We start from the raw sequence: 144,179 nt of genomic DNA on the forward strand, positions 1-144,179 counted from the left end.
GGAGAGCAATGGTCTTCTTCCCATCCCCCTACACTATGGTGTGGCCCCTTCTTTGGGACAGGCAAGTATAAGAAATCTGTTTCACTGTCAATTATTTCGTAATCTGTTGGCCTCACCGTACCAATAAATAAATAAATTAGATAATAATAAAACCTGTTTTATTATTTATTTTTCAAAAGATATTTATTTATTTGACAGAGAGAGAAAGCAGGAGTGCACAGGCAGAGGGAGCAGCAGAGGGAGCGGGAGAGGGAGAAGCAGGCTCCCCGCCGAGCAGCGAACCCGATGTGGGGCTCCATCCCAGGACCCTGGGATCATGACCTGAGCCGAAGGCAGTCGCTTAACCAACTGAGCCACCCAGGTGCCCCTAAAACCTATGTTTTAAAACACAAATACCGAGAATGGATACATCCATGGGTATATTGGTGTTTGCCAGGGGCAAATTGGTGTTTGCCAGGGGCTGTGAGGAGATGAAATAGGGAGTGACTGGCTTATGGGCAGAGAGTTTACGTTTGTGGTGATGAAAATGTTTTGGAACTAGATACCGGTGGTATATGGTACAACACTATGAATGTATTAAATCCCTCTGAGTTGTATGCTTTAAAATGTTAATTATTGTTATGTGAATTTTGCATAAAAAAAGGAAAAGATAGAGGTGAAAATGTAATTTGAGGCAAGTTTACATATCTGACAACCTCCAAGTACAGACGCCTTTCATTCCCCTTTCTACCTTTGGATCATATAATCATGTACTTTGAAAACATAAATAAAGTTCTCAATGCATACTCCCTTGGATACATAAAATTTTCCTTACTGATAAAATGAGGCAATTAAGGAATTGGAAACAAAATAGTAAAAAATGTGTTTATTTTTGGTCAAGATTTGGAACACACACCCATCTGGTCACTTTTAAATATAGTTGTAAAACATATTTAAAAACTATTTCTGTAAAGCCAGTCAAGAACTGCTTGAGAGAAGAAGTATAAAAGACATTCTTGCGTATCTTGCAAATGTTCCAAGAAGTTTAGAAAATTTGGACTTGAACTGCTTGACTCATAGGTGGTACCCTGCTACTTGTATTTCAAGACAGCCATGTCGGCTTTGGTTAAGCAACCTCTTTCTTAAATGTTATAAAACATATAGTAGCTCATTGGAAAGTGCTAGAGTCAAAGGATAATGACTGCCATGCCATCCCACTGAATATCCTGCTTGCTTTTTTGGCACGTGATAAATGAAGGTTTACATTCCAAGGAAGATGTTTGAATGTATCAAGTGGTCCCCAAATCTCCAATGATCATTTAAATGAACTCAACCTATGCCAAACACCAAAAACAAAACAAAAACAAAAACAAAAACCATCTCTTGCACTTTGATTTTAAGATCCTCCGACCCCTGGGTGCAATATTCTAATGTCTCCTCTCCATTGTATGTGTTTCCAGCCCAGAGATAAATCAAGTAATTCATGAGTAAACTTCAGGTTTTAATAAGATGACGGTTTTTTCCAGATCAAATAATGTGCTCAATTCTGTATGACTAGCTTTTTAATTTTTTTATTTTAATTTTTTTAATTCATTGATTGGTGTGTTTCAGTACTAGAAATTAAATATGGACTTTTAAGCTTTTGAGGGGAATTTATTCACCAGTTCCATTTTTGTGTTTTCCCCAAGAACCTATATATTTTAATGGAAAGGCAGGCCAGTATTTTCAAAAATTGTTCATACCTGTGTACTTCCACAAACATACTCAGCCTCTTATGCCCTGCTTTTATTTCAATTATTCATAAAAATTTCCACAAAGCATTTTCAAACATCAGTTTGAGGGACTCATAGCCCTGAAGGGGTTGACTGTCAACTAAATCCCTTAGAGATAGTTCATTAGAGAATTCAGCATCATTTTAAAGGTCTTGATGTTTTCCTCTAGTATCCTTCATGCCTATGTATGACAAAGCACAGACGTTAGTGGAGAAACACTGTAATAATAATGGAAATAGGAGAGCAGAAGCTACATCAATGTCTGTATATTTTTATTAGATGAGTATAGAGACTTCTCATGACCTGATGTGACAAAAATGATGGATAAAACTATAATATTGAACTATAGACGCTTGTTAAAATTTAAAATATTCTTATAAACTCTTGGTTTTCTATAAATATTTGGTACAATATGCATCTAAATAGTCAAATATTTTTACTATGTTATATATAACACTAGTAAAATTTTCTTCAAAATTTTTTATTGTTATGTTAATCACCATACATTACATCATTAGTTTTTGATACAGTATTCCACGATTCATTGTTTGTGTATAACACCCAGTGCTCCACGCAGAACGTGCCCTCTTTAATACCCATCACCAGGCTAACCCATCCCCCACCCCCCTCCCCTCTAGAACCCTCAGTTTGTTTTTCAGCGTCCATCGACTCTCATGGTTCATCTCCCCCTCCGATTTCCCCCCGTTCATTCTTCCCCTCCTGCTATCCCCTTCTTTTTTTTCCCTTAACATATATTGCATTATTTGTTTCAGAGGTACAGATCTGTGATTCAACAGTCTTGCACAATTCACAGCGCTCACCATAGCACATACCCTCCCCAATGTCTATCACTCAGCCAACCCATCCCTCCCACCCCCAGCACACCAGCAACCCCCAGTTTGTTTCCTGAGATTAAGAATTCCTCATATCAGTGAGGTCATATGATACATGTCTTTCTCTGACTGACTTATTTCACTCAGCATAACACCCTCCACTTGCATCCACGTATTTGCAAATGGCAAGATCTCATTGCTTTTGATGGCTGCATAATATTCCATTGTATATATATATATATATACACCACATTTCTTGATCCATTCATCTCTCGGTGGACATCTTGACTCTTTCCACAGTTTGGCTATTGTGGCCATTGCTGCTATAAACATTGGGGTGCACATACCCCTTTGGATCACTACATTTGTATCTTTGGGGTAAATACCCTGTAGTGCAATTACTGGATCTTATGGTACCTCTATTTCCAACTTTTTGAGGAAGCTCCATATTGTTTTCCAGATTGGTCACACCAGCTTGTATTCCCACCAACGGTGTAGGAGGGTTCCCCTTTCTCCGCATCCCTGCCAACATCTGTCGTTTCCTGACTTGTTAATTTTAGCCATTCTGACTGGTGTGAGGTGGTATCTCATTGAGGTTTTGATTTGGATTTCCCTGATGCTGAGCAATGTTGAGCACTTTTTCATGTGTCCGTTGGCCATTTGGATGTCTTCTTTGGAAAAATGTCTGCTCATGTCTTCTGCCTGTTTCCTGATTGGATCATTTGTTCTTTGGGTGTTGAGTTTGATAAGTTCTTTATAGATTTTGGATGCTAGCCCTTTATCTGATATGTCATTTGCAAATATCTTCTCCCAGTCTGTCGGTTGTCTTTTGGTTTTGTGGACTGTCTCTTTTGCTGTGCAAAAGCTTTTTATCTTGAAGTCCCAATAGTTCATTTTTGCCCTTGCTTCCCTTGCCTTTGGTGATGTTTCTAGGAAGAAATTGCTGAGGCTGAGGTCAAAGAGGTTGCTGCCTGTGTTCTCCTTTAGGATTTTGATGGACTTCTGTATCACATTTAGTTCTTTCAAAAATTTTGAGTCTGTTTTGTGTGTTGTGTAAGGAAATGATCCAGTATCATTCTTCTGCATGTGGCTGTACAATTTTCCCAACACCATTTGTTGAAGAGACTGTCTTTTTTCCATCGGACAGTCTCCCCTGCTTTGTCAAAGATGAGTTGATCATAGAGTCGAGGGTCCATTTTGGGGCTCCCTATTCTGTTCCATTGATCTATGCGTCTGTTTTTGTGCTAGTACCATATTTTCTTGATGATGACAGCTTTGTAATAGAGCTGGAAGTGTGGAATTGTGAAGCCGCCAGCTTCGCTCTTCTTTTTCACCATTCCTCTGGCTATTTGGGGTCTTTTCTGGTTCCATACAAATTTTAGGATTATTTGTTCCATTTCTGTGAAAAAAGTGGATGATGGGGATTGCATTAAATGTGTAGATTGCTCGAGGGAGCATTGACATCTTCACAAAGTTTGTTCTTCCCATCCATGATCATGGAACGCTTTTCCATTTCTTTGTGTCCTCCTCAATATCTTTCATGAGTATTTTATAGTTTTCTGAGCACAGATCCTTTGCCTCTTGGGTTAGATTTATTCCTAGGTATCTTATGATTTGTATCTTGTAAATAGGATCGACTCCTTAATTTCTCTCTCTTCTGTCTTGTTGGTGTACAGGAAAGCCACGGATTTCTGTGCATTGATTATATATCCTGCCACTTTACTGCATTCCTGTATGAGTTGTAGCAGTTTTAGGGTGGAATCTTTTGGGTTTTCAACATAAAGAAATATATCATCTGCAAAGGGTGATAACTGCATAGTTCCCTCCCTTGATTTCATTTGATTTAGGTTCTCTGTCTCACAGGCATGTGCCGTGAACTTCCCAACACACACACACAATTTTGTATGTGTAATCCCACACCCACATCATACACAACCCTTCTCCAGTACAGAAGAATACAAAATTGGCCCCAAAAACTTACACAAATACGCACACACACACACACGATGCATAGTGCCAAGAAAAACTCAAGGAACACACAGTCCTCACTACACAAGCATACACCACTGTTCCTGCACCGACAGACACGCGCACACACACGAGCCCATGCCAACACATATACCTGCAATGCACACAGAGCCACACTTGTTTTTGACACACAGGTGTACACACATGACCACCCAAATACACACACATGTGATAAAGCAACACACACACACAACGCACACACACAGTCTCCAACACAGAGGCATAAAAAGTTGGCTACAGATGTGCGCACACCCACCCCCCCACACATACAAAAACCGAAAGGCCTACAAACCCGCAGACACACAACAACCCCCTTGCGCACACAAGCACACATACACTCAAGACTCACACGGAAGTTCTCTGACACACGTCCATACATACATGGCCCCGCAGAAAGTCACACATCCTGAGGCACCTGAAAACACACATAAACGCCATACATCCATGGACTAGCACACACAGCCATGCAGATTTCTCTTTGCATGCACACACATGTTCAGGTGCACTGGGAAACACACACACTACGCAACACACACACGGTCCCCGCACACAGGCACTCACACTTCTCCACCCAAGCACAGACCACCATGCGCGGACAAAGACACACTCAGGAAACACACACCCCATACATAGGATCTCCAGTGCACAGGAATGCACACTTGACAGGAACACACACTGACGTGCACAAGAAACACACACTCACACACACTCACACAAGACTGGGAAGCACACACTATCGCCGGCACACAGGCATGCACCCATGGCCACACACATACACACATACGCACTCAGGCAAACACGCACACACATGAAATAGAAACACACACGGTGCCCGCACACAGGTATATGCACTTGGCCGCACATGCACACACAAACACATGCCCATCCGTGTGCAAACAGACATTCAGGGAACACCCGCCAGCTCTCAAGGTCTGTGGCACACAAACATGCACACTTGGCCACACTCACCAACACATACGTGGGCATGCAACCACGGAACACATAAACACCCAGGATTCCGACACAGTGGCACACACACGTGGCCTCGTAAACACACACACCCGTGCACCTGCAAACACACCCTCCCGATATACACACCAAGACACATGGTCTCCGGTCCACAGGCATGCACTCTTACCACACCCACACGTTCACAAGCAAACTCACCCACACCGCACAAACAACATGATCCCTGGCACAGAGGCATGCTCAGGTGGCCTTCCGCGCAAGCGGAACTCCCTCACACACAGCCCACTCACAAAGCCACAGTGCCTTCCAACACTCACATCTGCATTCCCTCACATGTCTTTGAAACTGTGCCCTGTGGGCGGGTGTGGCAGCGCGGGACGGCGAAGGTCCACAGGGTCCATGAGGGATGGCCTCCTCTTTCGTACTACCGGGACTCGGGGGGTTTGCGGTGCTGCAACAGGAGGCATGCATGTGAGCACATCACAGTAGTGCGGGGCCCGCTTCCAGGATAAAGAGTATTGGGCCAAGCTTCCTAAGCGGTGTCACTGCACCGACATCGGGAGCCACAAGGCCACGAGGGCCCCGCTCGCCAGAACACTTCCCCACCTGTGTGCCCTGCCCTGAAGAATAAGGCACCCATGAACAGAAGTCTGCGTTTTCCACCCGCCTCCTAGAGCCTGCCACGAGTGTCCTCATGCCATGCCCTGCACTGCGCTGTCCCCATGCTGAATATCACCACTACACAGGCAATCCCACACGTCGGGGGTTGGAGGGGCCCACCAGATAGTCTGCTTCCTCGCCATGTCCTGGCTCCGAAGTCAAACCTACACACAGACGCAAAGCCCTTCTTCAATTGTTTATGTCTCCTTTCCTGTCCCTTCAGATACTTGCTGAATACACTCCAGAGCTTCCACTGGTGATGCTTTCCCCCATTTCTGTCCTGTGTAGGGAAAGCACCACGTAGACTCGCCCACAAATCTCTCACAGCGGTGAACGCCTCCTCGAATTCTTGTGCTTGGTCAGACTCTGATGCTCTGCGTGGTCCACATCCACACAACTGCTGTGCCCCGTGAACACACACACACACACACACACACACACACACACACACACACCCCACAAACACGTTAGGGATTCGTGAAATTACATAATGCCAAGGATCGTCAAGGTGGGTTAAGGGCATCCCCTGTCCTCGTGGGATACTGTTCCTCCTCACCTAGAGACTCAGGAGCCTCCAGCCCCTGGCCCAGTGCCATTCCCAAGTATGGCCATGTGGCTGTGGGAGGCCACGCGTTGGTCGGGAACACCGAGGGAAGTGGGAGATTCTTGGCACAGGATTGGGATGGGTCAAGGGAGCCCGGGTGTCTAGGGAACCAGCACTGGCTCTTCCGGTGGCAGCTCCTGCTGCTTCTCGTCCTGCTTGGCTCATGCCCCCTACTGCTGTTCCCCCGCCACAACTCCACCACTGCCATGATATTCTCCACCACGACGACCAATTCCTCACAAAGGCCGCAATCGCCTCTGCGCACCCAGGCCTGACCTCCTGCACAGCCTGTGCCACCATTCCCCCTAACGTAGGGCCTTCGACACCCCCGCCTCGCCTCAGTCGCCTGCCTCCCCGTAGGTCCCGGCATCCTCACTTCCCCCTCCGCGTACCAAGGTGGTCCAGGATTCCGGGACAGCCTGGGTTGCCCTGGACAATGCCTCGCTCTCCATTTGGACATAGAGCCGAGCCTCGGCCCCAAGCTGCGGCATCAGCAGAGGGAATGAGCTGCAGGTGTGAGCGTGCGTCGTCCGCAAGCAGCCGGCCTGTGGAGATTTGGTGCTCAGGCCTAGAGACGGGTACCTATCAGAGGCTGCACACCTGCGGGATGCTTGCAAACACTAGTTTGGTGCCAGGTGGCTTCTGGGTCGCGGGGGCGTGAGCTCCCTGGACGTGGCCTTGGCTGGATGGAACCCTATGGCCAAGCCCAGGATGTGACCGGACCCCGGGACCACCCAGTGGCAAGGCGGTGGTCGTGGCCATAGCCAGCACCACCCGTTGCCCCAGCGAGAGCCAGACAGCCATCCAGGGAGCCTGACAGTGTGGCCCCTCCGGGATGGCCTCAGCCTCCCAGCTGCACCGAACGCCCCCGCACACCAACTCCCACACCGCAACTCCACCCCCGCCAACAGCCCGGTGTGTTCCATTCCCGCAGCCCTGTCAGGAGCGCCGTCTGCCTGGTATTTGTACTGCCAATGGGAAGCTGTCCCTTGCCCTTCCCGAATAGATTCCTGTAAGACTCAGGAACCTGTGTGTAGGAACGGGAACCCTGGTCAAGTGTGCGTGGAAATAGTCAGCCCAGGCCCTGGAGGAAGAATAGTGTGATTCCAGGAGACAGAGGCCACGAAGCCGTCTGCCTGCTGTGGGGAAATGTGCGGCTACACTTTGTCCCAGTGCATGCCCTTTGCTGGTCAGGAGCAGAGCGACGAAGAGTGTTCTGGCCATCGGTCCGCCTGTCCTTTCCTCACACTCTCCTCTCCGTCCTCCTCTCTGATTTCTCCTCCCGCTCTCTTTTTCTAACCCCTCTGGCCACACGGCCTCTGAAACCTAAAGGCTTCCAGAAAGGAAGAAGCAGATGCGTCTCTGAGCAGGTCCTTTCCCAGGATGTGAAAGGCTTCTCCCACTTTGTGACCGGCAGCCAGGCCAGTGAGCCTCGAAACGGTGCCACACTGGATGCCCACACAAAACCATGCTCACACACTCACACAGACACGCAGTGTGTTCAGCATGGAGGACAGAGAGACGCCTGCCTTTCCCGGAGCCAAGAGCGTACAGCAAAGGGGACCCAGATGCCCCTCCCTGAAGAGGAATTCTGGGTGAACCCTGTGGAGAGGGCAGCAGGTGGAGGCTGTCCGCTGGCTAGGTGACCTCTACCACGACCTACCACTCGTGGTAGACCAGGCGGCAAGGAGCTGAGGACGGCACCCAGGCGACAGGCAGCACGAATGCCTGCACCCGCAGAGACGGAGCATCTTGTGTTGCATGCTGCTAAAGGCACGAAAGCCCCGGAAAGGGGTTCCCGGCTCGTCTGACCTGCAGAGGAGAACGCATCCACTCTCGACTCCCTCGCTCCAGGCCAGCCGGGTGAGACCATGAGCGGAACATCAAGCCGGCCATCACATCCCCAGAGCTGGCCCACATATGTGGTGAGAGAATGCCAAAGTTGCTTTCAAGTCAGCAAAGTAGGCTTGGGGCCATTGGTCTGGCGCCAATGCCAGCCAGTCTCTCCAGGCATCACCGACAAGCAGGTGAAGTCTGCATGGGTTTGTGACTGCGTGCGTGCGGTCATCTTCCCTTATGTGTGTGGAGCCCGGGGGTCTGGGTGTGTGTCGTGTGTGTGTGTATGCATGAGCTCATTTGTGTGTTGCGTGTCTCTGTGTGTTTCCAGTCACTGAGTGTTTCCGTCTCAGTCAGGGGAAGCGTGCACCTATATGCAGGCATAGTCCCCAACCGGATTTCCACGCGTTTCCCCCAGAATGGATTTCATATGCGCCCCCACAGTCTTGGACCGTGGTTTCCATTTGTTCGCCCTTCATGTGGATGCTGTCCACATCCACTCCCACTCCCGGGTGACATTCGTGCAATGACAGACCTCTGGCATTGTCCTTGCTGGGTAAGGAAGGTGAGAGGGTCCACACAACAAGAGGTGTGAGGCCCGGGAAGGAGACTGAAAACCCTAGCTATTTCCCACACCTGGGACCATCTGTGCAAGCAGCACAGAAGGGTCGTGCGCCTCACACCCGCCTGCCAACTGCCACCCGTCCCTCCTTGCCTTGGCACCTGTGCGTCTGTGCATCAAGAGGGGAGACAGACCTCTGAAGAACCATGTAATACACTCGAGACCTGTGTGTCTGGAGGGACGTGGCTGCACTCAGCCTCTTGCCCCTTTCTCCAACATCGGCAGAGCTGGAAATCCCGCAGTCCCTCTCCTTTGCTGCCCGGGGCCTACACACACCCTCCTACACACGTGTGCACATGCAAACGCTTGGACACAACACACACACGCATACGGTCTCCACACACAGGCATGCGCCAGTGGCCACACACTCTCACAAACACACGTGACTGGAAACACACAGAGACATGAAACACACACACGTGCTCATGCATACACACACATGACACACACCCACACAGCCGGGCTCGACACAAGGGAAAGATGGCCGCACGCACGCACACAGACACAAACCCATGTAGACCGGCACTGCTCTCTCTCTCTCACCCAGGTGTGTTGCGCACAAACACACACACACAATCTGTGGGCCACAGGCATGCATGGTGTCTGCACAGGTCCACTCCCACGCACACCTGTGCATGCCCACACACTCAGATCACATAACACACAAACACACGTGTCCTGCACACAGGCATGCACACTTTCCGTGCAAACACACACAGCTGCGCTTGCAAACACACGCACAACACTCACACAAGCTCTATGGCAGAGCCACACACACTTGCCCCGGCATTAACACACACACGGCCCTCCACCCCAGAACACACGCAGACACACGCGCAACAAATACACATGTTCTTAGACACACATGCATACAAAACTGGCCCTCACCCAGACACAGGCACAGACACCTGCCCTCAGGACACCCACAGGGAACGGAAACACACGGTCTGCATCACACAGGAATGCAATCTGAGCCTCACCATGACACACGCACACACACGTGCTCACGCAAACATGCACAAACCCACCCCATACATATTCTCTGTCTCAAAGGCATGTGCGGTGAGCTTCCCAACATACACACACACTTTTAAACATGTAATCCCACACCCCCAACATACGCAATCATTCTGAGGGAAAGTAGAATACAAAATTCGCCCCGAAAACATACACAAACACACACACACACACACACACACACACACACACACACACACACACACGACACATACTGCACGGAAACCCTCAAGGAACACACACAATCCTCACAAAACAGGCATACACACTTGGTCCCGCACCGACAGACATGCACACGTACAAGAGCTCATGCCATAAGCATACATGCAATGCACACAGAACCACACTTGTTTTCGACACACAGGTGTGCACACATGACCACCCAAATACACACACACGTGATAATGCAACACACACACACCAGGCACGCACAGTCTCCAAGACAGAGGTATAGAATTGTGGCTACAGATGTGCGCACACCCACACCCCCCCACATGCAAAAACCGAATGGCCTGCAAACACACAGACACACCACCGACACCCTTGCACATGCAAACACACAGACACACAACAGACACCCTTGCACATGCAAGCACACATACACTCAACACTCACACGAAAGTTCTCTGGCACACGTCCATACATACGTAGCTCTGCATTAATTCACACACCCAGGTGTGCCTTAAAACACACACACACGCCATACACCCATGGACTAGCTCACACAGCCAGGCAGATTTCTGTTTGCCTGCACACACATGTTTATTACAGAAGTGGAAGACTATTTGAACATACAAATATCAGTCAATGTAACATAGGACAAAAAACCCATAATCTCACTAGATGTAGAGAAGGCAAATGACAAAATCCAACAGCCTTTCATAACTAAAATACTCAAAAAACGAGGAACAGAAGGAATTTCTTAAATCCAATAAAGTGCAATAACAAAACCTGTCAACTTATATCATACTTAATGACGGAACACTTTAAATTTTCCACTCAACATTGAGAACACCCACTTTCACCATATCCTTCAACATTATGCTTTATGTTTTAGTTAGGGCTATTAATAAACAAAGGTGTCAAGAAAAAGTGACAACGAGATTGGGAAGAAGTAAAACTATCTCTAGTTGCAAATCATATGATCTTGTACATACAAAATCTAGGAACTCCTTAAGAAAAAAAAATATATATGTATATATATACACACAACAAGTAACAGGTACTATAGGGTTTTAGGACATAAATAAATTTTAAAAGCTTAACTGTATTTTCATTTATTAGGTATGTTTTTCTATATTTTAGATAAGAACAATCCCAAAACAAAAACAAAGCAAACACTTTCACTCAAAGTAACATCAAAAACAGCACACTGCTTTAGTATAAGTTTAGCAAAAATGAAATGAATATGGGGGGGAGGTAATACTGCTGAAATTAAAGGGGATCTAAACAAATGGAAAGACAGCTCCAAAAAACTGAAAAATATTCCAGATTCATGGACTGGAAGACTAATATTGATAGGACAGCAATACTATACAAATGATACAATGCCCTACAATGTCTATCAAAATTTCACCTACTTTCTTTGCAGATACTGACAACCATACTCTAAAATTCATAAGGGAAGTCAAGTGACTTCCAGCAGCCAACGTCCTTTTCTTAAAGAGGCAAAAGTGAAGGACTCACACTTCCTAACTAGAAAAATTTAGACAATGTTAATACTGGCATGCACACTTGTTAATACTGGCATAATGACATACAGATTAACAGAATAGAACACAGTGAAGGGAAATAAAACCCTTATGTGATTCTGACAATTATTAAAGAACTGATTTTAGACAAAAAAAAAAAAGCCAGGACAGCTGAATAAAAAGAATAGTCTTCTAAACAAATGTTTCTGGGACACGTGAATATAGTATCATGCAAAGAATGAACTGGAACTTCACCTCACACCACTGCAAAATTTACTTGAAAATGGAACGCAGCTCTAAATATGAGTGTATATACTTACACCTAAACTCAACTTTAGGTATACCCTTATACTTGGAAGAAAACATTTTAAAAAAATCTTTTGAGACTGTACACTAGAGGCAGTAATGTCTAAAATATGAAACCAAAGCCCAAGTTATCAATAAAATGAATACATAATTGGACTTCACAAAATTAAAAACTTTACCCAGAACAGGTAAGTCTTTTTTTTTTTTTTAAAGATTTTATTTATTTATTTGAGAGAGAGAGAATGAGAGATAGAGAGCACAAGAGGGAAGAGGGTCAGAGGGAGAAGCAGACTCCCTGCCGAGCAGGGAGCCCGATGTGGGACTCGATCCCGGGACTCCAGAATCATGACCTGAGCCGAAGGCAGTCTCTTAACCAACTGAGCCACCCAGGCGCCCCAGAACAGGTAAGTCTTTACAGACAGAAAGATCGATTTCTGGTTTCCAGGATGCAGGAAGCAAAGGGTAGACAGAGAAATGACTGCAATGACAAAGATGTTCTGCAATGTGATAGAAGCAGCAGCTGTATAACACTGGATGTACTGAATTCCAATCCACTATATATTTTTAAATGTTTAATTTTATGTGATGTCAAAGTCACCTAACCAAAAAACTTTTTAAACTCTGTTACAGAAGGAACACCATCAAGAAAGAGAAAACACAACCTATCAAGGAGAAAATATTTGCAAAACATAATTTCATAAGGGACTTATATATAGAATGTATAATTTCTATAAATAAAAAATTAAGACATAAAGAATCTGAACAGGAGTTTCTTCAAAGATGATATATAAATGGTCATTAAACACAAATATGTTCATCATCATTAGCTATTAAGAAAATGCAAATCAAAACCACAACAAAATTTTACTTCAACTCCACTAAGATGGCTAAAATCAGAAAGACAACAGTTGACAAGGATGAGAAGAAACTGCAACTCTCATACATTGATGGAAATATAAAAAGGTACAGGTACTTTGGAAAACAGCTTGGCAGTTCCTCAAAATGTTATACTTTAAATTACCATGTGACCTAGCAATTCCTCTCCATATTCCATGAGTATATACCCAAGAGAACTGATGATATATGTCCAAAGAAGAACCTGTACACTAGTGTTCTCAGCTATTATTCATAATAGCCAGAAGTGGGAAATACCCAAATGATGAATAAATGTGTTGTATCTATACAACAAAACATCATTTGGTAATATAAATGAATACATGTCCAAACAAACTTACACATGAACTTTCAGAACAGCAGTATTCATACTAAACCAAAAGTGGAAACAACCCAAAGTTCATTAACTAATTGATCAATGAACAAAACTGGTATATCCACACTACTGAATCTAACTTGCCAACAAAAAAATCTAATACATGATATAGCATAAATGAACCCCGATACCATTTTGCTTAGTGAAAGAAGGAAGTCAAAACAGGCCATGTATACAGATAAATGTCCTGAGCAGAAAATCCAGAAAACAGAGCAGTAGGGGCAGAAGCTGGACGGAGGACAGAATAAGGACTGATGTTTAATTTCAGGATACTGACAACATCCTGAAATTAGGCAGTGGTAGTGATACCGTAATTTTGTAAATATACGGAAACACACTGCCTCATACTCTTTAGTGTGTACCTCTCAGTCTGTGAATATCTTTATAAAATGGCTTTGTCAAGAAGTAAACTAAAACAGACTAAACTAAATATGCAACTACTATGCAACACAGCAACTGCAATCTCAGAGATACGGACTATGTTCACACACAGTAAAATGTCTGCACACCAATGTTCATAGCAGCTTTATTTGTAAAAGCTCTACATGAGAAAATCTTCATACATCCATTTATGGGTGAGTAGTGAAATAAGCCATAACCAGTTAAAAGTTGTATCATGAGTACCACTCAGGAACAAAAGAAACAATCTACAGATACATAAACAAACTGTATGAGCCTGCAGAGAATTATGCTGAGTGAAAAAATCCCCAATGGCTATATATTATATGATTCCATTTCTTTAACAATCTCAAAATGACAAATGGTAGAAACAGACACCAGGCCTGCAGTTGCCAAGAGTTACGAGGAGGGGCAAGACAGAACTGCTGTGGCCATAAAAGGACTAATGAAGAGTCCATGTGGTGATGGAAATAAAACTTAAAGTACGAGTGTCAATATCTTAATTAATACTGTACTACTTTCTGCAAGATGTTTTCACAGAAGAAAACTCTAAAGAACGTATGAAATTCTCTGTATTATTTATTAAAGTTCACGTGAACCTTCAATTTCTCAAAATAAAAAATTTATAAAATAAAAATAAAATAGTGTTCTTTAAGGCCAGTTAATACAACATAGGGGAAGTTTTATATATTCTTTCTGCTTGCATTCAATGGTTGCCAGAACATAAGGAACTGCTAGTTGCCTAAATATCCAAAAATTGGAGAAAAGAATAAATAGCTCTTATTGGAAATATTATACAATTTAAAATGATAAATATGGAAAAATGAAATGATAAAAATGGGACTTCTAGGAAGACAACTTGAGTGCTTGCTTCTAAAGTGTTCTAGCTCCTACAAAATTCCCTCTGAAATGATGAAAGGAACACAAAAACTGTGTTTATAATCATGTATGTGATTATAATCATGTATATTGCAAGAACAAAACAGATAATGGCAACCACCACAGAATCAAAGAGGATTAAAACCCACCAACCAGTCATACAGTTAGGATATTTCATTCCTCATTCAAAGTCCTAATAAAACCATGAGAAATTATTTTTTAGCCAAATGTGCAAGGACTGAAAAATCAGATATACGAAATACTTAGGAATGCATAAAAAAAGGAACACAGGGCACCTGGGTGGCTCAATTGGTTTAGCATCTGACTCTTCATATCACCTTAGGTCATGATCCAGGGCTGTGGGACTGAACCCCATGCTGAGTGTGGAACTTGCTTAAGATTCCCTCTCCTTCCTCCTATATCTGCCCCCCTCACATTCTCTCTCAAAAAATAAAGGAAAAAAAAAGAGGAACAACAATCAAATAGGAAAAATAAACAGGTAAAAGATATGAATTACCTCTCACTGGAAATGACACAAATAGTTCAAAAACAGGTAAAAAAAAAGTTCAATTTCATTAATCACTAAGAATATGAAAAACAGTAACACAGTAAGACAGAGTTTCAAACCATGAGGACAGTGATAATTAACAACTCTGACAAAAATTGTTGTCAAGGACTGGAAATTAGTAGCCTGGTAGACAAAGACTTACAAAGGACTCAAATATTTATAGACCACCATTTGAGCAATACCATAAGCAAATATAACTAAGGACAAATATTTAGAGAAAGTCAGGATCACTTAGTTACAACCTACAAAGACCTGTTAAGTGACCTACACTTTAGGCTTTAAAGTGCTTTTAGTGAGACTTTTCGGTAAGGCCTTTCAAATCACAATAAATTATACCATACAACATCTCAAAATATAATGCTTCTAACTAGACATAATAATAATAGACATTCAGTAAACACTTGATAACTCAAAAGGGCTATGCATCGGTGATGGGATTTTCACTATGATTATAGTTAAAGAATCTTGCCAATATTAGAAATAAAAAAGGAAAAATTGATACCACTCCATCTTTCTGTCACTGTGGCTATTATAGATACATCACCATTTCAGAAGTTACCTCTTAAACTAACTTTTACAGTATCCACAATATCTTCCCAATATTGATTTCCTTCCCTGCTTTGATATATTCAATGGATTAAAAAATATACAAAAAATTTCATCACATTACTAAGATTCACCCATTTGTTAAATTCCTCTAATATATTAATTTTCACTGTTGTATGTATTTTTCCTGTTACTACTTATAGACACTTGGTTCTTTCCAGTTCGAGTTTAATACAAATAAGTTGCTCCATTGTGTTTCTTGATAAAGATATTTTTAAGTAATCTCTATATCCAACATGGGGCTCAAATTTACTGAGATCAACAGTTGCCTGCTCTTTCCAACTGATCTAGCTAGGCACCCTGCTACAGATCTTTTGAACACGCATCCTGATACACAATGATGAATTTTTTTAGGGTACACATTCAGAAATACAACAGGTGTATCACAGAACACAAAACATGTATTTTGACAGATGCCAAACAGTTTCTCATTTCTTGTACCAAATAAAGTTACCAAGAGCTATGCAAATTACTTTCAACAAGAAATACTGTGATTCTAATGCCTATGGTTACCAGAATAATCGTTTATGAACGATGGCATATGATTTTATCTTCCTAATCTATAAATTCTCCAGCCAGCATTGCCAACTGAAGAGACTGAATATAAAAAAGTGCCCAATTAGATTAATGCAGATAAGTTGCCAGAGACTCTTAAGAGTTCTTTCTGAATCTTACTTCTATTTTTCATATACGTTATCTCAGAGAACCACTGCAGTTGAGTGTATTATTATATCTCTATAATTATAAATGTCTATTTATTATAGCAAATAACATTCTCCTCCATTTCCAAATGCAGAAGTATGCAAAAATAAAATTTGCCACAGGAAGTCAAACAAACTGAAATAACCTGAGTGAAAAATACGATTATTCTGTGATGGAAATTATAACTATAATAAAAACTAATGTTAAATTCTGGCTAGAATAAAAAAGCAACAACCAATTCTTCATGAAAGATTCTTTGTGAAATTTGTTAGTAAGTATATATTGACAAAACACAAATATATCTAATTAATTCTACTTAAGATGAGATAGTACTACTTTACTATTTGAATTACTACCTTAAAGCAATCAAAAAGATGATCAAGTTGTTCAGGAGAAAAATCCCAAGCCAACTAGGCCGGCAGATCGTGTACATTCTTCACAATGGCTTCATGTTTCCCTGCCTGTTGAAAAATAATATGAAATATATCAAAGTAAACAAAAGAATCACCGTGTACTTAAGTTTAAATAAAAAATGAACTAAGTAAGTAGACTACTGTGTCCACTTCTTAATAAATAAAATATTTCCACTTGCCTCATCTGCGGTTAATGTTTTAAATGCTTTAGAGCTGCCACGTATACCATTTTATACTCAATTTCTTGGTATAAATGGTAATATACTTTCAGGATTCAAATGAAAATTTATTACAGATATTTCTAAATAAAATGAAGAGAAAATAAGGCAAAATAGTGGATCATCTCAAAACCGAATCCTTAAGTACTCAATGATGGGAAGACTGAATATTTTGTTAGTTTTTCCTTAAAAAGGGTGGGCTGGGCAGGACTCTGTAATCCCTCCAACTTATTCATGAAAAAACTAGTATTATTCTTCTAACATTTTTTCCTTCATACAGTTTGCAAGAAAAAAACCCAAATTTATTATTGTTGTAAGTCTATATGTAATACATACAACTGTTGTACAAATTGTAATTTACACCTGCAAAGGACGTCAAGATCAGGGTAACTTGTTTTTTCACTTAAAAATATCCTTTTTTTTTTTTAAAGATTTTATTTATTTGACAGAGAGAGAGACACAGCAAGAGAGAGAAAGAAGCAGGGGGGAGTGGGAGAGGGAGAAGCAGGCTTCCCGCGAAGCAGGGAGCCCGATGTGGGGCTCGTTGCCAGGACCCTGGGATCATGACCTGAGCCAAAGGCAGACGCTTAACGACTGAGCCACCCAGGCGCCCCTCGTTTAAAAATATTCTTAACAGAATTCTGTGTATATCAAAGAGTTAAACTTAAAATCAAGTAATACAGATTCATATGCCAACACCTAATAACTACAGCAAAATAATAATTTTTGGTATCTTTCTTATAAAGTAGCTGTCATCTTAAATTCCTTACCTGTGCTGCCCAGATGTTACCAAGATCCTGTAATGTAAGAGGTTTTTCTTTAATCACAAAACGAAGAATCTTCTCTAGCTTTTCCACATACTGAGGTTGATGAAAACTACCTCACAGCACTATGGATAAGATATTGTTCTGTTGTATCCATTCCTAAATGTAATACAAAAATTTCTTTCAAGCAGAAGCTACAATCAGGGTGGGAAAAACTACAATTACAAGATAATTAAGTACTGGGAATGTAAATGCACAACATGGTAGCAATATTCAACTCTGCTCTATGACATAAAGAGAACATCTATATTTTTAGGATTTTATTTATTTATTTGATAAAGATAGAGAGCACAAGTAGGCAGAGCAGCAGGCAGAGTGAGAGGGAGAGGCAGGCTCCCCGCTGAGCAGGGAGCCTGACGCAGGGCTTAATTCCAGGACCCTGGGATCAGAACCTGAGCCAAAGGCAAACGCTTAACCTACTGAGCCACCCAGGCATCCCTCTTTTTTTTTTTTTTAAGATTTTATTTATTGAGAGCGAGAAGGAGAGAGCATGAGTGCGAGGGAGGGGCAGAGGTAGAGGAAGAAGCAGACTCCTTGCCCAGCAGGGAGCCTGATCCCAATTCTAGGAATCTGGGATCAGAACCTGAGCTGAAGGCAGGGGCTTCATTGAATGAGCCACCCAGGCGCCCCCAGACATTATATTCTAAGAGTTCACAAAAACAGGATAAAAATACTTTTTCTTTTTAAAAAAATCTATAGAAGATGATAGATGCTAACTAAATTTACTGTGGTAATTATTTGACAACACAGGTTCAAACTGTGTTGAGTCCATGTATGCACAGTTATTTCCCCTTCCTCATGATTTACTTAATAACATTTTTCTTGATTACTTTATTGTAACAATATATATTACATAATACACATATAAAATATGTGCTAATTGACTTTTGTCATAAATAAGGGTTTTAGTAGTTAAAGTTTTGGTGTCTCAAGTTGTATGAGGATTTTCAGTTATGCAGGGTGTCAATGCCCATAATCCTTGCACTGTTTAAAGATCAACTGTAGCGGTGCTCAGGGTGGCTCAGTCAGTTAAGTGTCTGCCTTCGGCTCAGGTCATGGTCTCCAGGTCCTGGGATGGAGCTTGACTCACACTCCTGGCTCAGCAGGGACTCTGCTTCTCTCTCTCCCTCTGCCTTTGCCTCTTCGCCCCTGCTCATGCTCTCTCTCTGTCTCAAATAAATGTTAAAAAAAAAGGTCAACTATACATGTTAATTAAGTCATTACACTGTGCGCTTAAATTTATATGGTTACATATATCAATTACATCTCAAAAACTGAAAAGAAATAAAAGTAAAAAATTAAAATATAGCTCAGATTTTGGAATAACATTGGATTCAATCATGTTTACATTTACAAATTATAACACACTATTGTAATATGTTTACATATTGTTTTAGTGCAAAATATTCAGTATTTCACAAAATCTAATTTTGCACACAAAATGCTCCCAGAGGTTACTAAACTGAAAAATTATATCCCATATAATGTGCTTATTATGATTTTAATAAAAAATATTAAAATAAAAAGTTGTACCGAATTTAATTTTTCACAAACAGAAATGGTCCCATAAAAATGTACCTCAGCACATTCCTCATACTATCTGTGAGAATAATCAGTGTTATATTTCCCCATCTGTCTTCATTCTTTGGGGGGAAAAATCAAGAGAAATGCCACAGCAATGACATTGCTTCCAAAAGTTTCTCAACATTCATTTTCTGTACCTTTCAAGGACTGGTAATAATTCACAGACAAGTGGACATTTTAAGTAGTTAAATGCTTGATGTTTCACAAAGTAGGTAAACTGCATACTTGAAACCTGACACCTAACACAGAGTCAGAACCTAGGGTCTAGGTTACATACCATTTCTCAATAATCAAGAGTCCTCAAATACCTTTTACATTTTGATCATTTTCACTATTTTAAAAAAACGTATTATTTTAAACCAGGCTCCATGCCCATTGTGAGGCTTGAACTCGCAACCCTGAGATTGAGAGTCACACACTCTACTGACTGAGCCAGCTAGGTGCCCCAATCATTTTCACTATTAAACTAAGAACTCATTTAAGGTAGAGATCATTCTTCACACATATATACCCACTACTAGCATACGATATACACACAAAATATATTACCAAGCAAATACCTTACAAGGCTACTGGACAGTATTCATTTCAACACTTAAACATAAATATCTATTTAAACTGTTCCCTTTCGATGCCAAAATGATAGATATAAGTGATTTAAAAATTAAGTTTCAGGGATGCCTGGGTGGCTCCTTGAGTTAAGCATCTGCCTTCAGCTCAGGTCGTGATCCCATAGTCCTGGGATCAAGTCCTGCATCAGGTTCCTTGCTCAGCAGGGAAACTGCTTCTCCCTCTGCCTGGCACTCCCCCTGCTTGTGCTCTCTCTCTGCAAAGTAAATAAAATCTTAAAACAATTAAGTTTTAAAAATCACGACAGAACATTAAATCAGAGATTTTATTCCTTTCATTATAAGCCTCACTTTTAGAACTCGAAACCGAATTGAGTTTGCATAATGCCAGTTTATTCACTAGATACCAGATCTACCCATCTACCTACTGCATTTCAGCCAACCCACCAAACTATAATTGCATCATTAATACCGGTATTCACCAATGGTAAGCTTACCAAAGACACAATAGGTTTAAGGTTAATAGAAAGCGATAGTTTACTTATTAACAAATCATTTCTTATTACCCATTATAAAAAAGTTTTAGGATTTAATCATCATGAATCAATGTCTCAATTTCAGAGTTACTTTCTGTCACTGTTTACATTTACACATTAGCACTAATTGGTGCTAATCTTATTCATAACTGGTACAGAATTTTATTCACCAAAGAAAAATCAAAGGGACTTACTGCCATTCGATCCGCTGTCAGCCACTCTTCCTCCTCAGGATTACCATGCCGATGAGTATAACATGATACACTAGATATCACTTTGTTAATTTCATTCTGTGCATTCATCTTTCCGTTAAAAGAAGAAATCTGCAACAATCTACAAGAGAAATTTTGATTAAGTATCATTTTAAACAGTCAAGCAAATAATTATTTAGAGGGGGAAGTATCTTACTGAGTATCATTTTCAACCTAAAATTTTCTAAATTTTTTAGTTTCTTCTTGTCCTGGAATCCTGGAAGCCAAATTCTGCAGAGATTTAATAATCATTGAAAAGGCATCATTTTTTGTTTCATTCTTTGCTTCTTCATCAGTTAAATTTTCTAAAAACTGAGGAACTATTTCTCTAACTGGAAGAAAGTATTTTCTCAATGTATGTTGACTGAGAAACTCATAGCATCGTCCAAATGGTCTGAAATAAGGAAAACACAGAATTTCTGCAAATATCTGTATTCTCCTAACACGTACTTTTAGTTTTAATACTTAGAAAAATGTCATATTTCCAATTTAAAATTAGAAAGTAGACTAGGGGGGCGGAGCAAGATGGCGGAGGAGTAGGAGACCTAGATTTTGTCTGGTCTCAGGAATTCAGCTGAATAGGGATCAAACCATTCTGAACACCTACGAACTCAACAGGAGATCAAAGAGGAGAGTAGCAACAACCATCTGAACAGAGAAGCAACCATTTACTGGATGGTAGGACGTGTGGAGAAGTGAATCCGAGGCGATATTCGGGAGGATAGACGGCGGGGGAGGGGCCTCTGTTGGCCGCTTCTGGCAAGTGATAGAGCCGCGGAGCACAAAATCGGAACTGTTAGAAGTCAGCTCCACTGAGGGACGTCGCTGCAGTGGCTAAGCAGGGGGTGGAATCCTCCCGGGACAGTGTGGTCTCAGGAACCTTGGGGTCACAGAAAGACTGGGGGAGCCTGAGTGCGCCAGAGCTCCCAGGTATCGGAGCGGGGAAGCCGGCTGCAGAGACGGAGCTGAGGCGCGGGCTCTCAGCTTGGGGTTGCCATAAACTGTAATCCGCGGCCCAGTCAGGCCACTGCTCCTCCAGCAGGGACCCAACAAGCGGCAGATCCGGGGAGACTCCCCTTCCTTCCTGGGGAGGAGCGGCGCGGGAACGCACTGCAGGAATCTGTTGGGTCTGGAGACTCCACACGGGGTCGGGTGCCAGAGATAGCAACGCTGGGTCACAGGCCGGGTGAACACGGAGAGCGGCCGGAGACCGGGGACAAGGGAGTGACTGCTTTTCTCTGTGGGCGCACTGAGGAGCGGGGCCCCGAGTTCTCAGCTCCTCCGGGTGGAGATTGGGAGGCCACCATTTTTGCCCTGGTCCTCCAAGGCTGTACCCAGAGCTTGCAGGGAACAAAATCTCCTGAGATCAAACCCGAGCAGCTTGCTTAACCCTGACCGACAAGGGCGGGGCAATTCAGCCTCCGGCAAAGACATTTGGAAACCACAGCAACAGGCCCCTCCCCCAGAAGATCAGCCTGAACAGCCAGCAAGCCAAGACCAAGTTTACCGATCAAGGAGAACGGGAGAACTCCAGTGCTAGTGGAATACTGCACATAGAATTCATGGCTTTTTTTTACCATGATTTATTAGTTCATCAAAGTTAATTTTTGTTAACTGTTTTTTTTTTCTTTTTCCCTTTTTCAACCAACATCTTATCAATCTCTTAAAAAAAAATTTTTTTATTTTTCATTCTTAGAGTCATATTTTATCCCTTCATAGTAGTTACCCTTATTTTTGGCATATATATATAAGTTGTACTCTCTTTAAAATTTTGAGATACAGTTTCTTCTAACAGATCAAAATATACCCTAAATCACTAGTGTATGGCTCTGTTCTAGTCTCCTGCCTGATCATATTCTCTCCCTTTTTTCTTTTTTTTAAAATCTTCTTTCTTTATTCAAACAACTTCTTATCTTATCAAATCCTTTTATAAAATCTTTTATAATTTTCATCTTTACAGTCATCTTCTATCCCTTCATTGTATCAAGCCTTATTTTGTACATATATGTCTTTCTTCCTTTAAAATTTTAGGAGGCACTTTTTTCTAACAGACCAAAATACGCCCAAAATCTAGTGTGTGGCACTGATCTATGCACTAGCCTGATCATATTTGATCACATTCTGCTTTTTTTGTATTGTTCTGTTTTTGTTTTTATCCTTTTCTTTTCTTTTCTTTTTTTTCTCTTTCTTTTTTCTTTCTTTCCCTTTCTTTTCCCCTGGTTTCAGGTCTTTTCTGATTTGTATACAGTATATTTGCTGGGGATGTTGTAAACCTGTTAGCATTTTGTTCTTTCATTCATCTATTCTCCTCTGGACAAAATGACAAGACGAAAAAAATCACCTCAGCAAAAAGATCAAGAGGTAGTACCGTCAGCCATGGACCTACTCAATACAGACATTAGTATGATGTCGGACCTAAAGTTCAGAATCATGACTTTAAAGATACTAGCTGAGCTTGAAAAAAGTGTGGAAGTTATTAGAGAAACCCTTTCTGGAGAAATAAAAGAACTAAAATCTAACCAAGTTGAAATCAAAAAGGCTATTGATGAGGTGCAATCAAATATGGGGGCACTGACTGCTAGGATAAATGAGGCAGAAGAGAGAATCAGTGATATAGAAGACCAAATGATGGAAAATAAAGAGGCTGAGAAAAAGAGGGAGAAACAACTACAGGATCACGAGGACAGAATTCGAGAGATAAGTGATACGATAAGACGAAACAACATTAGAATAATTGGGATCCCAGAAGAAGAAGAAAGAGAGAGAGGGGCAGAAGGTATATTGGAGCAAATAATAGCAGAGAACTTCCCTAATGTGGGGAAGGAAACAGGCATCAAAATCCAGGAGGCACAGAGAACCCCTCTCAAAATCAGTAATAATAGGTCAACACCCGACATCTAATAGTAAAACTTACGAGTCTCAGAGACAAAGAGAAAATCCTGAAAGCAGCTCGGGAGAAGAGATATGTAACCTACAATGGTAAAAATATTAGATTGGCAACAGACCTATCCACAGAGACCTGGCAGGCCAGAAAGGACTGGTAAGATATCTTCAGAGCACTAAACGAGAAAAATATGCAGCCAAGAATACTATATCCAGCTAGGCTATTATTGAAAATTGAAGGAGAGATAAAAAGCTTCCAGAACAAACAAAAACTAAAGGAATTTGCAAACACGAAACCAGCCCTCCAAGAAATATTGAAAGGGGTCCTCTAAGCAAGGAGAGAGCCTAAAAGCAGCAAAGATCAGAAAGGAACACAGACCACATACAGTAACAGTCACATTACAGGCAATACAATGGCACTAAATTCATACCTTTCAATAGTTACCCTGAACGTAAATGGGCTAAATGCCCCAATCAAAACACAGGCTATCAGATTGGATTAAAAAACAAGACCCATCAATATGCTGTCTGCAAGAGACTCATTTTAGACCCAACGACACCCCCACATTGAAAGTTAGGGGGTGGAAAACCATTTATCATGCGAATGGACACCAAAAGAAAGCTGGAGTGGCAATCCTTATATCAGAAAAACAAGATTTTAAAACAAAGACTGTAATAAGAGATGAGGAAGGACACTATATCCTACTTAAAGGGTCTACCCAACAAGAAGATCTAACAATTGTAAATATCTCTGCCCCGAACATGGGAGCAGCCAATTATATAAGGCAATTAATAACAAAAGCAAAGAAACACATTGACAATGATACAATAATAGTGGGGGACTTTAACACCCCCTTGACTGAAATGGACAGATCATCTAAGCAAAAGATCAACAAGGAAATAAAGACTTTAAATGACACACTGGACCAAATGGACTTCATAGACATATTCAGAACATTCCATCCCAAAGCAACGGAATACACATTCTTCTCTAGTGCCCATGGAACATTCTCCAGAATTGATCACATCCTAGGTCACAAATCAGGCCTCAACCGGTACCAAAATATTGGGATCATTCCCTGCATATTTTCAGACCACAGTGCTTTGAAACTAGAACTCAATCACAAGAGGAAAGTCGGAAAGAACTTAAATACATGGAGGTTAAAGAACATCTTACTAAAGAATGAATGGGTCAACTAGGAAATTAAAGAAGAATTTAAAATAATCATGGAAACCAATGAAAATGAAAACACAACTGTCCAAAATCTTTGGGATACAGCAAAGGCAGTCATGAGAGGAAAGTATATAGCAATACAAGCCTTTCTCAAGAAACAAGAAAGGTCTCAAATACACAACCTAAACCTACACCTAAAGGAGCTGGAAAAAGAACAGCAAATAAAGCCTAAACCCAGCAGGAGAGGAGAAATAATAAAGATCAGAGCAGAAATCAATGAACTAGAAACCAAAAGAACAGTAGAACAGATCAACGAAACTAGGAGCTGGTTCTTTGAAAAAATTAACAAGATTGATAAACCCATGGCCAGACGGATCAAAAAGAAAAGAGAAATGACCCAAATCAACAAAATCATGAATGAAAGAGGAGAGATCCCAACCAACACCAAAGAAATACAAACAATTATAAGACATATTATGAGCAACTCTATGCCAGCAAATTAGATAACCTGGAAGAAATGGGTGCATTCCTAGAGATGTATCAACTACCAAAACTGAACCAGGAAGAAATAGAAAACCTGAACAGACCTATAACCACTAAGGAAATTGAAGCAGTCATCAAAAATCTCCCAAGAAACAAAAGTCCAGGGCCAGATGGCTTCCCAGCGGAATTCTATCAGAGATTTAAAGAAAAATTAATACCTATTCTCCTGAAACTCTTCCAAAAAATAGAAATGGAAGGAAAACTTCCAAATTCATTTTATGAGGGCACCATTACCTTGATCCTAAAACCAGAAAAGACCCCATCAAAAAGGAGAATTTTAGACCAATATCCTTGATGAACATGGATGCAAAAATTCTCACCAAAATACTAGCCAATAGGATCTAACAGTACATTAAAAGAATTATTCACCACGACCAAGTGGGATTTATCCCTGGGCTGCAAGGCTGGTTCAACATCCGCAAATCAATCAACGTGATACAATACATTAACAAAAGAAAGAACAAGAATCATATGATCCTCTCAATAGATGCAGAAAAAGCATTTGACAAAGTACAGCATTCTTTCTTGATCAAAACTCTTCAGAGTATAGGGATAGAGGGTACATACCTCAATATCATAAAAGCCATCTAAGAAAAACCTACAGCGAATATCATTCTCAATGGGGAAAAGCTGAGAACTTTTCCCCTAAGGTCAGGAACGCGGCAGGGATGTCCAGTCTCACCACTGCTATTCAACATAGTATTGGAAGTCCTAGCCACAGCAATCAGACAACAAAAATAAATCAAAGGCATCCAAATCGGCAAAGAGGAAGTCAAACTCTCACTCTTTGCAGATGATATGATACTGTATGTGGACAACCCAAAAGACTCCACCCCAAAACTGCTAGAACTCATACAGGAAATCAGTCATGTAGCAGGCTATAAAATCAATGCACAGAAATCAGTGGCATTCCTAAACACCAACAACAAGACAGGAGGCAAATCAAGGAGTCGATCCCATTCACAATTGCACCCAAAACCATAAGATACCTAGGAATCAATTTAACCAAAGAGGCAAAGGATCTGTACTCAGAAAACTATAAAATACTCAGGAAAGAAATTGAAGAAGACACAAAGAAATGGAAAAACGTTCCATGCTCATGGATTGGGAGAACCAACATTGTGAAGATGTCAATGCTCCCTAGAGCAATCTACACATTCAATGCAATCCCCATCAAAATACCATCCACTTTTTTTCAAAGAAATGGAACAAATAATCCTAAAATTTGTATGGAACCAGAAGAGACCCCAAATAGCCTGAGGAATATTGAAAAAGAAAAGCAAAGCTGGCGGCATCACAATTCCGGACTTCCAGCTCTACTACAAAGCTGTCATCATCAAGACAGTACGGTCCTGGCACAAAAACAGACACATAGATCAATGGAACAGAATCGAGAGCCCAGAAATGGACCCTCAACTCTATGGTCAACTTATCTTTGACAAAGCAGGAAAGAATGTCCAATCGAAAAAGGACAGTCTCTTCAACAAATTGTGTTGGGAAAATTGGACAGCCACATGCAGAAGAATGAAACTGGACCATTTCCTTACACCACACACAAAAATAGACTCCAAGTGATTGAAAGACCTAAATGTGAGACAGGAGTCCATCAAAATCCTAAAGGAGAACACAGGCAGCAACCTCTTTGACCTCAGCTCCTCCACAAAACCAAAAGACAACCGACAGAATGGGAGAAAATATTTGCAAATGGCATATCAGATAAAGGGCTAGTATCCAAAATCTATAAAGAACTTATCAAACTCAACACCCAAAGAACAAATAATCCAATCAATAAATGGGCAGAAAACATGAACAGACATTTTCCCAAAGAAGACATCCAAATGGCCAGCAGGCACATGAAAAAGTGCTCAACATCGCTCGGCATCAGGGAAATCCAAATCAAAACCTCAATGAGATACCACCTCACACCAGTCAGAATGGCTAAAATTAACAAGTCAGGGAACGACAGATGTTGGCGGGGATGTGGAGAAAGGGGAACCCTCCTACACTGTTGGTGGGAATGCAAACTGGTGCAACCCATCTGGAAAACAGTATGGAGGTTCCTCAAACAGTTGAAATTAGAGCTACCATTTGATCCAGCAATTGCACTACTGGGTATTTACCACAAAGATACAAATGTAGGGACCCGAAGGGGTATGTGCACCCCAATGTTTATAGCAGCAATGTCCACAATAGCCAAACTGTGGAAAGAGCCAAGATGTCCATCGGCAGATAAATGGATTAAGAAGATGTGGTATATATACACAATGGAATATTATGCAGCCATCAAAAGGAATGAGATCTTGCCATTTGCAACGACGTGGATGGAACTGGAGGGTGTCATGCTTAGTGAAGTAAGTCAGTCAGAGTAAGACATGTATCATATGACCTCACTGATATACGGGATTCTTAATCTCAGGAACAAACTGAGTGTTACTGGAGTGTTTGGGGGTGGGAGGGTTGGGGTGGCTGGGTGATAGACATTGGGGAGGGTATGTGCTACAGTAAGTGCTGTGAATGGGCAAGACTGTTGAATCACAGATCTGTACTTCTGAAACAAATAACACAACATATCTTAAGAAAAAAGAAAAAGAAGAAGATAGCAGGAGAGGAAGAATGAAGGGGAGTAAGTCAGAGGGGGAGACGAACCCGGAGAGATGATGGACTCTGAAAAACAAACTGAGGGTTCTAGAGGAGGAGGGTAGGGGGATGGGTTAGTCTGGTGATGGGTATTAAAGAGGGCACATTCTGCGTGGAGCACTGGGTGTTATGAACAAACAATGAATCATGGAACACTACACCAAAACAAATGATGTAATATATGGTGATTAACATAACAATAAAAAATTAAAAAAAAAAGAAAGTAGACTAGAAAACTAACTTTTAATGATTTTCAAGGCAATACAATAAGGACAATAAATATTAAACTTTAAAAATGTGACTTAATAAGGGCTGCAATTACTTGAACACTCAAAGGTGAGCCACTAATAAAACGATCATGCAAAATCTGGAACCCATTCAATGTGCCAAATTTTTTGATGAGATCCACTAGCCAACCCTGCAACACAGTCAAGGCCAAGAGTTAATTCTTTCCTATAATAATTTTTAAGTTATATCTGGAATATATGCTTGAATGAGTCAGAAATAAGGGGTTCAATAAAATAATTACATTATCTTTAAAAAGAATAAATAGTATTTGTATTATTTAGTCATTCATATATTTATGGAAACTTAAAATTTTCCTGTCATATTTTGTTCTCTGTATCCCTTCAGTCAGAAGCAGCACAGGCTGCAATTACAGAGTAGTGCCTAGGGGCACAGCTGTTATTTATTCATGTCCTATATATCTGAACAGGAATTAAGCAAAGGTTGTATAGCCAGCTAAAAACATTTTTATATGTAAGAAGGTAAAATAAACATAAAAGTTATGTACATATAAAAATCAATTGTAATAATACAAATGCACAAGAAAGATCATAAAGGGGCGCCTGGGTGGCTCAGTCGGTTAAGCAGCTGCCTTCGGACCGGGTCATGATCCCAGGGGCCTGGGATGGAGTCCCATACCAGTCTACCTGCTCAGCGGGGAGTCTGCTTCTCCCTCTACCCCTCCCTCCTGCTCATGCTCTCTCTCTCAAAGATACAAAATCTTAAAAAAAAAAGCTCATTAAATCTTCTAAAAAGCCGAGTGTTAGCAGAAAACAAACCCAAAACAGGAAAGAGGCATTTCTACTCCCAATCAGAGGCAGAGTTCTACATTTAAAAATAGACAAAAATAGTTATTCAGGGTAGTTCAGTACCTGACTCTTGATCTCAGCTCAGGTCTTGATCTTGGGGTTGTGATTTCAAGCCCCGTGTTGGGCTCCATGATGGGAGTAGAGCCTACTTAAAACAGAACAAGAAAACAAAGAAAGAAATTCAAGACACATGGGAAATGCTGAATAATAGAAAACTGTTACAAGAATCCGGCTGTGTATGCTAATGCTAAATTTGATATGGGAATCTAAAATAAATTTTAAAACCTCCAGTAAATCAATTATTTAATTTCTGAATAAATTCAGCATAATAGGGTGCCTGGCTGGCTCAGTCAGTTAAGCAGCTGCCTTCGGCTCAGGTCATAATCCCAGGGTCCTGGGACTGAGTCCCCCACTGGGATCCTGGGATAGAGTCCCGCATCGGACTCCCTGCTCAGCGGGGAATCTGCTTCTCCCTCTCCCTCTGCCGCTTCCCTTGCTTGTGCTCTCTCTCAAATAAATAAAATCTTTAAAGAAAATAAAAATAAATTCACTATACTACATTCTTACCTTTACATTTGGTTTAAAAGTTTAAATTGAGGAGTTGTAAGATTAGATAGCTCCAAAGTCCTATTGTTATGAAATAACTTTATTTCCAGGATTTCTGGAAATCAGCCCACAGTTTATAGCAACCAAGCAAATACTGAATCAAAAACAATCGCATTCAAAAGAGTTAGGCAATTTCATTGTGTTTTTACTCACCCATGCCTACTCCCCCAAGAGAGGCACATTTTAGGGTCCTCAATTCATGTAAGAGCAAAGAGGACTAAATCTGCAACATTATTCTGAGCTCCTTGACAGAATGGTCTGTGTCACTATTTTGGAAGTCAGAAAAACAAAAGTTGTTTGGAACTCAGACTAGGGGAATTCCATGAGAAGGAACAGACACAGTTCATGAAAATGGCTAAAGGGTTTACAGGTTACAACCCTCCTAAGGCAAATTACTGATTTGAGAAATACAAAAGAACTCCTAGGGGCACCTGGGTGGCTTAGTCATTGAGCATTTGCTTTCATCTCAGGTCATGATCCCACAGCCCCAGGTTCGAGCCTCATGTTGGGCTCCCTGCTCAGTGGAGAGTCTGTTTCTCCCCCTACTTGTGCTCCAAACACCTAAAACACAGAGTGAACACATATACCCCAAAGGGAATGAAAACATGTCAGTACGAAAAAATCAACTGAATAAATGAAAGTCAGTAAGGAAGGAAATAACATACAAAAGAACTGTAAGGTATATGGAAATCAAAGAACAAAACGGTACAAAAGTACTTCCTTCCTTAGCAGTACAACAACACTGAATATAAACAGATTAAACTTTGCAATCAAACTTATATAGATCAGGGGTGCCTGGGTGGCTCAGCCATTAAGCATCTGCCTTTGGCTCAGGTCATGATCCCAGGGTCCTGGGATCGAGCCCCGCATCGGGCTCCCTGCTCCGCGGGAAGCCTGCTTCTCCCTCTCCCACTCCCCCTGCTTGTGTTCCCTCTCTCGCTGTGTCTCTCTCTGTCAATAACTAAAAAATCTTAAAACAACACAACAACAACAACAAAAAAAACCCGGTTCAGCAGAATGGAGAAGAAACCAGGATCCAGAGGCACCTGGGTGACTCAAGTCAGTTAAGCGACTGACTCTTGATATTGTCTCAGGTCATGATTTCAGCATCCCAGGGTGGAGCCCCGCATTGGGCTCCCTGCTCAGTGGGGAGTCTGCCTCAGATTCTCTATGTCCCTCTGCCCCTCCCTCCACTTGCATACTCTCTTTGAAAATAAAATCTTAAAAAAAAAGAAAGAAAAAGAAACCAGGATCCAATGCATAATGTCTAAAAGAGACACTTTATTTTTAAAGATTGTATTTATTGGAGTACCCGGGTGGCTGAGTTGGTTAAATCACTGACTTCACCTCAAGTCATGGTATCAGGTCGCCAGGATCAAGCCCAGCATCAGGCTCCCTGCTCAGCGGGGAGTCTGCCTGTTTCCTTTCCCTCTGCCTGCCAGTCTGTCCACTCATGCTCTCTGGAGCTCTCTCTCCCGCAAATAAATAAGATCTTAAAAAAAGCTTTGAGACGGAGACAGCACGCAAGAGAACATAAACAGGGGGAGTGGCATAGGGAGATGGAAAAGCACATTCCCCACGGGGCAGGGAGCCCGACTCTCGCTGGGCTCTGGGATCATGACCTGAGCCAAAGGCAGCTGCTTAAGTGACTGAGCCACGCAGCCATCCCTAAAAGAGTCACTTTAGTTCTAAGGATATGTATTGCTTAGAAGTAAAAAGATGGAAAAATATATTTCATGCAGATAGTAGCCAAAACAGAAAAGGAATGGCTATCAAAAAAAAATGGACTGTTAAGTCAGAAACTATGAGAAGAGACAAGACATTATGTGATGACTGAAGGTCAATTTACCAAGAAGAATATAACAAGTATTGATGCACTCAACTTCAGAGTTTTTAAAATATATGAAGCCACTATTGACAAATGGGAGAAACAGTTCTAGACTACTACTTGGCGACTTCAACATTGCGTTTCCAATAATAGAACAAGTAAACAGGAGAAAATAAGCAAAAAACAGTCTTACAAAACACTACAGAACAATTGAACTTTTCAGACATACAGAACACTATACCCAACAAGGGCAGAATACATATTCTTTGTAAGTGCACATGAAATATTCTGCAGAAAATGTCTTAAAAAGAATAAAATCAGGGGTGCCTGGGTGGCTAAATTGGTTAAGTGGCTGCTTTCAGCTCAGGTCATGATCTTGGGGTCCTGGGATTCGGCCCCATATCTACCTCCCTGCTTAGCAGAGAGTCTGCTTGTCCCTCTCCCTTTGCCTCTTCGCCCCTCCCTTACTCATGCGTGTGACCTCTCTTTCTCTCTCAAGTAAATAAAATTTAAAAAAGTAAAATCACAGAAAGCATCTTTTCATATTTTAATGAAATGGAATTAGAAATCAGAAATAGAAGAAAATCCTGAAAATCCACAAATATTCAGAAATAAAAAAACATATTCTTAACCAATTGATCAAAGAAGCAATCTGTGTCACAAGGAAAATTTAGTTTCAAATGTTTGAAAAAAAAAAGGTTTCAATTCAACAATGTAACTTTTCACTTTGAAAGGAACTAGAAAAAGGGTAGCAAACTAAATCCACAACTAGCACAATGAAACATTAGACCTGAGATAAACAAAATAGAGAATAGAAAATAAAGAGGAAAAACAAACAAAAAAAAATAAAACCAAGATCCTTTCCTGAAAAAATCAACAAGTTTAAGTAAGTAAGAAAAAAACCCAAAATCAGAAATGAGAGGACTTTACTATAGAGTTCACAGAAATAAAAGAGTAGAAAGCACTGTGAATAATTATATTGAAAGGACTATGAATTAGTGTAAACAAACTGGATAGCCTAGATAAAATGGACAAATTTCTAGAACACAACAACTTATACTACAACTGGTCAGGAAGAAAGATTCTGAACAGGCTTAAAATAAGTAAAGAGATTGAATCACCAATCCAAAACTTTCCAACAAAGAAAAATGAGGGACCAAATGGCTTCGCTGGAAAATTCCAGCAAGGTTAACACCAATCTCACATTTTTCCAAAAACATGAAGAAGAAGGAACATATCCAAACTCATTTTTAAGAGACCAGGTTTACTCTGATACCAAAGGCAGACAAAGACTTTACAGACTAACCCTAATGAACACTGATATAAAAACCCTCAACAATATACTAGCAACATGAACAAATGGCATGTTTCTCCCTGGGATGCAAAGATGTCTTAATATACAAAATCAATCAATGTAACACACACCACATTACTAGAATCAAAGAAAAAAAAAACAAAAACACATCATCTCAATTCATGCCAAAAAAGGGTTAGGCAAAATTCAATTACCAGAAACAATAAAAACACTGAACAGACTACAAACAAAGGAAAATTGCCTCGGGACACCTGGGGGCTCAGTCCTTAAGCATCTGCCTTCACTCAGGTCATGATCCCAGGGTCCTGGGATAGAGCCCTACATCCGGCTCCCTGCTCCATGGGAAGCCTGCTTCTCCCTCTCCCTCTGCTCCTCCTCCTGGCTCATGCTAATTCACTCTCTCTCTCTCTCTCAAAGACATAAATAAAATCTTAAAAAAAATAAAAGAAAATTGCCTCAAAATAACAAAGGCCACATATGAAAAACCGGTATCAAACTCAATGATGAAACACTGAAATCTTCCCCTCCAAGATTAGGAACAAAATAAGGAAGCCTGACTTGACAAAACCTATTCAGCTAAAGTTACTAAAGGTACTAAAGTCCTAGCCATGGAACTTAGGCATGAAACAGAAATGAGAGGGATCCAAATTAGAAATAAAATTCCAATTATCTCTGTATGCACATATCTCACATTAGTTTACAAGGATTTTGTGTTTTTGTGATTTTTTTGGGTTCTACTTATGTATGTGTGCACTGATAACAAAGCTATGTTCTGCTTTCTGTTTCTACTGCTGATAACTTTTTCAGTGTGTTCGAAAAATTAATCAAAATAAATATAATCAAACAGTCTTTCAGACATAAGAAACTCATTAAAATGACATGAGACATTAGAATGAACACATACAAAACAGGGAGCCTTCTTATATAGTCTGGTCAGCTGATTTGAGTGCTTTTGGCTAATTTCTTAGTTTTACTGATACAGCATTAGTTTTGTTTATTTTCTGCTGTGCTTCCTTGAAATTAGTTACAATTTGAGCAGACCATATCTTCTCTGCAAAATGAATATAGACTGAAAGATTATTTACTTGACCCAAAACTCAGATGCTAATCAACATTATGAGTTCTTTGTAAGGAATCAAGGCATTTCAGGGTGCTTAGGTGGCTCAGTCAGTTAAGGTCTGCCTTCGGCTCAGGTCATGACCCCAAGGTCCTGGGATCAAGTCCCATATTGGGCTCCTTGCTCAGCGGGGAGCCTGCTTCTCTCTCTACCTGTGCTCCCCCTGCTTGTCCTCACACTTGGGTCCACTCTCTGTCTCTGACAAGTAAATCTTTAAAAAGAAAAAGAAAAAGAAAAAGGAAATCAAAGCATTTTAAGAAATGCCTAACTGGGGGCACCTATGTGACTTAGTCAGTTAGGCATCTGCCTTAGGCTCAGATCATGATCTCCAGGTCCTGAGATCAAGTTCCACTGGGGCTCCTTGCTCAGCGGGGAGTCTGCTTCTCCCTCTACGCCTTTGCTTTCTAATGAATAAATAAAATTTATTTTAAAAAGCCTTAGGATGTGTCACAAAATAGTAAAAATTTAAAAATTTGTTTACAGGACGCCTGGGTAGCTCAGTCAGTTAAGTGTCTGCCTTTAGCTCAGGTCATGATCTCAGAGTCCTGGGATGGAGCCCCAAGTGGGGGCTCAGCGGAGAGTCTGCTTCTCCCTCTCCCTCTCCCCCTGCTCATGCTCTCTCTCCCAAGTAAATAAAATCTTAAAAAAATGGCCTCTCATAAACCTATGTTTTTGCAATTAAATATACATATAAGTGTAAAGTACAACTCACGCTTTTCACTTAAAATTGTTATATTCTCTAAAGTCAATTTGAACACTGAAGGAGCAAATATAATATCTTGCCACTTGGGGAAATATAGCATAAAGTTCCAATATAACCATATTCATAAACTGATCAATACATAATAAGCTTTGGTCAGGCATGAGTTTTATGCTGTTGACCTACTGTACAATATTAATGAATCACTGTATATATTAAATAATGTGTTTTTTAAACAAACCCACATAAAACAAAGTTATATACTGATCATTAGGTTAAAGAAAGTTTCATGTCACTGAAGTTTTGTAAAAACACAAAACAGTATTTAATTTTGAAAACCAACACACTTTTGGTGATCAAGGATCTGAAGAATGAGCAAATAGTTCATCTTCAGGCAATTGAGCATTTGTCGAAACTGATTCACATGGACATGTACCATTGTAGATATGGAATTTGCAATGTGGATTTAAGGCCACAGCAAGAAGATCTAGAAGTGGAAACCAGTCTTGGGACAACTTGGCCACACAAAGCTCCATTAGACGATGAGTATTGTTAATAATACACCTCTGTTATATGAAAGGGGACAAGAACAAAAAAGTTCATTTAAAAAAGGTAACATTGTAATTTCAAGCACAGAAACACTCTAATCTTGTTAATAATGCTCTCTTTCCATTTTTCTATACTGGTCATCTGAATTCTGCTTAACTTCACAAGTAAATAATTCCCCAAATGTCTACCTCTAACACTAAAAAGTATGTCAAATCAGAAAATGTTAGGATTTATACGCCATATTCATTTGTGGGGAATGTTCAAGTTATATTTTCTAGGTTGAAGTCCACAGAACAATACTGTTTGCTTTAGAACTCTTGATTAATTCTATGTTATACATAAGAACCAGGTTTTAGAGTTCAATGATTCAAGTAAGATGTATTTTTTTTTCACTTTCAAAATCTGTTTACAAAGGTATCTAAGAATCAATGGCAGCTTGCATTATTCTGCCTTTGTTTGTACTGTCCTAGAGTTAAGGTATTTTCTCACAGTACATTTCCTGCAGCCATTTACATGAAGATATTACCAATTTGATAACAGTTCAGATTTTGGCTTTTGTAATTACTAAAACCTGTAGTTTGAAGTCATACCAAAAACTTGTGGGATTACTGGTTTGTGGTTTAAATTCTAAGCCTGTAAGATTTAAATTTTCCTTGTCATTTCCACATTATGAATTTATTTATCAGGTACATCTATGCTAAAATTATACCCTTTGGTGTCCTAATTATATTGGGAGTCTTCTATTTGCCATCTGGGTATTTTTCTTTCTTAAAGTTATGAAAAATAGTGGACTCTTACAATCAATAACAGGATACATTTGATGAAATGTGGGATGTGCATATGGTGACAGGCACTTGGGATTCCAGCACACAGATTAAACCAAGTTTCAGGAATCAAAATCTCAAATTCATTCTAAAAGACAAGACTGTTCTTAAAAACCTTCAATTCTGTCAAACATATCATCAGGTTTAATGTTATTCACAATAATATTTTCCAAAGATAAATCCATATGCAATCACCAAGTAAGTATGAGTCTCTCAAATAAATTAGAAGACTCACATGAATTTCAAATATCCAGCTACTCACTGCCTCATCCATAAGAATTTTAGTGAAAGGTACTGTTACCTATCTCGAAAAAAAATGCTGACATGCTTCACTTTTAACATCAAGACCTAAGAATAGATGAAAAAAAAATACAATAAATTTAGCATAAAGGAAACATTTCCCTGACCAATTATATCATTTAAGATAATAAAACTGGAAGTGCCCCCAGATAGGTTACTAAACTTTAAAACAAAAAAATCACTGGGTAAAAGGGGAATGAAATCATTTCACAGCCTTAAACTCACTGAAAATACAGTGGACAAACATTAAAAATAGTAACCTTTTAAAAATTTCATTTGGCTGCAAATTCTGTTTAACTACAAACTTAAAACATGAACTCTGTCTTGATTTTGTAATTAATTAGTCCATTCATCATTTTTCATTATCTGTACATGCTTAATTCTTTTTAATTTCCTATGGCTAAAGAAAAACAGTACACTCAGTGCCAAAAAGGAAACTTCTAATACTTCATAAGAACTCGGAAATACTAAATTTGCACAGTGTAGTTTGGTTTAGATCATATACGTGTCGATAGATTATTTAAACCCAAGACTGGGGGAGACAAACCATGAGAGAGGCTATGGACTCCAAGAAACAAAATGAGGGTTTTAGAGGGGAGGGGATGGTGGGGTGGGTTAACCTGGTGATGGGGATTAAGGACGGCACGTATTGCATGGAGCATTAGGTGTTTTACGAAAACAATGGATTGTGGGTCACCACATCAAAAACTAATGATGTACTGTAACGTAATAACGTTATAGTAACTGTAACAATAACTGTAACAATAAGGTAATAAAAAAAAAACACCAGGGCACCTGGGTGGCTCGGTTAGTTAAGCGTCTGCCTTGGGCTCAGGTCATGATCCCAGGGTCCTGGGATAGAGCCCCATATTGGGCTCCCTGCTTGGCGGGAAGCCTGCTTCTCCCGCCCCCACTCCCCCTGCTTGTGTTCCCTGTCTCGCGGTCTGTCTCTCTGTCAAATAAATAAAATCTTAAAAAAAAAAACCCACAAGAACGAAAACAAACAAAACCCCAAGGCTGCCCTTAAAATAACTTAAACTTTGCCTCACAGTAATCAGAATCCCAGAAAGAATGAATGGGAAATAGGGCGCCTGGGTGGCTCAGATGGTTAAGCGTCTGCCTTCGGCTCAGGTCACGATCCCAGGGTCCTGGGATCGAGTCCCGCATCGGGCTCCCTGCTCCTTGGGAGCCTGCTTCTCTCTCTGCTTCTCTCCCCCTCTCTCTCTCTCTCTCCCTCTGTCTCTCATGAATAAATAAATAAAATATTTAAAAAAAAAGAATGAATGGGAAATAGCCTCAGCAAACCACACACAGCTACTGAATGGCAGTGCTATTAAACAAAGTAGCATTTCAATTTTTGTTCATTTTGTACCTTTAGGATTTAAAACACACCTAGTTAATAAGTCCTTCAATTAACTTACAAACGTGCAAACTAAAAAAGAAATTTGAGAGTTGAGAAACATTTGTTACCTGATAAAATTTTTATAATTTGTAAGATTAAAAACAAAAAATTCTTTAAATGACTGTAGGACAATTGTTAAATTATTAACATTGCCAAGAAAAATACAGCACAGACTGTGTAATAGACATTACATCAACCATAGATGTTAAAAATCTGCCTACTGAATAATCCGGAAAATAAAATGGAATTGCCCTTTTCTTTTAGCCTTCAGGGCCTTGAGCAAGTAGAGCATATTACAAAAATTAGCCATTTCCTATAAGAATTAAGGGGCATCTAATATTGGGTAGAACAAAGTCATCAAAAAGTGACTGACTCTAACACAAAAAGTTTGGTTGGGCAATACTGAAAAATACCAGATTATTTAACAGTTGCCTTAAAAAAAAAAAAAAGACCTTAATTATCAAGACATTTTTCCTCCAAAAAATTTTTTTTGTGGGGCGCCTGGGTAACTCAGTCATTAAGCGTCTGCCTTCGGCTCAGGTCATGATCCCATCAAGCCCTGCATCAGGCTCCCTGCTCGGCGGGAAGCCTGCTTCTCCCTCTCCCACTCCCCCTGCTTGTGTTCCCTCTCTCACCATGTCTCTCTCTGTCAAATAAATAAATAAAATCTTTAAAAATATACATTTTTGGTAAGTTTTTAAAAAGTCAAAATGCAATCTTCACATTTTGTTACAAAAATATTAATGTAATAGCAATTTTCATAAAAATAAGATGGGTGTATCTTTTGGTTTACTGGCTGTTCAGTAAGTCATTCAGGTGGCAAGTTTAAATAATTTTTATTGAAATTACTTGCAAATTAACATATGCTTACATGCAAAAAAAGGTCAATTGGTAAATTTGGATTCATATGGCAATCTAGCATTTTTAAATTGTTAAATATGTTTTAATGTATACTACAGAATTTTTAAAAAATTATTACCCTTTAGAAAATATTTTTAACTTTTAATAGCCCCTTCAAAAATATACAAACCAAAAGATCCTGCTCTTACATACACTAACATACATATAAAATCTGCATGAAATTTTAATGTTAAATTCAGAGGTACTTAAAGTTTACCCAAAGGTTTTTATGAACCTTTGCTCTAGATATAGATATAAAAGGCCTAACAAAGTTTAGAGAGATACTGTAGTCTAAGAATATACTGTAACTTTATAAAAGAAAAAAACAAAAGCCTTCAAGAATAATATATAAATATCCATAATAGCATGTATTATGGAAAACATAGTAACATCACTCACCTTTTTTTACTGAGATCAATAGCAGCTTCTAAAATCACAGGCCCCTAAAACTAAAAATAATCAATTATCAATTAAATATACCCACGGTTAATGTCAGTAGTAAAAAAGTACTCTTTTGAGCTTCAGATATCAGTAATATTTCTTTGAATCTTCTTCACAGAGACAAATGGCTCATTTCTCCTTCATTCAACTCTACACGACATATACCAAATTTTCTGAAAATTACATGACTTGAAGAACCTCTAAGCCCGTGTATCATCCTGAGCATACCCTACATCAAAACCAATGCAGATGCCACCATACCCAGGCTAGGATTTTCCCTGGCATAATGAAAAGCTTAGTACGTAAGAATAAATTCCACTGACTAATCCACTATTTCCCAGAAAGAACTCTATTCCAGCTGTCCCTAAATCCATTACAGAAAGACAACAAAAGATACCTTTTACAAAAAAATCTGTTAGATGTAAATTGGTACTTTTTGTTGTTTTAGTTATAGATTATGCAAAGCTGTCTTTTTTTATTTCCCTGTCACTAAAAATTTAATATAACTCAGTCCTCCAGTCCTAATTATAAGTACACTTAAATAAAAATCAAAAACTACCAAACTACAATCTTTTACAATAATATCTGTTATAGAAAATGGATGTCCTATAAATAAGAAAGGTCACCCAGCAAGTCTAGTAGTCAGTGTACCAAGGAGAAATGATCTTTATAGACACACAAAAGGAACTCTCTACCTATAGTTCTAGGAATGAAACACACCCATTAGAATCACAAAGCATCATTAATTTAAAATCTTTATTCATATCATCTTTCAATTTTTAAAAATTCATACCAGTGCCTGCATTAAGAATGAGTTACAAAGTAGCTGACAATGACTTAAGTATTACAGCAATAAAGAAAACAGTAAAATTACTAACTGACACTGCAATCCACTCTTTTTCTCATTCTTTTTTTTTAATTTTATTTATTTATTCATGAGAGACAGAGAGAGGGGGAGAGAGAGAGAGAAAGAGAGGCAGAGGGAGAAGCAGGCTCCCAAGGAGCAGGGAGCCCAATGCGGGACTCGATCCCAGGACCCTGGGATCATGACCTGAGCCGAAGGCAGACGCTTAACCATCTGAGCCACCCAGGCACCCTTCTCTTTTCCTCATTCTTTAGCAGTGGCAATGCTGATAAAAAAGAAAATCTGCTTTTCTAGCTTATTAGCTCCATTAAAGAAAAGTCAAAAGAACTCTCCTATTGATCATGTCATTCTACTTTGCCAAGTCAGTATGTGGAAATGCAGGTTCTTCGTCTTCGTGCTGTGGTGGAGCATCACCTTGACCTTGTTCATCCGGGGGCGTTGCTGGGGAATTCTCATTGGATGAGTCAGCTGATGAGGTCTTAAAAATTAAATACTCCAGACTTAAATTTCAATGACATATATGTATAACATTCAGCAATTTAGTATCAACATATGTTTAGTGAAAAATTATACTTTAAAATGTTCCATATACATCTATAAATATTTAATGAAACTGGGTTTCATTCTCTCCTCATCCTTTTTGTAAAGGATTTACATTTACTGTATTTTAAAAATTTAAGACTTAAAGATTAAGAATATTTGATAAATTAATTAAAGTACATAGAACTGTGTGGACTGAATAGGTTATAAGTAAAGAACATTAGTTTTTACAATGTTTACCTCTAATAAAACACAGTTGTAATGAACTCTTTCTTTAGGATTTTTTAATTTATTTGACAGAGAGACAGTGAGAGAGGGAACACAAGAAGGGGGAGTGGGAGAGGGAGAAGCAGGCTTCCCACTGAACAGGGAGCCAGATGGAGGGCTCGACCCCAGGATTCTGGGATCATGAGCTGAGCTGAAGGCAGACACTTAACGTCTGAGCCACTCAGGCATCCTGTAATGAACTTTCTTAATCACTTATCTTTTCGGAATTGTCAGTGTAACTTCTGAGGTCAAGCCACAAACGTTATCAAGACTTTTTTCTTCCTCTCTGTTAGAACAAGCCTTCTAGGAAAAGTTAAGTGCCATGACCTGAAGACAATTAAGGAGCCCTTTGCAGAGATCTACGTGCTGAAAAACTGAGGGTTCTCATCAAAAGCCATGTGGAGTGAACCCCTGTGAAAATGGATACCCCAACCCTAGTCAAGTCTTCAGATATCTGCAACCCTAGCTGAGAAGCTGACCACAAAGAAAAAAAAAAGTCAGAAATCACTCAGGTAAGCCATTCCCAAATTCTTAATGTTCATAAACCATAAGAGACACATCCCAAATATATCAGCATTTATATTAAAAGGACTGAAAATACAGCTGAAAGACCAAGACAGAAACACAGAACATAGCCATAAGCTAGATATAGATGCTTAAATATAAGGACAAAAAGGAGAAGAAAGCAGGGGCACTTGGGTGGCTCAGTCAGTTAAGCATCTGGCTTCCGCTCAGGTCATGATCCCAAGATCTCTCTCTCCCACTGCCTGCCCTTCCCAACTATAAATAAATAAATAAATAAATAAATAAATAAATAAATAAATAAATAAATAAATAAATAAAATCTTTTAAAAAAGAGAGAGAGAAGTAAAGGGATAGGAGACTTCTGATTTCTAGTTCAGCATATAAGAAGCTGGGGAGTTGTCACTCCCTAACCAGTAGTAAACTGAATCAACAACTAACTCTTCACAGATCTGATGGAAATTAAAGTCATGTGGCAAACTGCTGCCCATAAAATCAGATGGGAGATCAGAGGGACAGAGAGAATCAAAAATTACCAGCAGAAAACCATGGGCAAAAACCTCCGTGCAAATAAGAAGAGGGATAGAAAACCCTAAACTGTACTTGATGAATTGCTTGGAAGCAGATGTGGAATGTCTGAGAGTTAAAAACTGCAGAAGGTCTAGACTGAAGGGAACACTCATATTTTTGTGACTTTACCTCCAGAAATCCCATCAAGTCATCACAGACAGGATCACAGAAAAAGCCCCTCATTTCCAGGAGAAGAGATGCAAAGTAGTCATTCTGAAATATGATACAGCATTCTGCTCTTAATAAAGCCTACCCTCAAGAGAAGCTACTTTCCCAGGTCCTAATATAGGTTTTTATAAGAACCAAATTAGAAGAAGGGAAATATGAAACCCTAGCCTGGTACAGACTTCCGTGTGGGGGAAAGTGAAGTACTCGATTCCAGTTCTCTCTAGCCAACCTGTCCCTCCATACCTACACAATATGAAAGGTTTATTCACAATAGTTCCCTTTATTCAGTATATTATGTCTAAGTTTTAACAGAAAATCCAATGTAGAGTAAACAATAATCAACAGAGTTTGAAGAGACAGAGCAAACATGAAACTCTGATAGGACAAGGATATTGAAATTATTCAAACAAACATTTAAAATAACTACAGCTGATAATGCTAAGGACTCTAACAGAAGAAGTGGACATGAAAAGAATTTCAAATGAGTCATGTAAGCAGAGAGATGGAATTCTAAGGAAGAATGAAAAAAAATGCTAGGGATAAAAACACTATACTAACAACAAAGCTGTTTTATGGGAGGCTTTGCTGGGCTCGTTGGTAGATAAGACACAGATGAGGAAAGAATCCCTAAGATTAAACATATGTCAAGAGAAACACCCAACACTGGAAAGCAAAAAGTTAAAAAGAAAAAGTACTCAAGAATTGTAGGACAACTAGACACATGTAGCATATACATAGTGGGAATACCAGATGCCAAGAAAGAGAGGAAGGAATATAATATTTGAAACTGAGAATTTCCCTTACATTAATGTCAGACACCAAAGAATGGACAAGGAAACTCCGAAAATTCCAAGCAGAATAAATAAATATATATATTAAAAAATGACACCTAAGCATATGGTATTCAAACTGCAGAAAAAAGTGCTAAGGAAAAATCCTGGAAGAAACCATGTGTGTGTTTGTTGATTGTTTCCTTTGCTGTGCAAAAGCTTTTTATCCTGAAATCCCAATAGTTCATGTTTGCTTTTGTTTTCCTTGCCTCCAGAGACGTGTCTAGTGAGAGTCAATGTCAAAGTGTTTCTGCCTGTGCTCTTTCAGATTTTAATGGTTTCCTGTTTCACATTTAGGTCTTTCATCTATTTTGAAATTTAATTTTGTGTATGGTATAAGAAAGTAGTCCAGATTTACTCTTCTGCACATTGCTATCTGGTTTTCCCAACACCGTTTGTTGAAGAGACTTTTTTTTCCATTGGGTATTCTTTCCTGCTTTATTAAAGACGAGTGGCCATATCATTGTGGGTTCATTTCTAGGTTCTCTATTCTGTTCCTTTGATCTATGTGTCCGTTTTTGTGCCAGTACCATATTGTCTTGATGACTGCTGCTTTGTCATATAGCTTGAAACCCAGAATTATGATGCATCCAGATTTGCTTCTCTTTTTCAAGATTGCTTTGGCTATTCAGAGTATTTTGTGGTTCCATTACAAATTTTACGATTATTTGTTCTAGCTCTGTGAAAAATGCTGTTGGTATTTTGATAGGGATTACATTTAATATGTAGCTTGCTTTGGGTAGTATAGACATTTTAATATTATTTGTTCATCCATTCCTAGAGCATACATTGCACTTTTTTTTTCCTTTTTTACTTTGTTTCTGAGGAAATGTCCAATTTTGCTCTTATCCTTGGTCCTTTGTTAGGTGTACATAAGGAGTCCCACCCCACACACACATGGTTTCTTCCAGGATTTTTCCTTAGCACTTTTTTCTGCAGTTTGAATACCATGTATATAAATATATATATATATATATATATAATGGAATATTACTAAGCCATCAAAAAGAATGAAAACTGCCATTTGCATGGATGGAGCTAGAAAGTACAATGCTAAGTGAAATAAGTCAGTCAAAGACAAATACCATATATTTTCACTCATATGCAGAATTTAAGAAACAAAATAGATGAACAAAGGAAAAAAAGACACAAAACAAAAAACAGACCCTTAAACCATAAGAGAGTCTTTTTTTATTATTTTTTTATTTTTTAAAGATTTTATTTATTTATTTGAGAGAGAGAGAGAGAATGAGAGATAGCACGAGAGGGAAGGGGGTCAGAGGGAGAAGCAGACTCCCTGCTGAGCAGCGAGCCTGATGTGGGACTCTATCCTGGGACCTCAGGACAATGACCTGAGCTGAAGGCAGTTGCCTAACCAGCTGAGCCACCCAGGCACCCACCATAAGAGATTCTTAACTACAGAGAACAAACAGGGTCAATGGAGGGCAGGTGCATGGGGGATGGGCTAAATGGGTGATGGGTACCTGTGATAAGCACCTGTGTCATATGAAACTGTGGAATGACTAAATTCTACTCTGAAACCAGGATTATACCGTTAACTAGAATTTAAATAAAAACTGAAAACTTAAAAGCAAACAAAACTAAATAAAAAATAAAAAAATAACACTCATAAAAAACAAACACACACACACACACAAATCGAATGGATCATGGGATGCCTGGGTGTCTCAGTCAGTTAAGCATCTGCCTTTGGCTCAGGTCACCATCCCAGGGTCCTGTGACTAAGTCCCAACACTGGTTCTCTGCTCAGCAGGGAGCCTTCTTTTCCCTCAGTCTGCCACTCCCCCTGCTTTGGAAGACAGTTTGGTAATGTCTTACAAAACTAAATATACACTAATCATACAATCCAGCGGTTGTATCCCTTGGTATTCATTCAAATGAGTTGAAAACATTTCCACATAAAAACCTCCCTATGGATGAATATTTACTTTATTCATAATTGCCAAAACTTGGAAGCAATTGAGATGTCCTTCAGAAAGTGAACAGATGAAGTGTTATACACCCAGACAATGGAATGTTATTCAGTGATTAAAAACAAACAACAAAGAAAAAAGACAGAAATAAAAGCAACCAAAGCCTTTAAAAGACAAAAGAACTTTAAGTGCATATTATTAAGTGAAATAAGCCAGTTTGAAAAGTTTATACACCATATGATTTCAACTATTTGACATTTTGGAAAAGGCAAAACTGGACAGGCAGGTCTTTAGCTGCCAAGGGTTCAGGGGAGGGAAGAAAGAAAAGGAAGAGCAAATTTTATAGGAGGGAAACTCTTATATGATACTCTAATGGTATATCTATGTCATTAAACACTTGTCAAACCCCAAAGAATGAATAAAGGAAGACGTGAACCATAAAGTAAACTATGAAGTTTGAGTGATAACGACATGTCATTGTAGTTTTGTCAATTTAAATGTGTATGGGGTGGTAGTAGGATGGTGGTGAAAGAGAGATATAGGAACCCTGTACTTTCTGCCCAATTCTGTTGTGAACCTAAAAAGCCTCTTTAAAGAAAAAAGTAGAAGTAGACAACTTTAAATGGCAGGGTTCAGGGAATTAACACAATAAAAATAAAATGAGCGATAAAAATAATGAGTGCTTTAAAAAAAGAATGAGAAAAGACATTCCACATAACAATAAACCTCCTTCCCCCAAATAATGCTGCATTTATACAAGTATGTGACAGGTAAGGTAGACTTTAACACAAGAATTATTAGTGGAGATTAAAGAGATCTCTATATAAAGATTAATGGGCCAATCATCCAACCCCAAGTCACATTTTCAGTTTGCATGCATCTTATAGGTTCGAAATATATCTCATTAAAATTGATAGAACAAGGGCGCTTGGGTGGCACAGCTGGTTGGGCATCCAACTCCTGGTTTCAGCTCAGGGTCCTAGGATCAAGCCCTGTGTTGGGCTTTGCACTGGGCCAGGAGTCTGCTTGAAGATGCCCCTATCCCTGCTAGTGCATGTGCACATGGGCACGGGCTCTATTTCTCAAATCATCTTTAAAATTGAATTAAATTAAATTGATAGAACAAAAAATGAAATGGGCAGGTCCACAATCCCAGGCAGTTTAACATACCTCTCAACTAATAAAACAAGCAATTTTAAAACAAAACAAAATGAAACAAGGCTGTAGAGAACATATGAAAAGCATAATAAGCAAACTGGAAATAACTGATATTACATGCTACAGTAAAATATACTTTTTCAAATTCTCATATGTTCAAAATTACTATATGCTGAGCAACACATCAGACCTCAATAAATTCCCAAACAGTGGTATCACAGAATATATTCTCTATCCACAAAGGAATTAAGCTCTAAGTCAATGACAAAAAGATTAGCCAGAAAACCTCCAAATGCTTGAAAGGGAAGCACTACATTTCTTAAAATATTCTTACATTAAATATCACCACACAAATTTTAAAATATGTTAAAATGCATGTTTTGGAAAATATAAAAATAAAGAAAAGCTAAACATATCTAAATTTCTGTATCATGAAACTAGAGAATGAACATCTATGGAACACAAAGAAAGCAAAAAGAAAGAACTAAGGAAGATTAAATGAGGATTTGTTCACATAAGTGTAAACAAAAAAAAACAAAGCTAATAATTTTCCAAAAGTTACTGTGCGAAAGTTTAAAGAGACTAAACCCCCTAGAAAAACTGAGCAACAAAAAGTAAATGTAAATTACCACTTTCAGAAATAAAGAAGGATTGATGTTATATTAAGCCTTTTACAAATATTTTCCATTAATCGTATACAAATTCTTTCAGAAAAAGAAAAATTAATTATTTCCATGTAGGCCAGCACTAAGCTTTGATACTAAAATCTGGATTTAGCCCTTTACTTTGTTTTACTTACTGTCAACCTAAAGATACAGAATCTGCTAATTCACAGATCTCTAACTCAGATGCCCTGAAAAGTTATAAAAATAAATGAGGTAGGCCTTTGAATTGTGAGGCCTTTGCAGTGAAACTTTGACTTTTCCTGCTATTACTGGAGATAGGAAACAGAGACATTGCTGTGATGAGAACTATTTGCACGATTGAATTGCTAGTGGCTATTGACCTTGAGTGACAAGATGGTGTGGTGGGGGTGTGATTTCCCATCTGAAATTGGTGGGTGTCATTTAGTTGTAATTAACTGCTATAAAGTGGGAATGCAAGTCTAATATGAAAAATCTGGAGAAGCCAAAAAGACAGATTTTTATGTGAAATATTCTAATTTTTAAGTTGGCAACTAATGAAAAAACATTTTAAACCCTGTCAACCAAACAGGCCTGGGGGCCAGCTTTGGCCCTTGTGCCACCATACATCCCTCTGGGATTGTTACATAATGGAGGCCCTGGCTGGTCTGCCATTCACGAATGCTGGAAGTGGGCAGAGTGTGGGGCATGCGTCCAGCATCATGGCTCCCAAACGCAGGCAGGACAGTGTCCTCATTTCTCTGAGAGCCCCAGCCTGTGGGTGGCTTATACATGCTATAATAAATGCAGCTTACAACATTAAAAAAAAACTACCTACAAACTTAATGAAATAAATGTACAGACTACTAAGGCATAGATATTTTATTTAGCCATAGCTCTGAGGTTATTGGTATGGTACAAAGATGGGATTCAAAAATAAAGAGCTAAATCTATGCTTATAACAAATTGTTACAAAATAACTAAATTCTTTTGTCCTCAGTCATATTAAAAAAAAAAAAAAGGAACATACTTAACCAAGTACAGTAGGTTTCCTACAAGTCTGTGTGACTCTTCTTAAAAGCACCTGGGTGGCTCAGTCGTTAAGCGTCTGCCTTCGGCTCAAGTCATGATCCCAGGGTCCTGAGTTCCAGCTCCATATCGGGCTCCTTGCTCAACAGGAAGTCTGCTTCTCCCTCTCTCACTCTCCGAGCTTGTGTTCCCTCTCTCGTTGTGTCTCTGTCAAATAAATAAAATATTTTTTAAAAAGTAATTTAAAATGACAATAAGCTTCCATGATTATAAATTATTCAAGACATCTATATCATTGTTTAGTAATTCATGGCACCCAAAACACAGCCTTAACATGTCCTACCTGACTCTATTGGAAGGAGGGCTGAGACTGTCCATCAGGAGCCTGGCCTTGGATGTCATTCCCTCCTATTGGAGAGCCATGCGTTGTGGCTGTCATACTTGACACAGAATGGACCTTTGCTATTTTGTCTGCTTATGTAGTGGTTGTAACAGAAGAAATCATAGTACACATAAAGGAGATAAAGTACCAGCATATGTCAACCTTAAAAATTTCCAATTCAAGGACAGACCGTCTTGCAGAGACCATCTCATAACCTAAAAGTAGAAGGGAAAAAAGGCAGATTTGTTTTAAATATTAAAAAGACAATCATTCCAATTTTAATGTGTATCGTGGTAACATCACCGCTCTCTATAGCCATTAACTAATGGCTTTCCTCATTAACAGTTGGTTTTAACAGAAACAAGTGAAAAGGTAAATTCTTATTAATATTGCTACTCAAACTACTCAATTCCTATTTTTGTAGCAGTAGTTAAGTAATTATAACAAGAAAACATAAAAAGTACAGTCTTAACATTATACGTAGGACCCCGGAAAAAATGCAAGTTTCTTAGTTGTCATTCTTATCTTACCGAAGAATCTAAAAATGCCTGTCAATTGCTGCCTTAAAAATGCTGTTAGAATATAAATATTCAGGAAGGGCGGAGCAAGATGGCGGAGGAGTAGGAGACCTGGATTTTGTCTGCTCTCAGGAATTCAGCTGAATAGGGATCAAACCACTCTGTAACACCTATGAACTCAACAAAAGACCGAAGAAGAGAGTAGCAACAACTCTCTGAACAGAGAAGCGACCACTTCCTGGAAGATAGGATGCGGAGAGAAGTGAATCCGAGGTGATATTCGGGAGGATAGACGGCGGGGGAGGGGGCCTCCGTTGGTCACTTCTGGCAAGTGATAGAGCCGCGGAGCACAAAATCGGAACTTTTAGAAGCCGGCTCTGCGGAGGGACGTCGCTCCAGTGGCTAAGAGGGGGGTGGAATCCTCGCGGGACAGTGTGATCTCAGAACCCTCGGGGTCACAGAAAGACCAGCGGTGCCTGAGTGCAGCAGAGCTCCCAGGTATTGGAGTAGGGAAGCTGGCTGCAGAGACGGTGGAGGCACCGGCCCTTAGCACGGGGTTGCCATAAACTGTGATCCGCGGCCCAGTCCAGCTACTGCTCCTCCAGCAGGGACCCAACAAGCGGCAGATTCGGGGAGACTCCCCTCCCTCCCCCGGGAGGAGCGGCGCGGGAGCGCAATGCAGGGATCTGCTGGGTTTGGAGACTCCACAGGCGGTCGGGTGCCAGAGATAGAAACGCTCGGTCACAGGCCGGGTGAGCACGGAGTGCAGCCAGAGACCGGGTACACAGGAGTGACTGCTTTTCTCGGGGGGGGGGGCACTGAGCAGTGGGGCCCCGAGTCCTCAGCTCCTCCAAGTGGAGATTGGGAGGCCACTATTTTCACCCTGGTCCTCCAAACCTGTACCAGAGCTTGCAGGGAACAAAAGCTCCTGAGAGCAAACGGGACCAGCTTGCTTAGCCCCGACCAACAAGGTTGGGGCAATTCTGCCTCCGGCAAAGACATCTGGGGACCAAGGCAACAGGCCCCTCCCCCAGAAGATCAGCATGAACAGCCAGCAAGCCAAGACCACGTTTACCGATCAAGGAGAACGGGAGAACTCCAGCGCTAGGGGAATACTGCACATAGAATTCATGGCTTTTTTTTTACCATGATTCATTAGTTTTTCAAAGTTAATTTTTTTAACGCTTTTTTTAATTTTTTCCCTTTTTCAACCAACATTTTATCAATCCCTTTTAAAAAAAAACATTTTTTATTTTTCATTTTTAGAGTCATATTTTATCCCTTCATAGTAGTTACCCTTATTTTTGGCATATATATGTAAGTTGTTCTCTGTTTAAAATTTTGAGATACAGTTTCTTCTAACAGATCAAAATATACCATAAATCACTAGTGTATGGCTTTGTTCTAGTCTCCTGCCTGATCACATTCTCTCCCTTTTTTTCTTCTTTTTTTAAATATTATTCTTTCTTTTTTCAAACAACTTCTTATCTTATCAATTCCTTTTATAAAATCTTTTATAATTTTCATCTTTACATTCTTCTTCCATCCCTTCATTGTATCAACCCTTATTTTGTACATATATAAGTCTCTCTCCCTTTAAAATTTTAGGAGGTACTTTTTTCTGACAGACCAAAATATGCCCAAAATCTTGTGTGTGGCACTGATCTATGCACTAGCCTGATCATATTTGATCATATTCTGGTTTTTTTTGTTTTGTTCTGTTTTTGTTTTTATCTTTTTGTTTTTTTCCTCTATCTTTTTTCTTTCTTCCCTTTCTTTTTCCCTGGTTTCAGGTCTTTTCTGATTTCTATAGAGTATACTTGCTGGGGACGTTTTTAACCTGTTGGCATTTTGTTCTCTCATTCACCTATTCTCCCCTGGACAAAATGACAAGATGAAAAAATCACCTCAGCAAAAAGAACAAGAGGTAGTACCGTCAGCCAGGGACCTACTCAATACGGACATTAGTACGATGTCGGACCTAGAGTTCAGAATCATGACTTTAAAGATACCGCTGGGCTTGAAAAAAGTGTGGAATTTATTAGAGAAACCCTTTCTGGAGATATAAAAGAACTAAAATCTAACCAAGTTGAAATCAAAAAGGCTATTAATGAGGTGCAATAAAAAATGGGGGCACTAACTGCTAGGATAAATGAGGCAGAAGAGAGAATCAGCTATATAGAAGACCAAATGATGGAAAATAAAGAGGCTGAGAAAAAGAGAGAGAAACAACTACAGGAACACGAGGGCAGAATTGGAGAGATAAGCGATACGATAAGATGAAGCAACATTAGAATAATTGGGATCCCAGAAGAAGAAGAAAGAGAGAGGGGGGCAGAAGGTATATTGGAGCAAATAATAGCAGAGAACTTCCCTAATGTGAGGAAGGAAACAGGCATCAAAATCCAGGAGGCACAGAGAACCCCTCTCAAAATGAATAAAAATAAGTCAACACCCGACATCTAATAGTAAAACTTACGAGTCTCAGAGACAGAAAATCCTGAAAGCAGCTCGGGAGAAGAGATATGTAACCTACAATGGTAGAAATATTAGATTGGCAACAGACCTATCCACAGAGACCTGGCAGGCCAGAAAGGACTGGCAAGGTATCTTCAGAGCACTAAACGAGAAAAATATGCAGCCAAGAATACTATCTCCAGTTAGGCTATCATTGAAAATTGAAGGAGAGATAAAAAGCTTCCAGGACAAAAACTAAAGGAATTTGCAAACACGAAACCAGCCCTCCAAGAAATATTGGAAGGGGTCCTCTAAGCAAAGAGAGAGCCTAAGGAACAGAAAGGAACACAGAAAATATACAGTAACTGTCACCTTACAGGCAATACAATGGCACTAAATCCATACCTTTCAATAGTTACCCTGAATGTAAATGGGCTAAATGCCCCAATCAAAACACAGGCTATCAGATTGGATTAAAAAACAAGACCCATCAATATGCTGTCTGCAAGAGACTCATTTTAGACTCAAAGACACCCCCACATTGAAAGTGAGGGGGTGGAAAACCATTTACCATGCTAATGGACACCAAAAGAAAGCTGGGGTGGCAATCCTTATATCAGACAAACTAGATTTTAAAACAAAGACTGTAATAAGAGATGAGGAAGGACACTATATCCTACTTAAAGGGTCCATCCAACAAGAAGATCTAACGATTGTAAATATCTATGCCCCTAACATGGGAGCAGCCAATTATATAAGGCAATTAATAACAAAAGCGAAGAAACATTTTCACAACAATACAATAATAGTAGGGGACTTTAACACCCCCTGACTGAAATGGACAGATCATCTCAGCAAAAGATCAACAAGGAAATAAAGACTTTAAATGACACACTGGACCAAATGGACTTCAAAGACATATTCAGAACATTCCATCCCAAAGCAACGGAATACACATTCTTCTCTAGTGCCCATGGAACATTCTCCAGAATTGATCACATCCTAGGTCACAAATCAGGCCTCAAATGGTACCAAAAGACTGGGATCATTCCCTGCATATTTTCAGACCACAATGCTTTGAAACTAGAACTCAATCACAAGAGGAATGTCGGAAAGAACTCAAATATATGGAGGCTAAAGAGCATCCTAATAAAGAATGAATGGGTCAACCAGGAAATTAAAGAAGAATTTAAAAAAATCATGGAAACCAATGAAAATGAAAACACGACTGTTCAAAATCTTTGGGATACAGCAAAGGCAGTCCTGAGAGGAAAGTATATAGCAATACAAGCCTTTCTCAAGAAACAAGAAAGGTCTCAAATACACAACCTAACCCTACACCTAAAGGAGCTGGAGAAAGAACAGCAAATAAAGCCTAAACCCAGCAGGAGAAGAGAAATAATAAAGATCAGAGCAGAAATCAATGAACTCGAAACCAAAATTACAGTAGAACAGATCAACGAAACTAGGAGCTGGTTCTTTGAAAGAATTAACAAGATTGATGAACCCCTGGCCCGACTTATCAAAAAGAAAAGAGAAATAACCCAAATCAACAAAATCATGAATGAAAGAGGAGAGATCCCAACCAACACCAAAGAAATACAAACAATTATAAGACATATTATGAGCAACTCTATGCCAGCAAATTAGATAACCTGGAAGAAATGGGTGCATCCCTAGAGATGTATCAACTACCAAAATTGAACCGGGAAGAAATAGAAAACCTGAACAGACCTATAACCACCAAGGAAATTGAAACATTCATCAAAAATCTCCCAAGAAACAAAAGCCCAGGGCCAGATGGTTTCCCAGGGGAATTCTATCAGACATTTAAAGAAGAATGAATACCTATTCTCCTGAAACTCTTCCAAAAAATAGAAATGGAAGGAAAACTTCCAAACTCATTTTATGAGGCCAGCATTACATTGATCCCAAAACCAGACAAAGACCCCATCAAAAAGGAGAATGACAGACCAATATCCTTGATGAACATGGATGCAAAAATTCTCACCAAAATACTAGCCAATAGGATCCAACAGTACATTAAAAGGATTGTTCACCACGACCAAGTGGGTTTATCCCTGGGCTGCAAGGCTGGTTCAACATCCGCAAATCAATCAACGTGATACAATACATTAACAAAAGAAAGAACAAGAATCATATGATCCTCTCAATAGATGCAGAAAAAGCATTTGACAAAGTACAGCATCCTTTCTTGATCAAAACTCTTCAGAGTATAGGGATAGAGGGTACATACCTCAATATCATAAAAGCCATCTATGAAAAACCTACAGCGAATATCATTCTCAATGGGGAAAAGCTGAGAACTTTTCCCCTAAGGTCAGGAATGTCCACTCTCACCACTGCTATTCAACATAGTATTAGAAGTCCTAGCCACAGCAATCAGACAACAAAAAGAAATCAAAGGCATCCAAATCAGCAAAGAGGAAGTCAAACTCTCACCCTTTGCAGATGATATGATACTGTATGTGGAAAACCCAAAAGACTCCACCCCAAAACTGCTAGAACTCATACAGGAATTCGGTCAAGTAGCAGGATATAAAATCAATGCACAGAAATCAGTGGCATTCCTATACACCAAAAACAAGACAGAAGAGAGACAAATGAAGGAGTCGATCCCATTTACAATTGCACCCAAAACCATAAGATACCTAGGAATCAATTTAACCAAAGAGGCAAAGGATCTGTACTCAGAAAACTATAAAATACTCAGGAAAGAAATTGAAGAAGACACAAAGAAATGGAAAAACGATCCATGCTCATGGATTGGGAGAACCAACATTGTGAAGATGTCAATTCTACGTAGAGCAATCTGCACATTCAATGCAATCCCCATCAAAATACCATCCACTTTTTTCAAAGAAATGGAACAAATAATCCCAAAATTTGTATGGAACCAGAAGAGACCCCAAATAGCCAGAGAAATAATGAAAAAGAAAGGCAAAGCTGGCGGCATCACAATTCCGGACTTCCAGCTCTATTACAAAGCTGTCATCATCAAGACAGTATGGTACTGGCACAAAAACAGACGCATAGATCAATGGAACAGAATCGAGAGCCCAGAAATGGACCCTCATCTCTATGGTCAACTTATCTTCGACAAAGCAAGAAAGAATGTCCAATGGAAAAAAGACAGTCTCTTCAACAAATGGTGTTAGGAAAATTGGACAGCCACATGCAGAAGAATGAAACTGGACCATTTCCTTACACCACACACAAAAATAGACTCCAAATGGTTGAAAGACCTAAACGTGAGACAGGAGTCCATCAAAATCCTAAAGGAGAACACAGGGAGCAACCTCTTCGACCTCAGCCGCAGCAACTTCTTCCTAGAAACATCGCCAAAGGCACGGGAAGCCAGGGCAAAAATGAACTATTTGGATTTCATCAAGATAAAAAGCTTTTGCATAGCAAAAGAAACAGTCCACAAAACCAAAAGACAACCGACAGAATGGGAGAAAATATTTGCAAATGACATATCAAATAAAGGGCTACTATCCAAAATCTATAAAGAACTTATCAAACTCAACACCCGAAGAACAAATAATCCAATCAAGAAATGGGCAGAAGACATGAACAGACATTTTTCCAAAGAAGACATCCAAATGACCAGCAGACACATGAAAAAGTGCTCAACATCTCTCGGCATCAGGGAAATCCAAGTCAAAACCTCAATGAGATACCACCTCACACCCGTCAGAATGGCTATAATTAACAAGTCAGGAAACGACAGATGTTGGCGGGGATGTGGAGAAAGGGGAACCCTCCTACACTGTTGGTGGGAATGCAAGCTGGTGCAACCCTCCTCTGGAAAACAGTATGGAGGTTCCTCAAACAGTTGAAAATAGAGCTACCATACGATCCAGCAATTGCACCACTGGGTATTTACCCCAAAGATAGAAATGTAGGGATCCGAAGGGGTACGTGCATCCCGATGTTTATAGCAGCAATGTCCACAACAGCCAAACTGAGGAAAGAGCCAAGATGTCCATGGACAGATGAGAGGATAAAGAAGATGTGGTATATATACACAATGCAATATTATGCAGCCATCAAAAGGAATGGGATCTTGCCATTTGCAACGATGTGGATGGAACTGGAGGGTGTTATGCTGAGTGAAATAAGTCAATCAGAGAAAGACATGTATCATATGACCTCACTGATATGAGAAATTCTTAATCTCAGGAAACAAACTGAGGGTTGCTGGATTGGCAGGTGGTGGGGGGGATGGGGTGGCTGTGTGATAGACATTGGGTAGGGTATGTGCTATGGTGAGTGCTGTGAATTGTGTAAGACTGTTGAATCACAGATCTGTACTTCTGAAACAAATAATGAAACATATGTTATGAAAAAAGAAAAAGAAGGAGATAGCAGGAGGGGAAGAATGAAGGGGAATAAGTCGAAGGGCGAGACGGACCATGAGAGACGATGGACTCTGAAAAACAAACTGAGGGTTCTAGAGGGGAGGAGGGTGGGGGTATGGGTTAGTCTGGTGATGGGTATTAAAGAGGGCAAATTCTGCGTGGAGCAGTGGGTGTTATGCACAAACAATGAATCATGGAACACTACATCAAGAACTAATGATGTAATGTATGGTGATTAACATAACAACGAAAAAGAATATAAATATTCAAAAACAAGCTGTATACTACTATGTAAAAAAAAAGGACCCCCAAATTATAGGCACAGACATAAATGCACACATAACCCCTCCATATATGATTGCCATAACATCACATTATCTTTTAATTTTACCAAAGCATAGAAACATGCTTTATATGCAGTAGATGACTTTTAAAACTTAGAGAAACCCCCTATCATCTTCTATGTGAGTTCTGTTGCTAAAAAAAAACTATTCAAATAATTTTTTCATTCAACTCAAAAAAGTGAGCTGTCAATTTCATTTCATTCTTCACTATTTCAAGTTGACTCATTTTTCTTTTGTACTTTTACTGGGGCTCCTGATCCCAGTGCGTATGGCTTCTGTCTCCAACCTTAATTCTCTCAAGTTCTTTCTGGATCTTGATTCTGAGCCTAAAAATATGCCTAACCTCCCCCCCCATCAAAAGCCATTAATATCTGTCCTCCAAAAATTTCTTGAAAGATGTTTTTGTCATTCTTTTTTATCATTTGATTCATTGCTTTTGTAAGATGGACTTATAGGAGGTCCACGGATGGACTTGAAAATAAACCAATTCCTCTAAAACTACATGCAAATCTTTCTGCGTAAGTGCTTTTTGTGTGGGAGATGATGGATGATCCAGAATCAAGACCCTATTTATCCCTATATGACTCTGTAAGTTACAGATATTTTGTGACATTTCTTCAATGAATTAGAAACCTGAGACTGTAAGAGTTTAAGTGATTTGACCAAAGCACAGGTAAGAAAGTATGCAAGCTTAGATAAAATTAATCCCTTGTTTTTCGAGATGGCAGTGGAGGGGGAGGAGGATGTATTTTTCTACTTAAATTTTTTTTATAAGCTTTTCCATTGCTTTGAATTCCTTTTGGCATTTGAGAGTATTTGAGCTAAAATATCTTAAAATTTTATTCCCCTGTCATTTTCTGTTTGCTCATTTCCCTCTACCTGGAGATACATAGTTAACCTAGCAGAAAGACTAAGTTATTTTCAACCAAAGGCTGTTATTAGACTAAGCAGAAACAAAATGGCAGTGCAATTTCCCTTCCCTCAAACAAAATTATCTTTCTCCCATATTACAGAATAATCTTTTGCTTCTGACAAAGCATTCCGTACTTATACACTATTTTTTTCTCTTCTCACAGTTCCACTTTTCTGGGCCTTTTTTTTTTTTTTTTCCCTATAAACACGCTCCACTTCTAGCTGTTCATTAGTGCTGAGCAAACATTCATCATAGGATGTATCAAGTTTTAGGTTATAAACTTTTCTGGTTTTCATTTTATCACGCACATTCATCTTTGTGCCACCACATAAAAATTCCCTTTTTCCTAAGCATGTCAGAAGCATTATTAGCTTCTGACAACTTAAGTACTGAGAAGACTGGTCTTTTGTAAATCAAAAATGATGAACAAGAAATAGGTATGGAGTAAAGTAAATTTCCTAAGGTAAACATTAACTCAGATCCCAAAGAAATCACCTCCTATTTTGAAAAGGTAGGAAGAATAATCGCTGTTTGCATGTCTTTTTCATAGAACTACCATCGTACCTACAAAGAAATCTCAAAGTGTCTCACTGTTACAAGACAAAGGTAATTTTCAACAAATAACTTGCTTTCTCATGCTTCAGTGTACTGGGAGGCATTTGAATATTTGATGGATATTTTGAAAACAAGGTTTTCAGATATAATCTGGAAAGATGTGAGTCAAAACCAGAAAAGCTTATCACAGACATGCTATATATCAATTCGCTAGAAATGATACTGGGAACTGTATCTTAGATTCCATTTAATCAGAGAAGAAAAGATGGAAATTAGTGCTTGATTTCAAGTAGGAGCCTCAGCCTTAAATAATGTTGTGTTAAAACATCATATGTCTTGGGCGGCCTGGGTGGCTCAGTCGGTTAAGTGTCTGTCTTCAGCTCAGGTCATGATCCTAGAGTCCCGGGATGGAGCCCCACATCAGGCTCCCTGCTTGGTGGGCAGCCTTCTTTCTGCTCTACCTCTGCCTCTCCCCCTCCTTGTACTCTCTGTTTCTCTCTCAAATGAATAAATAAATTCTTTAAAAATAATTATATGGCTTTATTAAAGTATACTAATCAGAGTGTTCTGTGGAGGGAGAAACTCTGCACTACAAATACAATTTCTGAAAGATTTAGTAATTATTCAAATCATTTAAAAGGTAATTCAAAACAGCAACAGAATATTCCTTTAGATAATTTTTTAAATTTTTATTGTTATGTTAATCACGATACATCATTAGTTTTGGATGTAGTGTTCCATGTTTCCTTGTTTGTGCATAACACCCAGTGCTCCACGCAGAATGTGCCCTCTTTAATACCCATCACCAGGCTAACCCATCCCCCCAACCCCCTCCCCTCTAGAATCCACAGTTTGTTTCTCAGAGTCCATTGTCTCTCATGGTTCGTCTCCCCCTCCGATTTCCCCCCGTTCATTCTTCCCCTCCTGCTATCTTCTTCTTCTTTTTATTTTTTTCTTAACATATATTGCACTATTTGTTTCAGAGGTACAGATCTTTGATTCAAAAGTCTTACACAATTCACAGACTGGAAGGGCTGTTTTGTTGTGTCGTTGTTATTGTTTTTTTATTAAATGCCCAAATCTCAGTAAAACTAAAAAAAATCATAGGACATAGAGACAAATACGACTTTATGAAAGAAATAAAGCTCAGAAAGCAAACCCTGAAGAGTTCAATTTAAAACTTCCTGTTGAAACACTTTTTAAACTGAGACAATCTGAGGCTTACAGGACCTGAGAGGAGCAATGCTCCAAAGATACAAAGAGGAGAAAGATCCTTAGTGGGCAGGTGGGAGGACGTGTTTTGAAAATGTTGTCCTATTACGGAAATATATTTCTTACTTATAAAGAAGAATCTCCTTAAATGCTCTCTTCCTGGTACAGACAGGCAGTTGAGGGGGGAGGTGAAGAGCTTTTCTGAATGTGCTGGGTTTTGATTGCTTTTAACTCAAAATATTGTTCATGCTAAAGTGTGCTATTGGGATAGCCTGCCCTTGGTCCCTATAGGCAACTGAGGAAAATCGGAATATCAACAAAGAATTACAGTACATATAAATCTAACAGATCCACACAAAGGCACACTATAATCACACTGTCAGAGGAAAAGAAAATATCAAAAGGTGAAAGAGAAAAATAACTCATCACAAACAAGGGAACCTATGCAAGGATTATCAGAAATTTCTCAAGCAGAAACTTTATACAGCAGAACAAAGTGTGATGATATATTCAAATTGCTGAAAGAGTGTTGTCAAATACTTTCTGCATCAGTTGAGACTTATGTGGGAAACAAAGCAGAAGAAAAACTATTAAATTTCCTTACTACCTAGAGCCCACTGGCAAGTCCTTGAAACAGGCAGAGTGACATTCCTCTAGGGACTCAACTGCCTCGATGCTGACACTTTGCTAAGGGCCAGAGGCAATGTTAGCCAGACCCCCAGGATCCTGAAAGTCTACTTACTGTATAAAAATTCCTTTGGAAACTTCCTTTATCTCTAAACCCCCCAAGATAGCTGTTGGCAATCATCCCCCAAGCATATGACCCACCAACATATAACTGAAGGGTCTCATGATTAAGGTTTTATTAGATGGTAATAAATGACCTTTTCCCAACAATAGCTAGCCTCCTCAAGGTCCTGGAAACCTTGCTTCCAAAATTCCTTAGAGACATGTGCTATCCCTAACCCCCTCCTAACCTGAAAGTATATAATGGACCACTCCTCATGACCCCAGTGCAACTCTTTCTGACCACGGGTCCTGTCCCTGAGCTTCAATAAAATCACCTTTTGCACCAGACGTCTCAAGAATTCTTTCTTGGTCATTGGCTTTGAACCCTAATGTTCCTCCTACATCATATGGCGCCCAACATGGGGCTTTGAATTCACAGTCTCATCTGGACTCTGAGCCTCGGTGCAAACTTGGTGAGTACTTTCTGTTCTCTTCCTTTACTCTCATTTCAGGGGCCCTTCAAGGAGTACGGTCTTATTGGAACACTTTCATGTTGACTGCTCAGGCTGTAATCCTCTAGCTCATGGCTACTGTGCCCGAAGGAGAAAGCCTGCCTTTTGGCTGGAAGTTACTACCCTGGCCAGAATGGTAGTAAGACCCAGAAACTTGATCCCTCTCTATTCCTGTCCTTATACAAAGTTGTGGGTCTCGGGCACGAGACAGCTACCTAAGTCACCTGGATGGCTGCCAGTCTTAAGACTCCCCTGTGAGGATTCCTCCTGACTGATTTAATGTGATCCCCTTCATGTCCTTAGTCTAGCCGCTTCTGGCTGCTGGACCTCCACTGGGAGCTGGCTGAAACCAGTACCCAAGTGAATTAACATCCAACCGTGGGCCACTTCCTAGGGAAGTTGGCTGTAAAGACTACATGTGTTGCAATGTCGCTTAGATCTTGATGGATTTCTACCTTTACTTTTTCTGTCAATGTCCTCTAACTACTTAAAGTAAAAATTGGGTAATTTCCCGCTTGTAAAACTTTTCTAGTATTTTTCATGGGTTAAAAATGGCAGGGCAATAATGAAAACTTCAGGGCATATGACAGCATGGCAAGGATATTTCAGTCCATTCACCAGGAACCTATCAGCAGCCTAGGAGGCAATGGGGTAGGGGAGGGACGTTGGCATCCCTCCTATGGGGCCTTTTATGATAGGAATGCCTTAATGTGAAGGCAGGATTATGATCAATAGTGATTTCTTCTTTGAGGGATGCCTCTGGTCACTTTTGACACACTGGAACCTCTGACATATCCTGCGTGGGAAGCCACCCGGGATTTGGGGGTGATTTGATAATGGACCTTCTTCACTTTTCTGGGAGCATGGCCTCAGTAGGCTTTGGTTCCCAAGGACTCTCTCGGGTGCCTTTTAACCCACTGGAAACAATTTGTATTGCAAAACTTAGGATAGGACTGAGCTCCTGTAACACTGCATGGCCTCAGTGGGATCTGTCAATTACATCTTTTCTGCAGGAAACAGGGGCAGAAGGTGTTTGTCCAAATGAGCCTGGCTGGTAAACGCCCTTCTGACATACCGGATGATAATTATCTAAGTAGGCCTCCTCCAACCAAACCCAGGTTGCTGGAGGAAACACAGGCCATTCCTAGCAAAGGGGACTCTGACTCTCTCTTTCTCTCTGTTCCTCCTAGTAGATGTGGGGGCTTCACCCTCCCTCATTTCCTGGGTTAATTGTTATAACTGGAGCCAACTGTGGTAGTCTCCCTCAGGAGGGGGACGTTAAAGAATAATCCCAACCAGCTGCCCAAACTCCCTTTGTTTCAGGGAAATTCCCTGTCACCTCTGGCCCCACATGGATGGCCCAATCCCTGCCCTCTGGTTGGCGGGAAAACATGGCATCTGAGCCTCTCTTGGGGCTGATGAGCTCTAAAACCGGAAGCTGGTTCTCTGCCTTCTGGCAGCACTTTGCCTCTTCTGTCTCCCCCTCCCCCTTCTGTCTCCACACCACCTTGGGGGCGGCCTGAATGACTGGCTTCTGTACCATCCTCAGTACCTTCTCCCTTCACTGTCAAGGAGCACGAAGAGCAACTCCTGGACCTAACACCACCCACTCCAGATTTCCCCACCAGCATCTCAGGTAAAAATTAACAATGAGGAGGATCCAGGTGGAACATAATTCAGTATTTAAACTAAGTTAACTTTGTTGGTTTAATTAATATAGACATGTCTTTAAAGTTATCACCACTAAATGTGAAACTGGTATTCTATACAGGTTTATGGAAGGTCAAATAAGCTTGTGTTATCTCTGTTAAAATTTGTTAGCAAAAAAAAAAAAAAGACTAAAATGGTGGTTAAACTTCTGAATCTCAAAATTTTCATAGGATATTTAAGATAGCTTTCCTCAAAGTCTTTGGTGACCTGACCTCAAACTGTTGTTTCAAATATAAATGGGATTAAATTCATTAGACCACTAGGGCTTTTCCAAATACGTTAAAGTGCTAAATCATTGATAACTGAATATAGGTTTGTGCTTTTTCACTTCTTATTGCAAAGAAACAGAGGATATTTGAGTCTCTTGGTAAGCATGCTTTGTGCTTAAACGGCTAGTAAAATTGTTGTCTAAGGAGTTCTGGTGTAACAGTTCACAACTGGTTACTACTTATCTTCACTGGACACTTAGCTTTCTAACACTGCAAAATTCTGTCAAACGTAACTAAGACCGATGGAAATAAGAGAAACAACTCTGTAAGTAGAAAACTAGAAGATATGTAAGAAAGATATAAGGAATGGGAATACATTTTTGTTGAAGGTAAAAGAAGGTAATTTTGTCCCAAATAAGACTGGCTATTTGGAAAGAAATGACTGGGGATAAAATCTGAATGCAAAGGAAAGTTGTAGAAAGTCGTGAAGGAAAATCTTGGGAAAGGAATTTTAGGTGTGGGCAAGAAGGACTAAGATTAAAATAAGTGGACTTTAAAGAACATTGGTGTAAGATTGAAAGTCTGCTTTCTCTCTGTTCAAAAAGACAAGTTTCCTTGAATTGTTGGTCTGCTCTTGATAAGAAAATGTAAACAGCTGTTTTCTCTTTGCCTGCCCAGAAAAACCAGTTTCTATGTTTTGCCTTTATGAGGTCTTTAACATCCCTAATCCTACTTAGGCATATGCTTTAAAACTTTCTAACTTTTTTTTTTTAACCAACTTCCCTAAGATTTAAATCGTTAACAAATTCTCGTTGACTATTAGGCTTGTTTGTTTTGGTATGTTGTGTTACATGCTGGTATAAGATCATCATCATTCAATATTCTGGCTATTGAAGTGTTATGTAACACAGAAATAACTGAGTTTCCTCATCAATTGCATCATAATGAACTCTAAGATCATTAGCAATGTCTATTTCTGAGATTTCTGTCATTTATAGTTGTTTTATTCTCTTGCAAAATGAGTTTCAACTTCAATGATGTTCATAAAAAGGACTTTTAGGACAAATACAGGTATTCAATATCTTTAAGATCATAAAACTGAAATAGGTAAGAATTTCCAGAACTAAGTAAAAGCTGCATTCAAATTAAACAAGCATTAGTAATATGGGACTAAATGAACTAAAATGACAATTATAGTTTTGTGTCTCTTGTTTGCAACATTGATGGTTCTCTAATGTTTACTCTTCCAGATTAAGGAAAGTTTCTCTTAAGATATCTATGACTTACAGAAATGTGATAATTCATTTGTGAACAAATTGAAGCATTTAACTTTTCTACCTGAACCCTCTGAAATTCAAAAGGTCTCAGTAAGTATTTTTCCTTCCAGGGCAATCATAATTATCTGTATAAGTTCAAGAAGAATCTGTTCTCCTTGTAACAGGATGTCATTGGAAATATTGGTTATTTTATCAAGGCTTTGGCTACAATGTCATATTTGAGAGAGACATGGATTGACTCAGATATGATCAACAGTTTTGAGGAACAAAGGGTGACTTTATGAAACTGGGAGCCACAAAGCCCCTTGGAAATGTTGGCATGATACCTTGCTTACAGATTTCTTAGCAGCCTCACCAGATGAGTAAAGAATGTCACTTCCTGGCAGGTGCAGGAAACTCAGGATACTTTGGGGACCTCATGGAGAGGAATCTGCCCACATTTACAGGTGTTGCAGGCATGTCTGATGGCAAGAACCTGGCTTGGCTTCTGGCCTGGACAGGTACTAAAAGTTCAACCTAGAGATTCCTTATAAAAAGTTCCAGCAAAGCAGACTTTTAAAAGATCTATAATCAATCATTATTCTTGCTGAGGCTATATAAATAATTAGGCCAGGTTTGTTAAAATCGGACTTGTTTAGTAAAACAAATTAGTCTTGATTTGGCTATCTCTAAAAATTAGGGTTGTTGGACGCCTGGGTGGCTCAGTTGGTTGGGCGACTGCCTTGGGCTCAGGTCATGATCCTGGAGTCCCGGGATCGAGTTCCGCATCGGGCTCCCTGCTCGGCAGCGAGTCTGCTTCTCCCTCTGACCCTCCCCCCTCTTGGGCTCTCTCTCACTCTCTCTCTCAAATAAATGAATACAATCTAAAAAAAAATAAATAAAAAATAAAATAAATAAAAATTAGGGTTGTTTTAGAGAGAAAAATTATGTTTCAATATCCCACCCTCGCAGATGTTAAATCCTAGTTCTGATTGCCTTTGAATGTTGTTTACCTCAGCTAGACAACTTGAGGTAAACTTCAGAAATTATCACGGTAGCTCATGTATAAACAATCTCCTTGCTTGCTGTTCTGCAGGGAAAATAAAAGGATTGCATGGGCATTAGATTATTTGAACTGGAAAATGGGGCAGATTCCCCAAACAGTTGTACAACTCAGCTATCACCTTGAACAATTCTAGGTGGCTGGGATGATGAAATCATTCCCTAATAGCCAGAGCATACCCCCAAACTCCAAAGGGTTAACTATGGATTCATAGAGATCTTGGATGATCCCACTTTCTTTATGATTGGATTGGATGATGCACTTGGGGATGCCCTTATCTCTTAACAAGTTTTCTCCCATTTGCCAGAGATTCCTTAGAATTGGATATTGTTAATGCTGGACTTCAAACAAAAAGGGCTTCTTGATGGTTTTATCCCTCATAGTCATAATTATCCTACTGAGGTACAATTGCAAACAAAGGCCTTCGCCAAGCAAGTAAAAGCCCTCCTGGTAAAAAGAGCTTCAAAGTTCACTATGGGACAGTCCTGACTGTAATGACTTCACATCAGGTCCAGAGTGTCTTAGAAACCAAAGGCCACCAATGAATTATGGAGGCCGACATATTAAATAAATACCAGGCTACACTTAGAGATATGCCTGAAATAATACTTGAAACTTGTCAGACTTTAAACCCAGCTACCTTTACGCCTGGAACTGACCATCATACTTCTAAAGAGCGTAACTCTTCAGAGGTTTTTGATCTTGTTTATGCTAGTCAACCAGATTTAAAAGATGTCCCTATTGAAAATACATTTGACAGTTGGTTTACTGATGGTAATAGTTTCATGAAAAAAGAAAGGGGGCATAAGAACAGGACACCTGGATGGCTCAGCTGGTTGAGTGGCTGCCTTCAGCTCAGGTCATGATTCTGGGGTCTTGGGATTGAGTCCCGCATCAGGCTCCAGCTTGCTTCTCCCTCTGCTGCAGCTTCCCCTGCTTGTAGTCACTCTCTCTGACAAATTAAAAAAAAAATCTTAAAAAAAAAGGGAATAAGAAAAGCTGGGTATGCTATAGCGCTGACTTGTACTTTACAACTGCCAAAGCCTGAAAAGTTTATATTTATACTGACTCCAAATTTGCTTCCCTAGTCCTACATGCTCATGGAGCAATTTGGAAGAAAATAGGATCATTATGAAGCCATAACTCCCCAATCAAATAAGGACCTGAAATTATTACTGTTGAGGCTCTACACCTACCTGAGGTGGTGGCTGTGATTCACCTCAAAGGACATCAAAGGATATGACCTTAGAATCTAAAGGAAACAATTCACTAGACTGTGAAGCCAAGCAGGCAGCACAAAATAAAGTCTTTTACCAGCCTTAACTCCAGGGAAGTCCGTATTCAGACCAAGAAATTCACATAGCCCAGGAAAGAGGATATTGAAAAATACACAGGACTGGCTTGTTAATAACAAAGGAAAAATCTTTATACCCAAAGATAACCAAATGAAGCTAATACAGGGTTTACACCAGGCTACGGGATTTAGGTAAAAAGGCCACTGAGGTGACAAAAACTTTGCTAAGAGAAATTGTCCCTAGATTTGGACTCCCTTGCTCCCTACAAAGTAACAAGACCTTTTTATTAGACATTCAAAAGATGGCCCTCCAAAACTGAATAGCCCTTGGTATCTTGACTGCAGTTAAAGGAGGCCCAGAATTAGATGACTCTAATCTAATGGCACCCAGTGGCTATGTGGCTCTAATTTGTGTCCATGGCTTCCCGAGGGCTGGATAGGCCACGGTACTCTGGATTTTGCCTAGATGCACGGACACATTATTAAAACCATTGCCAACCCAGCCAAACTTCCAAATCTAAAATAGTGGTTGACATGTGTGTCTCACTGGTATGACCAATTAACATCCATTTTTGTTCCCTCTTTGGGACTGAAGGGTGTTGTTTGGTACATGGAAGCTCTTCGTAAGTACATGGTTAAAGACCTAAGTGATATTCAAAGTGGTATTTCCCTATTAAATACTGCACTAACACAAATGCATAAAGCAGTTTTACAAAATAGAATTATGGATTAAATGTTTTAACTACTAAGTAAAATACAATGTAATGTATGCTAGCATAAAAACAGAATGCTATGTATATGTTCCAGATTACCATATTTCTGGGTTTATGACATAAATACTCAAATTGGCACTTTAAACAATCTCTTTCCTTTAATGATTGGTTAAACTTCTGGACTGGAGAAGAATTCTGTCAACCATCAAAGGACTCAGTTGGGCTTTTATTTATTTATTTTTTTGTTACACTACTTATGTTTTGCTGTTTTCTCTCCACCTGGTGCAGAGACTCTTTCGCTGCCGTAACTTTAAGCCAACAGATGATCCTTTCCACTTGGGGAGATCCACACATGTCTCCCTTGGATTCAGCGACCTCTGCCTTTTGTAACTCCTGTATCTATGTAAGCCCCCAACTGACCAATGTTGACCCATAGGTAGGGACATCTCTATGCCCCTATTCAGTAAGAGGAAGTTACAGAAGATGAGACCTTCCAACCTCAGAAACCTTAAAGATTTAAGAGTCAAAACTGTTCAGGGGAGAAATAATGTGGGGGAAAAAGGGAAGAAAAAACATTAAATTTCCTTACTACTTACAGCCCATTGACAAGTCCTTCAAACAGGGAGAGTGACATTCTCCTAGGGACTCAGCTGCCTCCATGTTAATAAATTTGCTAAGGGCAAAAGGCCATCATAGTGTGCTCCCCGCCCCCAAGATCCTGTAAGTCTACTTTAACATGTAAAAATTCCTTTAGAAATTTCCTTTACCTCTAAACCCCACAAGATCCATGTTGGCAATCATCCCCCAAGCATGTGACCCACCAATATACATCTGAAGGGTATATGACTCAGGTTTTATTAGACGGTAATAAATGACCTGGTCCCAACAATAGCTAACCCCTCAAGGTCCTGGAAACCTTGCTTCCAAAATTCCTTAGAGACTTATGCTATCCCCAACCCCCTCCGAACTTGAAAGTACATAATGGGCCTCTCCTCATGACCCCGGTGCAGTTCTTTCTGCCCAGGGGTCCTGTTCCTGTGCTACAGTAAAATCACCTTTTGCACCAAAGATGTCTCAAGAATTCTTTGGCCAACGGCTTTGAACCCAAAGGTCTTTCCTACATCATTTGGAATTTCCTGGTTGTGTGGATTCCCATACATATGAAGTTAGTTTTTTTTTTCTGTTAATCTGCATCATATAAATGTCTTTCGTACTTCAGCTAGAAGGTCTTGAAAAGCAGGAATTTCTTCCTTCTCATCAACTTCTAGCTCCATTTAAAAATGAAAAAACTAAAACAAAAAAAAATGAAAAAAACTTTACCAGGAGGTAAGAGAATCTACTATTATACACTGCTGTCAGTTTAGCACGTATATGCAACAGAGCATGCATATTGACTCTTGAATCAATAAACACAGGAAACTAGCTGGTGTGGCCTTGTTTCAATGTAGTTTCTAAAGGCAGCTGCTTAGTATGCTTTAAGAGAAACCGGTTTTAGTGACTAGTCAATAACAGAACATAATTATTTAACTTTGGCTCAAAGTTTTTAATTAGGAATTTTATGTTTGCTGTTTTTTAAAGCCAACTAATATAAACCATATGTAAGACTGACTCAACATTACAGCTCCCTATATTATGTATGTATAGAGAAAACTTAAAAAAGAGGTCCAATTTAAATAAATTTCTACTCAGGATTTTTCATTCTCTGGATTACAAATAAATTTAACTACCCCCTGAGAATTATGTTCCTATGAAAACTTTAAGGGGATAGTCTTTCAGCTCTGGTTATGAATTTTCATTCAGTGTTTACTCAGACTTGTTCCGCAGTGGAGGAGAAATTTTATCTTTTGGGTTATTACTCTCATTCCCACATAACTTCTATTACCATAATGACAACATCTTGACAAGAAATCTTCCTGGAGTTCAAAGCCCCCACCCAGATCAGAATATCACAGATGCTATTTTCTGTGCCCCCACTGTTAAAATAGGCAAGAATGCTGGGAAATTTGTATTCTTGTTCAACCTTCATGATCCTACCTCATTGGTGCAGGAAAACACCTTCCTCACAGTAAAAACTTCACCCATACAAGGATGGCAATGGTTCCTTTGAAAAATATTTTTATCCTATTTGTGGTTAAGGTTTTCAAATTAACTCATCTTTCAAGTATTCCTATTGCTGATCTTCATCATTTACTCATGGAAAATAATCCTTCCTCCTGTTAAGATTAGTTTGTATTTTTTTAACAACTATTTGAGAGAGAGTGAGAGCTCAAGCACAAACAGGGGGAAGGGGCAGAGAGAGAGGGAGAAGCAGACTCCTGGCTGAGCAGGGAGCCTGAGCCAGGGATGGATCCCAGGACCCTGAGATCATGACCTGAGCCAAAGGCAGATGCTTAACCGACTGAGCCACCCAGGTGCCCTTAGTCTGTATTTTTAAGAATCATTAGATGTTAAACATTTGGAGCTACTTGTGAAGTGATCTGTTCAGTTTTCATTTCAGTCCAAAATTTGGGTTTGCTTTTTCCTTTTGTCCCTTTTTACCATTTCAGTATCATAAGGTAGATTTTTAATTTAGTAAACCTTTATGCTCCAGCAGTATGTAAATTTTCCCTTATGCTTTTCCTAAAAAAAAAAAGTAATTTTCCAGTAGTTTTCCAAACTCAATTTGGCAGGCTTATCAAAGCTTTTAGACGCTCAGCTTCCACAACTAAATGAGTATTTTTTTTCCTATTCATGATTTTCACCTAATTTTATTGATAACTCCATGTTTATAGGAGTATATACGAAGCCTTTGAGTTACATTTTCAAATAGTCCAAGACAGAGTTAATGAGTAATTCCAAAGATAAAAATCTGTTTATCAATATTTTTGTTTACCAATATTTTTAAATCTAGGAGCACTTATTTCATTGTATCTTAATACTCTGTAAAGTTAACTGGTTCAAGTTTTGATCTAGGTGGAAAACTGTTTTCATTACCATTATTCCCACTCTGGTCATTTGGTGCTTTAATCTGGTTAAGAAAATAGATGCTTAATTTATTTCTTAAACTTTTGTATCCTCCTATATCTAATTTTTCTTTTAACTAACACCACTCTTTTAGGAGGACTTTAGAGTAATGAGGCAAACGCAATCTTTTGTAGCCCTTTTGGAGATTTTGTAAACCTTTTATACATTTATGTTTACAAACAACAACACATTAATTGGCTTAGTATGCCCAAGTGGCACAGCTTCCTGTGCAGAAGTACCATACTGCTTTATATTGTATGCTTATATTCAGACATAAAAAGGAAATTTTAGGGAAACAGTGCAATTCACCTTCCACAGAAATTTGGTTTCCTGATTTTTCTTTTGCTTTCACTTTTTTAACCCAATAATAAAATTAGACAAGAAATCCCATTTCATGGAAATTTTTACTCCAAAAATTTTAACAATGCAGACATTACATTCAAGCAACTTATCTAGTTTTCATCAATTACATTAGCAATCATGAAATTACTTTGTATACTTTTTTATCTTACCCATCTTATCCAAAAATTCATGGAGGGCAACTTAACATATGCCTTTCCCCATTAAATAACATTTTTCATTAATTCTATAGTAACAGAAAAAAAGTAGTTAAATTTCCTCTTTGACAAAAAATTGGTACAGAACTTTTTAATATCTGCTACGGTCTCCTCTTTCAGATCGGTTTCCCCCATGACCTCCTCCGGAAGCCCCACAACTTGAGCTATCATATGACTCATGAGAAGGGTACACCCTATCCATAGAGGGTGGGAAGCCTCGTTCTTGTCTGCCACCATGCTCACGACTTATGTAGAGATCACTCCGGCTGCTTGAGTAACTTTCCCGACCTCCACAATATCCATCACGTGTGCTGCTATAATCATAGCGACTGCTTCGACCATAAGTCAGAGGGGGCCCACGTGCAGGCTGTGCACCACGGGAGCTACCTGTAAGGTCAATGATCAAGTAAAAAAACTAACTACATTACAATTTTTGTGGCATCGTTACCCCATGAACCTAATTTAAGTACTGTATTTGGAAGAAATATGTTTTTATTAATTTAAAAGGAAATGTAAATGTAACATGCATGTTTTATGTTAAATAATTTGAAGTAAATGTGCTGTCAGTTTCTGAAAATGGGCTGAAATTATGACCTTCATATTTTTCTTATATTCCATACTGTTAAACACTCTCCCTTGTTAGTTAAAAATGTTAAAATGATTTTGATAAGATGCCAATTTGATGAGACTGCCAATTTACCATTAAAAGTAACCTGTTAGTTTAAATGGCCTATTAAAAAAGTAATTCAAAGATCTTCAAACTAATAAAAGGCCATACTGTGGTTATGCCTTTAGAATTAGAAGTAACATTATATACTCAACAATCTGGCTTGTAAAATCTAATTGCATGAGTTTTAAGTAACAACTGAACTTTTTTAAATTTTTTTTATTAAAGATATTATTTATTTGAGAGAGAGAGAGAATGAGAGACAGAGAGCATGAGAGGGAAGAGGGTCAGAGGGAGCAGCAGACCCTCCGCTGAGCAGGGAGCCCGATGTGGGACTTGATCCCGGGACTCCAGGATCATGACCTGAGCCGAAGGCAGTCGCTTAACCAACTGAGCCACCCAGGTGCCCCACAACTGTACTCTTACCATAACTCTCATATGATTCTCTGTAAGAGTCTCCACTTGAAGGTTCAGAATAATCTCTATCACGACCACCACCATAGCCATCACGATCACTAAATTTAAAAAAAATAGGCATTAATGTAACAAGAAGTGTAAACAGCTATTTGATAAAAATTTAAATTTTCATAGTACCTATATCCTCTAGAGTAATGTTCATCCCGAGAACGCGAATGGCCATAGTAACGGTATGCATAGTCTCTAGATGGTGGAGCATAATTCTTGGTGTCTCGGGAACTTGGATAATCTCTGCTCGAATAACTCAAATAAAGCAGCAAATTTTAAAAGTGCAGTTTCTTATATCCAAAATATATATAAAAACCTCTGACAATAAAAAGTCTTTTTTCAACAGGCAGACTTGAATACGCTTTTCTATAAAGAAGATACACAAATGGCCAACAAGTATGTGAACAGATGCTCAATCAGTCATTAGGTAAAATTCAAATCAAAACACAAACTAGTCACTGCTTCACCCACCTATTATATTGGCTATAATTTAAAAAAAAAACAGAAAATATTAAGTGTTAGTAATGTAAAGAAATCAGAATCTGTATATTGATAATAAAAATGTATAATAAGTGCAGTTCTTGTGGGAAAGGCTGGTGGTTCCTTAAGAAATTACAGAATTACAATAGGACCCAAAAATTCCACACCTAAGTATATGCCCCAAAGAACTGAAAACAGGTATTTAAATATTTGCAGATCAATGTTCACAACATAATATGGTGGAAATATCCCAGACTGTTAATTGCATATACAAAGGAATATAAAAACCCATAAAAAAATCCATAGTAAGAATTCACGCTACAATGCATGTTTCTTGCAAACATTTGTGCTAAAGAAGCCAGACACAAAAAGTTAAAACGGTTTGATTCCATTAGTATAATCTATGCAGAATAGGTAAATCCAGAGACAGAACACAGATTGGTGTTTGTGAGGCCTTGGAAGCAGGTAGAGGTAACATTAAGGATTATCTGTGGATGATAACAGTGTTTTGGTACTACATAAAGATAGTAGTTGTTTAACACTGTAAATGTACTGTTACTGAATTATTAACCTTAAAATATTTAATTTTGTTAGTGAATTTCACTTCCACAAAAACAAAAATCCACTATAACTTAACAGTTTATATACTTTGTTTTCCTTTACCTATCTTTGGTATTGTAACCATCATCTCTTGGTGAAATATAGTCATCTCTCCGGGAAGACACTGGCGCTCTGCGTGAAGGACCTCTATAATTCTCTCTCCCATGTGATGGTGGCCCTTTAATTTAAAAATTCTTAAGTATCTCAATAACTTTTATAAAAAAGAAAAATTCAAAACACAGATTTCTTTCCACAATTCTTAAAGATTTCTCCCTTAAGATACTATTTATGATTATTTTTGTCTGCTTTTTACATATTCCTGAATGTCTCATCTTCTGGTATCTTCCCTCCCTATGTAAATTTTGCATAATCTTAAATTACCATCAGTATGTAAAAAAAAAACTTCTAAACATAAACAATTTCAGTAGCTACTTCCACCAATTCAATGATTCAATCTGCCTCTTTACTTTCACTTCTCAGCTTTTCTTCTCTATTTGTCAATGTCTTACTAAGTCCATCCCTTGTCCAGGTTACTTCCGAGTCCATTAGACATGCTTGAGCTGTTCAATATACTCTCCATTATAATGGTCCCACTGCAGCCAAACTATTCTTTTCCATATTCAATAGGCTGGCAGTGACGTCCCATGCTAGTTAAAATGTTTCAATTGCTCCCCAAAGATCACAGTACTTATTAAGCTATCACAATTTAGTGTCAAACTTTTTTCCCATTTACCTTATGTCTTTTCATAACTTTTGTAAGTTTCAAGATTCCCTGTATATTTTGTCTTTTACCCTTGTATACATGCGAACACCATCAAGAATCACTATCAAGAATACTTCCTTATTGTTACAAGTATTAACACAGCAAAGGGATTTATAAGTCACTTTAACGTAATAATTACCCCATTATTCATCACTTTCCTTTGTCTTCTATACAGCCACCTCATTCTAATTAAACATGTTTATTTTATACATCCTTGTTTTTTTTTAAAGTTTTTATTTATTCATGAGAGACACGGAGAGAGAGAGAAGCAGAGGGAGAAGCAGGCTCCCAAGGAGCAGGGAGCCCGATGAGGGACTCGATCCCAGGACCCTGGCATCATGACCTGAGCCGAAGGCAGACGCTTAACCATCCGAGCCACCCAGGCGCCGTTTTCTTTTTTCTTAAAACAATCTCTCTGCTGCATGAAACGAACTGTGCCTCTTCCTGCTTTCATTATTGTCATCATTTTCTATTTACTGCCCCCAACTGCAAAACTTCTAGTACCTTGTATACATGATGTACCTACCCTGCTTTCTCTACCACTCTGCTCATTTACAATGCTGTTTTCCTTTAATTCCTAAATGTTCCTGGTATCACCTAAATATTTCCCATGGCTTTCTATATTCCACTGTTCCTTCATGGCCAGTGTTTCTCAAAAAGCTTAAACAAGAAATTCACATAGAGTGAATCATTCAGTCATTAAAACTGCTCCAGCTGAAAGATATTATTCTTTCCTTTATTTCTTTTTATCTTCATACTGTTCATGAGTATTAACATGCAAAACCTTCAAACTGTTTACTAACGGAAATACATAGGTATCTTTTTTCTGCTAAAAAAAAGTATTGATTTCAATTCACCCCACTCACACCAACAATGTTATCTTTCCTTCGGGCATTAGATGCCAAATTCTTTACATATATTTTCTAATTTATCATACCAAGTGGCTTAGTTTTGTAATGATGGCAGTGATGATGTCTAGTGTTTTATTAGCAATACTGTTTAAGAGGTAATTTGGGAAAGTAATGTACCCCTTCCTAGATATGCAACTTTCTCCCATATGTAATGTTATCTTCACATGCTAAGTAAATTATTCCTAGTTCCTAGAATTAAGCCCTCACCCTCCAATTTTTTTTCTCCTAATTCTTTCATTGGAAACGTGTAGGCTTCTTCTGTATTTAAGACAACAGCAAATTACACTTAGCTTTGTGAAAGGTAAATTTGATAATGTCAACTTCTACCATAAGATTTAAAGAGCAATGTCGAATTAAAAGAACTGAAGTTTTCATTCTCTAAATCTGAAGATATAGTGTTTATTTCTTCACTAAGACGTTCTTTACCCTCTTGATTCCTACTCTGTTCAATCCAAGATCTTACACCTTCTCAAAGTTATCTGTTCTTATATTTGATGCTACTCACCTCTTGCGTTCTTTAAATTCTCTCAAGTATTTTCAGTTCCCTAAGGATTGTTATCTTACAGTTTAAATCATCTCTCCATCAAACTTGGTGGTGAACTTTTATCTTCCACATATGACATAACTAAATTACAATAGCTTCATAAATATATGCACTCCTATGATTTCCAATTTAGATTATTTAAAGTTTATAAGTCTATTTATTTATTAAATTTTATTAAGTCTATCAAGCCTTGTTTAAATAACCAAAACCCACAGTGATCTCTGTTCATCTAGATAACAAAATATTTTCTATTTCTTTATCATGAATACTTAATATTAGATATTTCCTTCCTAATGAGAGAATTCTTGGAAGTAAAGAATGTATCTCACATGTATTTATATATTTCTTAGTATTCTCACAAAATGAAAAGAATGCCTTGCACATAATTATGATTTTAAAACTGAACTTTCTAGTAAGTTTTAGATTAGGACATCACTAGCGCACATACTTTCAAAGAACTCATGCTGAGATTAAGTGTGTATCCATCATCATCTGCATTTAAATCAGATCTTTTTAGTAAAGCACCATCATGGTCCAAACACAGAAAGAAAAAACAATATGGCAAGTTGCATTTATTGTTTATAAACTAATTAATGACTAATAAACCCGGTGATCAAAATACACAGCTACGCTACACATCAAAATATTCTCATAGGACATTGTGATTTTCAAGAATATCTTGATCTTGAAATCATGCAAAAAACAAACAAACAAACAAAAAACCTGCTGACCAAAGCATGTTATACCAGGAACTTTAAAAAATGAAGAGGGGTTCTACAACAAATGTAGACTTAATAGGAATGCTTTTCCCCACTGTTTGTTAATCACCTACTACACCTATAATTAGAAGCTGAAGAATTAGATCCTAACCAAAAATAAGCAGTGATCCATAAATACACCCATATACTTTATTTTCCATTGCGCTTCTTGAAATCAACTTCTTAAAATAGATGATTTTCATTCAGAAGGATTCACAGCATTACCTCTTCCTCCAATTCCTCTGTTGCTACGCCCGGGAGCAGAAGGAGCAGATCTTTTAGGAGGAGGACCTCCACTTCTTGAAGATGGGCCTCTTTTAACTGGAAAGCGTCCCTTGGAAGAACTCACGTTGAGGTTAAGAGTACATTCTCCAACATCTGTGTTTAAATGAAATCTTTTTAGGAAAGTACAATCAACATTTTTTAAATGATGAAGGTTCATTGTTTAAAAATCTTTACTAAACAATGTTATGGTCTTAAGGATTCAGATTTGTATAAATAACCTTGTTTTCTTACATGATATACATAAATACAAATCAAAGGCTTATTGTGAAAGTTATTTTGGAAAACCTAGAAAAACTCAAGAAGCATTTTATATTCACATTAATGAGACACATTTGGGAAAAACTGAAGGGGTGGGGAAAAATGGTAAATAATTGCTCAAGTAATCCTCATGTGAAGAAATCTACTTTAAAATCATATAATACATAGGCACAAATCAAAATATTTTTAAAAATCTAAAGGAGAAGATACATCAAAAACTCATTACCTGAAAGTGTTAACACATACAATTCTTACAATGCACTTAATAGTCAACAAAAATTTATGTTATGTTCAATTTTACTGGTATTTTAAGAAATGCATATTAAATCATTAAAAATCATTTTACTTTTCTAAACTAGAAAAACGTTTAGATATATTCCCATTCCTTGGTATTGTCATAGGTTAAAAAAATGAGTATTCTTATACACGGCAGAAATAGGTAAAATTTTTTCAGTATCAGCTTCGTGAATAAAACAAAATTGCTTCTAAATGGGACAAATCTGAGGCGCCTAGGTGGCTCAGTCCTTAAGTGTCTGCCTTCGGCTCAGGTCATGGTCCCAGGGTCCTGGGATCGAACCCCGCACAGGGCTCCCTGCTCAGCAAGGAGCCTGCTTCTCCCTCCCCCACTACCCCTGCTTGTGTTCCCTCTCTCGCTGTGTCTCTCTGTTTCAAATAAATGAAACAAAATCTTAAAAAAATTAAAATAAATGGGACAAATCTTACAATTCTACTTTAGGAGACAATTTCCTAAATATCACACTGATTTTCAAGAACAGAATCTAAACGTTTGATTTTTAAGGACCGGTTAACAGAAGGAACAAAGTTTATTCAACACACAGGAAGTGACCCCATTTCATACTGAGTAAAAAGTCTTCTCTGAAAAGTTCATAAATAGCATTTTCAATGACTCATTCTCCCTCCAACACACACAACAAAGATAAATTCGTATTTGTGTAGCAGTGGCTTTTAACCTTTCTCTGAGTAAAGACATCTTCCAAAATCTAAAGAAAGCTCTAGATATTTCCCCAAATGCAAGTTTCACTAACAAGAGACCAAGGCAGAAAACCTTCGCATTGATGTTTGCACAAACATATATGGAAAACAAATCCTGCAGTCTGAATTTAGTTTGAAATTTATGCCATTTCACTGCAAGGTTATATTTTTGCACACTATTTCAAGCATTTTAGAACTATAATTCCTTAGCCTTTAGAAAATAACATAATAAAAAGAAAAAAGGAAAGAAAAAAGAAAAAATGTGATAAAATAACACTGTAAAGGAAATATCTATGGAAATATAAATAATCTGAAAAAATCATCTAATAAACAAATTTTCAAAGGAAGCATTACATTCAGTTAAATGAATACACTGATTTTAAATGATTAGGTATACATTTCTAAGGCAAGAATTTCTCTAAATTATCCTTTTGTAAAAATCATAAATTATTGGTCTGGATAATTATTGTAAATTTTCAACTCATCAGTTAGGTCTTGGCAAATGGCAATAAATACAATGATAACAAAACTGAGAAACCAAATTTGTGAGGCCATGTTTTGTCTGAATGGCTGAAGACAAATACAGCAATAAATGTCATGTTTTCATCATTAAAAAAGAGTAGTATTTCAATTATGATTGTTAATTCCTCATCTAATGAATCTTAGTTTATTATGCTCATAAAAGATGTAAATAAATACTGATGTATTTCCATACATTCAAACTTACTGTTTTCCAGTGTTCCATCCTTATATTTTAAAACATTACCCAAGTGTCCTCCACATGAGGAACGCCCTCTTGCTCCTCCACTTCCTCCTCTTCCACATCTCACACTTCTTGAATGGCCTCCGTTTCTTGGATGAGGTGGTGGCTTCCATCTTCCACCACTTTCAAAAGATAGTTTGTTGGCTTGCTCCACTTTAATTGTTTTTCCATCCAAAGACTAAAGACATTAAGTAGAATATCGGTAACATTACACCAATTTAACAAATTTTACAAATCTACTCATTACTGAAACTAAAATCAAGTTCAAATAAGAAAATAATGACCAGGTCCTTCACCTGCCAAATATGAGACATTTAACTAATAATTGCCTTCCATTAAGTCATCCAATACAACTGTATTATTAAAACTTCTTGAAATACCATCCAGCATCAAAAAGAAGAGCTCTCACATTTCATGAAAATATACATTTTCTAATGTATAACTCACTTTATTTTTGGATTTCTAGCATTTAAATTTTCCAGTGTCCCGAAGGTATATAAAACAATGTGTACTGTCATTTAGAAAAAAAGTTACTATTACTTATTCAAAATGATTGTTTATATTCTGTACAACTTTTTGGTATCTGTTCTGCTAAAAATTAAAAGGAAATAATCCTAATATGATTGCAGCTGTATTTACCGTAGTTATATTAACTTTCTTTGCTTTTCTCTTTTAATAGAACATTTATTTGGTCTTTAATATTTTGCCATACTCTGTTCTTACCCAGCTTTGCTTTAAACATGTTCCTAGAAAACAACTTTTTAATATAGTACTTATTCTCATTTTTCAAATTAAATTTCTTAACTTCCCGAAAATTTCAGAATTGTTTATCTTTCACAGGGGCCAACACGATTTTTAATAACATAACTTTTAATAATTATCCCACATAAAACATTCTGGTCATTTTGTGTTACATACAGAAAAGAGTCTTAAATCCTAAATTCCTACCAAGACTTCTGGTAGGTATGGGCCCTAGGCCAATAGAAATAGCCACAAATAGCAGTCCCCACACCAGGGACTCATTCGGTATTTCTGGGTCCAAAATATTTCCTGCAAAGTTATTCATGGCTGCTTCCTTTATAAAACGCAGGATTCAGCTAACACCTCTTGATCTTCATGGATAAAAACACTGTCCACTACCCGTACAAGTTCTAACTAGATTACTAACTTTATTTCTTATCAAAGTTCTTGTACTAACCATATTAATTCTTATTTAAAGAGTTCTTATCTTTCATCCTCAAATACAAGAAAACAGGTACTTTGATTTACAACCATCACTCAGTTGCTTTATCAAAGGCTAATACCTAAGCACTCAATAAAACGTCTGCTGAAAAAAATTAGAAATAAAGTCTATACAAACTCACGGCCTTGTTCTTAAAAACCAGAACACAAAAGAATCATCAATTGCTTTAAATAATTTACCTCTGTACACAACACAAAAACCTCAGCCAAATCCAACTTCTACATGCTAACAATCATAAAATATAAAAGCAAAGTAAAAAAAGGTCAGTATGTCGTGATAGCCTGCTTTGTACCAGAAACCAATCTACAAGGGAAAAAAGAAAACTAACATATGTATTCCACACTGTGAACTTAAGAAGTCCTGCTAATAATTTAAAAATGAACGTAATCAATACAATAAAAATAAAATAAATTAAAAAATAAAATAACTGAAAAGTTTATAAAATGAACTTAATTTATAGTATTATGAGTATAAAAAGATACTACCTACAGATAAGAGATAAAATTTTGGAGTAAATATGCAATTTGAGTTTTTGAAGCTGAAAATGCTAGGGCTGACCCAGGTCTTGACCAGTCCAAAAAATACTGGGAATAGCTTAAAGAATAATAAAGCCATAAAACAGATTAGGATAATCTAAGAAATGAAGAAACCAAAACTTCTAGAATGGAGTGACCTGGAGTGCGATAAAGTATTCAGTATTTTAACAGAATCACTGAAAAACTTAAAAGTATATAGAAGACACGTAACTACTGGATTTTAAGGTCCAGAAAGAAAAAGAGTATCTGCTTTATTCATTAGTACATTAAAATCTGGATCAAAATAAACCCTCAACCACTATAATAAAATAATCACGTACCAAATTTACAAAAAATACTGGTAACTGAATGAAAACTTACTAAAGAAAGAAGAGCAAGATTAGGTGCAGGTGACCAGATAATTATTTTGATCACCACATCAACAGTTTACTCATTATTATTTTTTTTCCTCAAGAATTGAATGCCTGTATGAATGTAAAGTTTCTGCTCAAGTATTAACTTTTTCAAGAATTGTTTTCCCCAAAAAACAGGAATTAATCTTTCCTATTTGTCTTCCTAAGCTTTTATGCTACAGAAACACTTCCATGAATTTCAATAGCTTTTTCTGTTGTATTATTTTGTGCAGGTGTTTTTTTTTTTTTTTCAATTTTAAATCCTGGAATACTAACATAGAAATACATTAACATACACCGCTAAAGCTAATGTTCATTTCACTCCTTCCAACCACGCTCTCCAGTATTCATGTAACAAAAAGAAGGGTGACAACTAAAGAATTTTGGCATATGCATTATGTGTCGTAAAATACTAGAAAAATAAAAACAATCTAAAAATACTATTCAATGAACAACAGAGCTGGAAAATTTTTAAGAGACTCTCTTACCTTCCAATTCATATCTTTGGCAGCATGTTTAGCATCAGCAGGGCTCTCAAATGTAATAAAATCAAAGCCTCTGGACTTATTTGTTTCCCGATCCTTCATCAGAAGAACTGTAGTGCATGTAAAAATTTAATTGGATGTTACATAAAAGTGAACCTTCTTAATATTTTGAAAATTACCAATCCATCCTTGGATGATTTTTTGAAGTCCTTTTTAACTTAACTGATATCCTGGATAGAACAGTAAAAAAAATTTGCAAGTTATTTTAAAATCTTTACATTTTACATCATTATGAGTTGCTAAAAATTAACAGTGAGGAACTCTACAGTTAGCCTATCTTATCCCTTTTCAAAAGCCTACCTCCACAATATACATATTTTATTTATTTGCTCTTCCTTTTTCCCCTTCCCAATAGTAAGAGACTTGTAGGTGTACCCTTTCATTCATTGCTATTATGCTATCCCGATATATAACACAAATACTAATATATTAAAAAAAGGTGCTCAAGAAAGTTTCAAAAACAGAAAAATAATTTTAGCTTAGCTGTTCAATTATATATATTTAATATAATTTACTTTGAACATTTACATAGATGTTGGTTTCAAAATTTACCTTCCACTATGTGACCATATTTCGCAAATACTGCTTCAAGAGTCTTTTCATTAGTCTCGATACTGAGGCCTCCTATAAACAGCTTCCCAGGTGTATCTGCTTCTAACATTTTGCTGTTAAATGCTTGAAAACATATACACATTGCAAAAAATAAATTATAAGCCAAAAAGTTGTATTTTATCAGTGTATGTGAAATTTAGGTGAAATACCGTACATAAGCTCTGTTTTGTTTCTTAAAATGAAACTTGGGTGTCTGCTAGTCTCAGTCAATAGAGCATGTTACACTTGAAAAAAAAAAAGATTTTACTTAATTATTTGACAGAGACAGAGCAAGAAAGGGAACACAGGGGGAGTGGGAGAGGGAGAGGCAGGCTTCTCGCCCAGCCAGGAGCCGGATGCGGGGGTCGATCCAGGACCCTGGCATCATGAGCTGAGATGAAGGCAGATGCTTAACGACTGCGCCACCTAGGCGCCTCTAGAGCATGTACTCTTGATGTCAGAGTCATGAGTTCCAGCCCCACACTGGGTGTAGAGATTACTCAAAAATAAATAAAAACTTAAAAATGAATGCCTGGGCAGTTCAGTCGCTTAAGCAGCCGACTCTGTATTTTCCCTCAAGTCATGATCTCAGGTTCTGGCATCGAGGCTCATCCCTCCGCTTCCTCCCGCAACTATCTCCCCTCAACATGCTTAAGATTCTCTCCTCCTTTCCCTCTGTCCCTCCCCCCTTAGAAAGAAATGGAATTTGTAACCTAAAGAGCAAAATGTGCAGTGGCTTAACAAGAAAAATGCTCCACTATCTACAGACATCTGATAAAACCTTGGGTGCAGTATGCAGGCTTCGCTTTTAAAAAATAGTGTGGATTTCTTTAAAGACTTTACTATTTATTTTATTTTATTTGAGAGAGAGAGGGCAGGGAAGAAAAGAAACACAAGCAGGGGAAGCAAGAGAGGGAGAAGCAGGCTCCCCGCTGAGTTAGGAGCTCCACGGGGGACTCCATCACAGGACCTGAGCCGAAGGGAGGCGCTTAACCAACTGAGCCACCTAGGTGCCCATAGTGTGGATTATTTTAAAACCAAAAAAAAAAAAAAATGCATTTCTGTATCTAAGTTAACATTTTAAGTTTTCTTAAGTGCACATAAATACGTTAATTTTATTTAGTTTCCCCTCGCCCCTCTTTCCATTTATCTTGGTCACATATCAAATAGTCTTTCCTTATAGTAATGTCTCTCTCAAAAGATTTTTAAAATGCTAAGTCATAAAATTAAGGTACGAATTAAAACCTTCGTTAACGGAATTTAAGCCGCGATTATATAGAGAGAAAAGACTTTAGCAAACATTGGCTAAAGCAATTGTGAGATTTTTACCGGATGCTAAAAATTTGAGAATCCTGTGAGGTGAATCAATATTTGGTATCTGATCAGTAAAGTAGAAGTTTGTACTCACAGCGGTTAAATAGTGTGCATATATTTTTCAGTTACCCCCGCATTCAGAGAGAAAACTCGTTACAAAAAAAAAAAAAATTCCACATGAATCAAAATGTCGCGCTGGCTATATATCCGACAAACAATCCGCGAGGACGCGCCATAATACAACCGAGAAAAGCCAAGTTAAAACAACAAAACATGTACATCAGGTCATTAAAAAAGCTTCTCAGCCCGACTATAGGGTTCTCTATAGTCGCACATTCCGTCTCAAACTAACATCCATGCATTTTTAACTCATCTCCCCACCATTCACGAACAAACCTCGAGAACTTCACGGACTTTCCACGGCGGCTGCAGGAACACATTGCCGAGCGAATGAAAACCGAAAACGTACTTTCCAATAAAAAGACACCTAACTCCTCTAGATATTCTATGCACATATATTTTTAACTTACATAATGTGTTCTTAAGATACACTGAAAACGCCTGAGAGAAAAATCAAAGTCTGAATTACCACAATTTATCAATTTATAAGACATGATATAGCACTGGCTATTTTTCCTGAGGTATAAATTTGTCTTTCGTCCCTAAAACCCCGAATTCCTCACCTTTTTTATCTCCAGCTCACCTAACGGCTCGCCTCAACCCTCCGCTAAGCGACCACCAGCTCATCTGACCGCTGAGAACAACTGCGCAACCAATTTAACCACGCTAAGGAACCCGGATGTGACTGGATGACGAGCCGCAGAGGAAGTAGGGAATAAGGAGGGTGGGTAACGTGGAAGAGGAGGGAGCCGAGAAACTCCTGAAGGAAAAGCCTGAGGAAAGACAGAAAGAAAAAATGTATTTTCTACTTCCCTTTTATTATTTACTTCTTCCAGTTAAAGTAATCCATGTAAAGGAGAAACTAAATTTTTCCTATCAAATAATCATCCTTATCATTGTCTCAAATATTGGCAGTACACTATCACATGGCGTCTGGTAAAATTTTTAACACTGAAAAGAAAAAAATGATAACAGTGATGAAAAATATAGTAAGAGAAAGGAATAAAAATAGTAACAGTATTTAAGATTTCAAAGCTTCAGTATCTTTGAACTTCACGGATTTGAAAAATGTCATCTTCAATTATCCTCAATAAGTATATACATGTAATGTGTGACCAAACATCTAAAATTAAGAAAAACAACAAATCCCTGAGCTCAGTTTTTCTGACCTCAATCTCTGTGTAATAAACACAATCCTTAATAAATAATTATATGTGGTGAAATGAATTCCTATTCCTGAAAAAAATACTGTTATTAGCTGAGATTATTCCTTCAATTATTCCTTTTAGGAATTCACTTGCAAAATGCAACCTGAGGGAACACACTCAAATAACTACAGAATAAAACTAAAACTTATTTTTGTGAAATACTCTAGAATTTGTCAACACGTAATTTTTTACTTTTTTTTTTTTTTTTACTTCAGTACTTTCACTAATAGTGTGCCTTAAAAAGCAATAGAAAGGAATGACAAAACACCAACACACATGACTGGAGTGGAGAGTAAATTAACAATAGAAAAAAATTAAAAAGAATTATAAAATCTTTGCCATCCTCTTGTAATAATTTATCTCATTTCAAAATGAGATGGCAGATGATTTAAAAAACATAATATTTCAAGAATTATCCAAGAAGAAATAGAAATCCTGAGATAATTATTTCATCGTGAATTCTAAGGGCTAGTCTGAAAAATTTATGCTGTTGATAAATGGAAATAAACACACACACATACATACAATTTTTATAGTATTTTGCTTTTCATATAACTCAGGTGACAAAATCTAAGTATGTCAATTCATTTTACAAACATAACCTCTAAAAATAAGACAAAAGAACAATATGATAATACAAATTATAAATTATGTCAACATAGACATAATTTGTATTTATCTCAAAATTTAGAACTTAAATGATACTATAGATACCAATTTCAGTGCTCATATCTATTTTAAGAAACTTATGTCTGCTAATTTTTATAATATTTCTCAATTATGAAGTACTGAGAATTTTGATGTGTACTATTATAATGAATATACTGTGGATTATATTTGGACCAAAACCTTAATTTCTCATTTCAGTATTTTTCCTTCAGGTAAAACCCGCCAATGAATTTATGCACAAAAGGTAAAGTTATTTTTATACCTATATATTATTTTAGAAAATTGTTTTTAATGACAGATTGGTAAACCATTATTTTTTTTTAAGATTTTATTTATTTATTTGATAGACAGAGACACAGCGAGAGAGGGAACACAAGCAGGGGGAGTGGGAGAGGGAGAAGCAGGCTTCCTGTGGAGCAGGGAGCCCGATGCAGGGCTCGATCCCGTGATCCTGGGATCATGACCTGAGCCGAAGGCAGACGCTTAACAACTGAGCCAACCAGCTGCCCCTTGGTAACCATTCTAACATTATATCCCCACATGTATTATATTCTTACCAGAAATACATTAATTTTCCCATAGCCAGATCAACATTAACAATTACTTTTTTCTCATTTTGTATAGTTAATATGTGCCCTTTCTTGGAGAAATGGATTTTATTCATGAGTTTTACTAATAATGCTATAAGTAATTAAATAATGTATCACTACCAATTGATAATTAATACAAATGAACAACTACTATATAATGCAGTGAAAGGACCTCATTGGGAAAGCACACATAGAAATAATACAATGTGTTTGGTGCCATAAAAAGCATGAGAAAATGCTCCAGTTATTTTTAAAAGGTTATGCAAATAATAGTGACTGTCTCCTTTTTTTGGCTTTTACAACAAAGTTTATTAGCTGTTCTACTCTTTCTCATAAATGGAATGGATAATGTGGATAATCCTTTACAAACCAGTACTCATTTAAAAAACTGTAAATGAGGAGGCTGTGAAAAACACATATTTAATAAACAACAACAGTGACTGTCATTTTGTAAACAATTATCAGGATCAGTTTTTTAGATAAAACATCTAAAGATACTGTCTTAGCCGGTTAATGTTTGGAACTCCTATAACATGTTCATTTTGCAAGAAAGGAAACAAAAAGAACTTCAAAACTTTTTCACAATTTCAGGGACCTATCTCTAGAAAAATTATGATTTAAATCTAATGATTAGAACCAGATACTTTGTTGTAAAAGAAAACTGCTAAATCATATATATGGTAAAAATTTACCGAGATGTGTTTTGAGCAAGACTTGAGAAAACGGATTATAACTTATTAGACATGGGGTGCCTGTGTGGCTCAGTTGGTTAAGCGTCTGCATCAGGCTGAGTTTATGATCCCAACATCCTGGGATCAAATCGTGGGGCAGGCTCCCTTGTCAGTGGAGGTACCCCACTCATATTCTTTCTCTCTCTGTCTCAAATAAATAAAATAAAATCTTAAAAAAATAACTTATTAGACATACGATATAAGGAGGATCTTAGGCAGAGATAGCATTTGGGGAGTTGCGGGATTACTAAAAATAGCGCGGAAGAAGACGAAAAAGGGAACATTGTAAAATGTGCTTTGCCTGGAAAAAAGTACAGAAGCATGCAATGTTAAAGGCAAAAGACAACCTGCAGGAAAATACTTTTGACCGGAAATATGAATGTCTACAAAATAGAATGCGTCTGTTGATTAACACAACATTATAAAGTAGTCATGCTGACCAAGAATCTAAGCTTCAAAATGTAGGAGTTGTGTGAAATTGAATAAAATACTTAACCTCTTAAATTCACTGAATCTGCAAAACAGAGATAATAATGGAATTATCAAATAGGACTGTTGGGGTAAAGTTAAATAATGTCCTGAGCATACCTTGAGCACAATACCTGAAACATAATAAAGACTCAAACAAAACAAAAGAAAACAAAGGGTGGAAATTATATGATTACCTTTCTATTAAGTGGAGGCCTAAAAGCAACACATTATTTAGGGACTGGTAAACACCATCGAAACTAAATAAGATGAGAATTGAGAGGGAAGCAAACCGTAAGAAATGCTGAACTCTAGGAAGCAAACTGAGGATTGTTGGAGCAGCGGGTGAGGAGACGGTGGGTAACGGGAATGGGCGTTAAGGAGGGCATTTGATGTAATGAGCACTGGGTGTTAAATGTAACTGATGAATTACTAAATTCAACCTCTGAAACTAATTTTAAAGAATTATATTTTAAAAAGAATTAGCTGCTTTATGGGTGCCTGGGTGGCTCAGTACTTTGAATGTCTGACTTCGGCTGGGGTCGTGATCCCAGGGTCCTGGGACTGAGCCCCGCGTAGGGCTCCCTACTCAGCGGGAAGCCTGCTTCTCCCTCTCCCACTCCCCCTGCTTGTGTTCCCTCTCTCACTGTGTCTCTCTGTCAAATAAATAAAATCTTAAAAAAAAAGAAAAGAGAAAAAGAATTGGCTGCTTTGGTTGTTTTGCATAAAATGAATCATTATTATGTACTTTCACTAATAATATGGATAAAAAAGCGATAGAAAGGAATGACAGAACACCAACACACATGATTGGAGTGGAGAGTAAATTAACAATAGAAAAAATTAAAAAGAATTATAAGAAATATTTGGCACCCTCTTGTAATAATGGATCTCATTTCAAAATGAGATGACAGATGATTTAAAAAACATAATTTGTCAAGAATTATCCAAGAAGAAATAGAAATCCTGAGATAATAAATTCATTGTGAATTCTAAGGGATAGTCTGAAAAATTTATACTGTTGATAAATGGAAATAAACACACACACATACATACAATTTTTATAGTATTTTGATTTTCGTAGAACTCAGGTGACAAAAGTTAACTATGTCAATTCATTTTAAAATCATAACCTCTAAAAATAAGACAAAAGAACAAGACAATAATACAAATTATAAATTAGGAAGAGGACCAGTTCCTAAATGGAAATAAATACTGCATACCCAATGTTAGAATAAAAGTAAAAATATAATAATTATTTTCTGCTGGATGTTAATAGGAAATGTCTTCCTTTACTTTTAACTTCGTTAACTCAGTTGATTATTGCCACTATACTATGAACTACTATCCTTTTTTTTAAAACGAATTCTTATTCTCATTATAATCATTTCTTCTGGTTTGAAGAAAAAACCTGAAAAATCCTTGGAAATACATGAAGAATGTCTTGAGTATGTGGAGATGAGTATTATAATGTGCCTTCAGTATGACCTTAAATAATGTGAAAATAATATTGAAAATGTGACTGGGTGTGCCTTGGTGTCTCAGTCAATTTAGCTTGATTTCAGCTCAAGTCATGATCTCAGGGTCTTAATATCCAGCCCCACGTTGGGCTCCCTGCTCGGTGAGAGGCAGGTTGGCCCTTTCCCTCCACCCCTCCCCTCACTTGAGCTCATGCCCACGCCTATGCGCTCTCTCTAAAATAAAGAATGGGTTGGGGCGCCTGGGTGGCTCAGTCGCTAGGCGTCTGCCTTCAGCTCAGGTCAGCACCCCAGCGTCCTGGGATTGAGCCCCACATCAGGCTCCCTGCTCAGTGGGAAGCCTGCTTCTCCCTCTCCCACTCCCCCTGCTTCTGGTCCCTCTCTTGCTGTGTCTCTCTCTGTCAAAAAATAAATAAAATCTTTAAAAATAAATGAATAAATAAAATAAAGAAGGGGTGCCTGTGTGGCTCAGTCAGTTCAGCATCTGCCGTCACCTCAGGTCATGATCCCAATGTCCTGGGATCGAGTCCCACATCAGACTCCCTGCTCATCGGGGAGCCTGCTTCTCCCTCTCCCTCTGCTTGTGCTCTGTCAAATAAATAAATGAAATCTTAAAAAAAATATAAGAAAAACAAATCGTTTAGAAAAAGGTGATTGAAAATATTAAAATTGTCACATATATACACCTAATATGAATGTACATGTATTTACTTATATACATTTCTATGTGGGGATATATATGTTATGTCTAAGTATATGTGTACATACAGTTTTTATACGTAATAGTTTTTATGCATAATAAAAATATATAGGGGTGCCTGAATGGCTCAGTCATTAAGTGTCTGCCTTCGGCTCGGGTCATGATCCCAGGGTCCTGGGATCGAGCCCCACATCGGGCTCCCTGCTTGGCAGGAAGCCTGCCTCTCCCTCTCTCACTCCCCCTGCTTGTGTTCCCTTTCTCACTATGTCTCTCTCTGTCAAATAAATAAAATCTTTAAAAATAAATAAAATAAAATAAAAAATATATAATGACTCATATATATGTATGTTGCATTTCCAGTCAGATTTTACAGTTTGTTTAAAAAAATCAACATTTCAAAAAAAATCAACAATCAAGAATAGTTTATTTTCTTATTTTTTATTTTTTTAAAAGATTTATTTATTTATTTTGAGAGAGTGAGAATGAGAGAGAGAGAGAGTACATAAGAGCGGGGAGAGTTAGAGGGAGAAGCAGGGCCCTCGCCGAGCAGGGAGCCCGATGCGGGACTCGATCCCGGGACTCCAGGATCATGACCTGAGCCGAAGGCAGTCGCTTAACCAACTGAGCCACCCAGGCGCCCCACAATCAAGAATAGTTTAGAGAACATTGTGTATTAAGGAGGATTATAGAGTTATAGTAAATGAAATGACTTGTGTGTACATTATCAAGAGTGACAATCAAAAACTGTGTACATAATAATAAAAGAACAACTGATATGTTACATTATTAGAAGATAAAGCAGAATCAATATATTTTGCTAATATTTGAAGAAATATTGTGAGTAGAGGAAGGTGTTGAATTATATTACATGAATAAATATAAGGAACAAAATTCAAACAATAAGGAACTATATAGGATAATTAACCTGGCTTAAAATCAAATAGAAAAAAATAAGAATTGAAGGGGAAAGCTTTTTTAAAAGACTCTTTCTTAATAAAATATTTTATTTATTTATTTGACAGAGAGAATGGACAAGCAGGGGGAACTGCAGGCAGCGGGAGAGGGCGAAGTAGACTCCCCACTGAGCAGGGAGCCTGATGTGGGACTTGAACCCAGGCCCCTGAGATCATGACCTGAGCCAAAGGCAGACACCCAGCTGACTGAGTCACCCATGTATGTGCCCCTTAAAAGACTCTTAAACGTATACAAGCCAATAACAATGTTCAATTCTTATTGGATTCTATTTCAAAGAAACCATTGAAATGTTTGCCATGTATAAGAAAAAAATAATTTGAGTACACATTATATTGAATGATGTTTTAGAGATTATAGTTTATATGTTTTCAGGTCCTCTTCTGGTCATGCAATAACCAAATGCCTACAGTTTCCCATTACTTACCTATGTACTTGGCTTGGTGAACTATATATAATCAATCTTTTCTCCTGCTCAGAGTCCCTTAAACTTTGGCTTGCCCGTTTTGGTCAAGCACTAACATATCAAGGTCAAGACATATTTCCTAACAGCCCATTCTGAGTATCAGCTCAGAAACATTTCCTATTAAAACACCCCTATTTTGCTTCCTGCTCATCAATCTGCTTATCCCCCAGGAAGTTCCTATGAGCTCTGTTTATCCCTACCTCTTTTTTATTTATTTATTTTTTATTATGATGTTATGTTAATCACCATACATTACATCATTAGTTTTTTTTTGTTTTTTTATACCCCACATCTCTTTTTTTTTAAATTTTTTATTGTTATGTTAATCACCATAAATTACATCATTAGTTTTTGATGTAGTGTTCCATGATTCCTTGTTTGCGTATAACAACCAGTGCTCTATGCAGAACATGCCCTCTTTAATACCCATCACCAGGCTAACTCATCCCCCCACTCCCTTCCCCCTAGAACCCTCAGTTTGATTTTCAGAGTCCATCGTCTCTCATGGTTCACCTCCCCCTCCGATTTCTCCCCCTTCATTCTTATCCCTACCTCTTATGAAAAGACTTTTTCTGTTTGATTTTGAGATACGTGTGGATTCTAACATTGGAGCATTATTATATTAAGCAGTTTTGTGCTTTCTTAAAATGAAGTCTTTACTTACATAAATCCCAATTTGTTTTTTGTTTGTTTTTGCAGTTTTCTGCTGTTTTGAGTTAGAACAAAATGCTTATGGCCTTTTAGTCTTCATCCTCCTGACAGTGCTGCCAAACTTTCAGGACCCAACTTTGGATTTATGGTTCTTAACTGAAAAGGTATAAAACTACTCTGAGTGGAAGGCCACTCCAGCTGGAAACCTTAAAACTGAGTGCCCGTGAAGTAAACAGCTTTCTCAAAAAGTTGGAAATGAGTGGATGACGTCAAGAAGGGCTCAATTTCTACCCCAGGTACCAGAACAAGCGCACACACCACAGGAGACTCTTCTCCTCCAGTACTCACTTTTTATCTTTATTTGCTGTTCTTTCATCTCTATTCACTCCAGCATCCCTTTGCTAGCCATGTAATTTTTCCCATTGCAAATGTAGCTTCCCATAATGACACTTACATTGTACCATCTCTGGCTCTTCCTGCTCACAATAGCTGCTTTCCCCTTAAAAATTCCTAAAAATTCCTCTGTCGCTCCAAAGATGCCCAAATCTATGGAATGCCTTTACACAACACAGAGCAAAATCTCACAGTCCTACTTCTGATTCCTGTTATTACTTTGTTTCAGGAACCTCCATTTCCCCCCAATCTCCTACACCCATATCAGATTTAAAGGCATCCATTTTGTTGACACTTGAAGGGGGCTTCACATTTTCTCTCTAGACTTTGAAAGTAACCTCCATAATCCTCAATACTTTTTAGAAAGAGCAGTGTATACTTCCACTGTCATATAACCAAGAGTCCTTTCAGAGATACAGGCATTTTCGATTACACTACTTTGCCAATACAAATACTTACAAATGCAATACAGATACACTCTTATTATGGGGGGCAAAAGTACATATTCCTTGCATTTTTATATTGTCTAATATACCCAGATGGCCTTAAGTATAATTTCACCTTTCCTTGAGACTATGTTCTAAAAACAAAACCTCTAGAAATTTCTCTCCCTAATTAGATGGGATAACATCCATCCAGAGGAATCAGATAAACTCTAAAATACAAATACATTGACAATTTTTCTTAGAAGCCCTAAGTAATTGCTAATAAGGTGTATCTGCCTACTAATTGGGCTGCCATCTATTATTGTACTGATCCTATTTGTTTCTATGAAATCTTTAACCAGACTGCCTTTTTTTCTTACTTTAACAACTTGTTTACTTGTGGTTTAAGTTTTCTAGGCACTAGATTATAAAAAAAATAATCTGCAAAACGTGTGACAATTACAAGTTAGGTACAGAAACCCACCTAACTTGGATATGACCTCTGTTGCTTACCTTGTTTTCAAGAAGCCGTAGGGAAAGAGAACAAACGGGGACACCTGGGTGGCTGAGCCGGTTAAGCTTCTGCCTTTGGCACAGGTCATGATCCCAGAGTCCTGGGATTGAGCCCCGCATCAGGCTCCCTGCTCCGTGGGAAACCTGCTTCTCCCTCTTTTCTCTGTCCTGCTCTCTGTCAAATAAATAAATAATATCTTTAAAAAAAAGAAAAAAGAATGAGTGAGTGCATGTAAATCTAAAAGAGTTCACTGCACCAGCATATTATCTATGGGCCACCTTTGGAAAGAAGTCCTTTCATCTTCCGTGGTCTGATTCAGGAAATAACTATGACTGTGAGCAATTTTCCAAAATCACCAATATCATCATCATAAAATTCCAAAACCTCAGTGAAGGTCCTTCATAATTGTCTGGCATTGGACATGATTCTGCCTTCATGAGTTGGAGATAACTGCTATATAAGTTTCCTGAAACCACTCTGATGTCTGCCATCAACCACACATTCACACGGCAAACTCGGAAGTTCATTATAATAACCATTACTCTCCTCGTTCTGCCATCTAACACTTTGGGCTTCATGTCCTAGGATTTTCTTCTTTGGCTCCCTTCAAACTCAGTTGTTACTTTTACATGCTTTTCCAGCCTTAAGTAATAGTCCTGTTTCATTATATTCCAAGGTAACCTTATCAACAATTGTCAGTCTAGCAATACACACCACAGAAAGTAGAGCTAGTCTTTTGAGGACAACAAGAATATGAAGACAAATGTATGTTCCCCTGAAATGAGTCTGAGATCTCAGGTTGACTCTGGGTGAACTGAACTGGGTTGGGGACTTTTAAAGTGGGTTTAGGGCTGCTTGAGGTGAGAGGGGGATCTTATTGAAGTTGGTCTCAAGTTCTGTGTTGGGCCTGGGGTCCCCTAATTCCCTATATATCTCTTTGAGTAGAGTTTGATTCCGTTGGAATGGGTTTATGCTCTTCTGGGGAGGGTTTGGCAAATTAAGAATTTGTTCTGGGTTCTCTGGACTTAAGTCTGGGTCCCCTGATGTATCTGGGGTCTCTGGCATGTTTCCTGAGATGCCCAAATGTATCTAGTTTACTGATATGAGTCTGTGGTTCCCAATAATAGGTTTGAGGGCTCTTGAAATGGTTCTGGATCTCTTGAACTGGAACTTGGGTCTTCTAAGCTGAGGCTAGTTCTTTTGCTTTTGTCTGAGCTTAGTTTGCACCCCTTTCTTAAGATTTTATTTAAATTCCAGGGTGCCTGGGTGGCTCAGTCGTTAAGCGTCTGCCTTCGGCTCAGGTCATGATCCCGGGGTCCTGGGATCGAGTCCCACATCGGGCTCCCTGCTCCTTGGGAGCCTGCTTCTCCCTCTGCTTCTCCCTCTCTCTCTCTCTCCCTCTCTCTCTCTCCTCCTCTGTCTCTCATGAATAAATAAATAAAATCTTTAAAAAAAAATAAATTCCAGTTAGCATAAAGTAAGATTAGTTTCAAGTATGCAATATAGTGATTCAACACTTCAGTACAACACCTGGTGCTCATCACATGTGTACTCCTTAATCCTTATCCCTGATTTAACCCCTCTCCCCTCTGGTACCCATCAGTTCTCTGTAGTTAAGGGTCTGTTGCTTGATTTGCCTCTCTCTCTCTCTTTTTTCCCCATACTCATTTTGTTATGTATCCACATATGAGTGAAATCATATGGTATTTGTTTTTATCTGAATGACTTATTTTGCTTAGCATAATACTCTCTAGTTATATCCACATTGTTGCAAATAGCAAGATTCCATTCTTTTTTTAATGGCTGATTAATATTTCATTGTACATGCATACCATGTTTCCTTTATCCATTTATCAGCAGATGTATGCATGAGCTGTTTCCATAATTTGGCTAATATTGATAAACATCATGGTGCTTGCATTCCCTTGAATTAGTGTTTTTGTATTCTTTGGGTCAATTCCCAGTAGTGTGATTGCTGGATCATTGGGTAGTTCTATGTTTACTTTTTGGGGGGAACCTCCACACTGTTTTCCAGAGTGCACCACTTTGCATTCCCAACAACAGTGTAAGAGGGTCCCCCTTCCTCTACATCCTTGCCAGCGTCTGTTGTTTCCTGTGTGGTACCTTTTAGCCATTCTGACTAGTGTGAGGTGGTATCTCATTGTAGTTTTGATTTGTATTTCCCTGATGTTGAGTGACGTTGAGCATCTTCATATACCTAGCGGCCATTTGGATGTCTTCTTTGGGAAATGTCTATTAATGTCTTCTACCCATTTCTTAACTGGGTTATTTGGTTTTTGGGTGTTGAGTTTGATAATTTTTTTTATAGATTTTGAATAGCAACCGTTATCAGTTATGTTACTTCCAAGTATCCTCCCCTATTCCATCGGCTGAATTTTAAATTTGAGTTTGATCATTTCTTTATAGACTTTGGATACTACCCTTTATCAGATATGTCATTTGTAAATATCCTCTCCCATTTCATTAGTTAACTTTTTGGCTTGTTGATTGTTTCCTTCATTGTGCAGAAACTTTTTATCTTGATGAAGACCCAAAGTTCATTTTGGTTTTCTTTCCCTTGCCCCCAGAAATGTGTATAGTAAGAAGATGATATGGCCATGGTTCAAGAGGTCGTCGCTTGTGTTCTTCTCTAGAGTATTAAGGAGGGCAGGTGTGATGAGCACTTGGTGTTATATGCAACTAAGGAATCATTGAACACTACATCAGAAACTAATGATGTACTATATGATGGCTAACCGAACATAATAAAAAAGTAAACTTAAAAAAAGAAATTGATCCCATTTACAATTACACCAAAAACTATAAGATACCTACGAACGAACCTAATCAAGAGGAAAGAGATCTGTACTCTGCAAAAGTTGAACACTTCTGAAAAAAAATTGAAAGGGAAACAAAGAAATGGAAATGTTCCATGCTCAGGGATAGGAATAAAAACCATTGTTAAAAGGCCCATATTTCCCAAAGCAACATACACATTTAATGCAGTCCCTATCAAAATACCACCAGCACTCTTCACAGAGCTAGAATAAACTAAACTAAAATTTGTATGGAACCGGAAAAGACTCCCAAGTAGCCAAAGCGAGCTTGAAAAAGAAAAGCAAAGCTGGCGGCATCACAATACCGGACTTCAAACTCTATTACAAAGCTGTCACCAAGACAGTATGCTACTGGCACAAAAACAGACACATAGATCAATGGAACAGAATAGAGAGCCCAGAAATGGACCCTCAACTCTGTTGTCAACTAATCTTCGACAAAACAGGAAAGAATATTCAATGGAAAAAAAGACAGTCTCTTCACTAAAGGGTGTTGGGGAATTGGGCAGCCACATGCCGAAGAATGAAACTGGACCATTTCCTTATACCATACACAAAAACAGACTCAAAATGGAATAAAGACTTAAATGGAAGACATTAGATTTTGCCTTTGCCCTCTTTTCTCTGTTTTTAATTGGTGTTTTGAACAAGGACATGGTAGAGATAAAGCATTTTTTAGGCATTGTCAGAATGGAATTCAAATAATAAAATTGCTGACCAGAATGATAGAAAGAACTCAGATAAATTCATGAAGCTGAATTCACAGGTATCTCACGACTCCTATCATATGAAATATATATTTATTCTTATATAATTGATTTATATTTTCTGTCTAGTCCAGCAGAAACTAACCTTAGCTAATATATTCCTCTACTGAATTAAAAAACTTAGGAAGGCCAAGGCTTCTTGTCCTCAGATTTGTGTGTTCAACTTATGGCACACTCCATATGAGAGTAGGTAAGTATTTATTGAATTGTTGCTCTTTGCCCAAGATTGTCGTCAGAGAGAAGGGTTTGGAGCTCTTGAGTTAATTTTCTACAATTGTAGTTTCTATCATTTTCATACTGATTTGTAAGTTATTTTAAACTATTATTGATCGGTATTTCATAACCTTCTGTGTTAGATCATTTGGAACTAATTCTTTTATTTAGTATGTATATGTGGCAGGTACGTAAAGCTACATGGTAATGCCAGATAGATTATATTCTTTACAAAGTGTGGGAATGGGATATTTCATTGTCTCACTCCAAAAAATGAAAGTTAACATTGAACTAAATAAAGGTTTGTTTCATTTTTAAGTTACATTTAACTTGTGTAAATATGGGTAACATTTCTAGTTGGGTGATCATGATAGAAGAATGCAGTTATCTCATAAGTAGGTATTATGATATCAGACATTCTATATGCTATAATTTCAATCCCAACCCTGGCATCTACTCGACTAGAACCCTATCTTGCATTCACATCCACTTGAGCCAACATGAGATCTCCACTTGGCTTCTATCAGTTTTGGGGACTGTTTTTTCACTGCTGTGGTGGTAAGTTACAGACAATTGGGAATTTTTTTCTCCTCTGTTTGTCTTATTACTGGGGAAATAATTTTTATTTTCCTTAACGTTTTAAAATATCTTCTGTTTTTGTCCTTGATGTTTATTTCATTTCCTACTTCTTATCATGTTTGTCTTTCATCTAATCTTACATTTTGCCACTTTTATTTATGTTTCTCATTCTTCTCTATATTCTCTTATTTCACATCTTCAACAAGTGAAAGTTAGGATGACAAATCTCAATAATCATTCAGCAAGATGAAGTTTTTCATGTTATATTTACCTTTTCTCCTCCCTAGCTGGCCTTTTAGTATCCAATTCTCAAAAGCAGTTGTTAATCTCATTGACCCCAACGATTGCCCCATTGACAGCATCCAGCAACTTCCCATGGCTAATGTCCATGGCTGAAAACTGCCAGGGCATTATTCTGAGTCAGTGGTGGATCCTCTCCACAGCCAGCTGTCTGAATAAACTGTAAGTACAGCTAGAATCATGGTAAAGGGATCATAGTTACATATACATTTTATATTTTTTTGTCAAAATTAATTTTATTTGCATTGGATAATGATGCATTCAAGGGACATTGTCTTTGGAAAATAACATATTAAAAATGAAGCTTGGAGTTCTAAAAGTCAAATTCTATTCAGTGTGCAATGTAGAGCATCATTTTACAGGGATGTAAATAGAAAATTGTTGGATTACATTAACATTTCAGGTTAAATGAAGTTTAATGAAATGTTTTTCTCAGTCCAATTTCATTATGCTCTTCTGCACTTTTCTATTCCTTTAGGAAACATTTGGACTCTGACATTTCAGCAGTCATTGACCAAGAAGATATCTTACTTGGCCATACAATATGCCTGCACCCCAGTTTTGGTCCACAAGTTGGAATGGATCCAGTCAAAGGAGACATAGGAGTCATCCTGCTACAGTACCCTATCAGGGTGGGGCGATACCACTTTATCACACTTATAACATCTTCTGGAAGAGCTGTTATAACACTGCAGGGTATACCAATATCAGAGTAAGCTCAAGTGTCATGTTCTGTCATATCATAAATGTAGCTCATATAATGATATAGAAAAAACAAAGCAAAACAATGCAAAAATAAAACAGGATGTTAAAAAATCTTGTAAATAATTAAGGCCATATTACTCCACTTCACATGGTGTAAAGAAGGAAAAGTGACAATATCCTGGGTTATAATATTCTGTGTTCTATTACTTAAGAGGGATTTAGGAACAGCTAAAAAATACAAGAAAGTATGAAATAAGTGTGTATGAGATTAGATGGAAGGGAAGGAGGAGTCAGAGTATCTCAGTAATTTTGTGTGATTAAAAGATTGAAAGTTATACCAACCTAGTAGTAAATCATAATAATATAATAACCCATATCTCCTAGTCCTTTCTATCTCTATTCCCTCAGACCACAGTAACTTTGGAACCAGTATCAAAAAGCTGTCAGTTAAGCTGCTGGACCTCTCATTCTGCCACCATCAACATATCCACCTACCTAAAAGTAACAACTTATGCATCTGGAGTCAGCCACAAGGAGACTGCTGGGTACTTACTGTATAAGGGCAGAGTTACCATTGGGGGGAGATGTAAAACTATATGCAAAATGTAAAATGGATACAATTTCATTTATGCAAGATGAATAAGTTCTGGAGATCTGCTGACCAACCTAGTGTATATAGTTAACAATCTTACACTTTACACCTAAAAATTTAAGAGGGTCAGATAACATGTTGACTCTTACTCCCTTAATAAAAAAAGAAAGATTCTTTCCTTTCACATGCAATCCACCGGTGTAATATTTATGTGATTATATAATCATACGTACATTATGTCAAATAAAGATTCAAAGATATATTTATTCTTAAGGTGACAAACAAAGCAGGAATATTTTCATCAATAAAATTTCAGAATTAGAAATTTTGCTAAAATATATTCGAAGCAATGGGAAGAACAGGTTATCTTTGGATTGGGTTGTTAGAATACAAATAGAACTCAGTTTTACAAAAACAAACCGAGTACTTAAAAGTCTTTGGTTATGAGGTATAATTATTATCTCTCCATCCTGAAGCTACAAAAATATTGTAACTGAACTAGTGATGAGGAGTACCTGCTACCAATATATATTTTTAAAGACTATTGTGACCTTATATTCCCAAAGCTCAACCTAGAAGATATGTAGTAATATTTGTGTTATATACTACATATAGTAATATTTAGTTTGTAACAGATAAAATTTAAGAAGTCACAAATGGCTACAAAGAAATTTAAGGCAAAAAAAGTGAGAGGCAAAAATAAAAACGTTTGAAATTTACAAATAAGGAAGATGTTAAAATCTGTGATGCAAAAGGAATATAGGTGATATCAAATTCTTCTTAATACACATATTGCCAAAACTTTGTCAAGCCCAAAAGAACAAAGAGCTGAAACCAATATTTGAGAAATTTGAAATTAAGAAAGACAAGGTAACCACAGCGTGGTAGACTACAAATTGACAGGGTACATAGAGGAAACAGGCCTGGTCCCCGTTCTTAGAAAATCCCGATTTTCTGGGCCCGGTCACCGGAGTTTATGATTTGATACGAGAGATTAGTGCAGTAATTTAGTAAAAATAAAATTTTGTTAATCTTATAGAAATCTTTATTGTGAACAGTGGAGATAACAATTATATCTACATTTGGATAGAAGAAGGGCATACTTAAAATTTTGAGAGGAAAGTAGCTCTTCACAATAGAAATAAGATGTGCAAATGTAATGAACATTTAATGCATAGAAAATATTTGAGTTTTAAAATTTGTAAGGGGCACATGATGGTAAAAAAATATTTAAAAAATGAGAAAAGAAAATTCCTTTGGACCAATTATGAAGTAATGGTGCCTGGAGTTAGTTGTTGAAGTCCTTGGAGTCACAGAAAGATTTTAATGCAAAAAAAATATATTTTAGAAGAATCAAATATTTTCTGTTCTGGAAGGTGGGATGAAAGATGGCCTTTAAAATTAAATTAAAGAAGTCAGATTTATTTAGGTATCTAACCAACAAAGTCTATTAAAGTACCTTTGTACTCTTCACATTTATTCCTACAAAATGGTATGGCATGAACTGCAAAAACAATAAGGAATCATTCATTCATTAAATATTGATTGCCTAAACATGATTTGGTGCTATGCTAAGATGCAGCAGTTTAAAAAAGCATATAATTATCCTTATCCACATGAAGCTTACTCAAAAGCTAACAATTGTTTCCCAAGAAAATAATGAAGGTGTGCTATTAAAATAGGAGAAATGCAGAAGATCTTTAAAAATGTTCTATTTGACCAAAAACCTAAAGGCTTGAGAAATCAACCCAAGTAAATCCCATGAGGGAAGCCAATTCCAGGCAAAGGATACTACTGTGGAAAAATTTCCGTGAAGAATGAAACAAATATGATGGTAGCAAAATGAACAAAGGAAAAGTGTTGAGCTGAGATCAGAAACTAATTAACAACACCTTTGGATTTTACTCTGAGTATCATCCTGCCTGCCAGGAGGAACAAAGCATGGAATAAGTTTGGGTATGAGAGAATAGCAGAAATGACGATGGTTTGAAAATAAATGAGGACAACTTGAACCAGAGTAATGACGTGGAGTGATAAGGATAAACACAGTCATTACATATGATTGTGTAAGATGTGCCCTGCCTAGAAATACTCAGCAAAGGGAATAAGTGATATCCAAATAAAGAATGTTGAATATGTAATTGCTATTTAGAGCACGGGAATTTTCTCTAAATATCCTTTGTGATTTGGTTTTTCTCCTTTAAATGGAGTTACAATTATGTGTGTGTAAGTTATTCTGGAGCTTTAAGAAGTATGTACCAGGTAACATTTATTATTTTTCACCATGTCATATGGATATATGGTAGAAAAATATATAAATCTTATGTATTTCAATGTATTTATTGATAATATGTATATAATATACAAATATTATTTATGAAAAAAGTGTAGCCATATATTTTATAATTTATATATTATATATTTACATATAACTTATGTTACATATATTTTAATATATTCTTACGATTTATGTTTGTCTGCCCGTTTGTCCCATATAAATACGGCTTATCTTTTTTCCTCATTCAGGTACAGCAGGGTAGTCCTGTTCTCTGCCTCTGTGGCAACCACTGGGAACTGGTAGGCCTGGTCAGTGAATCCTCAATGGCCTGTTATGACCCTGTTCTTGTCATCAAGACAGCCCCATATTTATCTTGGGTGAAATGGCTTATCAAGACATCTCAGAAGCCACTGGATCCTATTTTTTCCCTACCCTGCAATTTTACTCCTGGGGTAGAACATCGTCCACAAGACAGGCTTAGCCTGAACAGGGGTACTGCCATTTTGACCTCCCACAGACTCTCTGTACAGTCACGGAAGAGAAGATTAGGCACTTTCCCACTGAACAGACAACACCGGAATCCTCCTCCAGTATTTTTTCGTTTAAATAATAGAGACTCTTTTCCTGGCAATAGACAGTTACACCTTCAAGCTAGTCAGCTCTCCTCAACTAGCAAATTCCCAATGATACAATCTTGGACGTCTCTTGTTATCAAACAGCGGGATCCTTCTGATATTTCTGAGCCCTGGAATACCCCAATAGCTGGTACTTCTGAAACTTTGGTTCTTTCTGGACCCCCAAAGCCTCCAACACCTGATAAATCTATACCCTTGGACCTTCCTCAGAAAGATACAATGAAATATCAGTACCAAAGGATGACCAATTCAGTAAACCCCTGGGTTAATCCTTTAGCTGGTATCATTGGGCTTCATACTCTACCATTAGTTAGTTCTGCTATATTCTGGGTTTTGTTTTCAAGTGGCATAGATGGATCCCACCTTCTTTCTGGGGTTAATACTGTACAGTTTCAAGTTCAGTCTAGTAAGGTTCCTTTCCATGGTCAACTTCTAGCTAGACCCTGGCTAGAAATTACCCCTGACATTGGACCTTGGACACATTCTGTACCTGATAAAACTGGAACAGTGATGCAGATACAATCAAGTGAAGAGAATATTGGAAGCCAAATACACCATGTAGTCGGTAGAGTTCACACTGCTTTTAAACCAGTAACTTATAACTTGAATGCATGGGTTCCTTTAACAGTTAATAAAAATGAATTCTGGACTCATTCCACGCTAAATGCAGATGGATCTCAGTATCCTACAGTAACTCTTAGGTTGGAACCCTGGTTTCAGTCAGTCTTAAATTTAGATGGATCCCAAGAAATTACAGAAAAGACTAATGAATACTGGATTCTCCCTGAATCTAAGTCAGCTCAATTGTGGACTTCTTCAGCACTTAATATGCCTTTCACTTGGATACCATCTGCAAGCAACACTATTAAGTCTTGGGCACAATATAATACCAGTCTGGGCAAAGCCTCAAGTCAAATGGAGAGAATAAGTCCATTGAGTAAACGTGAATCTGTTATGGTCAAACCCCAGATTCAAACTGCAGATACAACCTGGTTTTTGATACATACTATTACAAATGTAATTAAGCCTTTTTTTCAGTCTAAAGCTGATACAACCAGGCCCTGGAGTAAACCTGAAGCTGCCATAATCCAAACCTGGAAGCAGCCAGAAACCCAAGCAAGAAAACCACTGACTCAGCTGAAAGCAGAAATCAGACCATGGTTACAGACTGAAACTGAAAGAATCAGATGCTGGATTCAGCCTAAGTTTCAAATAGTCAGACCTAGAGCCCAGACTGAAAATGGTAAAGACAAACATTGGACCCAGTCAGAAGCACGCATAATTAGATCCGTGACACACACTGAAATTGAAACCTTCAGACTTGGGAACAAGCCTAAAGCTGGTACAGCCAGATCCTGGTTTTGGACTCAGTCTAATCAAATGAGAGCAAGGTCTCAGCCAGACTTGCAAACACTCTACCCTTGGACTCAGCCTGAAGTTGACATAGTGAGACCATGGACTCAGTCCGAAGCTAGTAGCATCCAACCATGGATGAAGCCTGAAGCATTGACATTCAGAATCTGGTCGCAGTCTAAAGTTAATACAATTACACCCTGGACAGGGCCTGAAGCTGATGTAGCTAGACTTTGGTTGCAAATACAAACCAATACATTCAGAACATGGAACCAACTTGAATCTCAGACAACCATTGCCTGGTCTGAGCTTGAAGCTGATAGAGTCAGACCTTGGTTGTATACTCAAATGCATAGATTCAAACCTTGGATTGAGACAGAATTTCAAACAGCGCATTCCTGGACCCAACCTGAAGGTGATATACCCAGGCTTTGGACTAAATCTGAGGCTGACAATGTCAGACATTGGTTCCAGACTCAAGTGGAGACACCCACAATGTGGACAGAGCCAGTATTCCAAGTAGCCCACCACTGGATTCAGTCCAAAACAGAAATAGTTAGGCCCTGGAACCAACCTGTGGCAGACAAGCTAAGAGCCTGGATACAACATGACATTTACACTGTGAGGCCCTTGGATGAGCTTGAAGGTGATAAAGTTAGATTCTGGACACAATCTGAATCTGACATAAGACCTTGGATTCAGCCAGATGTGGGTATAATCAATCCCAGGGCACAAAATGAAGCTGATACATCAACACCATGGGCATGGGGACAGGCTGAGACTCCAGAAGTTAATCCCTGGGCACAGTCTGAAACCGAAACAGTTATACTCTCAACACAGTGAGAAGCTTCAGCAATTAATCACTGGACAGATATTTTAGCTGACACTGTCACAACATGGGCAAAGACTGAATTTCCAGGACAAAGGCTCTTGATGTATCCTCTGTCTCATATAGTCCCACACTGGACTCAGCCTGAACTGCCAGTGGCAAATCTCTGGACACAGACTATAGATGATACAGTCACTCATTGGAACCAGGGTGAACCTTCAGAAATAAATTCCTCAACAAAAACTGTAGCTGACACAGCCATCTGGACACAGGCTGAATCTCCAGCAGTGAATCCCTGGTTACAGTCTGAAAATGATACAGTCATATCATGGACCCAGGATGAGTCCCTAGCGGTAAATCCCTGGACAAAGCCTATGGCTGATACAGTCACACAATGGGCCCAGGGTGAACCTTCAGAAGTACTTCCTTGGGTGAAAATTATACGTGATACACAATGGTTGCAGGCTGAGTCCCCAGCAGTAAATCCCTGGATACAGTCTGAAACTAACACACTCCTACTGTGGACGCAGCCTGAATCTCCAGCAGTAAATCCCTGGATCGATACTGTAGCTGGGACAGGCACACAATGGACTCAAGCTGAATCTCTAGCAGTAAATTCTTGGACCCAGCCTGTAGCTGATACAGTCACACTATGTACTCAGAATGAGTCTCCATTATTACATTCCTTGAAAAAGTCTGAAACTCATACATTTATAACATGGACTCTGACAGAATCTTTAGCAGGAAATTCCTGGAGACAGTATGAAACTGATAGTGCCTCAATGTGGACCAAAAAAGGAAATCTAGAAGTAAATCCCTGGGCACAATCTGAAACTGATACAGTCACAACTTGGACCCAGGCAGAAACTCCAGGAGTAAATTTATGGCCACAAACTATAGCTGAAATACTTCCACCATGGACCATGGCGGAGTCTCCAGCAGTAAATCCCTGGACAGAGACTGAGACTGTATTTGATGGTGTTATACCATGGACCCAGGTTGAATCTCCAGCAGTAAATCCTTGGACACAATCTATAGCTGATGTAGACACACTGTGGACCCTGACTGATTCTATAGCACTAAATTCTTGGACAGAGCCTATATCTGATAATGTTATACAATGGACCCAGAGTGAACCTCCAGCCATAAATCAGTGGACACAAACTGTGTTAGATACAATCACATCATTTACTGAGGATGAATGTCATGCAGTAGAGACCTGGACAGACCCTTTGACTGATGCCACACTGGGGACCCAGACTGAAACTCCATTAGTAAATCCCTGGTCAGAGACTGTAGTTTTCACTGTCACACCATGGACCCAGACAAAATCACCAGTAGTAAATCCACTGATAGAGGCTATAGCTGCCACATTATTACCATGGAATCAGGCTGAATCTGCAGCAGTAAATCCATGGATAGATGCTGTAGGTTTCACAGTAACACTATTGACTCAGGATCAGTCTCCATCAGTGAAAACCTGGACAGAGTTTGTGGCTTTCACAACTGCATCCCTGACTCAGGCTGAATCTCTAGTAATAAAGTCTGTGTCACAGGGAGTATCTGATACAATCTTACTGTGGAACCAAGCTGAATCACCTCTAGTCTATCCCTGGACACAGTCTGAAACTGATGCAATTACACAGGGGACTCAGGGTGAATCTCTAAAAGTAAACCCTTGGACAAAACCTTTGGCTGACACAATCACACCATGGACTCCTGGTGAGTCCCCAGTAGTAAATCCCTGGACAGATGCTGTAGGTGACACAGTAACACCAATGAACATAGTTGAATCTCCTTCAGTACATCCATGGAAAAATTTGAAATTGATACCGTCACACTCTGGACACAGGCAAATTCTGAAATCATAAATCTCTTGACATAGGCTATAGTTGATATAGTCACACGGTGGACCCAGGCTAAATCTCCTGCAGTGAATCCCTGGACACAGTTTGAAACAGACACAGTCACACCTTGGACCCAGGCTGAATTTGCTACAATAAATTCCTGGACCAAGCCCAAAACTAAGCTCGTCACACTGCAGACCCATGGTAGATATCCAGCATTAAGTCCCTGGGCACAGCCAGGACCTGACACATTTACATCATGGTCTCAGGTTGAGTCTCCAGCAGTGAATCCATGGACACAATCTGAAACTGACACAAACACAACATGGACCCAGGCTGAATCTCCTGTAGTAAATCTCTGGACACAACCTGAAAATGTTACAGTCACACCTTGGATCCAGGATGAATCTCTTGCAGTAAATACCTGGACACAGACTGAAAATAACACAGTCATACCATGGACTCAGAATGAATCCCCAGAAGAAAATACCTGGACAGAGGCTGTTTCTGAAACAGCCATACCATGGACCATGGGATTTTTTCCAACCATGAAGCCCTGGATAGAGACTAAATTTGATAAAGTCACACCAGGCACCAAATCTCAATTTTCAGAAGTAAAACTTTGGACACAGCAGTAGCCCCAAACATTGGACACTGAAACTGGTACATCAAAAGGTGGACTCAGTCTGAATCTCCACCCTTAATTCCCAGGATAGAAGCTATAGCTTCCATAGTCCCATTATGGACCCAGGCTGAATCTCTAGCTGTAAATCAGTGGACACAACCTATAGCTTATAGAGTCACAGAATGGACACAGACTAAATCTCCATCAGTAAATACTTGGACTCAGGTTCAATTTCTGGCAGTAAATACCTGGACACAGTCTGAATCAGACTACAAATCTCCAGCCCTAAAACCATCAGTTGAGCCTGAGGCTAGTATAGTCATATTGTGGACTCAGACTGAATCTCCAGAAGCAAATCCTTGGATAGAGCCTGTAGCTTCCTTAGTCATGCCATGGACACAAGCTGAATATCCAGCAGTAAGTTCATTGACACAGGCTGTAGCTGATACAATTATCCTGTGGCCTGAGGCCGAATCTCCAGCATTAAATCCCTGGACAATGTCTGTAGCAGATACAGTCACAGTGTGGGCCCTGGATGAATCTTCAAGAGCAAAACCTTGGACACAGATATTAACCTCATCAGATATATTTTGGACCCAAGCCAAAACAGTAATTCCTTGGTCTACTTTTGAAATATTCCCACAATTCACCCTTATTCAATCTGTAGTGGTTAAAACTTGGACACAATTTGAGAGTGACACAGTCACAGCCCTAACTCAGGGTCAGGCTCTTGCTGTGAATCCCTGGACAGAGATTATCACTTCCAGAGTCACACCATGGTTCCAAGCTGAATTTCCAGCAGTAAATCCCTGGACAGAGGCTGTTGCTTCCAGAGTCACATCATGGACCCTAGCTATATCTGTAGCAGTAAATCCAGGGACAGAAGCTGTCACTTTGAGAGACATACCATGGATCCAAGTAGTATTTCCAGTAGCAGTAAATACCTGGACAGAGGCTGTCACTTCCAGAGTGATGCCATGGACACAATCTCCTACAGCAGTAAATGCCTGGACAGACACTGTCACTTCCAGAGTCACTCCATGGACCCAAGCTGTACCATCCTGGACAGAGGCTGTCACTTCCAGAGTCTTGCCAGGGACCCAAGCTGTACTTCCAGTAGTAAATCCCTGGATAGACACTGGTGCATCCAGAGTCATTCCATGGACACAAGCTGTACCTCCAGCAATAAATCCCTGGACAGAGGCTGGTGCATCCAGAGTCACATCATGGAACAAAGCTCTTCCTCCAGCAATAAATCCCTGGAGAGAGGCTGGTACATCCAGAGTCACATCATGGACCCAAGCTGTATCTCCAGAAGGAAATCCCTGGACAGACGCCGGTGCATCCAGAGTCATGCCATGGACCCAAGCTGCACCTCCAGGAATAAATCCCTGGACAGAAGCTGATGCATCCAAAGTCACTCCATGGACCCAAGCTATCCCTTCAGAAGTAAATCCCTGGACAGAGGCTGGTGCATCCAGAGTCACTCCATGGACCCAAGCTGTACCTCCAGGAGTAAATCCCTGGACAGAGGCTGGTGCATCCAGAGTCACTCCATGGACTCAAGCTGTACCTCCAGCAGTAAATCCCTGGACAGAGGCTCTTGCTTCCAGAGTCATGTCATGGAACCAAGGTGTGTTTCCAGCAGTAAATCCCTGGACAGTGACACTTGTTTCTACCGTCACAACATGGACCCAGGCCTCCTCTCTTCTAAATCCTTTGACAGACACTAAAGCTTCTACAGTGAAAATATGGACTCATAATGAATATTCATTAGTAAACCCTGGACACATTCTGCAATGTCCACAATTATATCCTGGACTCAGTCTGAATATCAAGCAGGATATTCTTATATACCGAGTGTAACTGATACGGTTATATTTTGGACTGTACTTATATCTGAGTCTAAGAAATCATGGATACTGCCTGAAGCTGGTATATTCAGTATTTCATTGCATCCTCAAAGTGATTCTACTCAATCCTTGATTCAAGGAGAAAATCAAGCATCTCTTCTGTCGACACATCCTGGAATTGATAATGTTAATACATGGCCTTTGCCTGAATTTGAAACACTGGTATCATGGAGAGTGCCTTTGTCACAAGCAGCCACACTCTTACCCCTATCTGAAACTGATATTAGCAGATATTGGTTTAAAAGTGAAACAGAAAGAGTAAGTACCTCGGCCTGCTCAAAACTTCAAACAGTGAGAACTTTGACCCAGTTTGAAACTGATAGATTTGAGCCCTTGGCCCAAAATGAAACTCCTACAGTCATATCATGGATTCCAACAAAAACTGGTATATCCTACCCCTGGAATAAGTCTGAAAAAGACAAAGTAAGAACCTGGACCCTTTCTGGAGGTGATGCCTTGCGACCATGGATTCACACTGAAGCTAGTATATTCAACCTCTGGATCCAGTCTAAAAGCAGTACAGTCACACCCCGGACCAAGCCTGGGTCTCAGTCAGTCAATATCTGGACTGAAAGAAATACAGGCACATTTTGGTACCTGACTCAAAATGATGCAGTTAGGCCTTGGTCCCAGCTTGAATCTCAAATGACATCTTCTGGGAACCAAAATGGTATAAGTAGCTCTTGGACTCAGTATGAAACTAGTACAGTCAGATCCTGGACCAAGCTTGAAATCAGTACAGTGCAACCCTGGATTCAGGTTGAAACTGCTACAATTAGATCACGGACCCAGTCTGAAAATATAGAAATATACCCCCTGACCCAGTTAGAAGCTGGTACAGTAATAAGACACTGGTTCCAGACTAAACTGGATTCAATAAAACCTTGGAACCAGCCTGAAGCCAATACAATTAGATCATGGACTCAACCTGAAACTGAAACAATCCAAATTTGGACCCAGACAGAGGGCAAAGTAGTAAAACCTCCAACTTCATTGGAACTTGATACAATTACATCTTGGTTACAGACTCAAAGTGATACATTTCAACCCTGGATTAAATCTGACTCCCAATCTGTCAGTCCCTGGAGTCAGGCTGACGGTATAAATCACCCCTGGATTCAGCAAAGAGGTACTGTGAATCAACCCTACTCAGAAATCCAAACAGTCAGACCCTGGATGAAGCTAGATGCTGATGCACTTAGATCTTGGTTCTACATTCCAATGAATAAAGTCAGACCATCGACCAATTCCGAATCTCAGATCTTCAGCTCCGGGTTGCAGCCTGAAGTTGGTATGTTTCACCCTTGGATCCATCCTGAAACCCAAGCAGTGAGATCCGGGGCCCACCCTGAAACTGGTATGATTGCATCATTTGCTATCCATAAACATGACAAAGTCAGAACATGGATCCATACTGAAGTAGAAATCAGACCTGACAGGCATTATAAAGCCGATAGAATTATATCATTTGTTCCTTCTGAGGTTGAGCCAGATAGAGCAACTCCCTTAACTAGCCATTTCAGTTCCTGGTCTAAACATGTACCTTTTTTAACCAATAGAAATAATTCCTTCCCCACATCAGTATTTTATAGCTTTGTCAACTGAGATAGGTACAACAGAAAGCCAATATCAAATCAATTCTCTCCGTTTGAGTGAGCTCACAAACATTCCCTTTCTTTTCTTCCCCTTGCAAGTACTTGGCTTCCTGAAAGACTTCATTACCCGAAGGTTGTCAAATTCCAAATTACAAAAACAAATGGAAGCCCTGGTGTAGCATCTACATCTCTTAGCCCCCTCTCTCCATCATTTTCCTTTCTTATTCCTTGTTCTCTCCCATCACCATGTGCATTGCCCCATTCCTATTTGGTCATTTCTTCTGGTATATTGCCTTTATTCTATATTTTCCCTTCTTGCTCCATTCTTTCTCCAGCAGCCTTCTCTCCTGTTCTCCTGCTTAGCCTCCTCTTCTGATAGCTCTGTCAAGGAACTGTCTTCCTTAAAATTTACTGAAGAGAACATTCTTTCTCATACTTTTTCATATCTGCTTGCTGCTCCAGCCACCCTTTTAAGAAAAGAACCTTCTCTGATGCCTGGGTCTCAATCTGGAACCAAGTCTCATCAGCCTGAACAAGATCCTCTCAAGTATTCACAACTCAACGTTTCTTTGGCTGAGTGTCACCTAGGTGTGGCCTGGAAAGGGAGTGTCCAGGCTTTCTGGCTCTTCAAGACAGCTGCTATTTCTCATGAAGCCACAGGCAAGTTCAGTGTAGTCATCTATTTGAGTTATTATCCGTAGGACCAAGGTCTTTGTTAGAGCCTAATTACAAGAGTTTCTCTATAGGTCAGAAGTCATGCCCTCATACTTGGGCAGGACACAATTCAAACCATTATTTAGATCAGAGAATGGGGAATGGATAACAAAATGTTAACAGATGTCTACATATTCAGAGAAGACTAATTTTTGCTAGAAACAGTTTTTTTATAAGTATAGTTCCTTTCAGAGCATATTATAAAAATGCTTTTAGTGCTTAGAAATGGTTTACTGTTCTATTTGAGAAGTGAATAAACATATGTTTTTTCAGAGAGGTGTATTCAGACAATCTCTGTTCCCATCCCCAACTATATAGGGTTAAAATTCATATTTCCAAGCACTTTCCTAAAGTTGAAAATTTACAAGCACTTTGATAAAGTCAAAAAATAGGAAATCAAACTGTTCAGGTAAAGGAGTTAATAATACTACCTTCACCTATTGAAAATATGGATTCCTTCTGCAGAGTGTGGATTACGACCTGGCCTTGTGCCCCACTGTCCCAACTGCTGGGAGGCAGACGTGGGTGAATTTCCTTGGATGGTTTCCGTGCAACTCTCTTTCTCCCATTTCTGTGCTGGCTCTGTACTGAATGAACAGTGGATCCTTACCTCAGCTAGATGTGCAAATTTCATGTCAGTCTGAGTATGTCATTTCAAGATTCTTTAAAGACGGTACATATTCTTTGTTACAGAAATCAAATTCTGTGTATCTTCCTGCAGTAGTCACATCTGATACATTTTCTTAACTAAAGAGAAAGCATCTCTTCTTTTACCTTGTCATATCTCAAGTATCCATAAATGGGTGCTTTACCTGTTTTTCAGAGATAATTTCAGGATCCAAATCAATAGAACTGTAAAAAGATACCCTATTTTTGTATAATTTTACCTATAATAAAATGATGGAAAGTTTAAATAGTAAGGTTCACAGTTTTCCACTTTCTGACTTCAAACATGTTATCTCTTAAATATATGGATCTGTAGAAGAATTATAACTCTTTGAAAAATATCCTTTTGAGCATAGTTTTATTTCTTCTTTTAGCATAGTGAAGTAAGTCTTTGGACAAACAAGGAAAACAAAGCCCCCAGAAAGGGAATAACTGTCCAAAGTTATTTATATTATTACTATACAATATTTCAACTCCTAACTTTCAAAATGTATTTCACTAAGTGTTTTTTTTTTTATTATTATGTTATGTTAGTCACCATACAGTATATCATTAGTTTTTGGTGTATTTCACTATTTGGTGTATTTGGTGTATTTTACTTTCATGATAAATATTAGGATGCCTAATAATTTAAGTTAGGAATTTTCAACAAAGAAATTGTTTGCATTGTAAAACTTACCTCATCATTTCTGAAGGTGTCTAAACATAGTGTTCCTAATAAGACAGAAGTAGTGAAGGGAATAGTAGCACTTTAATGCTCACCTGGACTAAATTTTATTCATGTTAACTCTAGAGTTCTTTTCTACATTGAAATATGTAATAATAAAATGCTTGATAAATTTCCCTCCCAGAAAGAACTCAGAAGCACTAGCCCTGGTCCAAGTGGGGCTTACTGATCTTCAGGAGCCTGCTCAAGCTCAAACAGTAGGCATTCCCCGTGCCATGCCCTACCTAGGTCCCAAGGGACCTTTGGGTCCTGGGCTGATCTTCCTGAAACAGCCCCTACATTTTCAACCCTTGGTGCTTCCTATCTGTCTAGAGGAGAAACTGGAGCAAGAGAAAAATATACAGCTGTATGACTGCTGGCTACCCAGTTGGTCCCTCATGAGAGGTGAGTAATGCAGCATATTTACATGAGCATAAGTATGATATATTTGAAAAGAAGGAGTAGTATGCTTTCATGTAATAGAAGGTTTGTGATTATCTTTTCCTTCAGCCATATTTCTCCCTCTAACTAGGGTAAACCTAAAATCCTCTCTGTTCTCCCTTTTCCACTAGGAAGTCCTGGAATTCTGCAGAAAAGGCATCTAAGAATACTGCAAGTCAGCACATGTGCCCAGTTTTGGCCCAAGCTGAATGAATTCATATCATTTGTTCCTTCTGAGGTTGAGCCAGATAGAGCAACTCCCTTAACTAGCCATTTCAGTTCCTGGTCTAAACATGTACCTTTTTTAACCAATAGAAATAATTCCTTCCCCACATCAGTATTTTATAGCTTTGTCAACTGAGATAGGTACAACAGAAAGCCAATATCAAATCAATTCTCTCCGTTTGAGTGAGCTCACAAACATTCCCTTTCTTCCCCTTGCAAGTACTTGGCTTCCTGAAAGACTTCATTACCTGAAGTTCGTCAAATTACAAATTACAAAAACAAATGGAAGCCCTGGTGTAGCATCTACATCTCTTAGCCCCCTCTCTCCATCATTTTCCTTTCTTATCCCTTGTTCTCTCCCATCACCATGTGCATTGTCCCATTCCTATTTGGTCTTCACTTCACTTTCCTAAGTTGCAAACCTGAAAATCATATTTAAAGTAACAACTGCACATCACACTAAGGTTTAATTTTTTAAAGTTGTTATTTAAATTCCAGTTAGCATACATGGTAATATTACTTTCAGGTGTACAATATAGCGATTCTGCACTTCCATACAACACCATGTGCTCATCACAACAAGTGCATTGCTTCATTCCCATCACCTGTTTCACCCATCCTCCACCGAGTTCCCCTTGGTAACCATCAGTTTGTTCTCTAGAAGTAACAGTCTGTTTCTTGGTTTGCCTCTCTTTTTTTTCCCCCTTTGCTCATCTCTTTTTTTTTTTTTTTAATTTCAAATGTGAGTGAATTATATGGTATTTGTCTTTCTCTGAATGACATATTTTGCTTAGAATAATACCTTCTAGTTCCATCCTTGTCATTGCAAATGGCAAGATGTCATTCCTTTCTGATGGCTGAGTAATATTCCAATGTATATATGTACCACATTTCTTTATCCATTCATCTGTCGATGGGCTGCTTCCATATCTTGGCTATTGTGGACATTGCTACTATAAACATCAGGGAGCATGTACCCTTCTGAATCAGTATTGTTTATTCTGAGGGTAAATATCTGGTACTGCAATTGCTGGGTCATAGTGCAGTTTTACTTTTAATGTCTTGAGGAACCTCCATACTGTTCTCCAGAGTGGCTGCACCAGTTCTCATTCCCACCAACAGTGCAGGAGGGATCCTCTCTGCATCCTTGCCAACATCTGCTGTTTCTTCTTTTTTTTTTTAATTTTAGCCATTCTGACTAGTGTGGGATGATAACTCATGGTGGTTTTGATTTGTAGTTCCTTGATGATGAGTGATGTTGAGCATCTTTTCATGTGTCTGTTGGCCATTTGGATGTCTTCTTTGCAGAAATATCTTTCATATCTTCTGACCATTTCTTAACTGGGTTTTTGGCTTATGGGTGTTGAGTTTAACAAATGCTTTTTTTTTTTTTTTCGATACTAACTTTTTAGCACATATATTGTTTACAAATATCTTTCCCCATTCTGCAGGCTGCCTTTTAGTTTTGTTGATTGTTTCCTTTTCTGTACAGAAGCTTTTATCCTGATGAAGTCCCCATAGTTAAATTTTGCTTTTGTTTCCTTTGCCTCAGGAGATGTGTCTAGTAAGAAGTTGCTGTGGCATATGTCAAGAGAAGTTACTATCTGTGCTCTCTTCTAGGATTTTAATGGTTTCAGCTTTCACATTTAATCCATTTTGAGTTTATTTTTGTGTATGCTGTAAGAAAGTGGTCCAGTTTCATTCTTCTGCATGTGGCTGTCCAGTTTTCCCAACACCATTTGTTGAAGAGACTGTCTGTTCCCCATTGGATATTCTTTTCTGCTTTGTCAAAGATTAGTTGACCACAAAATTGTGTGTTTATTTCTGGATTTTCTATTCTGTTTCATTGATCTATTTTTGTGTGTTATGTAACTGTATATTCTGTACCAATGCCATACTGTTTTGATCACTACAGCTTTGTAATATAAATTGAAGACTAGACGTACTGCTTCCAGCTTAGCTTTTCTTTTTCAACATTGCTTTGACAATTAAAGCTCTTCTGTATATGTTCACTAACTGAACATAATAATAAAAATATATATGTAAAATAATTTAAAAACAAAGTTCTTCTGTGGTTCCAAACAAATTTTTGGATTGTTCTAGCTCTATGAAAAACCCTGGTGGTATTTTGATAGGATTACATTAAATTTGTAGATTGCTGTGGGTTAGAGATATTTTCACAGTAATTTTTCTTCCAGTGCATGACTGTGGAATGTTCATCATTTTTTGTGTGCTCTACAAATTCTTTCATCCGTGTTTTACAGTTCAGAGTACAGGTATTTCAACCCTTTGGTTAGATTTATTCCTAGATATCTTATTGTTTTTGGTAAAACTGTAAATGGGATTGCTTTCTTAATTTCTCTTTTTGCTGCACATTAATTGGTGTATAGAAATATAACAGATTTCTGCACATTGATTTTGTATCCTGAGACTTGACTTTATCAGTTCTACCTGAATTTTTGTTGGCGTCTTGTCAGTTTTCTGTATGTAGTGTCATGTCATCTGCAGGTAGTGAAAGTTTTGCTTCTTTCTTGCTGACTGGATGCCTTTGATTCTAGTGCTTGTCTGATTGCCGAGGCTAGGACTTCTAATACTATGATTAATAACAGTGGTGAGAGTGGACATCCTTTTTTTTTTTTCCTAAATAGGGAAAGAGCTCTGTTTTTTGCCATTGTGGTTGATGTTATCTGGGGTTTTCATATATGGCCTTTATTTTGTTGCAGTATGTTCCTTCTAAATCTACCTTGTTGAGGATTTTTATCATGAATGGATATTGTACTTTGTCAAATGCTTTTTCTGTGTCTCTTGAAATAATCATATGGTTTCATCCTTTGATTGATGGTATATAACATTGATGTGTGATAATTGAACCACCTACAACTCAGGAATAAATCCCATTTGAGTGGGTGAATGATTTATTTAATGTATTGTTCTATTTGATTTGCTAGTATTTTCTCAGGAATTTTATCATCCATGTTCATCAGATATTGGCCTATTGTGTTTTTAGTGGAGTGTTTCTCTGGTTTTGATTTTAGAGTAATTCTCTCCTCATAGAATGGACTTGGAGGTAATCCTTCCTTTTCTGTTTTTTGGAATAGTTTGAGAAGAATAGGTATTAACTCTGAATGCTTGGTAGAATTCATCTGGGGAGCCATCTCGTCCTGGACTTTGGCAGTTTTTTTTTTCATTATTATTACTGATTCAATGTATATGTTCGTAATCAATCTTTTCAAATTTTCTATTTCTTCCTGTTTCTAGGAATTTACCAATTTCTTCCAGGTTGTCCAGTTTCTTAGCATATAGTTTCTCATATTTTTATAATTATTTGTATATCTGTTTGTATTTTTGTGGTGTTGTTTGTTATTTCTCTCTCATTTGTAATTTTATTTATTTTAGTCCTTCCTCTTTTCTTCTTGATAAATAGCCTGGAGGCTTATCAATTTTATTAGTATTTTTCAGAGAACCAGCTCTTGGTTTCATTGATCTGTTCTGTTGTTGTTGTTTTTAGTTTGTATATCATTTATTTCTGCTTTCATGTTTATAATTTCCTTCCTTCTCCTGGTTTTAGGCTTTGATTATTGTTCTTTCTCTAGCTCCTTTAGGTGTAAGGTGAGGTTATTTGAGACCTTTCTTGCTGGTTGAACTAGGTATGTATTGCTATGTACTTCCCTTTTAGGACCACTTCTGATGAAACTCAACAGTTTTGGACAGTTGTGTTTTCGTTTTCATTTGTTTCCATGTATTTTTTATTCCTTCTCTGATTTCCTGGTTCACTCATTCATTATTTATATTTAGTTTAACTTCCATGTATTTGTGGTCTTTCCAGATTTTTTTTCTTGTGGTTGACTTCTCATTTTATAGCATTGTGGTCAGAAAAGATGCATGGTATGACTTCCATCTTGAATTTCTTGAGGCCTGTTTTGTGGGCTTACGTGTGATCTATTCTGGAGAATGACCCATGTGCCCTTAAAAAGAATGTGTCCTTTGCTCTTTTAGGTTGGAATGTCATGATTATATTTGTTAAGTTTATCTGGTCCATTATGTCATTTAAAGCCCTGTTTCCTTGTTGATTTTCTGTTTGGATGATCTGTCCATTGATGTAAGTGTGGTGGTAGAGTCCCCTACTATTATTGCATTATTACCAATGAATTCCTTAATGTTATTAACAGCTTTATGTATTTGGGTGCTCCCATGATGGGTGTATAAATATTTACAAGTTTTAGATCTTCTTGTTGGATTGTCCCGTTTATGATTATATAGTGCTCTTCTTTGTCTCTTGTTAATAGTCTTTGTTTTAAAATCTAGTTTGGGGTGCCTGGGTGGCTCAGTTGGTTTGGCGACTGCCTTCAGCTCAGGTCATGATCCTGGGATCCGGGGTCCTGGGATGGAGTCCCACATTGGGCTCCCCCAGATCCGTGGGGAGACTGCTTCTCCCTCTGCCTCTGCCTGCCACTCCCCCCGCTTGTGCTCTCTCTCTCTCTCTCACTGTCAAATAAAAAAAATTTAAAAAATCTAAAATCTAGTTTGTACAATAAAAGTATTGCCAATCCGGCTTTCTTTTTATAGCCATTTGCATGATAAATGATTTTCATCCCCTCATTTTAATCTGCAGGTGTCTTTAGGTCTCAAATGAGTCTATTATAGACAGCATACAGATGGGTCTTCCCCATGGAAGGACACAACCATTGTGTCACTCTTTGTCTTCCAATTCGAATAGTCAGTCCATTTACATTCAACATAATTATTGATAAATACATATCAGTGTATTTGTTTTGTGGTTGTTTATGAAGATTTTCATTGATACGTTCTTGTCTTCCTTTAATGGTTTGCTGATTTTCTTTAGTGATATACCTGGGTTATTTTCTCTTTATTCTTTGCATATTTATTAGTGGCTTTGATTTGTAGTTACCATTAGGTTTGTATATAACATCTTCTACATATAGCAGTCTATATTAAATTTTTGATCATTGAAGCTTGAAACCATTCTTTACTCCTTTCCTCCTCTCATTTTAATATCTGCTGTTATTTATCTATCTATTTATTTATCTATTTGTTTATTTTTTGAGAAAGCATGAGCAAGAGGGGAGGGGAGGGACGGGGGAAAGGGAGAGAGAGAATCTTAAACAGACTCTATGCCCAACATGGAGCTGGACTTGAGTTCAAACTCAAAACCCTGAGATCATAAACCAGGCCAAAATCAAGGGGCTTAACCAAATGAGCCACCCAGTCCCCATATGGTGTCATATTTTTTTTATTTTTTAAAGATTGTATTTATTTATTTGAGAGAAAGAGAATGAGAGATAGCACGACAGAAGAGGGTCAGAGGGAGAAACACACTCTCTGCCGAGCAGGGAGCCCAATGCGGGACTCGATCCCCGAACTCAAGGATCATGACCTGAGCTGAAGGCAGTCGCTTAACAAACTGAGCCACCCAGGCGCCCTGCTATCATATTTTAAATCCTTTTATTTTCTGAGTTCCTTGCATGACATTTTATAGAAGTGTTAATTTTTACTGCTTTTATGTTTCCTACCTTCATAATTTTGGTCTCCTGTTTCCACTCAAAGAGTCCCCTTTCAATATTACTTGCAGAACTGGTTTACTGGTCATCCACTCCTTTAGTTGTATTTTGCCTGGAAAACTCTATTTTTTCCTTCTGTTCTGAGGATAGCCTTGCTAGATAGAGTATTCTTGGCTGCAGATTTTCCGCATTTAGCACTTTGAAAATATCATGCAACTCCTTCTTGCTGGAAATCCACTCTTATTCTTATGCATTTTTCCTTGTATGTAACTGTCTTCTTTAGTCTTGTTGCTTTCAAAATTTTGTCTTGTCACTGTATTTTGCTAGTTTAATTACAGTATATCTTGGTGTCGGTCTACTTTTGTTGATTTTATTGAGGACTTCTGTTCTGCCACAGTTCATCAATCTGCCACAGCTTCAGAGTAAGGCTTCCAGCCTGGTGGGACAAAACTTGCCCGCATGGAAGCACCCCCCTGGATGTGTGCTCTGAGTTCCCCCAGTTTCCCTTCCACCCTTCCCACTGCTACCTGGGCCAGCTGGGGCCCAGTCTCCTCTGAGCCTCAGTTTCCCCAGCGCTAATCTGCTTGTCCCCCGGGACCTTCCACACACACACGTCAGGACACAGCACCCCGGCTCTTCATCAACAGACCCTCTTCTCAGTTCATTCCCTTCAGCTGCCTTCCTGCCTCAGGTAGTACTGCAGGGGATTTTGCCACAGGTCCTCCCTGACGACCTGGTAGGGGAAACAGGCCAGCTGAGCACGGGGCCCCGGCCCCATTCCCAAGCAGCTGGGGCTCAGGCATCACCTCTGCTGACGAAGGCTGCAGGGGCCCCACCTCGGTGATCCCCGTTAGACCCGGGCAGCTGGGGTCACACAACGAGTTGAAGAAGTTAAGGCGGGTGATATCGTGCCTGCGGCTGGCAGCTCCATGTTCATAGTCACAGAACCATGGGACTGGAGTAGAATGAGATGCCCTCTATCCTAGAGGACGGGAAAATTTCGAAGAGGCTGTCCACAGCCTAGGACCCACGCCCTCTCACCTTCTCTCCCCCTCAACCTCCCAGCCTCTCTCCATCCTGAGTCAGGTCCCGCCCCCATGATGGGGACCCCGCGCACCTCCCCTCCCGATCCCAAGTGCCCCCTGCCTGTCCCCCAGCATCCTCGAAGCTCAAGCCCACTCTTAACGGCAAACCTAAGCTGATAATCCTTAACAATCACTGTTCTGGAAGTAGGGTTTGCTCCCAAAGTAAAACATCAACCTGCAGCAGTACTTGGGATAGCACAATTCCTCCACCTGCCCCGCCAAAGAAATAGGAGGGGAAGGGAGAACATATCTTCTAGTTGTCCCGAGCTGCTTGCCTGGCTGCAGCACTGAACCACTTTGCCAGGCCTCCTCCTGCTCAAACCCTGCTCCCAACGGGCCCCCCAAGGCTCCGTCTCCCAGGACTGACCTCCAAATTGGTCATGTAGCTGAGCATGTCCCTGTCCTGATCACCCGTCACGGCTGATATCTTGGGGTGATTCAGGATCTGCTTTGTGTCAAGGAGCCTCGCCAGCATGTGCTACGGAAGGAGAGCCAGGAGCAACCCAGGACTTCCTGGCTGAGAGCAAGCGTCCCGAACATGCAAAAGTGCAGAAATATCAGGCACTGCCGCCCTCCCATCCTCGTCAGTTCCTGCCCTTTCTTCCCACCTGCTCCACCCAGGGGAGTCCCTTGGCTTCCAGCACCTCGGAGGAAGCCTGCGCCCGACAGGGCAAGGCCAAGGGCCTGATTGCTCTCCGTTCCCATGGTTCCCTGGCCTGTGCATGTGGCCTGCAGGCAGTCACAGCTTTGGATGCCTGGATGTGCTCCATCCCATGCTGACAGCTGTGTTTGCTTGTGTGTTTGCCTGAAGCCCCGTGGTTTGAAGGGCGCCCTATGCCCAGAAGGGGCCGCTTGGCTCACCCGGAGCCTGGCTGGTCACGCACGGTGCAAAGGGTGGTCCTGGCAGAGTCAGCGAGTGAGGGAGGGAAAGGGGTAGGTAGGAGCAGGAGGGAAAAGAAAAGAGAGACAGGGACAGAGAGACCCCACACCAGGAGGAAGGGACACAGAGGGAGGGCAGAGAGGACAGAGTGAGGGGGCGGGCGAGGACAGAGACGGGGAGAGACAGGCAGGGAGGAAAGGTGCTTGTAGGTGCCTGGGCCTGGGGCCTCGGCCTGGCTGTGTGGGGCTTGTGGAGACAGAGTTTGCAGCACCGCCGCTGCGCCGTGTCTGAGGTTACGCGGTCTGCTGAAGTGAGGCGGCCCACTGAATGACTTGCAACCCACGAGCGGACGAGACTGTGGGTCTGCCCTGAACCCTTTGGAAAACCACGCAAGCTCTGAAGGACAGGGAAGGGGGGCGGGCAGCCTTTCTGTCTGCCCCATGTACCCAGCAATCTTTTCCTTCCAACATCTGCTCTGAGTCAAGGGTTTTTGGGGCTCCACTACTTGTCGTATAGTTTTGTCCCCTGTTCCCTGATGCCCGCAAGGCTGTTGGGAGTACTGCAGCCCCAAGGCTTTGGCCCAAAGCTTCTGCTCAGACACATCGGGACAGGTCCCAGCCCCTGTGTTCTCACCCCCGCCCCGCCCTGAACCTTGCCACTGCCTATGCTGTGCATAGAGGGAATGGGGTCCCACTCCACCCCGGGCGTTTGAGGGAAGATCCCTTCACCCCAGCACTCATGGCCCTGGCCGTGGCTCTGTTCCTGCCCTCCTCCCAGTGTTCCTCAATAGCAGCCAAACCCCACCAGCCGGAGGAAGGATACAGCCTGGGCCCAGAAGCGAGGGATGCACCAGATGATGGCCCTCCGGCAAGCCAGATAAGAACTCCGCCGCTGATCATCCTCTGCTTGAGCCTTAAATAGTCCCTGGTAGCTTGGGCGTCCACTGAGACTAGCGCTAACTGCACAACCTCCAGCATGACAAGTGGGGCCCCCGATGTCTTGGGACCCAGCACTGGCTCTTCCTGTGGCAGCTCCTATACCTTCTTGTCCTGCTCGGGTAGCGGCACCTCCTTGTCTCCTGGCGACAGGACCTCCACCACTGCCATATTCTCCACCACGATGACCAACTCCTCCCCCGGCCAGACTCACCTCTGCACTGCTGGGCCTCACCCTCATTCACAGCCTGTGCTGCTATTCCTCCTAACGTAGGGCCTTCGGCACCCTCACCTCACCTCAGGCGCCTGCGTCCCCATTGGCCCCCGCGTCCTCATGACACCCTCTGCGGACTAAGGTGGTCCAGGATTCCGGGGCAGCCCGGGGTTCCCCGGACCACACCTCACTCTCCATTTGGACATGGAGCTGAGCCTCGGCACTGAGCCTCGGCATAAACAGAGGGAATGAGCTGGAGGTGTGAGCACGTGTCTTCCTCAAGCTGTCGGCAAGTGGAGATTTGGCGCCCAGGTCTAGAGGCAGGCACCTATAAGAGACCGCGTGCCTGCGGGATGCATGCACAAAGTGGTTTGGTGCCAGGTGGCTTCTGGGTCAAGGGGGTGTGGGCTCCTGGGACTCGGCCTTGCCTGGATGGAATCCCATGCCCAAGGCCAGGATGCTGAATTGACCCTGGGATAACCCAGTGGCAAGGCGGTTGTCGTGGCTTTAGCCGGGCCTGCACCTCGCCCCAGTGGGAGCCAGACAGCCAGGAAGGGAACCTGACCGCGTGCCCATTCCGGGGGGGCCTTGGGGTCCCAGCCACAACAAACACCCTTCGCTCACCCACTCCCATGCCGAACCCCCACCCCACCCCCACCAACAACGCTGGCGTGAACCGTTCCTGCGGCCCCGTCGAGCATGCAGTTGCCTGGTATTTTACAGCCAATGGGAAGCTGTCCCTCGCCGTTCCCGAATAGATTCCTGTAAGACTTAGGACACTGTGTGCCCCCGGGGAAAGCCTGGTCGGGTGTGCATGGAAAAGTTCAGCCCAAGTCCTGGGGTATCAATAGTGTGATTTCAGGAAACAGGCCCCGAAGCCATCTCCTGGCAAGGGGAAAGGTGCGGCTACAGTTTATCCCAGTGCATGCCCTTTGCTGGTCAGGAACAGAGCGACGAAAAGTGCTCTGGCCATCCATCTGCCTGTCCTTTCCTCACGCTCTCCTCTATGTCCTCCTCTCTGACATTCTCTTCCGGTGCTCCTTCTCTGTCACTCTGGCCACACGGCCTCTGGAACATAAAGGCTTTTGGAAGGAAGATGCAGATGCATCTCTGTGCAGCTCCTTTCCCGGGAATTCAAAGCCCTCTCCCCCTTTTCGATCCAGCAGCCAGGCCAGTGAGCCTCGCAAAGGTGCCAAGATGGTGCCCACACAAACCCAAGCTCACACTCACACAGACACGCAGTGTGTTTGGCATGGAGGAGAGAGAGACCCCTGCCTTTCCCGGAGCCAAGAGCATACAGCAAAGGGGTCCCAGATACCCCACTCTGAACAGGAAGACTGGGTGAACCCTTTGGAGAGGGCAGCAGGTGGATGCTGTCTGCCGACTCGGTGACCTCAGTGCCCACACATTGGAAGCCCAGGCAGCAAGGAGTTGAGGACAGCACCCAGGTGACAGGCAGCACGAACACCTACATCAGCAGAGATGGAGCGTCTTGTGTTGCATGCTGCCAAAGGCACGAATGTCCTGGGAAGGGGTTCCCGGCTCATCTGACCTGCAGAGGAGAAAGCATCCACTCTCGACTCCCCCTGTCTGGGCCAGCTGGGTGAGACCATTAGCAGAACACCAAGTCAGGCCATCATGACCCCAGAGCTGGCCCACAAATGTGGTGAGAGAATGCCCAAGTGTGTTTTCGAGTCAGAAAATTAGGCCTGGGCCCGTTGGTCTGACGCCAGTGCAAGCCAGTCTCTCCAGGCATCACTGACAAGCAGGTGATATCTGCATGAGTTTGTGTCTGCATTCGTGTGTGTGGCCATCTTCTCTTCCATGTGTGGAGCCCGGGGGTCTGGCTGTATGTCATGTGTGTGTGTATGCATGAGCTCGTGTGTGTGTTGTGTGTCGCTCTGTGTTTCCAGTCATTGAGTGTTTCCGTCTCAGTTGGGGGAAGCGTGCACATATATCCAGGCACATTCCCCGACCAGGTCTCCACACGTTTCCCCCAGAGTGGATTTCATATGTGCCCCACAGTCTTGGACCGTGGTTACCATCTGTTCACCCTTCACGTGGATGCTATCCACGTCTACTCCCACTCCCGGGTGACATTCGTGCAATGACAGACCTCTGGCATTGTCCTTGCCGGGGAGGGAAGGTGAGAGGGGCCACAGGACAAGAGGAGAGTCTCCTGGGAATGAGACTCTTGCCCCTTTCTCCATCTTTGGCAGAGCTGGAAATCCCACAGTCCCTCTCCTTTGCTGCCTGGGGTCTACACACACACAGTCATACACATGTGTGCACATGCAAACCCTTGGACACACGACACACACGCATACGGTCTCCACACAGAGGCATGCGCCGTTGGCCACACTCTCACAATCACACGTAACTGGAAACACACAGAGACACGAAACCCACACACGAGGTCATGCATACACACACAAACGACACACACCCACACACCCGGGCTAGACGCACGGCAAAGATGGCTGCATGCACACACAGAGACAGAAACCCATGCAGACCAGCACTGCTCTCGCTCTCTCACACAGGTGTGCGCACGCACACACACACAAACACACACAATCTGTGGCCAAAAGGCATGCATGTTGGCTCACACTTCCACTCCCACACACCCCTGTGCATGCACACAGTCAGACCTAATAATACAAAAACACACGTGTCCTGCACACCGGCATGCGCAATTGCCCAGGCAAACACACTCAGCTGCGCTCACAAACACACGCACAACACCTACACAAGGTCTACATCACAGCCATACCCGCTTGCCCCTGCACTAACACACACACTCCCTCCACACAAGAAATCACTCAGACACACGTGCAACAAATACACATGGTCTTAGGCACACAGGCATACACAACTGGCCCTCACCCAGACACAAAACACACACCTGCCCTCAGGATACCCACAGGGAACAGAAACACACGTTCTGCATCACAAAGGAATGCAAACTGGGCTGCACCGACACACACACATGCATGTGCTCATGAGAACATGCACACACGCACCCCACACAAACTCTCTGACTCACAGTCATGTGCGGTGAGCTTCCCAACACACACAAACACACTTTTGCGCGTGTAATCCCACACCCACAACATACACAGCCCTTCTCCAGTACAGAAGAATACAAAATTGGCCCCCAAAACATACACACACCTACCGACACACACAAAAACACACACACACACAGTGCATACTGCACAGAAACACTCAAGGAGGACACATGGTCCTCACTACACAGGCATACACTGCTTGTCCCTCACTGAGAGACACACACACGCACACATGTGCCTTGTCAATACACATATATGCAATGCACACAGAGCCACACTAGTTTTCAGCACACAGGTGTGCACACATGACCACCCAAATACACACACAAGTGCTAATGCAACACACACACACCAAGCCCACACACAGTCTCCAACACAGAGGCATAAGCGGGTGCCTACAGACATGTGCACACACGCCACCCACACACACACAATCACTGAAAGGCCTGCAAACACAGACACACAATAGACACCATTGAGTATGCAAACGCACATACACTCAACACTCACACAGAAGTTCTCTGGCACATGTCCAAACATATGTAGGCCCGCAGAATGTCACACACACACCATACAACCATGGACTAGCACACTCAGCCAGGTAGATTTCTGTTCTCATGCACACACAAGTTCACATGCACTGGGAAACACACACAACACACAACACACACAGGGTCCCTGCACACAGGCACTCACACATGGCCACACAAGCACAGACCACCATGCGTGGGCAAAGACACCCTCAGGAAACACACACCCAACACATATGATCTCCAATGACTGGCATGCACACTTGACAGGAAAACACACTGATGTGCACACAAAACACACACAAACACACACACAATCCTGGGAATCACAAACTATCACTGGCACACAGGCAAGCACAATGGCCACACACATACACACACACGCACACAGGCAAACACGCATGTACATGAAATAGAAACACACACGGTACCCACACACTGGTATGTGCACTTGGCCGCACACACGCACAACACACCCATCCGTGTGAAAACACACTCAGGGAACACCCACCAACTCAGAAGGTCTGTGACACACAAGCATTCACACTTGGCCACACACACCAACACATACGTGTGCATGCAAACATTCAACACGTAAACACCCGGGGTCCCGACACAGTGGCACACCCATGTGGCCTCGCAAATACACACACCCGTGCACCTGCAAACATGCCATCCTGTTACACATGAAGACACATGGTCCCCGTTCCACAGGCAGGCACTCTTGCCAAACTCACACATGCACACAGAAACTCACACACACCACACAAACAACATAATCCCCGGCACAGAGGCATGCTCAGGTGGCCACACGCGCAAGTACACACACACACACGAACGCAAGTGCAAACACACACAGCCGAACGCAGACCTCCCTCACACACAGCTCACTCAAAAACCGCAGTGCCTTCCACAACTCACACCTTCCTTCCTTCACACGTCCTTGGAAATGTCCCCACTGGATGGGTTTTGAGGCGTGGGAAGATGAGGGTCCACAGGGACCATGTGGGATGGACTCCTCCTTCGTCCTCCTGGGATACATGGGTTTTGCGGTGCTCCTGACTGGACACTTGCATGAGATCGCATGACAGCAGTGTGGGCCTGCATCCAGTAGCAAGGGTGTTGGGCCAAGCTCCCTAAGCAGTGTCAATGCGCTGGGACCAGGAGCCACAAGACCACGAGGGCCCCGCTCCCCAGGCCCCTTTCCCCCATTGTGCTCTACGCTGAAGAATAAGGTACACATGGACAGAGGTCTGCCTTTTCCGCCCTCCTCCTAGAACGTGCCTCGGGTATCCTGATGCCATGCCATGCCCTGCCCTGCCCTCATGCTGAACAACACCGACACACACGCAATCCCAAACTTCACGGGTTGGAGAGCCCCACCAGGTAGACTGCCTCCTCACCATGTCCTGGCTCCAAGGACAAACCCACACACAGACGCAAAGCACTTCTTAAATTATTTATCTCTCCTTTCCCGTCCCTTCAGATATGTGCTGGATACTCTCCAGAGCTGCCAATGATGATCCTTGCCCCCATTTCTGTCCTGTGCATGCAAAGCACCACGTAGACTTGTCCACACATCTCTCACAGCGGTGAACTCCTCCTGAAATTCTTGTGGTTGGCCAGACTCTGATGCTCGGCGGGGTCCATGTCCACAGAGCTGCCGTGACCCAGACACACACACACACACACACACACACACACACATACACACAAACAAACATGTTAGGGATTCATGAAATTGCGTAATACCAAGGATAGCCAAGGTGGGTTGAGGGTGTCCTCTGTCCTCATGGGATCCCCCTTCCTCCTCACCTAGAGACTCAGGAGATGCCAGCCTATGGCCCAGTGCCATTGCCAAAAATGGCCAAGTGGCTGTGGGAGGCCACGAGGTGGTTGGGAACATGGAGGGACTTGGTAGTTTCTCGGCACAGGAGCTGGATGGGACAAGGCAGCCCAGCTGTCTCAGGAACTAGCAATGGCTCTTCTAGTGGCAGCTCCTGATGCTTCTCGTACTGCTTGGCTCGCCCCACCTCCTCATTTCCGCCGCTACGACCTCCACCACCCCATGATATCCTCCACCATGACGTCCAACACCTTCAGCGGGCCAGACTCACCTATGCGCTGCCGGGCCTCACCCTCCTGCACAGGCTGTGCCGCCATACCCCCTAATGTAGGGCCTTCGGCACCCATGCCTAGCCTCAGCGCCTGCCTCCCCATTGGCCCCCGCCTCCTCACGCCTCTCTCCGCGGACAAAGGTGGTCCAGGATTCCGTGGCAGACCGGGTTTCCCAGACCACGCCTCCTTCTCCATTTGGAAATGGAGCAGAGCTTCAGCACAGAGCCACGGTCTCGGCAGAGGGAATGAGCTGGAGGTGTGAGCATGGGGGTTCTGCAAGCAGCCGGCAGGTGGAGATTTGGCACCCAAGCCTAGAGGCGGGCACCTATCAGAGGCCGCGTGCCTGCGGGATGCATGCACACAATGGTTGTGTGCCAGGTCGCTTCTGAGTGGTGGTGCAAGGGCTCCCAGGACGTGGCCTTGCCTGGATGGAAACCCATGGCCAAGCCCAGGATGCTGACTAGACCCCGGGACCACCCAGTGGCCAGTCGGTGGTTGGGGCTGTACCCGGCCCCACCCCTCGCCCCATAGGGAGCCAGACAGCTGGCCAGGGAGCCGGACCATGCGCCCCCTCCAGGGTGGCCTCGGCCTCCCAGCCACAACAAACACCCCTCGCACACCCACTCCCACGCCGCAAACCCACCCCTACCCACAACACCAGCGCGAGCTGTTCCCACAGCCCCATCAGGCCCGCAGTCTGCCTGGAATTTGTACTGCCAGTGGGAAGCGGTCCCTCATCCTTCCCGAATAGATTCCTGTAAGGCTCATGACACTGTGTGCACCACTGGGTAGGCTGGTCAGATGTGCTTGGAAATGTTCAGCCCAGGCCCTGGGGTATGAATAGTGTGATTCCAGGAGAAGAGGCCATGAAGCGGTCTGCCTGCTAGGGGAAATGTGCGGCTACATTTTGTCCCAGTGCATGCCCTTTGCTGGTCAGGAGCAGAGCATCAAAGAGTGCTCTGGCCATCGGTCTGCCTGTCCATTCCTCATGCTCTCCTCTCCATCCTCTTCTCTGACTTTCTCTTCCAGGGCTCTTTCTCTGACCCCTCTGGCCACATGGCCTCTTAAACCTAAAGGATTCTGGAAGAAAGATGCAGATGCATCTCTGAGCATCTCCTTTCACAGGAATTCAAAGCCCTCTCCCCCTTTTCTTACCAGCAGCCAGGCCGGTGAGCCTTGGAATGGTGCGAAGCTGGGTGCCCACACAAACCCACTTTCACACAGTCACACTGACATGCAGTGTGTTTGGCAAGGAGGACAGAGGGACGCCTGCCTTTCCCAGAGCCAATTGCATACAGCAAAGTGGAACCAGATGCCCCACCATGAAGAGGAAGCCTGGGTGAAACCTGTGCAGAAGGCAGCGGGTGGATTCTGTCCACCGGCTTGGTGACTTCAGTGCCCACTCTTTGGAAGGCCAGGTGGCAAGAGCTGAGAACAGCACCCAGGCAACAGGCAGCACGAACACCTTCACCAGCAGAGACGGAGCGTCTTGTGTTGCATGCTCCCAAAGGCACGAATGCCCCGGGAATATGTTCCCAGCTCGTCTGGCCTACAGAGGATAACACATCCACTCTCGACTCCCTGGCCCCACGGCACCTGGTTTAGACCATGAGCGGAAAATCAAGTGGGACCATCATGTCCGCAGAGCTGGCCCACAAATGTGGTGAGAGATTGCCCAAGTGTGGTTTTGAGTCAGCAAATTAAGCTTGGGGCCGTTGGTGTGGCGCCAATGCCAGACAGTCTCTCCAGGCATCACTGACCAGCAGGTGATCTCTGCATGGGTTTGTGTCTGCATGCATGCATGCCGCCATCTTCTCGTCCATGTGTCGAGCACGGGGGTCTGGGTGTGTGTCGTGTGTGTGTGTATGCTTGAGCTCGTGTGTGTGTTGTGTGTCTCTGTGTGTTTCCAGTCACTGAGTGTTTCCATCTCATTCAGGGGAAGCATGCACCTATATCCAACCATAGTCCCCGACCGGTTCCCCAAGTGTTTCCCCCAGAGTGTTATTCATATGTGTCCCCATGGTCTTGGACCTTGGTTACCATCTGTTCGCCCTTCATGTGGATGATTTCTATGTCCACACCCACTCCTGGGTGACATTTGTGCAATGACAGACATCTGACATTGTCCTTGCCAGGGATGGAAGATGAGAGGGGCAACATGACAAGAGGTGTGCGGCCTGGGAATCAGCCTGAAGCCCTGAGCTATTTCCCACACCTGGGACCATTCATGCAAGTAGCACAGATGGGTGGTGCGCCTCACACCCACCTGCCAACTGAAACCTGTCCCTCCTTGCCTTGGCACCTTTCTGTCTCTGCAAGGACATGGGAGACAGACCCCTGACGATCCCCGGAATGCATTCGAAACCTGTGTGTCCTGAGGGACATGTCTGCACTCGGCCTCTTGCTCTTTTCTCCATAATCAGCAGAGCTGGAAATCCCACAGTCCTCCTTTGCTGCCCGGGACCTACACACACTCTCATACACATGTGTGCACATGGAAACGCTTTGACACACGACACACATGAATATGGTTTCCACACACAGGCATGCACCGGTGGCCACACACACTCACAATCACACCTGACTGGAAACACACAGAGACACGAAACTCAAATGAAACTCACACACGAGCTCATGCATACACACACACATGACACAAACCCACACAACCGGGCTAGACACACGGGAAATATGGCTGCATGCACGCTGTCTCACACAGGTGTGCGCCTGCACACACACACATACACACACACACACGGCCCACAGGCATGCATGTTGGCTGCACAATCCACTCCCATGCACACCTGTGCATGTACACAGTCAGATCACATAAAACACAAACACACGCGTCCTGCACACAGCCATGCGCACTTCCCCATGCAAACAGACACAGCTGCGCTTGCGAACACATGCACAACACTCACAGAAGTTCTCTGGCACAGCCATAAACGCATGACGTGGCACTATCACACAGGCCCCCTCCGTCCTAGAACTCACACACACACACGTGCAACAAATACACACAGTTTTAGGCACATATGCCTAAACAACCAGCTCTCACCAAGACACATGCACTCACACTTGCCCTCACGATAACCACAAGGAACAGAAACACACGGTCTGCGTCACACAGGAACGCACACTGGTCTGAACCAACACAACAAACGCACCTGCTCATGCAAACACACACACATGCAATCCACACAAAGTCTCTGGCTCACTGGCGTATGTGCTGACATCCCCAAACCACACACACACTTTTGCACATGTAGTCCCACACCCACAACATACACAAACTGTCTCCAGTACAGAAGAATACACAAATGGCCCTGGAAAAACACACAGACACAGACACACAGACACACACACACACACACACACAGACACACACACACACACGGTCCATACCGCACACAGACAATCAAGGAACACACACGGTCATCAGTACACAGGCATACACCGCTGGTCCCACACCCACAGACACGCACACACACACAAGCACATGCCAACACACAAAGAAGCAACGCACACACAGTCACACGTGTTTTTGGCACAAAAGTTTGCACATATGACCACCCAAATACACATACACGTGATAATGCAACACAAACACCCCATGCATGCACACTGTCTCCAATATAGAGGCATGAGCAGGTGGCTATAGACGTGCGCTCACACAAACCCCACACACAAATCACCCAAAGGCCTCAAACACAGAGACACACAACAGACAAAATTGCGCATGAAAACACACATACACTCTATACTCACACGGAAGGTCTCTGGCACACGTCCGTCCATATGTAGCCCAGCAGAAAGTTACACACCCAGGTGCGCCTGAAAACATACAGACATGCCATACACCCATGGACTAGCACACACAGCCATGCAGATTTCTGTTCACATGCACACACATGTTCATATCCACTGGGAAATTCACACCACAGAACACACACACGGTCCCCGCACAGAGGCACACTCACATGGCCGCAGAAGAACAGATAACTGTGTGCGGACAAAGACACACTCAGGATCACATACTCAACACATATGATCTCCAGGGCACAGGCATGCACACTTGACAGGAACACACACTGATGTGCACAGGAAACATGCACAAACACACTCACACTAAACTGGGAAGCACACATTATCGCCAGCACACAGGCACACAGACATGTCCACACACATATACACATAGGCACACAGGCAAACAAGCTCACACATATGTAATAGAAACACACACATTGCCCACACACATAGGTATGTGCACTTGGCCGTACACACGCACACACACACACACCCATCCGTGTGCAGACACACACTCAGGCAACACCCACCAACTCACAATGTCGGTGGCACACAAATATGCACACTTGACCACACACACCAACACATACGTAGGCATGCAACCACACAACACATAAACACCCAGGGTCCCGACACAGTGGCACACACACGTGGCCTCACAAACACACACACCAGTGTTCCTGCAAACACACCCTCCCTATACACACACCAAGACACATGGTCTCCTGTCCATAGGCATGCACTCTTGCCACACTCACATGTGCTAATGCAAACTCACACACACCGCACAAACAACATGATCCATGGCCCAGAGGCATGCTTGGGTGACCGCACACGCAAGCACACACACACGCATGCATGACTCTGCACACACACACAGCCGAACGCAGACCTCCCTCACACACAGCCCACTCAGAATGCCGCAGTGCCTTCCACCACTCACACCTACCTTCCCTCCCACGTCCTTGGAACTGTCCCCTGTGGGCGAGTGTTGCGGCGTGGTATGGCGAGGGTCTGCAGGGACCAGGAGGGATGTCCTCCTCCTTAGTCTTCCCGGGATATGTGGGTTTTCCGGTTCTCCTGACCGGACACATAAGTGGGACCATATCACAGCAGTGCGGGGCCCGCTTCCAGGAGCAATGGTACTGGGCCAAGCTCCCTAACCTGTGTCAGTGTGGCGGGACCAGGAGCCACCAGGCCACGGGGGCCCCGCTCGCCAGGACCCTTCCCCACCTGTGTGCCCTGCCCTGAAGAATAAGGCTCCCATGGACAGTGGTCTATATCTTCCGCCCTCCTCCTAGACCCAGTCTAGGATGTCATCATGCCATGCCCTGCCCTGCCCTGCACCCACGCTGAACGTCACCGCCACTCATACAATCCCACACTTCGGAGGTTGTAGGGCCTCACCAGGCAGACTGCCTCCTCGCCATGTCCTGGCTCCAGGAACTATCCCACACACAGACGCAAAGCGCTTCTTAACTTGTTTATGTTTCCTTTGCTGTCCCTTCAGATACGTGCTGGATACTCTCCAGATCTGGACTGGTGATCCTTTCCCCCATTTCTGTCCTGTGCAGGCAAAGCACCACGTAGCCTCGTGCACAAACCTCTCACAGCGGTGAACGCCTCCTCAACTTCTTGTTCTTGGTCAGACTTTGATGCTCTGCTCTGTCCACGTCCACACAGCTGCCATGCCCCAGGTGCACACAACACACAAACACACTCAAACTCACACACACACACACACGTTAGGGATTTGTGAAATTGCATAATGCCAAGGATAGCCAAGGTGGATGAGGGTGTCCTCTGTCCTCATGGGATCCCTGTTGTTCTTCTCCTAGAGACAAAGGAGCCTCCAGCCCACGGCCCAGTGCCATTCCCAAGAATGGCCATGTGGCTGTGGGAGGCCACGGGGTGGTCGGGAACATGGAGGGAAGTGAGGGATTCTTGGCACAGCAGCGGGATGGGACAAGGGAGCCCCACTCCCAAAGACTGGCAGGTCATCCCCAACAGAACAAGCAGCCAGAGACCTGACAGAGGGGCTGATGGGCACGGGTGACAGTTCTGAGAAATGGGGTGAAGGAGCTTGGCCTCTCCCGAGTGACCTGGGATGTTCCAGGTGCCAGCCTGGGAGGCCTGAACTTGCCCTCGTGGATGCACAGCCCTGGATGTGTGCCTGCATTGCCACAGGTTCCCTTCTCACCCTGCCAACAGTTCCCTGGGCCAGCTGGGGTCCAGGCTCCGCTGAGCCTCAGTTTCCCCACGACTAATCTCCCTGTCCCCTGGTAACTTCCACACACATACACATCAGGACCTAGCCCCCCTTGCGCCTCACGGACAGGCCCTCCTCTCAGTTCATTCCCTACAGCTGATTCCTGCCTCGGGTAGTACAGGAGGGGATTGGGCCACAGGTCCTCAATGACGACCTGGTAGGGGAAACAGGCCAGCTAAGCATGGGGCCCGGGGCCCTCTCAGGCATCACCATGGCTGACGAGGCCTGCAGTGGCCCCACCTCGCTGATCCTCTTAGACCCGGGGCAGCTGGGGTCACACAAGCATTTGAAAAAGTTACAGCTGGTGTTGTGCCTGCAGCTGGCAGCTCCACCTTCATTGTCCCAGAACCACTGGACTGGCATGGAACGAGACACCCTCTATCCTGCAGGAAGGGAAAATTTAGGAGATGCTCTCCACGGCCTAAAACCCATGCCCTCTCGCCTTCTCTCCCTCTCAAACTCCCGCCTCTCTTGCTCCTGGACATGGTCCCACCACATGCTGGGGACACAGTGCACCTCTCCACCCACTCCCAAGTGGTCCCCTGCCCCTCTCCACCATCTCAAAGGTGAAGCCCACTCCTACCGGCAATGCTAAGCCGATACACCTTAATGATTACTGTGTTCTGGAAGTAGGGGTTGCTCCCAAAGGCAAACATCAACCTGCAGCGATACTTGGGATGGCCCATTTCCACCACCTGCCCCTCCGAAGAAAGAGGAGGGGAGGGGGAATGTGTCTTCTAGGTGTCCCAGCTGCATGCCTGTCTGCGGCACTGAACCACTATGCCGGGCCCCCTCCTGCTCAAACCCCAAGGCCACCGGGCCTCCCCAGCCACCTTCGCCGAGGACTGACCTCCCAATTGGTCATGTAGCTGAGCACGTCTCTGTCCTGGTCACCCATCACGGCTGATATCTTGGGGTGATTCAGGATCTGCCTTGGGTCAAGGAGCCTTGCCAGCACGTGCTATGGAAAGGGACCAGGAACAACCTGAAAATTCCCAGCTGAGAGCAGCCAACTGAAGGTGCAAAAGTGCAGAAACAACAGGCACTGCCGCCCTTCCAAACTCGTCAGCTCCTGCCCTTTCTTCCCACCTGCTCCACCCTGGGGAGTCCCTTGGCTTCCAGCACCTCTGAGGCTACCTGCACCGGACAGGGAAAGGCTGAGGGCATGATTGCTCTTTGTTCCCATGTTTCCCTGGCCAGTGCGGGCAGCCGGCAGGCAGTCACTACTTTGGATGGCTGGATGTGCTCCGTCCCACACTGACAGCTGTGTTTGCTTGTGTGTTTGCCTGAAGCCCTGTGACTTTGAGGGGCCTCCTGTGCACAGGAGGGGGCCGCTCGGGTCACCTGGAGCATGGCTGCGCACCCACGGCACAAAGGGTGGTCCTGGCAGAGTCAGCGCAGGAGGGAGGGAAAGCGGTAGGTGGGGGCAGGGGGAAAGCAAAAGAGAGAGAGGGACAGAGAGACCCCACACCAGGAGGAATGGACACAGGGGGAGGGCAGAGAGGACAGAGCGAGGGGGCGGGTGAGGACACAGAGGGGGAGAGACAGGCAGGGAGGAAAGGTGCATGTAGTCGCCTGGGCCTGGGGCCTCGGCCTGGCTGTGTGGGGCCTGTGGAGACAGAGTTTGCAGCAACCCAGCAGCACCATGTCTGTGTTCCTGGGGTTGGCCCAAGCAAGGCGGCCCACTGACTGACTTGGCAACCCGAGAGTGGACGACATTGTGGGTCTGCCCTGAACTCTTTGGAAAACCACAAAGGCTCTGAGGGACAGGGAAGGGGGGAAGGCAACCTCTCCGTCTGCCACATTTCCCCAGCAAACGTTTCCTTCCAATACTGCTCTGAGCCAAGGGTGCTTTGTGCTACACTACTTGTCTAAGCGTGTTGACCCGTGTTCCCTGAACCCTGCAAGGCTGTTGGGAGTGCTGCAGCCCCAAAGCTTCGGCCCGCAGCTTCTGATCACACACGGTCTGCACAGGTCTCAGCCCCTGAGTTCAAACCATGCCCCGCCCCGCCTTCCTCTGCTGTTCATTTAGGGATCGGGGCTCACTCCCAACACAGAATGGGGCAAAGAGCTTTTCCCCCCGCGCTCATGGCCGTGGCCATGGCTCAGCTGCTGCCCTCCTCCCGGTGCTCCTCCACAGCAGCCGAGCCCCACCAGCCAGAGGAAGGATACGACTTGGGCCCAGAAGCCAGAGATGCACTGGATGATGGCCCTCCGGCGAGCCAGGTGAGAACTCCGCTTCTGATTCATCCTGTGCTTGTGCCACAAGTAGGCCCTGGTAGCTTGGGCATCCACAGAGCTGAGCGCTAACAGAACAACATCCAGTGTGGAAAGACGTGCTCTGGGTGACTCGGGACCTGGCACTCGCTCTTCCTGCAGCAGCTACTGCATCTTCTCTCTGGCTCAGGTCGCACCACCTCCTCATCTTCCGCCACCACGACCTCCACCACCGCCATGATATCCTCCCCACGATGAACAACTCCTCCCCCGGGCCGCCCTTGCCCTGCGCTGCTGGTCTCAGCCCCCTGCACAGCCTGTGCCACCACCCCCCCTCACTTAGCGCCTGCGGCACCTCCGCCTCGCCCAAGGCGCCTGCCTCCCCATGCCCTCCCCATCCTCACGGCCCCCTCTGTGGACTAAGGTGGTCCAGTATTTCAGGGCAGTCCTAGGGTCCCCTGACAATGCCTTATTCTCCATTTGGACGTGGAGCCAATCCTCAGCACTGAGCCGTGAGAGCGGCAGAGGGGGTGAGCTGGAGGTGAGAGCACGTGTGTCCTGCAAACAGCCGGAAGGTGGAGATCTGGTGCCCAGGCCTAGTGGCAGGAACCTAATAGAGGCTGTGCACCTGCGGGATGCATGCACAAAATGGTTTGGGGCCAGGTTTTTTCTGGGTCGTGGGAATGTGTTCTCCTGGCACTCGGCCTTGGCTGGTTGGATCCCCATGGCCAAGCCCAGGATGCTGACCAGACCCTGGAAATACCAGTGGCAAGGCGGTAGTGCATGTGAGCAGAAATCTGCATGGCTGTGTGTGCTAGTCCATGGGTGTATGTCATGTGTGTTTGTTTTCAGGTGCACCTGGGTGTTTGACTTTCTGCGGGGCTACATATGTATGGACGTGTGCCAAAGAACTTTCGTGTGATTGTTGAGTGTATGTGTGCTTTCATGCGCAAGGGTGCCTATTGTGTGTCTGTGTTTGCAGGCCTTTGGTTTATTGTGGGGGGGGGGCGATGTGTGCGCACATCTTTAGCCACCTGCTCATGCCTCGGTTTTGGAGACTGTGTGCATGCTTGGTGGGTGTCTGTTGTCGTAGCACATGCGTGTGTATTTGGGTGATCATGTGTGCAAACTTGTGTGCTGAAAACACGTGTTGGTGTGTGTGCGTTGCATGTATATGTGTTGGCATGAGCTCATATGTGTGTGCGTGTCTGTTGGTGTGGAACCAGCGGTGTATGACTGTTTACTGATGACCGTGTGTGTTCCATGAGTGTCTCTGTACCATAGGGGCCAGGAGGTGGAGGGGCTGTACCGTAGGGGCTTTGTGTTTGTGTGTGTGTTTGTGTGTTTTCCTGGGGCCAATTATGTATTCTTCTGTACTGGAGAAGTTTTGTGTATGTTGTATGTGTCAGACTCTACATGCAAAAGTGTGTGTGTGGGTTGGGAATGTCAGCTCATATGCCAGTGAGCCAGTGACTTTGTGTGGAGTGCATGGGTGCGTGTTTGCGTGAGCAGTGAGTATGTTGGTGCGGAGCGGTGTGTATTTCTGTGTGACATAGACCATGTGTTTCTTTTTCCTGTGGTTATCCTGAGGGCAGGTATGTGTGTTTTTCGGTGAGGAAAAACTGTGTATGTATATGTGTGTAAACCCATGTGTATTTGTTGTACGTGGGTTTGCGTGAGTTCTACGGTGGAGGGGCGTGTGTGATAGTGCTGGGTCATGCGTGTATGGCTGTGCCAGAGACCTTCTGTGAGTGTTGTGTGAGTTTTTGCGAGCGCAGCTATGTGTGTTTGTAAGGGCAAGTGGGCATGCATTTTTGCGTGATGCGTGTGTTTGTGTGTTATGTGATCTGAATGTGTGGACATGCATAACTGTGAATTTAAGTGGGTGTGTGTAGCCGCATGCATGCCTGTGGGCCACAGAGTGTGTGCATGTGTGTGTATGCACGTACATCTGTGGGAGAGAGAGAGAGAGAGCGGAGCCTGTCTGCATGGGCTTGAGTTTGCATGCGCGCGTGTCCATCGTCTTTCCTGTGTGTCAAGCCTGGGTGTGTGGGTGTGTGTTATGTTGGTGTGTATGCATGAGCTCATGTGTGTGTTGCGTGTCTCTGTGTGTTTCCAGTCTTGTGATTGTTAGAGTGTGTGGCCACCAGCGCATGCCTGTGTGTGGAGACCGTATGCGTGTGTGTCTTGTGTCTACACATTTGCATGTGCACACGTGTGTAGGAGGGTGTGTGTAGGCCCCGGGAAAGAAAGGAGAGGGACTGCGGGATTTCAAGCTCCACTGATCATGGAGAAAGGGGCTAGAGGGCGAGGGCAGCCACGTCCCTGCAGACACACAGGCCTCGTGTGCATTCCGTGGTTCTTCAGTGGTCTGTCTCCCCTCTCGATGCACAGACGCACAGGGGCCAAGGCAAGGAGGGAGGGGTGGGAGTTATCAGGCGGGTGTGAGGCACACCACCCATCTGTGCTGCTTGCACGGATGGTCCCAGGTGTGGGAAATAGCTAGGGGTTTCAGTCTCCTTCCCGGGCAGCACACCTCTTGTCATGTGGTCCCTCTCATCTTCCCTCCCCGACAAGCACAATGCCAGAAGTCTGTCATTGCACGAATGTAACCTGGGAGTGGGAGTGGACGTGGACAGCATCCACATGAAGGCCGAACAGATGGAAACCAAGGTCCAAGACTGGGGACGCATATGAAATTCACACTGGGGGATAAGCGTAGAGAACTGGTTGGGGACTATGCATGGATAAATGTGTATGCTTCCCCCGACTGAGACGGTGGGGTGGGGGGCATGCAAGGAGACGCTGCTTGTCGGTGATGCCTGGAGAGACTGGCTTGCATTGGGGCCAGACCAACAGCCCCACGCCTAATCTGCTGCCTCGAAACCACATGGGCATTCTCTCACCTCATTTGTTGGCCAGCTCTGTGGACCTGATTGCCCGGCTAGTTGTGCTGCTCACGGTATCACCTGGCTGGCCTGGAGTGGGGAAGTTGAGAGTGGATGGGTTCTCCTCTAAAGGCCAGATGAGCCGGGAAACCCTTCCCGGTCATTCGTGCTATTGGCAGCATGCAACACAAGATCCTCTGTCTCTGGTGGTGAAGGCATTCGTGCTGCCTGTCCCCTGGGTGCTGTCTGAAGCTCCTTGCCACCTGGCCTTCCAAAGAGTGGGCCCTGAGGTCACTGACCCGGCGGACAGAAGACAACCTCAACATGCCTTAGCTATCCTTGGCATTACGCAATTTTATGAATCCCTAACGTGTGTGTGTGTGTGTGTGTGTGTGCGTGCACGCACGTGCGTGGGGCATGGCAGCTGTGTGGGCAAGGACCCCACAGAACATCAGAGTCTGACCAACCACAAGAAGTCGGGAGACATTCACCACTGGTGAGAGATGGGTAGACGAGTCTACGTGGTGCTTTGCCTGCACAGGACAGAAATGGGGGAAAGGATCACCAGTGGCAGCTCTGGACAGTATCCAGCACATATCTGAAGGGACAGGAAAGGAGACATAAACAAGTTAAGAAGGGCTTTGTGTCTGTGTGTGGGTTTGTCCTTGGAGCCAGGACATGGCGAGGAGACAGTCTGCCTGGTGGGACCCTCCAACCTCTGATGTTTGGGATTGCCTGTGTGGTGTTGGTGTTCAGTATCGGGCAGGGTAGGGCAGGGCATGGCATGGGAACACCTGAGGCAGGCTCTAGGAGGGGGCGGAAAAGGCAGACCTCTGTTCATGTGTGCCTTATTCTTCAGCTCATGGTACACAGGTGGCAAAGTGTCCTGGTGAGCGGGGCCTCCGTCGCTTCATTGGCTCCTGGTCCCGGTGCATTGACACTGCTTAGGGAGCTTGGCCCAGTACCCTTGCTCTTGGAAGCGGGCCCCTCACTGCTGTGATGCGGTCTCATGCATGCCTCCAGTCAGGAGCACCGGAAAACCCACGTGTCCCAGGAGGATGAAGGAGGAGGCCATCCAACACGGTCCCTGTGGACCGTCGTCAACCCACGCCGCAACCCTGCCTACTGGGGACGTGTTCGAGGAAATGTGAGGGAAGGTAGATGTGAGTGGTGGAAGGCACCGTGGCTTTTTGAGAGGGCTGTGCCGGGGATCATGTTGTTTGTGTAGTGTGTGTGAGTTTGCATGGGCTCGTGTGTTTGTGTGGCAAGAGTGCATGCCTGTGGACAGGAGATCAGGTGTCTTGGTGTGTGTATCAGGAGGGTGTGTTTGCAGGTGCACAGGTGTGTGTGTTTGCGAGGCCATGTGTGTGTGCCACTGTGTCGGGACCCTGGGTATTTATGTGTTGCCTGGTTGCATGCCCAAGTATGTGTTGGGGTGTGTGGCCAAGTGTGCATTTTTGTGTGCCACAGACCTTGTGATTTGGCAGGTGTTTCCTGAGTGTTTGTTTGCACATGGATGGGCATGTGTGTGTGCGTGTGCGTGGCCAAGTGCACATAGCTGTGTGCGGGCACGGTGTGTGTTTCTGTTTCATGTATGTGCGTGTTTGCGTGTGTGCATATGTGTGTATGAGTGTGGCCATGTGTGCGTGCCTGTGTGCCAGCGATAGTATGTACTTCCCAGTGTTGTGTGTGTGTGTGTTTGTGTGGCACCAAAACATTGTGTGCCTGCATCCCGCAGGCAACCAGCCTCTGATACGAGCCCGCCTCTAGGCCTGAGCACCAAATTTCCAACTGCCGGCTGCTTGAAGAACCTATGGGCTCACACCTCCAGCTCATTCCCTATGCTGAGACCGTGGCTCGGTGCTGAGGCTCGGGTCCACGTCCAAATGGAGAGTGAGGCGTGGTCCGGGGAACCTCAGGCCACCCTGGAATCCTGGACCACCTTAGTCCACAGAGAGGGTCATGAGGAGGCAGGGGCCGATGGGGAGGCAGGCACCTGAGGCGAGATTTGGGTGCCGAAGTCCCTATTTTAGGGGCGATGGCGGCAAATGCTGTACAGGTGCGCGAGGCCTGGCAGCGCATAGGCGAGCCTGGCCCAGGTGAGGAGTTGGTCGTCGTGGTGGAGTATATCATGGCAGTGGTGTAGGTCTTGGGGGCGGAAGACAAGGAGGTGGCACTTACCGAGCAGTACGAGAAGATGCAGGAGCTGCCGCCGGAAGTGCCAGTGCTGGTAACCGCGACAGCCGGGCTCCCTTGTCCCATCCCACCCCTGTGCCGAGAATCCCCCACTTCCCTCTGTGTTCCTGACCACTCCATGGCCTCCCACAGCCACATGACCATTCTTGGAAATGGTAGTGGGCCATGGGCTGGAGGCTCCTGAATCTCTAGGTGAGGATGAAGAGGGATCCCACAAGGACAGAGGACACCCTCATCCCACCTCGGCTATCTTTGCATTAAGCAATTTCATGAGTTCCTAATGTGTGTGTGTGTGTGTGTGTGTGTGTGTGTGTGTGTGTGTGTGTGCGCACGCACGCCCGGGGCACGGCAGCTGTGTGGACGTGGAACCTGCAGAGCATAGGAGTATGACCAACCACAAGAAGTCGAGGAGGATTTCACCACAGTGAGAGATGGGTGGACGAGTCTTCGTGGTGCTTTGCCTGCACAGGACAGAAATGGGGGAAAGGATCACCATTGGCAGCTCTGGAGAGTATCCAGCACGTATCTAAAGGGACGGGAAATGAGACATAAACAATTGAAGAAGGGCTTTGTGACTGTGTTTGGGTTTGTCCTTGAGCCAGGACATGGTGAGTAGGCAGTCTTCCTGGTGGGACCCTCCAACCTCTGACATGTGGAATTGCCTGTGTGGCAGTGATGTTCAGCATGGGGATAGGGCAGGGTAGGGCATGGCATGAGGACACAGGAGGCAGGCTCTTGGAGGAGGGCGGAAAAGGCAGACCTCTGTTAATGGGTGGCTTATTCTTCAGCGCAGGGCACACAGGTGTGGTAGGGTCCTGGTGAGCGGGGCACTCGTGGCCAGGTGGCTCCTGGTTCCGGCGCTTTGACACCACTTAGGGAGCTTGGCCAATTACCCTTGCTCCTGGAAGCGGGCCCCGTGTGGCTGCAATGCGGTCTCATGTATGCGTCCGGTCAGGAGAACCGCAAAACCCTTGTATCCTGGGAGGACCAAAGAGGAGGCCATCTCACACGGTCCCTGCATACTCCTGTCATACCGGGCCGCAAAACCCACCCCCTGGGGACAGTTCGAATGATGTTTGAGGGAAGGCAGGTGTGAGAGGTGGAAGGCACTGTGGCTTTTTGAGTGGGCTCTGTGTGAGGGAGTTCTGCGTTTGGCTGTGTTAGTGTGCGCGTGTGTTCGTTTGTGTGTCTCTGAGTGCGCGTGCGACCACCTGAGTATGCCTCTGTGCCAGGGATCATGTTGTTTGTGTGGTGTGTGTGAGTTTGCATATGTGCACGTGTGAGTGTGGCAAGAGTGCATGCCTGTGGACTGGAGACCATGTGTCTTGTTGTGTATATCAGAAGGATGTGTTTGCACGTGCATGGATGTGTGTGTTTGCGAGGCTACATGTGTGTGCCACTGTTGGGGATCCTGGGTCTTTATGTGTTGCCTGGTTGCATGCATGTGTTGGGGTGTGTGGCCAAGTGTGCATTTTTGTGTGCCACAGACCTTGTGATTTGGCAGGTGTTCCCTGAGTGTTTGTTTGCACATGGATGGGCCTGTGTGTGTGTGTGTGTGTGTGTGTGCGTGGCCAAGTGCACATACCTGTGTGTGGGCACCATGTGTGTTTCTATTTCATGTGTGTGCGTGTTTCCCTGCATGCATTTGTGTGTCTGTGTGTGGCCATGTGTGTGTGCCTGTTTGCCGGTGAGAGTGTGCTTCCCAGTGTAGGGTGAGTGTGTGTTTGTGTGTGTTTCTTGTGCATGTCAGTGTGTGTTCCTGTCAAGTGTGCATGCCTGTGCACTGGATATTCTATGTGTTGGGTGTGTGTTTCCTGTGTCTTTGCCCACGCATGGTGGTCTGTGTTGTGCGGCCAAGAGTGATTGCCTGTGTGCAGTGACACTGTGTGTGTGTTGCGCGGTGTGTGTGTTTCCCAGTGCACGTGAACATGTGTGTGCATGCGAACAGAAATCTGCCTGGCTGTGTGTGCAAGTCCATGGGGGTATGGCATTTGTGTATTTTCAGGTGCACCTGCGTTTTTGACTTTCTGTGGGGCTACATATGTATGGAAATGTTTCAGAGAACTTCCATGTCAGGGTTGAGTGTATGTGTGCTTTCACGCGCAAGAGTGTCTGTTGTATTTCTGTGTGTTTGCAGGCCTTTCAGTGATTGTGTGTGGGGGGGTGGACATTTCTTTAGCCAACTGCTTATGGCTGTGTGATACTTGGTGTGTGTGTGTGTAGCATTAGCACATGTGTGTGTATTAGGGTAGTCATGTGTGCACACCTGTGTCCCGAAAACAAGTATGGCACTGTGTGCATTGCACGTATGTGTGTTTGCATGAGCTCATGTGTGTGTGCATGTCTGTTGTTGCGGGACCAGCAGTGCATGCCTGTGTAATGAGGACCCTTGTGTTCCTTGAGTGTTTCTGTGCAGTATGCGCCGTGTGTGTGTGTGTGTGTGTGTGTGTGTGTGTGTGTTTTCGATGACAATTTTGTATTCTTCTGTACTGGAGAAGGGTTGTGTATGTTGTGGATGTGGGATTACCCGTGGCAAAGTGTGTGTGTGTGTTGGGAATCTCACCGCATATGCCACAGAATAGAGAGCCCAGAAATGGACCCTCAACTCTATCATCAACTAATCTTTGACAATGCAGGAAAGCATGTCCAATGGAAAAAAAGACAGTCTCTTCAATAAAGGGTGTTGGGGAATTTGGACAGCCAAATGCAGAAGAATGAAACTGGACCATTTCCTTCCAACACACAAAAAAATAGACTCCAAATGGTTGAAAGACCTAAATGTGAGACAGGAGTCCATCAAAATCCTAAAGGAGAACACAGGTAGCAACCTCTTCAACCTCAGCTGCAGCAACTTCTTCCTAACAACATCACCAAAGGCAAGGGAAGCAAGGGCAAAAATGAACTATTTGGATTTCATCAAGATAAAAAGCTTTTGCACAGCAAAAAAACAGTCCATAAAACCAAAAGACAACCGACAGAATGGGAGAAAATATTTGCAAACAACTTTTCAGATAAAGGGCTAGTGTACCAAATCTATAAATAACTTATCCAACTCAACACCCAAAGAACAAATATCCAATCAAGAAATGGGCAGAAGACATGAACAGACATTTTTCCAAAGAAGACATTCAAATGGCCAACAGACACATGAAAAAGTGCTCAACATCGTTCGGCATCAGGGAAATCCAAATCAAAACCTCAATGAGATACCACCTCACACCCGTTAGAATGGCTAAAATGAACAATTCAGGAAACAACAGATGTTGGCGGGATTGCAGAGAAAGGGAACCCTCCTATACTGTTGGTGGGAATGCAAGCTGGTGCAACCACTCTGGAAAAGAGTATGGAGGTTCCTCAAAGAGTTGGAAATAGAGCTAGCATAGTATCCAGGAATTGCACTACTGGGTATTTACAAAAAGATACAAATGTAGGGATCCGAATGGGGATGTACACCCCAATGTTTATAGCAGCAATGTCCAGAATAGCTAAAATGTGGAAAGAGTAAAGATGTCCAACGACAGATGAATGGATAAAGAAGAGGTTGTATATATATAACAATGGAATATTATGCAGTCATCAAAAGGAATGAGATCTTGCCATTTGCAACGACATGGATGGAACTGGAGGGTGTTATGCAGAGTGAAATATGTCAATCAGAGAAAGACATGTATCATATGACCTCACTGAAATGTGGAATTCTTAACGTCATGAAACAAACTGAGGGTTGCTGGAATGATGGGGGGTGGGAGGGATGGGGTGGCTGGGTGATAGACATTGGGGAGGTTATGTAATATGGTGAGCACTGTGAATTGTGCAAGACTGTTCAATCACAGATCATACTTCTGAAACAATGCAATATACGATAAGAAAAAACCAGAAATAGATAGCAGGAGGGGAAGAATGAATGGGAGCAAGTTGGAGGGGGAGACAAACCATGAGAGACGATGGACTCTGAGAAACAAACTGAGGGTTCTAGAGGGGAGGGGGGTGGGGGGATGGGTTAGCCTGGTGATGGGTATTAAAGAGGGCACATTCTGCATGGAACACTGAGTGTTATGCACAAACAATGAGCCGTGGAATGCTACATCAAAACTAATGATGTAATGTATGGTGATTAACATAACAACAAACAATTAAAAAAACAAAAAGAAAAAGAATTTAAGGCTGGTGGTGTCGTGCCTGCGGCTGGCAGCTCCATGTTCATAGTCCCAAAACCACTGGACTGGAGTGGAAGGAGAGGCCCTATATCCTGCAGGAAGGGAAAATTCAGGAGTGGCTCTCCACGGCCTAGGACCCATGGCCTCTCGCCCTCTCTCCCACTCAACCTCCCAGCCTTTCTCCATCCTGGGGCTGGTCCCACCCCCACCCCCACGCAGGGACCCCCACGCTCCTCCCCTCCCACTCCCAATTGACCCCCTGCCCGCCCCCAGCACCCTCGAAGCTCAAGCCCACTCTTTCCACCAATGTTAAGGTGATACTCCGTAAATATCACTTTGTTCTGGAAGTAGGGGTTGTTCTCAATGAAAAACATCAACCTGCAGCGGTACTTGGGACGGCACAATTCCCCCACCTGCCCGCTGAGGAAAGAGGAGGGCACGTGGGAACGTGGCCTCTACGTGTCCCGAGCTGCTTGCTTGGCTGCCACGCTGAACCACTTTGCTGGGGACCTCCTGCTCAAACCCCGCTCCCACTGGGCCTCCCCCAGGCTCCGTCTCCCAGGACTGACCTCCAAATTGGTCATGTAGCTGAGCACGTGTCTGTCCTGGTCACCCGTCACGGCTGATATCTTGGGGTGATTCAGGATCTGCCTTGGGTCAAGGAGCCTCGCCTGCACGTGCTACATAAGATGAGCCAAGAGCAACCCAGCCCTTCCCGGCTGAGAGCAAGTGTCCCAAACAGCGCCATGTACAGAAAAACCAGACACTGCCTCCCTCCAAAACTCCTCAGCTCCTGCCCTTTCTTCCCACCTGCTCAACCCTGAGAAGTCCCTTGGCTTCCAACAACTCTGAGGCTCCCTGCCCCTGACACGGCAAGGCCGAGGGCCTGATTGCTTTCTCTTCCCATGTCCCGCTGGTGTGTGCATATGGCATGCAGGGAGTCACTGCTTTGGATGGCTCAATGTGCTGGGTCCCATTCTCACGGCTGTGTTTGCTTGTGCGTTTGCCTGAAGCCCCTTGACTTTGAGGGGCCTCCTCTGCCCAGAGGGGGCCACACGGGTCACCTGGAGCAAGGCTTCACACCCACGGCACAAAGGAGTGGTCCTGGCAGAGTCAGCAAGAGAGGGAGGGAATGAGCTAGGTGGGGGCAGGAGGGAAAGCAAAAGAGAGAGAGAGGGACAGAGAGACCCCACACCGGGAGGAAGGGACA

General features: G+C 41.6%; 3 protein-coding genes across 3 annotated transcripts; 2 read left to right on the forward strand and 1 right to left on the reverse strand.

Moving 5' to 3' along the window:
• Positions 1 to 69,858: 69,858 nt before the first annotated feature.
• Positions 69,859 to 80,631, reverse strand: LOC148161751 (RNA-binding motif protein, X chromosome-like). The gene is made up of 8 exons (XM_088020584.1): positions 80,523 to 80,631; positions 79,914 to 80,020; positions 77,258 to 77,432; positions 75,181 to 75,333; positions 72,043 to 72,157; positions 71,029 to 71,154; positions 70,861 to 70,949; positions 69,859 to 70,154 (listed from the first exon to the last, which is right to left on the reverse strand). The coding sequence occupies exons 1-8, from the start codon at positions 80,629 to 80,631 to the stop codon at positions 69,859 to 69,861; spliced, it is 1,170 nt and encodes a 389-aa protein (XP_087876710.1).
• Positions 80,632 to 95,577: 14,946 nt separating this feature from the next.
• LOC148161752 (uncharacterized) lies at positions 95,578 to 106,226 on the forward strand. Its single transcript, XM_088020593.1, is given in 12 exon segments — positions 95,578 to 95,635; positions 95,956 to 96,118; positions 96,435 to 96,586; positions 96,589 to 96,639; positions 96,642 to 96,668; positions 97,070 to 97,206; positions 99,780 to 101,603; positions 101,664 to 103,643; positions 103,905 to 104,169; positions 104,172 to 104,826; positions 104,871 to 105,369; positions 105,654 to 106,226. Coding segments are annotated over 12 exon segments (6,384 nt in total).
• Positions 106,227 to 106,619: 393 nt separating this feature from the next.
• Positions 106,620 to 117,156, forward strand: LOC148161753 (uncharacterized). Its single transcript, XM_088020594.1, is given in 8 exon segments — positions 106,620 to 108,284; positions 108,286 to 108,415; positions 108,418 to 108,686; positions 108,688 to 108,988; positions 109,508 to 109,676; positions 110,560 to 110,819; positions 110,987 to 111,093; positions 117,100 to 117,156. Coding segments are annotated over 8 exon segments (2,958 nt in total).
• Positions 117,157 to 144,179: the final 27,023 nt, after the last annotated feature.

Source organism: Eumetopias jubatus, unplaced genomic scaffold, assembly GCF_037043125.1.
Source record: "Eumetopias jubatus isolate StellerSeaLion01/CBP00866 unplaced genomic scaffold, mEumJub1_p1.0 scaffold_75, whole genome shotgun sequence".
Classification (NCBI taxonomy): domain Eukaryota; kingdom Metazoa; phylum Chordata; class Mammalia; order Carnivora; family Otariidae; genus Eumetopias; species Eumetopias jubatus.

Bases quoted from the DNA above. Each gene is read 5' to 3' on its own strand.
- LOC148161751 (XM_088020584.1), bottom strand. From the start codon at position 80,631: ATGTTAGAAGCAGATACACCTGGGAAGCTGTTTATAGGAGGCCTCAGT. The intron at 70,950-71,028 runs GTACTATGAAAA...TTTTAAATTTAG, and splicing joins CATTACTCTAGAGGATATAG to TGATCGTGATGGCTATGGTG. The intron at 70,155-70,860 runs GTAAGAGTACAG...TTGACCTTACAG, and splicing joins AGAATCATATGAGAGTTATG to GTAGCTCCCGTGGTGCACAG.